Consider the following 117,219-nt stretch of genomic DNA (forward strand, 5'->3'; position numbering starts at 1 on the left):
AAAGAGCCTCTTAGTGAAGGTGAAAGAGGAAAGTGAAAAAGCTGGCTTGAAACGGAACATTCAGAAAACTAAGATCTTGGCATCCAGTCCCATCACTTCATTTAAAACAGATAGGGAAACAATGGAAACAGCGACTGACTTTATTTTCTTGGGCTCCAAAATCACTGCAGACAATGACTGCAGCCATGAAATTAAAAGACACTTGCTCCTTGGAAGGAAAGCTATGACAAACCTAGATAGCATGTTAAAAAGCAGAGACATCACTTTGCCGACAAAGGTCTGTAGAGTCAAAGATATTATTTTTCCAGTAGTCATGTCTGGATGTGAGAGTTGGACCATAAAGAAGGCTGAGCACGAAAGAATGATGCTTTTGAATTGTGGTGCTGGAGAAGACTCTTGAGAGTCCCTTGGATTGCAAGGAAATCAAACCAATCAATCCTAAAGGAACTCAACCCTGAAAATTCACTGGAAGGACTGAAGCTGAAGTTCCAAAACTTTGGCCACCTGATATGAAGACCTGACTCATTGGAAAAGACCTTGATGCTGAGGAAAATTGAAGGCAAAAAGAGAAAAGGGCAGTAGAGAATGAGATGGTTAGATAGTGTCACTGACTCTGTGGATATGAATTTGAGCAAACTGTGGGAGATGGTGAAGGACAGGGAAGCCTGGCACGCTGCGGTCCATGGGGTTGCAAAGAGCTGGACACGACTGAACTACTGAACAACAACACGATTTTACCAAGGAGGTGAAAAATCTCTATTCTGAAAACTGTGAGCCATCGATCAAGGAAATTGAAGATGCAAAAAATTGAATAGATAGCCCATGTTCATGGATTGGAAAAATTGATATTTTTTGTCCATGCTAATCAAAGCCACTTCATTAAAGAGCCTCTTGATAAGGGTGAAAGAAGAGAGTGAAAAAGCTGGTTTGAAACTCAACACCCAAAAAACTAAGATCATGGCATTGACCCCATCACTTCATAGCAAATAGATGGGAGAAAAGTGGAAGCAGTGACAGATTTTATTTTCTTGGACACCAAAATCACTCCACATTTCATGACTGCAGCCATGGAATTCAAAGACACTTGCTCCTTGGAAGGAAAGCTATGACAAACCTAGACAGCATATTAAAAAGCAGAGACATCACTTTGCCGACAAATGTTTGTGTCCAACTCTTTGAAACACCATGGACTGCAGCCTGCAAGGCTTCCCTTCCTTCACTATCTCCCACAAAGGTTTATATAGTCAAAGCTGTGGTTTTTTCCAGTAGTCACGTATGGATGTGAGAGTTGGACCATAAGGAAGGCTGAGCGTTGAAGAATGATGCTTTTGAATTGTGGTGCTGGAGAAGACTCTTGAGAGTCCCTTGGACTGCAAGGAAATCAAATCAATCAATCCTAAAGGAAATCAATCCTGAGTATTCATTGGAAGGACTGTTGCTGAAGCTGAAGCTCCAATACTTTGGCCACTTGATGCGAAGAGCCCACTCACTGGAAAAGACCCTGATGCTAGAGAAGATTGAAGTCAAAAGGAGAAGAGGGCAGCAGAGGATGAGATGATTAGTTAGCATCACTGTCTCAGTGGACATGAATTGGAGCAAACTCCAGAAGATACTGGAGGACAGAGGAGCCTGACATGCTGCAGTCCATAGGTTGCAAAGAGTAGGACATTACTTAACAACTGAACAACAACTGAAAGCCATCTATAGCTTCAGTCAATCCCTATCAAGATTAGTATGTCCTTTTTTTTTTTTTAATAGAAATAGAACAAAAAACCCTAACATTCACATAGAACCACAAAAGACCTTCAATAGCCAAAGCAATTCTAAGAAAGAACAACAAAGCTGGAAGCAGCACACTTCCTGACTTCAAGCGTTATTACAAAGCTATCAGAACAGTATATTACTGGTACAAGAACAGACACATAGACCAATGGAATAGAATCAAGAGCCCAAAGAATGAAACTAGACCCCTACCTTATACCACTCACAAAATCAATTCAAAGTGAATTAAAGACTTAAATGTGAAGACCTGAAACCACAAAAATAGGGGAAAATTTACTGACATGGGTCTTGTCAATAATTTTTTTAATATGACAACCTAAAGCACATGCAACAAAATTAAAAATAAGTGGGACTCCATCAGACTAAAAACCTTCTGCACAGCAAAATAAATGATGAGCAGAGTGAAAGGGCAACCAACTGAACAGGAGAAATTATTTCCAAACCACACATCTGATAAAGGGGTTAATATTCCATAATATATAAGGAACTTAATGGTAAAAATTCAATCCAGTTTTAAAAATGGGCTTTTCCGATAAGCGGCCTGAGATGACCTCTAAAAATGGTGCGCTATTCACTCCACCCAGAAAACTCCACAAAATCATGCAAATCAAGAGGTTCAAATCTTCGTGTTCACTTTAAGAACATTCATGAAACTGCCCAGGCCATAAAGGGTATGCCTTTCCAAAAAGTCACCAAGTATCTGAAGGATGTCACTCCATCGTTACAACGGTGGAGTTGGTCGGTGTGCACAGGCCAAACAGGGCTGGATGCAGGGTTGGTGGCCCAAAAAGAGAGCTGAATTTTTACTGCACATGCTCAAAAATGAAGAGCGTAATGCTGAACTTAAGGGCTTAGATGTAGATTCTGTGGTCAGTGAGCACATCCAGGTGAACAAAGCCGCCAAGATGCAGCGCAGGACTTACAGAGCTCACGGCTGGACCAACCCCTACATGAGCTCTCCCTGCCACATGGAGATGAGAAGAAAAAGAACAGACTGTTCCTAAACCAGAAGAGGAGGTTGCACAGAAGAAAAAGATATCCCAGAAGAAACTGAAGAAACAAACACTTATGGCCCGGGAATAAATGTCGCAAAAAATAAAGGCAAATGAAAGTTAAAAAAAAGGGCAAAGGGCCTGAATACTTTTCCAAAGAAGGCATTCAGATAGCCAATAAATACATGATAAGGTACTAAACATCACTAATTATTAGAGAAACGCAAATCAAAACCACAGTGAGATACCAACAGTTCACACCTATTGGAATGGTTGTCATCAAAGAGGCAAGAGATAAGTTTTGGCAAAGTTGTGGAGAAAAGGGAAGCCCTGTGCGCTGTTGGTGGGGAATGTAAATTTGTACAGTCACTAGGTGAAACAGTATGGAGGTGCCTCAAAAGTTAAAAATAGAACTGTCATAATATATACACATACACACACATATAACTGAGAGCATTTATATAATTATCCTGAAGAGAGAGCAGCATGCTAATGTTACTGCAGCACTATTTACAATAACCAGGACATGGACAGAACCTGTGTCCATCAACAAGGAATGAATGGATAACAATGGATGAATGGACAGATACACGTTGAATATATATATATATATGTATGTGTGTATATATATATTAAAAAATGGAATACTATATAGTCATAGAAGGAAATCCTGGCACTGTGACAACACGGATGGACTTTTAGGACATTACGTTGAGTGACATGTCAGTGAAAGACAAATGCTACACTATCTCACTTACATGTAGAATCTAAAAAAATCTCATAGAAAGTGATCAGATTTGTTGTTACCAAAAGTGGGGAAGTGTGAAAGTGGTCAGAGGAACAATCTTCCAGTTATAAGATAAATAAGTTCTAGGGTTATAATATACAACATGATGAGTACAGTTAACAATACTGTATTATATATTTCAAAGTTTCTAAAAGAGCAGATGGTGGAACTTCCAGGTGGTCCAGTGGCTAAGACTCTGCGCTCCCAACGCACGGGGCCCTGGTTCAATCCCCAGTCAGGGAACGAGATCCCTCATCCCGCAACTAAGAGTTTGCATGCCACAACTAGAGATCCTGCATGCCGCAGTGAGAATTGAAGATCCTGAGTGCTGCAACTAAGACCTGGTACTGCCAAATAAATATATATATATATATATATATTTTTTTTTTAAAGAGTATATGATAACAGATAAAGAGAACAGACTTGTGGTTGCCAAGGGGTGAGGGAGGGAAAGATTGGGAGCTTGGGATTAGCAGATGCAAACTATTACATATAGAATAAACAACAAGGTTATACTGTATAGCACAGGGAACTACTATATTCAATATACTATGATTAAACCATAATGGAAAAGAATATGAAAAAATACCTATTTCTGACTGAATCACTTTGCTGTACAGCAGAAATTAACGCATTATAAATCAGATCTACTTCAAAATTTTTTTAGAAGTCAGAAAGCTAAAAATGTTTAAAATTCAAAGGTTGAGAAACAAAATACTAATAAAATTAGAATACAAACAATTGAAATAAAATTTTTTTAACTTACAAAAAAAAAAAAAAAGAGTAGGGATGTCCGTGGTGGTCCAGTGTCCATACTCCCAGTGCAGGAGGCGTATGTTCAATCCCTGCTTGGGGTACTAGATCCCCCATGCTGTTACTGATGACCCTGCACACTGCAAAGAAGATCGAAGATCCTGAGTGTTGCAGCTAAGACCTGGTGCAGCCAAATAAACATCTCTTTTCAAAGAAAAGAGTAGATAGTAAGTTTTTGTCTCTAGGGGAAAAACTTTTTTTTAACTATGTTATATAACTGATGGATATTAACTAAACATACATGGTAATCATTTTACAATATATACATATGTCAAACCATTATGTTGCACACTTCAAGCTTAATATAATGTTATTAGTCAATTACATCTCAATCAAAACTGAAAAAAATTAAACCTAATTATAAGTTGCTTAAAAACAGTCCTGCATGAGGGCTAAAAATAAAAAGAGAAACAAAGCAAGAGCTCAGAGAGTACTAATCAGAGGAAATGAAATTCATCATAGGAAGCAATAAAAGTTAATTTTAGTTTCTGTGTACAGTTAGAAATGGAAATATGAGAATCTTTCAGTGAGTAACACCATGCTGAGCTATGGAAACAAGCTATTAGAAACAAGGGTAATCTGACAGGTGTATAATATTAGTGGGAACCATGAAGAAGACCTTCTCTGATGGACCGAGCAAAGTCCATCAAAGATAAGTGAGGTGTCTGGGGAAAAACCCTGGACAGCTACCAGGCTTCTGCTTTTGGGTTGAATGGCATAACGTCAACGTTCACTTCCTCTCGATTAATGCAGAATAAAAGAATTTTAAAAGTTCCAAATCAGGTGAAGCCTGATTTTAAGGCCAATGAAGCCAGCTTTTAAGGCCAAACTTGTTTTTCATCCCTTTTAAAACAAGAATATTTTAAAACTGGGAAAGTACACACTGCCTATGGGAACTGATGACTCAAAGGTAAGATCATTTGAACTACATTTGGTGGAGGAGGGATCTGGCATTGAGGGGAGTAAAGAATGTCCCCTTCATGCCCACTTTTTAGAGTTATGTCAGTACTGGGAAACTTAGATCAGCTTCTCCCGATAACCTCTCAAGCCACCATGAGCACACCGACAGAAGAGACTGGTCTAGCATGACTACAAGTCCTGCTAACTCAGACTCTGCCTCCTGCCATGCCTAATGCTTTGTCTTCTCTCCTTTTCTCCCTTCTCTTGGGGAGAGAGAAGGGAGAAGTAAAAAAACCTAAGAACAGTTCACTCTCCACGATGCTATGCTATGCTAAGTCACTTCAGTCGTGTCCGACTCTGTGTGACCCCATAGACAGCAGCCCACCAGGCTCCCCCGTCCCTGGGATTCTCCAGGCAAGAACACTGGAGTGGGTTGCCATTTCCTTCTCCACTACATGAAAGTGAAAAGTGAAACTGAAGTTGCTCAGTCGTGTCCGACTCTCAGCGACCCCATGGACTGCAGCCTACCAGGCTCCTCCGTCCATGGGATTTTCCAGGCAAGAATACTGGAGTGGGTGCCATTGCCTTCTCCCACTCTCCACGAAGCCCTTTGCAGAACCAGAGTATCATCCCCATTATGGGGAGCCCCATCATCACCCCACGGTGCCTGCGAGAGCCCATCAGTTCATGACAACTTTTGGTTGCTTGCTGGGCCATAAGCTAGCCATGTTTGTGACTGACCAATATTAAACCTTCCTGCATTCCTAATTTTTATTTTTTTGGTCTTAGATTTTACTGGTAGCATTTTATTGGGATTTCAGCACCTTCATTAGTCTAGAGTTGTGTTATCTTGGTCAGGTTTTGATACCAGAATTTAACCACTTTATAAAAATGCACCGACCTAAAATCTTTTTGTGTTCATCTTCTTATCTTTCCATCACTTTAAAAGTGCTTCCCATTAGCTGCGGGAAGGGGAGACAGGTACAGATCCTGACGCCCTTCAGCCTCCAGAGGTCTGTGTGGCTGAAGCCCCACACACTGAGTTCCCACTGCAGCAGTCTTGACGACTCAGCGCAGACTGGTAAATATTTTTGTTTCTGTGAGCCATGCTGTGAAAAGTTTGCAAAACACCCTATAGTAGCAGGGTATCTAATCAATGATACCCACCGGGGTTCTTGGCCTTCCCCAGTCGATAGAAATTGACGAGAGAGGGCCCATAAATTCAGTCAGGGCTTTAATGGGCCCCTGTACCCTGAGTATGTGTGAGGCGGTGATCTCATTTCTTCTTTGGGGTGTGGTCAGGGGTCAAACTAGAGGGTGGCTTAGGTGGTTTGCCCACCTCTTTGTGATGCTGAGTGCAGGTGGCATGCGCAGTACTCTGCTTTTGCTCCAGACACCCAGGTTTTTGCTCCTAGCTCTTCAGAAATGGCAGTTGGGTTTTTTGGTCTCTGTATCATTTGGGTCCAGAATTTGCCCCAACTGCATGCAGTTATTTTTAGTCCCATATAATTTCTATTTTTTAGCTGGTGGGGAAGTGTGTTCAGATGCAAGCTTTGCAGCACTGCAGCGAAGAGTCCCAGGCCTGTCTCAAAAAGTAAAATAACATCAACTGGCTGTACTCTGTATCTACTCTGGGGATTGAGAACTGCCTCTGGGACCTCCTATTTAAAACACCCTCTTACACTGTTGGTGGGAATGCAAACTAGTACAGCCATTATGGAGAACAGTGTGGCCATTCCTTAAAAAAACTGGAAATAGAACTGCCATATGACCCAGCAATCCCACTGCTGGGCATAAACACCAAGGAAACCAGAATTGAAAGAGATATGTGTACCCCAGTGTTCATCGCAGCACTGTTTACAATAGCTAGGACATGGAAGCAACCTAGATGTCCATCAGCAGACGAATGGATAAAGCTGTGGTACATATACAAAATGGAATATTACTCAGCCATTAAAAAGAATACATTTAAATCAGTTCTAATGAGGTGGATGAAACTGGAGCCTATTATACAGAGTGAAGTAAGCCAGAAAGAAAAACGCCAATACAGTATACTAACGCATATATATGGAATTTATAAAGATGGTGATGATAACCCTGTATGCGAGACAGCAAAAGAGACACAGATATGTATAGAACAGTCTTTTGGATTCTGTGGGCGAGGGCAGGATGATATGAGAGAATGGCGTTGAAACATGTAAATTATCACATGTAAAACAAATTGCCAGTCCAGGTTAGATACATGATACAGGGTGCTTGGGGTGGTGAGGTATGGGATGGGGAGGAAGGTGGGAGGGGGCTTCAGGATGGGGAACACATGTACAACCATGACTGATTCATGTCAATGTATGGCAAAACCAACACAATATGGTAAAGTAAAATAAATAAAAATTTTAAAAAAGGATAAAAAAAGTTAATGTAGAAAAATAAAACAGACCTGGCCATTTCCCATCTTTCTTTGACAAAGTCTGGAGCTTTCAGGTGCTCTGGTCCTGACAGGCACCTGACTGGGGGGTGGGGCCTGGTTAGCCCAGTTCAGCAACAGGTGAACTTCATGTACTTTTGTGTTTTCCTCCTGATTGGCGGCCACAGGCACAGGGCTCCTCTCTCCTGCTTGAGGCTTTAAGTGCATGTTTGCTTGACTTGTAAACTCAAGCTTGTATTTAAAACTGGAAGCTTGGGACTTCCCTGGAGGACTTTGCCTTTCGAGGCAAGGGGTGTAGTTTCTAATCCCTCATCAAGGAACTAAGATCCCACATGAATCCAGCCCAAGTAAACCAAAACCTAAAACAGAAGCAATATTGTAAAAAGTTAAAAAAAAAAAAAAGACTTTTAAAATGGTCCACGGTAAAATAAATACACTTGAAAGCTTAATGAGTATTGTTTCCCAAATATATAACCCTGTTCTAAACTGGTGCATCTTTTGCCATCTTATTGACACGAGCTTAAGAAATTGTTTTTTTTCCGAACTGAAATATTAAAGAATTCATCTGCAAAATCATCTAGCACCCAGCACCCCCTCCCTTTTAAAAAGCTGTGGTTCCTTCGATATTTAAATAATATTCTTTTACTTTCCTGTTTGTTGGCTTACTAAAGCCTTGGAGACAGATCCCTGCGATGGTAATAAAAGTTAACCTTCCTTGAGTGCTTCTTGGGTGTCCTTTGTTTCACACAGGGTGAAAATGAAGTGAAAGTTGCTCAGGCGTGTCCGACTCTTTGACCCCATGGACTATACAGTCCATGGAATTCTCCAGGCCAGAATACTGGAGTGGGGTAGCCAGTTCCCTTCTCCAGAGGATCTCCCCAACCCAGGGATTGGACCCAGGTCTCCCGCATTGCAGGCAGATTCTTTACCAGCTGAGCTATCAGGGAAGCCCCTCACACAGGGTGACCTCATCTAATTCTGAGAACCACTGAATCCCAAGTTTCAGGTGAGAAACCAGAAGTTTCCAAGCGTTGAAAACTTAACCCTACGGAGCTTCAACGACAAAAAATTACACATTCGGGCCAAAAGTTGGTCCATGACACCGCAGTCTGCGATCTGCGGTCATCACAAGAGTGTCCAAGACACATGGGGAGGACTTCCAGGTGAGGGTCAGGTGGGAGGAAAGTGGGGACTAGGAGCCATACCAGAAGGTGGAGGTCGGAGAGGATGTGGTCAGGAGACCAGGGAGGCGGCAGGCGGGGTGGGGAGGGAATGGGAGTGGGGTGGGGGTGTGTGGTCAGGGACTCTTCCTAATCCTCAAGGCCATGAAATGGACTCCGGGCAAAGTGGGAGTCGGAGGACATGAGCTTTCTAGGCGGCCACTCCGCGCCACGCGGACTCGCGCGGACCCGGGAATGAGCCACGTGACCCCCCCCGCAGCTCCGCCCCCCGACCCCCCAGCCCCCACTGCCCCCGCCTCCAGGGCGCCGTGCGCAGGGCGGCGGCGGTTGTCCGGCCGTTGGCGTCCGTGTGGTTTTGGAAGTCTCAGGGGTTCTGCGGTCTGGGGTTGGGCGGCTGGGGGCGGTGCGGGCGCCCAAGCGCGCCCCCGACGGCGTCCGGGTGGGAGCGCGGCGGGTCGCCCGCTGTTCGCAGCGGTGCGTGGCCGGAGCTTGGCTCGCGGGCTCCGCGGCGCTGACCCGGGAGGAGGCGCGGCCCCCCTCGGACGCCGGCCCTGCAGGTTTTCGCCTCCAAAGCTGGTGGCGAGGGAGTGGCGACGTTGAGAGCAGGACTGGGGCGAGGCCGCGGCGGTGCGCGTCTCTCCAGGAGAAGTCCGCCGGACGGCCGGCGAGGCGCGGGGAAGATGCTCCAGGTCCTCGTGCTTAAGGTGAGCGAGCGCGAAGCCCCGGGCCCGGCCATTCACCCGCTCCCGTGCAGGGGCCGCCCCGTGGGGACCCGCGCGAAGGGGTTCCGGATGGGCTCCTCCTGGACGCTTCACATTAACAACGGGAAATCTTCGTTCAGGGGTGCTCCGTGCAGTATTGGGGACGTACTTAATAAAGTTATTCGTTGTTTCTCCGAAATTCAGATTGAACTAGGTGTCTTGTATTCAGAACCTCGGGGGAGGGACGGAGTCTGACACCTTCTCCCACGCACCTGGTCCGGGATCCGCGCAGGGTGAGCCACCGTCCCCTCCGCCCCGCGTCCGCAGTGTGTAGACTTGTTCCTCTCCCCGGATGCGGGTCCTCTCCGGCGGGCCCCCATCCCCGTTGGACAGGGGACTCTGAAGCTGCAGGCTGTGGCCTAAGGTGATAGAAACAACTCTTCTGCTGGCTGAGTGTATGACTTAGGAACTGTCAGTGAAATCCACAAACAATGTCAAGAGTAGTTTATCTGCTGCAGGGGCGTGCTTTGCCTACTGGAGGCTGGATTGAGATTGAAGCAGTAGCTGTCCAGGGACTTCTCACGACCAAAAGTGGACCAAGTGCCATGTAGTCTGGCATTTTTATGACGTTTTAAAATTAACATCTTAATTTTTATAACTGATGTTGAAAAGTGAACTTGACTAAAACATCTGAACTTATTATGCAAATACTGTATATACTAAGGGGAATTGAACATGAATTGATGATTAATGATGAGTCTTGGTACTGATGTTCTAAATGACACTTAACCCACTCCTGTTACTGAATGTGGGAAAAGACACACTCATTACATAGTTTCAGATAAATGAAGATAAAGGAAAACTACAGGTAGGAAAGATAAGTTACTATTCCTGAGAAATAATAACATACTTTAATTCAATTAAATCATATTAATTTAATGGTGTGAGGTATTTCTCATGCCGGATAGCTAATTCTACTTTTACTTGAGTAAAAGCAAAGTATTCGAGTTTAAATGGTAGAGGTGAGGAGAAGAAAGTGGACCAAAATTTTACAGATAATATTTTTCGAAGGGCTTCCCTGGTGCCTCAGACGGTAAAGAATCTGCCTGCAGTGTGGGAGATGTGGGTTCAGTACCTGGGTCTGGATTTATCTAATGGAAATTCTGTAGACATGCAGGGGGAAAAAAAACGTGATGACTGTGGGCAGCTTTGCGTATGGCGCTGGCGGGAAGCAGGAGGCCTTGACCTTGGTGTAAGAGGTGGATGGGATGACCCTGAGGGATGGGGTGACCCTGAGGGATGGGATGGGGAGGGAGATGGGAGGGGGGGTTCAGGATGGGGAACACATGTAAACCCATGGCTGATTCATGTCAATGTATGGCAAAAACCACTACAATATTGTAACATAATTAGCCTCCAATTAAAATAAATTAATTGATAAAAAAAAAAAAGAAAGAGGTGGAGGTGGCGGGAATTGTGAGCCCAGCCCAGAAAGTAAGCACAGGGACAAAGTTGCAGTTTGATGCAATTGTTCTGGCTGGTAAAACTGACCCTTTGTACATTTTTTAGGTTCTAGTAGCAGATTTTTTTTAGTTTATAGTATTTTATTAGTTTCAGGAGTGATTCTATATTTTTATAGATCATGTTCCATTAAAAGTTATTACAAAATAATGGCTGTAATTTCTTGTGCTGTACAAAATATCCTTGTTGCTTATGTATTTTACACATAGTAATTTGTGTCTCATCCTTTACTCCTATTTTGGCCCCACTTCCCTTTCCCGACTAGTAACAACTAGCTTGTTTCCTGTATCAGTGAGTCTGTTTTTCTTTAGTAGCAGATTAAAAAAAAAAAATTTAAACATTCTAGAAACTCCAAAGTATCTATGGTGCCTTAAAAATTTTTTTAATGTCTAAAATTTTTTAAAAACATCTTTCTCCAACGTGGTATTTTGAAGATTTTCAAATTCCTTGAAAACAGGTTACAAAAGCAATATTTGAGAATAACCATATACTCTATACCTAGCATCAACAATTGTTAACATTTTTGCAGATTTTTGGTTAACATTTTTACACATACTTGCACATTTCTTTATGCATGCTAAGTCGCTTTAGTCATGTCTGACTCTTTGTGACCCTAGGGACTGCAGCCCACCAGGCTCCTCTGTCCATGGGATTCTCCAGGCAAGAATACTGGAGTGGGCTGCCATGTCCTGCTCCAGAGGATCTTTCCCACCCAGGGATCAAGCTCACGTCTCCTGCGACTCCTGTATTGCAGGCTTTACCACCGAGCCAATGGGGACGCCCATATTTCTTTATTTTATAGAATTGTTGACTTCTTTTATTGAACCATTTGAGAATTAGTTGTGAACTCTAAATACTTATGCATGTGTTTCTTAAGAAGAAGACTTTCTCTTACATAACCATAGTATAATTATCACACTTGAGAAATGTAATGTTGATACAGTACTGCCTAATACATAGTCCATACTCAAATTTCTCCAGTTGTTCAGGTAATATATTTTATAACTTGTTTTCTCTGATCCAGGATCCAATAAAATTATACATTACATTTAGTTGCCATGACCTTTTAATCTCCTTTATTTAGGGTTAGTTCTCTGGCTTTTTTGTACCTTTGATGTCATTGAAACTTACAGAGTTACTGCTGCTAGGCTTTGCAAAATATCCTTCAAGTTGAATTTGTCTGTCAGTTTCCTCATGATGGTGTTCAGGTTGGACATTTTTAGTAAAAAATACTGCATAGGTGATGCCACATCGGAGGATAAGAAGTTATTTTTTATCATTAAAAAATCATTACTTTTGAGTAAAAATAATTTAAAAATGTAACTTTTTTATCAGGAAATACTTTAGACATATAAAAAAGCATAGAAACTATTATAAACACCTGGACATCTGCCACCTAGCTTTGCCAAATTTTAACATTTTGCCATATTTACCTTGTATCTTTTTTACTCATAAAATGTTTTGTTTTTTTAATGTAGAGTTCTGTGGTATTTTGAAAAATGCATAGTCATGTAGTCACCACCATGATCAACATAGAGAACAGGTTCTTCACACTCTGAAATTGTCTTGTGCTCCTTTGTATCGTTCCTTTTCCCCACCTCTCGTCCTTGGCAACCACTGATCTGTCTTCTGTCCTTGTTAATTTTGCCTTTTTCAGAATGTCATAAACATGGGATTGTACACGTGGAATCACAGTGGCATGTAGCCTTTGAGTTTGGCTGCTTTGACTTACCGTAAGGCATTAGAGGCTTATCTACATTGTGGCACTTTTTAGGGTTGAGTAGTATTCTGTTGTATGGATCAGTGACTGTTTATACCATCACCAGTTGAAGGCTTCTTGAGTTGTTTCTAAATCATGTTTCCATGTGCTTGTTTTTCCCATGCATCCGTCTTTTTTTGTCAAGTATCTGCTCAGATCTGCCCATTCTTCTGACATGGCGGTTTGTTTGCTTATTGACTTTGAAAAGTTCTTTACATATTCTGGATAAAATTCTTTGGATATGTGACTTGTAAATATTGCCCCAGTTTGTGGCTTATCTCTTCATTCCTCTAACAATACCTGTCAAAGAGCTTTAAATTTAAAAGAAGGTTTAAATTCGGATTAAGTCCAGTTTATCAATTTTTGCTTATACAAATTGTACTTTTGGTGTTTTATCTAAGAAGTCTTTGCTTAACCCACAGTCACAAAGATTTCACCCCATGTATTCCTCAAAAAATTTTTATAGTCTTATATTTTACTTTTAGATAAATGATCCCTCGGAGTTAATTTTTATATACATTATGAGGAATGGATCAGGGTTCATTTTTTTTGTATATATATCTAATTTTTTCAGCATCATTTGTTGAAAAAAACTACCCTTCTTCCATTGAATTGCCTTTGTGCCATTATTGAAAATCAGTTGAGCACATATATGTGATTCTGTTTCTGTTCTGTTGATTTATATATTTGTGAATTCTCCAGTACCACACAGTTCTGATTGCTGCAGCTTTATATTAAGCCTCAAAATCAGATAGTGTGAGTGTTCCAACTGTGTTGTTCTTTTTCAGAATTACAGGCGCTGTTCTAGTTCCACTGGCCTTTCAATAAGAATTTCAGAAATAGTTCATTGATTTCTTAACTCATTTTGAGGGGAAATCAGAATCTTAACATTCCATGGATACAGTGTATCTGCATTACAGGCCTTCTTTGATTTATTTCATCAGTGTTTTTTACCTTTTAGCATACAAATTTTGTTAGATTTCCTCCTAGGTAATTCCTGCTTTTTGGTGCTGTTGCAAATGGCACTGTTTTTTATATTTAAATTTCCAATTTTTAATGTAGACATACAGTTGTATTTATTATATGACCTTGTACCCCAAAACCTTGTTAAAGTCACTTATCAGTTCTAGTGTATTTTCTGTAGGCTCCTTATAATTTTCTCCATATATATTCTTATTGTGAATAGAGACACTTTTCTTTCTTCTTTTCTGATTTTCCTAACAATGTTTATTTTGTAATTATTTTTAGCTGTCCTGGGTCTTCATTGCTCATGGGCTTTTCTCTACTTGTGGCGAGCAGAGGCTCCTCTAGTTGTGATGCGGTGGCTTCTTTTGTTGAGGAGCAGGGACTGTAGAGCACATGGGCTCAGTAGCTGTGGTATGTGAGCTTAGTTGCTCCGCGGGGTGCGGGATCCTCCCGGATCAGGGATCAAACCCATGTCGTCCGCACTGGTGGGTGAATTCTTCCCCACTGAGCCCCAGGGAAGCCCACATCTTTTTCTTGTCTTACTGTGGGACCTCCAGCACAATGTTACTGAGTAGGCATGGTAAACACATCACTAATAAATTTTTGTTTTGTTTTAATTTTCAGTTCTAGAATTGCTGTTTTCCAAAGGTTTATGTTTTTTTTTTTTAAGTTTTCTTTTTTTGTGTGAGATTCTTCTTTAAATAAAAAACAAAACCCTCTCTACAGCGGTCTTATCTTCTAAGTTTTTGAACATAGTATTATAATAGCTGCTTTTAAGTCCTTGCCTGTACGACTTCAGGGGCTTCCTAGGTGGCACTAATGGTAAAGAACCAACCTACCAATGCAGGAGATGTGAGAGACGTGGGTTCAATCCCTGGGCTGGAAAGATCCTCTAGAGGAGGGCATGGCAATCAACTCCAGTATTCTTGCCTGGAGAATCCCATGGACAGAGGAGCCTAGAGGGCTACGGTCCATAGGGTGCAGAGAGTCAGACACAACTGAAGCGACTTAGCATACATGCATGCTGTTCACTTCACCATCTGGGCAGCCTTGGGTTCAATTTCTGTTCACTTCACCATCTGGGCAGTCTTGGGTTCAATTTCTGCTGTTTGCTTGGCCTTGCAGCACATGCTCCTTTTTTTGCTTGTCTAATATTGTTCATGCTACACTAGGGGTTGTGATAGAGAGCTGCTGTATCTCTTTGTCTTTGCTTTGGGAGGCTTGGATTACAGTACTTTGGAGACCTCTTAAGATGAGCTTAAGATGGCAGAGTAGAAGGACATGCTCTCATCTCCTCCTGTGAGAACTCCAAAATTGGAACTGCTGAACAACCATCAACAGGAGAATGTTGGATCCCACCAAAAAAAAGATACCCACATCCAGGGGCAAAGGAGGAGGCCCAACAAGACAGTCAGTTCAGTTCAGTCGCTCAGTCGTGTCTGACTCTTTGCGACCCCATGAATCGCAGCACGCCAGGCCTCCCTGTCCATCACCAACTCCTGGAGTTCACCCAGACTCATGTGCATCAAGTTGGTGATGCCATCCAGCCATCTCATCCTCTGTCGTCCCCTTCTCCTCCTGCCCCCAACCCCTCCCAGCATCAGAGTCTTTTCCAATGAGTCAACTCTTCGCATGAGATAGCCAAAGTATTGGAGTTTCAGCCTCAGCATCGGTCCTTCCAATGAACACCCAGGACTGATCTCCTTCAGAATGGACTGGTTGGATCTCCTTGCAGTCCAAGGGACTCTCAAGAGTCTTCTCCAACACCACAGTTCAAAAGCATCAATTCTTCGGCGCTCAGCCTTCTTCACAGTCCAACTCTCACATCCATACATGACCACTGGAAAAACCATAGCCTTAACTAGACGGACCTTTGCTGGCAAAGTAATATCTCTGCTTTTTAATATGCTATCTAGGTTAGTCATAACTTTCCTTCCAAGGAGTAAGAGTCTTTTAATTTCATGGCTGCAATCACCATCTGCAGTGATTTTGGAGCCCAGAAAAATAAAGTCTGACACTGTTTCCACTGTTTCCCCATCTATTTGCCATGAAGTGATGGGACCAGATGCCATGATCTTAGTTTTCTGAATGTTGAGCTTTAAGCCAACTTTTTCACTCTCCTCTTTCACTTTCATCAAGAGGCTTTTTAGTTCTTCTTCACTTTCTGCCATAAGGGTGGTATCATCTGCATATCTGAGGTTATTGATATTTCTCCTGGCAATCTTGATTCCAGCTTGTGCTTCTTCCAGCCCAGCATTTCTCATGATGTACTCTGCATATAAGTTAAATAAGCAGGGTGACAGTATACAACCTTGACCTACTCCTTTTTCTATTTGGAACCAGTCTGTTGTTCCATGTCCAGTTCTAACTGTTGCTTCCTGACCTGCATACAAATTTCTCAAGAGGCAGGTCAGGTGGTCTGGTATGCCCATCTCTTTCAGAATTTTCCACAGTTGATTGTGATCCACACAGTCAAAGGCTTTGGCATAGTCAAGACATTAGGAGGGGTGAAATCATGTTTAGAATCAAACCCCATACCCACCAGAGATGCTTGGAGGGCTCAAACAAAACCTTGTGTGCACTAGGACCCAGAGACCCCACAGAGACTGAGCCATACCTGCCTTTGAGTGTTTGAGTGTCTCCTGTGGAGGCACAGGTCAGCAGTGACTGCCACGGGGAGAGGGGCTCTGGCTGCAGCAGACATGGGAGGCACAGCGTGTGGCATAAATCCTCTTGGAGGAGGTTGCCATTAGTTCCACCGTAGAGTCCCTCAGCAAATGACCCACAAACTGAAAAACAATTATACCAAAGAAGTTCTTGCACTGTTAGGAAAGTTCTAGGACCCACAACAGATTTCCCAACCTGTGGATCCTTCAAAGGGACTCAGAACCTCCAGGGAATTTGACTTTGAAGGCCAGTTGAATTTGATTACAGAACTACGACAGGACTGGGGAAACAGGCTCTTGGAGGGCACACACAAAACCTCGTGTGCACCAGGACCCAGGAAAAAGGAGCAGTGACCCCACAGGAAACTGAGCCAGACTTGCCTGTGAGTGTCCAGGAGGCTCTGGTGGAGACGTGTGTCTACAGTGGGCTGCTGCAGGGTCGTGGCACTGAATGCAACAGTCCTGGGAGCCTCGGCATGCTGGCATAAGTCCTTTTGAAGGAGGTCACCATTACAGCCATTACTCCTACCATAGTTTGGCCTCAGGCCAAACTAACAGGGAGGGAACACAGCCCCAGCCATCAACAGAAAATTGGATTAAAGATTTACTGAGCAGTTCATTCATGTCTGACTCTTTCTGACCCCATGGACTGCAGCACGCCAGGCTTCCCTGTCCATCACCAACTCCCAGAGTTTACTCAGACTCATGTCCATTGAGTTGGTGATGCCATCCAACCATCTCATCTTCCGTCATCCCCTTCTCCTCCTGCCTTCAATCTTTCCCAGTATCGGGGTCTTTTCAAATGAGTCAATTCTTCGCCTCAGGTGGCCAAAGTATTGGAGTTTCAGCTTCAGCATCAGTCCTTCCAATGAATATTCAGGAGTGTTTCCTTTAGGATGGACTGGTTTGATTTCCTTGCTGTTCAAGGGACTTCTCAAGAGTCTTTTCCAACACCGTTAGTTCAAAAGCATCAATTATTCAGCACTCAGCTTTCTTTATAGTCCAACTCTCACATCCATACATGACTACTGGAAAAACCATAGCTTTGACTAGATGGACCTTTGTTGGCAAAGTAATGTCTCTGCTTTTTAATATACTGTCTAGGTTGGTCATAATTTTTCTTCCAAGGAACAAGTGTCTTTTAATTTCATGGCTGCAGTCACCATGTACAGTGATTTTGGAGCCCAAGCAAATAAAGTCTTGCACTGTTTCCATTGTTTTTCCGTCTATTTGCCGTGAGGTGATGGGACCAGATGCCATGATCTTACTTTTCTGAATGTTGGATTTTAAGCCAACTTTTTCACTCTCCTCTTTCACTTTCATTGAAAGGCTCTTTAGTTCTTTTTTGCTTTCTGCCATAAGTGTGGTGCCATCTGCATATCTGAGGTTATTGATATTTCTCCCAGCAATCTTGATTCCAGCTTGTGCTTCATCCACCCCAGCATTTCTTATGATGTACTCTGCATATAAGTTAAATAAGCAGGGTAACAATATACAGCCTTGACGGACCCCATTCCCGATTTGGAACCAGTCTGTTGTTCCATGTCCAGTTCTAACTGTTGCTTCCTGACCTGCATACAGATTTCTCAGTAGGCAGGTCAGGTGGTCTGGTATTCCCATCTCTTGAAGACTTTTCCACAGTTTGTGGGATCCACACAGTCAAAGGCTTTGGCATAGTCAATAAAGCAGAAATAGATGTTTTTCTAGAACTCTGTTGCTTTTTTGATGATCCAACAGGTTTTGGCAATTTGATCTCTAGTTCTTCTGCCTTTTCCTTTTTTTTTTCATCTGCCTTTTCTAAATCCAGCTTGAACTCTGAAAGTTCACAGTTCACATACTGTTCAACTGGCTTGGACAATTTTGAGCATTACTTTGCTAGCGTGTGAGATGAGTGCAATTGTGCAGTAGTTTGAACATTATTTAGCATTACTGAGCATGGCCCTACCCATCAGAGCAAGACCCAGATTCCCCCACAGCCAGTCCCTCCTGTCAGAAAGCTTCCACAAGCCTCTTATCCTCTTTCATCAGAGGGCAGACAGAATGAAAACCACAATCACAGAAAACTAACCAAACTGATCACATGGACCACAGCCTTGTCTAACTCAATGAAACTATGAGCCATGCCGTGTAGGGCCACCCAGGACAGATGGGTCATGGTGGAGAGTTCTGACAAAACATGGTCCCTGGAGAAGGGAATAGTAAACCACTTTAGTATTCTTGCCTTGAGAACCCCATGAACAGTATGAAAAGGCAGAAAGACATGACACTGAAAGATGAACTCCCGAGGTCACTAGGTGCCCAGTGTGCCGCTGGAGAAGCAGCTCCAGAAGGAATGAAGAGGCGGAGCCAAAGCAGAAACAGCGCCTGGTTGTGGATGTGACTGGTGATGGAAGTAAAGTCCGATGCTGTAAAAAACAATATTGCATAGGAACCTGGAATGTTAGGACCATGAACCAAGGTAAGTTGAAAATGGTCAAACAGGAGATGGCAAAAGTGAGCATAGACATTTTAGGATCAATAAACTAAAATGGACTAGAATTTAATTCATATAACCATTATATCTACTGCTGTGGGCAAGAATCCCTTATTAGAAGTGGAGGATCCCTCATAGTCAACAGAAGAGTCCAAAATGCAGTACTTGGATGCAATCTCAAAAATGACAGAATGATCTCTATTTGTTTCCAAGGCAAACCATTCAATATCACAGTAATCCAAGTCTATGCCCCAACCACTAATGCCAAGGAAGCTGAAGTTGAACAGTTCTATGATGACCTACAAGACCTTCTAGAACTAACACCAAAAAAAGATGTCCTCTTCATCATAGGGTACTAGAATGCAAAAGTAGGATATCAAGAGATACCTAGAATAACAGGCAAGTTTGGCCTTGAAGTACAAAATGAAGCAGGGCAAAGCCTAACAGTTTTGCTAAGAGTATGTCCTGGTCATAGCAAACACCCTCTTCCAACAGCACAAGAGACAACTTTACACATGGACCTCACCAGATGGTCAATACTGAAATCAGATTGATTGTGTTCTTTGCAGCTAAAGATGGAGAAGCTCTATACAGTCAGCAAAAACAAGGCTGGGAACTGACTGTGGCCAAGATCATGAACTCCTTACTACCAAATTCAGAGTTAACCTGAAGAAGGTAGGGAAAACCACTAGGCCATTCAGGTAGGACCTTAATCAAATCATTTATGATTATACAGTGGATGCGACAAATAGATTCAAGGAATTAGATCTAACAGAGTGCCTGAAGAACTATGGATGGAGGTTTGCAACGTTGTACAGGGGGTGGTGATCAAACCATCCCCAAGAAAAAGAAATGCAAAAAGGCAAAATAGTTGTCTGAGGAGGCCTGACAAATAGCTGAGAAAAGAAGAGAAGTGAAAAGCAAAGGAGAAAAGGAAAGATATAAGCATCTGAATGCAGAGTTCCAAAGAATAGCAAGGAGAGATAAGAAAGCCTTCCTAAATAATCACTGCAAAGGAATAGAGGAAAACAGTAGAATGGGAAAGACTAGAAATCTCTTCAAGAAAATTAAAGATATCAAGGGAACATTCCCTGCAAAGATGGGCATAATAAAGGACAGAAACAGTGTGGACCTAATAGAAGCAGAAGATATTAAGAAGAGGTGGCAAGAGTACACAGAACTATACAAAAAATATCTTAATGACCCAGGTAACCACGATGGTGTGATCACTCAGCTAGAGCCAGACATCCTGGAGTCTGAAGTCAAGTGGGCCTTAGGAAGCATCACTGCAAACAGAGCTAGTGGAGGTGATGGAATTCCAGTTGAGCTATTGCAAATCCTAAAAGATGATGCTGTTAAAGTGCTACACTCAATACGTCAGCTAATTTGGAAAACACAGCAGTGGCCACAGGACTGGAAAAGTTCAGTTTTTTCATTCCAGTCCTGAAGAAAGGCAATGCCAAAGAATGTTCAAACTACCATGCAGTTGCACTCATCTCACACGCTAGCAAAATAATGCTCAAAATTCTCCAAGCCAGACTTCAACAGTACATGAACCAAGAACTTCCATGTGTTCAAGCTGGATTCAGAAAAGGCAGAGGAACCAAGAGATCAAATTGCCAATATCTGTTGGATCATAGAAAAAGCAAGAGAATTACAGAAAAACATCTACTTCTCCATTGAGTACACTAAAAGCCTCTGACTGTGGGTCACAACAAACTTTGGAAAATTCTTTAAGAGATGGGAATATCAGACCGCCTTACCTGCCTCCTGAGAAACCTGTATTGCAGGTCAAGAAGTAACAGTTAGAACTGCACATGGAGCAATCAACTGGTTCAAAATTGGGAAAGGAATATGTCAAGGCTGTATATTGTCATCCTGCTTATTTAATTTATATGCAGAGTACATCATGCAAAATGCTGGGCTGCCTAAAGCTCAAGCTGGAGAAATATCAATAACCTCAGATATGCAGATGACACCACCCTTACGGCAGAAAGCGAAGAGGACTAAAGAGTCTCTTGATGAAAGTCAAAGAGGAGAGTGAAAAAGCTGGCTTAAAACTTAAACAAAGATCATGGCATCCGGTCCCATCACTTCATGGCAAATAGATGGGGAAACAAAACAGTGACAGACATTATTTTCTTGGGGTCCAAAATCATTGCAGATGGTGACTGTAGCCATGAAATTAAAAGACACTTGCTCTTTGGAAGAAAAGCTATGACAATCTAGACAGCATATTAAGAAGCAGAGACATTACTTTGCCAACAAAGGTCCATCTAGTCAAAGCTATGGTTTTCTAGTAGTCATGTATGGATGTAAGAGTTGGACTCTAAAGAAAGCTGGGCACTGAAGAATTGATGCTTTTGAACTGTGGTGTTGGAGAAGACTCTTGAGAGTCCCTTGGGCTGCAGGGAGATCAAACCAGTCAATCCTAAAAGAAATCAGTCCTGAATATTCATTGGAAGGACAGATGCTAAAGCTGAAACTCCAATACTTTGGCTGCCTGAGGCGAAGAACTGACTCATTTGAAAAGACCCTGATGCTGGGAAAGATTGAAGGTGGGAGGAAGAGGGGACAACAGAGGATGAGATGGTTGGATGATATCACTGACTCAATGGACATGAGTTTGAGCAAGCTCTGGGAGTTGGTGATGGACAGGGAAGCCTGGCATTCTGCAGTCCATGGGATGACAAAGTCGGACACTACTGAGCATCTGAACTGACTGACTGCTTTTCCCCTTGATGACAGAGCATGTTGTCTTTGTCCTGAAACATGGTCTTTATTTCTCAGGCCTAACACTGCAGGGGTTCTGTGAGGGAGCCTGAGGTGTTTACTGAGCCTCCTTAACTTGGTAGGACTCCTGCTCCAAACTCCATTTTCCTGTGATGGATGTCAAAGAGAATCAAAGCTTGTGGTTCTTCACTGACTCAGTTGTGTCTGAGTCTTTGCGACCCCATGGACTGCAGCATGCCAGGCTTCCCTGTCCTTCACTCTCTTTTTCTTTTATTTCATTTTAGTTTCTCTTATTTTTCTTTTTCTCACAATTTCTTTTATTTTTCATCTAATGATGAAAATCTTATTTTTTAATGACACTAATAGATGATATCTATTCTTATTCTCTGAACAGAGAAGTCTGACTTTCATTCGTATCCCTTCTACCCCATTCTTGGCTTCCTCTGTAGGTAATAATTTGTATTTTTTTTTTATTTGCCACCATTTGTTTCTTTGAAAATGAGCAGAATGTACACGCATTCATATTTTCTTCTCTTTCATACAAAAGAGATGGAATACTGAAAACATTGTCTTGAACCTTGCTTTTGTATTTTATTATGAATATTTTCAAAATACTGATCAAAGATTTTGGTCTTTGCTTTTTGAATCACAATAGACAATTTAAAATTACAAAAAACCAATAGAGTTACTTACATATTATTGGTTACGTGTTCTACATTTTTGTGTGTACATCTTTCATCTTTTTACCCAGTTTTATTGAAGTATAGTTGACATATCATGTTTTATAAGTTCAAGACATACAAGGTGATAATTTGATATACATATATATTGAAGGTCTTTTATCTTCTGTCTAACCCTTTAAGACAGAGGTACTCATCAAGAATTTGTTAAAGCACTTAACTTTGAAACAGTTGCTGTGATTCTGAGGTTTTATAGTTCCACTTTTAAATGATGGATTGTTTTGTTTGTCTTTTGAAATTTTTACAGATTGAAGATCCAGGTTGCTTCTGGGTTGTTATAAAAGGGTGTAGTCCCTTTTTAGATCATGAAGTTGACTATCAAAAACTAAATAGTGCCATGAATGACTTCTATAACAGCCTGTGTCAAGATATAGAAATAAAACCACTAAAGTTGGAAGAAGGGCAGGTATGTATCTGAATGTGCTTTGAACACTGTGTCTTGAAATACTACTCGAAATATAGACTGTTTTGGCAGCTAAGTTGGTATTTCAGTTGCTTATAATTACTTTTTTGTATTAGGTTCTTTTGATTGCATAAGTCGGGCTAGTCACGAAAAGTAGCAGTTATATTAGGTTCACATGGGGTAACAGGAGATGGAGTGTCATGTAAACGCAGTCATTGGGGCATGGTCCTGGGGCTGGAAACCAGAGGATTATTCTAGATCTATCACAGGGACCTTAGCAGAGAGAGCTTAGAATTTCCAGTCTGGTGCTGCAATGAACATTTGGGTACATGTATCTTTTCAAATTATGGTTTTCTCTGGATATAAGCCCAGCAGTGGGATTGCTGGATCATATGGTAGCTCTATTTTTAGTTTTTAGGGAGCCTCCATACTGTTCTCACAGTGGCTGTTACCATGTACATTCCCACCAACAGTGGGAGAGTTCCCTTTTCTCCACACCCTTTCCAGCATTTATTATCTTTAGATTTTTCAGAGATGGCTATTCTGACCAGTGTGAGGTGATATCTTTACTGTAGTTTTGACTTATATCTCTCTAATTGTTAGTGGTGGTGAGCATCTTTTCATGTGCTTTTTAAATCATCTATCTATATTCTTTGGAGAAATGTCTATTTAGATCTTCTCACTTTTTGATTGGATTGTTTGTTTTTTTGATATTGAGCTGCATGAGGTGTTTGTATATTTTGGAGATTAATCCCTCATCAGTTGCTTTGTTTGCAAATATTTTCTCCCATTCTGAGGGTCATCTTCTCATTTTGTTTATAGCTTCCCATAGCTCAGTTGGTAAAGAATCTGCCTGCAATGCAGGAGACCCTGGTTCACTTCCTGGGTCGGGAAGATCCACTGGAGAAGGGATAGGCTTTCCTCTCTAGTATTCTTGGGCTTCCTTTGTGGCTCAGCTGGTAAAGAATCTGCCTGCAATATGGGAGACCTGGGTTTGATCCCTGGGTTGGGAAGATCTGGGGAAGAGAAGGGCTACCCACTCCAGTATTCTGGCCTGGAGAATTCCACGGACTGTATAGTTAATGGGGTTGCAAAGAGTCAGACACAGTGAGCAACTTTCATTTTCACTTTTCTTTGCAAAAGCTTTTACGTTTAACTAGGTCTATTTGTTTGTTTTTATTTTTATTACTCTAGGAAGTGTATTAAAAAGATCTTGCTGTGTTTTATGTCAGAGACTGTTATGCCTATGTTCTCCTCCAAGAGTTTTATAGTGTCTGGTCTTACATTTAGGTCTTTAATCCATTCTGAGTTTGTTTTTGTGTATGGTGTTAGGGAGTGTTTTAATTTCATTCTTTTACGTGTAGCTGTCCAGTTTGGCCAGCATCACTTATTGAAGAGACTGTCTTTCCTCCACTGTAGAGTCTTATTTCTTTTGTCGTGGATTAGGTGACTGTAGGTGCATGGATTTGTGTCTGAACTCTCCATCCTGTTCCATTGATCTATATTCCTGTTTCTTTCTTTCTTTGGTGCCAGTACCATACTGTTTTGATGACTGGCTTTGTATAATTTGAAGTCAGGGAGCCTAATTCCTCCAGCTTTATTTTTCTTTCTTGACTTGGCTATTCATGGTCTTTTGTGTTTCCATGCAAATTGTAAAATTTTGTGTTCTAATTATGTGAAAAATGCCATTGGTAATTTGATAGGGATTGCACTGAATATGTAGTTTGCTTTGGGTAGTGTGGTCATTTTCACAATATTCTTCCAATCCAAGAATGCGGTATATCTCTCCATCTGTTTGTGTCATCTTTGATTTCTTTTATCAGTATCTTATAGTTTTCTGAGTATGACTAGAGAATTTAATGCTCAAGTTTTCTTCTTATTTTGTAGGTTTGTGTGGTTTATTGTCAGGAACTAAAGTGCTGGTGCAGGGCAGTTATTAAGTCAATCGTGTCTTCAGCAGACCATTACCTCGCAGAGTGTTTCCTTGTGGATTTTGCCAGATACATTCCAGTGAAATCCAGAAAGTAAGTACATATTTATTTTGCTTTATGCTCTTTGGGGGGACAAATGTCAGTTTTGACGGAGAGTATTAATTTTCAAATAAAGGGATGAGAGGTCATAAACTGGAATTTTTTAGCTTCAAGAAGAGCAGATTGCAGGTTCCAGTTTTATGAGCAGTGAGTGTAAGAGCAGGTGGTTGGGATGAGGGATCAGCAGGCAGCTCCAGCCCTCCTTCCACCATCCTTCCTGGAAAGGGCAGGTGCTCTTGGCCAGCCGTTTGCCTGGCCTGGTGTGACCTGTCCCTGCTCAAGTGATGGAGTGGGTCCTTTAGGAAGCCCTTGCTTTACTACACAGAGGATGGTTTGCTGGCACGGCTCCAGATTACAGAGAGAAGGACATGTGTCCCTCCTTATCCCACTTAGCAGAGTGAGGGTGTGACTGTCACAGAGTGACCCTCGCAGATTCCAGGACCACGCACACATTGCAGTTCCCTAGAAAACACTCTCAGCAAGTCAGTCTTGGTGTTTTGGTAATTTTTTCATGATTCCTGCGCCAGTGTCAGCGGATGTCAGTTTAATAAATAATAAGTAAATGTGAGGACTCTTCTTCCGAAAGAGAAAGAACAGTCCCAGCTACAGGCGAGGCGACACCCTGACCGGGAGTCTGTACTAGGAGGCTGCTCCCACACGGGAGGCTGGCAAGTGTTCACGGGAGAGGTGATGCCTATCCGGCTTGTGCTTCTGCACCTTTATAACCATCAGTTCAGTTCAGTTCAGTCGTTCAGCTGAGCCCAGCTCTTTGCAATCCCATGGACTGCAACACGCCAGGCTTCCCTGTCCATCACCAGCTCCCGGAGCTTACTCAAACTCATGTCCATCGAGTCGGTGATGCCATCCAACCATCTCATCCAGCCATCTCACTTTATAAGCCATACTGGTTATTAAAAATAACATGATAATTAACGGCGTGAGAGATTTCCTACTAGCATTTGGGTTTTTAAATTTAGTTTGTTTTTGGCAAGAGAATTATTTGATTAGAGCAAGGAAGCCTGGAGGGGCGGTTAGTGCCATCACTTTCTCTTAACTGTTTGAGACGAGGTGGCCAGGCTGCCCACACATGGCCCTGAGAACATGTTGATGTCGAAACTGTATGTGCAAATGCGCTATCATTTTCATGAAGGAGAATGGAAATAAAAATGTGCAACAACTTGCTTATCAAACTGCAGTCCATCAGCTCTTTTGTGCAGAGTTGACAAACAGTGATTCTGAAAACATCAGCTTATTTACAGAAAGTTAAAGGTAATTCTGGTTGTGGATTGAAACTGAAATTTTAAAATCTTAAATAAAATTTGCCTCCAGGTTTGTTCGTAATTACCCAGTGTTTCTCAGTCTAAGGAGACAGTATTTTTCTAATCCCTCCCTGCCGCCATGCCATGAAATTTTAATGCCAAAGATTACTGAGTATCTTTTAGGTGCTGTACGTATTTATATACTACATGTATTTTTGTGCTTTATACATAGAGAAGTAAGGTTTTTTCCCTCTGCCCCCAAGAACCAGTTTTCACCTTGTTGGGCAACTGTCTCCAAGCATTTGCTGTTGGTGGTGGCTGTATTAGAATCAGATTTTGTGTGTTTTACATTAAGTATGTTAATTATATAGGTGGACTTTAAAGAAATATGTTATATATAATTTTTTTTTAATCATGAAACTGTTTTTGTTTCACTGTTAAGCATCCGAGTTGCCATAGAAACTTTTATGCAGCTTCCCTACAGAGCAAAAAAATTCAGACTGTACTGCACAAAACCTGTCACATTGCACATTAACTTCTGTGAAGACAGTGCTGAAATTGTGTAAGTACAGCTTCTAATGTATGCTGAATCATTAGTAAAAGTCTTAAATTGAGTGTAGGAAGTTTATGTGAAATCAAGTCTTTATGAGAAGTGCCAGAACGATTTCAAAGGTCTCGTTGTCCTTCAGGAAGGATCTTCTGAATCAGCCTGTCAAACCTGGCCATGCAGCCATCTCCAGAGGCTGCAGTGTAGGGGGCTTTAGAGTAAGACCCAAGCTCTGTTTTTTGTTTTGTTTTGTTGTTTTACAAAAAAGGGCAAGTTAACTGTAAAGAGAAACATGGTTACATCAGATCATGAAACATTAGCGAAAAGTCCAGGCATCCTTCTCCAGCCCTGTTTCTTCCCTCCTGCCCTCCCTCCTGGGAAGCCTCTGTGACCTTTTCAGGCTCTGAATTGGCAGACCTTTGTTGGTGCTTTTATGCATATTCACATTCACGGAGCTTTTTCTGAAAATTAGAATGCACTGTCTTATTGGCGAATTTACCAGCTGGCTTAGTATCTTATTGGTGTGGGTCCCAAGGCAGCTGCAAGAGTGATGCTCTCATCGGACCAAGGGGAACTACAGGTGATGAGGGCCGGGGCTGTGGAGGTGGGAGGGTCTCCACAGGCCTCACAAAGCATCGGCCATGGAGGCGGCTTCCAAGCTGAGAGAGAACTCAGAACGCGGTATCACCAGGCCATGCACTCTGAATCAGAACTGTGCTGCTTCCTGCAGCTTTATCCCCCACAAAGCCGCAGCGATGGAGGAGAGGGGAAGGCGGAGTGCAAGGGCAGGGGTGGGGGCGCTGCCCCCAGGACCTCAGGGGGTGCTCATTCAAGGCAGCAAAGATCACAGTCATAACCCTGACACAGCACTGCCCAGTGCCGGGACCCATCCCATACAAACACTGGCAGCGTGGTCAGATGACGAGATGGGGGTGTGAGTGTGAGAGGTGCACGTGTACTCATGTGCATGCCTGCGTGTATACATCTACACTGGCAGCGTGGTCAGATGACGAGATGGGGGGGTGTGAGTGTGAGAGGTACATGTGTACACATGTGCATGCGTGCGTGTATATATCTACACTGGCAGCGTGGTCAGATCACGAGATGGGGGGGTGGGAGTGTGAGAGGTACAGGTGTACTCATGTGCATGCGTGCGTCTATATATCTCTACATCAATGTACAGTGCAGAATTGTTTGGAAACAACCTAGCTGTCTATCAAGAGAGGGACAGTTAGGGGCAGCTAGTATGCCAATTATATGCCCCCAGGAGAAAGACTGAGAGTAGAAGGGAGTACATGTATTGGCAAAGAGCTTCAACAAACATTCTTAAGGTAAATTCGCCAATAAGACAGTGCACTCTAATTTTCACCAGTTTAGTTTAAATGAAATAACTCGGGAGCAGCCAGATGGAAGAGATGCATGGGGCAGGGTCTAGGGAAAGGGGCTGCCTTCCCTCCAGGGACACCTGTTCCCCCACATTTCTAAGTGTTCACCAGCCCAGAGGCTCCCAACCTAGTCCATTTTCAGTGTTTATGGAGGCTTCATTACCTAGTCATGATTGATTAAATCATTGGCCTTTGACAGTTGATTCAACCTCCAGTACCTCTCCCCTCCCCAAAGGCCCAGGGAGTGGGATTGAAAGTTGCAACCCTCTAATCACAAGGTTGGTTCCCCTGGCAACCAGCCCTCATCTCTAAGTTACCTAGGCACTTTCTACAGGTCACCTCATTAACATAACAAAAGACACCTTTTATTACTCTCATCACTGAGCTCTGTGCCAGAAACAGTGACAATGACCAAGTTTATATGTCTTACTATAAATCACAGTATCGCACAGAGGAAAGGACAAGATGATGGGGAGAGATGGGACACAGTGAAAGGGAGTCGTCAGAGTGAGGAATACCATGAGACAGCAGGGCCTGGGCTCCCCATGGCCACTCTTAGAACTTTGGTTTAACCAACACGTAGGGAGCCCTCCCTCTGCCAGTGTGTGCTGAGCATTCCTCACTCAGGGTCCCTGTTCCAGGGAGCTAGCACCCTGGCTGGGGAGACAGATGTTGCAGGTAAATGGGACAATGGTGTTGGGATGGATGATGCCATGGAGGTGGGCACGGTAGCGCAGGAAGCCCCACAAAGGGCCCATTCGCAGTGAGTCTCTACACTGGCGCAGGAGGTGGTGGGAGAGAAGCCTACTGCGGGGTGCAGCTGGGGTCATCACCCCAGGCCAGAGCTAGACTCCCCATTTCCTGCATCATATGTTCCGTGTGTAATGTCCGAAACATCCAGTGTGTAATTTCAAAGTGATGTTAGCATGACTAGCCTTGGCTTTTATTTCATGAGATTGCCTTTGTTCTCTTCCAGACGGGCCAAGAAGTGGGACAGTGCAGCTATTCAGTACTTCCAGAACATCCTGAAAGGTAAGGCAAGTGCATGACCGCAGCTGCCTGCTTTGAACTGACACCCAAGGGGGTTTCACCTTCAGTTGGGGAAAGGGTTTGACATGTGTGTGCTTTGCTGTTTGACCTCCCCCCTCAGGGGGATTCATAAGTCACGTGGAGCTTTTTCCACTCCAAGTATCACAGTGACTTTGTACCCTTGGAATCTGAGGGATGGATGTGGACATCAGTAATTGACAAGAGAAATCAGCAAGGAATTGTGTAGGTAAGGCACCCTTACATGGTGATAATGCCTTTTTCTTAGTCTGTGTAAAACCGCAGCACTGCAAAATAATTTACATGCATTTCATTGAACCGGCAATGATGAAAAGCCTATTTTTTAGCAGGCAAAGGGTAGTCAGTGGGTACCTACTGTGCGGTCCCCGTCCTTGCTAATGAAGATGTATAGAATGTCTCAGCACCTGTTTGGTGTGCTCTCTGTTTAAATCGTTGGCCGTAAATTAGACTCTTCTGTGGCATCTGTCCTAAGCCCTGGCAGTCTGAGCCAAGTAACTGGGCAGCGTCTAGGGTCATGCTGAGGAGTAGTGGGTGTGCAGTGGCTGGGCTGCATCCTGATGCCCGCTGGGGCCCTGGCCCCTCTTCTTCACTGCCCTGCTGTCTGGGTGAAGGAGCAGCCAGAGGCATTGTTGCTGGAGAAATGGGAGGTGGGGGCACCTCTGGTTTTGTAGTTCGGGCCCTTGTGAGCCCACAGGGGCCCTAGAGACTCAGACTTGGAGGAGGCAGAGTGTTTGGGTTGGGTACCGTTCTGCTGCCTCTGAGCAGCCTTCTGAGAGCCTGGTCTCCTCGCCTGTAAAGCGGTAACAGCACTGCCGCAGAGGCTTGTGGTGAGAGGGAGTGGAACACAGCAGTGGGCTGAGCAGCGTGCCTGGCGGTACCCACACGTGGGGCTGCTCTTCAGGCGTTCAGAGGGTGGAATGACTCGGGAAAGACTCTGGCTGGGCCTGTGGGTTTGGGGATCACTGGAAAAGAAGGGGGGCCCAGAGCTGTGCTCGAGGTGCTGTCACAGGGCGGCCGGAGGAGGATGGGGGCTGAGGAGACAGAGGACACTTGGCAGACTTTGCCTGGAGAGCCTTCACCTTGGCTCACCTGCCGCCAGACCCCTCCTGAGGGAGGAGGCTCTCGGACATTGTGGCACTGGGTAGTCGTGGGTAGTTAACAAATAGTCATAGTCGTTTTACCCATTCTTATTTTTTTGGCCATGAGGCATGGCATGCGGGATCTTAGTTCCCTGACCACGATTCAGACCTGCAGTGGAGGTGCAGAGTCTTAACCACTGGACCCCCAGGAAAGTCCCTCAAGCATACTTTTAACATCATCTTCTTCATGTTTTCATTTATGCTATTTAGCGACTACCCAGGTAGAAGCCAAATTGTGTGCTGTGGAAGAAGATACTTTTGAGGTTTACCTTTATGTAACTCTGAAAAATGAAAAGGTGAGTGAAAGAGTTGTATTTTTAAAGTATTTTATTATTATTAAGATACTGTTTTAATAAAGCAACGCACACAAGAAAAACAGTGTCATTCACACTTGCCCTTACCTCAGGCTGTTACAGAGCAGAGGCGGGCTCAGCAGAGAGGACTGACGGTGGCTGCATGAGGTCATAATTGCTAGAAAAATAAATGGGGCCAGCAGTTCTTTTCTAGCTGCTAAAGGAAGCACAGGGATGTGTCCGGGTGTTCTCTTCCTCTCTCTGTTTTAAACTTGTTTTCTTTCACACCCAATTTTTAGGAGACGTGCACGCTGATCCTTTTTTGTCAGTACCCTTCCACTGTCTGGATATACTACAGTGTTCATCCATTCACTTGCTGATGGACATTTGAGCTGTGGCCTCTGTGGGGCAAGTGCAAATGAAACTCCTGTGACGATTCACGCGCAAGTCTTCCTTGGACCTGTGCTTTCATTTTTCTTGGGTAAATACCCAGGAGTCACCCTTCTGGGTGGTTTTATAAGTGTTAAGAGACTACCAAACTGCTTTCCAGAGTGACCATTGTACAGTCCCATCAGCAGTGAGTTACACTTCCTCCACATCCTCTCCATTCCTTTCATGGTCATTCTCATTGGTGTGTAGTGGTCTCTCATTGCAGTTTATTTGCGCTTCCCTAATGCACTTTCCTTCTTGGAGAAGGAAATGGCAGCCCACTCCAGTACCCTTGCCTGGAAAATCCCATGGACAGAGGAGCCTGGTATGCTGCAGTCCGCGGGGTCGCAGAGTCGGACACGACTGAGCGACTTCACTCACTCACTCAATGATGAGTGGTCTTGAGTGTCTTTTCATATGCTGTTTGCAATCCATATATCTTTAATGAAGTATCCAGATCTTTTACCCATTTATTTTCATTTTCTCCTTTTTAAAATTTTTTTATCCTTTTTAAAATAGAGGTGTAATTGATGTACAACATGATATTAGTTGCCTGTGTACAGCACAACGCCTTAATACTTGTCCATACACATTGCACAGGGTCTAGTTAACACCCATTACCAACAGTGACGGCATTTTTTTTCTTGTTCTCATCACAAGATTGAGCAACTTTCAAACATGCGATACAGTATTGTTAACTATAGCCACCTTGCTGTACATCATATGCCCGTGACTTATTTATTTTATAATTGAAAGTTTTTACCTTTTGACTCCCTTCTCCCATTTCACGACCTTCTCCCTCTGTGCCCCCGACCCCAGCTCTGGCAGTCACCGGTCTGTTCTCTGTCTGTGAGCTTGTTCTGTTTCGTATTTAAATTCCACATAGAAGTGGAGATTATGTAGCTTTTGTCTTTCTCTTATGTCATATAGTGTAATGTCCTTAAGGTGAGTATATGTTGTCACGGATGGAAAGATTTCATTCTTTTTGTGGCCAAATAATATCCCATTGTGTATATATGTATATACATCACATTTTTTTTTATCCATTCATCCACCGATGAATACTTAGATTGTTTCCGTAATTTTGGCTATTGTAAATAACATTGCAGTGAACACCGAGATGCGTGTGTCTTTTCAAGTTAATGATTTTGTTTTCTTCAGATAAAGACCCAGAAGTGGAATTGCTGGATTGTATGGTAATTCTGTTTTTAATTTCTAAAGGAACCTTGGTACTGTTTTCCGGAGTGACTATGCCAATTTGCATTCCTACCAGTAGTGCCTAAGGGTTCCTTTTTCTCCACATCCTTGAAACACCTGCCCTGGGTGTTTCTTGTCTTTTTAACGATAGCCATTCTGACAGATGTGAAGTGGTACCTCACCCTGGTTCTGATTTGCATTTCCCTGGTGATTCGTGATATCCAACATCTTTCTTGTCCCTGTTGACCATCTGCATGTCTTGTTTGGGAAAATGTCGATTCAGATCCTCTGCCCATTTTTAAATTGGATTATTTGGGGTTTGTTGGTTACTATTGTTTATGAGTTTTTATGTATTTTGGGTATTAACCCCTTATCAGATAATAAGTGACTTAACAGATGTTTCCTCTTATTAAAAATGCTTTTGTTTTATTGGTGCTTTTTTTTGCTCTGAAGAAGCTTTCTGGTTTGATGTATGTAGTTCTTCTGGTTTATCTTCACTTTTGTTGCCTTTGCTTTTGGTGTCAAACTCCAAAAATTATCACCAAGACCAGTGTCAAGGAGCTTATTATCACCTATGTTTTCTTCTTTGAGTTTTATGGTGTCAGATCTTATATTCAAGTCTTTAATCCATTTTGAGTTTGTTTGTGTATGGTGTGAGTTAATGGCACAGTTTCATTCTTATGCATTTAGCTGTCTAGTTTTCCCAACACAATTTATTGAAGAGACTATTGTTTCCCCATTATATAGTCTTAGCTCCTTTTTAGTAATTGTATTGACCATATATATCTGGGTTTATTTCTGGGCTATCTTTCTGTTCCCATTGAACTATGTGTCTGTTTTTATGCTAGTGCTGTACTCTTTTAATTGCTATGTTTTGCCTGTTTAAAAATTGGTTTTGTTTTCTTTTAATTGAGTTTTTTGAGAGTTCTTTATGTATTCTGGGTATGTCCATCCAAAGGTATTATCTAAAAAGATTTTCTCCTGTTTTTCTTCTCAAGAAGGTTGGCCAGAAGTGTGTAGTTCACCATTACTAAAGCAGAAGTCACGAGATCAATTTCTGTCCAATTCTGTTCTATAAAATAATTTTTCTGAAGATTAAAATTTTCAGTTAAGTTCGGCATGTTTTTTGAAGAGTCACATGACTGTGTTTGTCTTATTCATGAAATGTTTACACAGGTTTGTGTTAACGATGATCTGGTTGCAAAGAACTTCGCTTGTTATGTGTCACCCATGGAGAATAAGAACTTTGATTCTTTGGAGAAGCCAAGATTGAATATAAAGTCAGCATCCTTTTCCAGTAAGCTCAATCCAGCACTTACTCTTTGGCCAATGTTTTTGCAAGGAAAAGATTCTCAAAGGATGGAAAGTGAGTGGATTTCACCAATGTATGTTTCCCTTAAGTTGTCTTATTTATAGAAATGTTAGTGTATTAATGTAAATTGTTGTATCGACTTTTCCCCATATGGAGACAGAGACTTTGATTCTGAATTTAACATTTTAATTTTTTTGAAATATTTTAATTTTAATCCTAGTGAGTTTGTTAGGTTTGAGTTTTGAGGTTCTAAGAGAGCTGTTGTGGTTTGTTTTTATGAGAGCAGGAAAAAAGATTGTTATTAATTTCTTATTAACATGGAGTTATATTTTCACTCTGTGACTACGTGGGTAAAGAATCCACCTGTCGTGCAAGAGACACAGGAGATGCGGGTTCAATCCCTGGGTCAGGAATATCCCCTGGAGAAGGAAATGGCAAACCACTCCAGTATTCTTTCCTGGAAACTCTCATTGACAGAGGAGCCTGGTGGGCTGCAGTCCATGGGGTCGCAGAGTCTGACTTGACTTAATGACTGAGCACAAGCACACGTATTTTCAGAAGTCTGTCTGTTAGTAGTTTAACGATATTATCAAAACAAGGGTGTTTTTTAGAATTTTGAAAAAGAGCCATTTATTAGCATGAAAATATGAGAAGAGTCAGTCATGGGCAATGGAAACAAGGGTAGATATTTCCTCTACACCCATGTTTCTTATTCCCCTCACGTTGCTCCCCTGCCCTGTGGTAGGTATTCTGTAAATCATACAGCAGAGGTGATTTACAACAAATTCACGTTTGTATTTTGGGTTTTATTTCATGCTTTAATCTTGAAATGTATTCTTTCTATCAGAGTCATGTGGTTTAACTTTTCTAGCAAAGTCTCTCGAGCATCCGTGGCCCCAGGGTGCAGGTGACCTCAGGCCAACCAGTAGGCTCCTGGGTGAGTTTTCCTCTCTTGTTCCATTTCAATATAAAAGAATATTCTTAAATATCTCAGGACTGTAAGAGTTGTTTATAAGGCTGTGGTAATTCTGTCTCTCTTTTTCCCTTAATTTAATGGAACCGATTTATGCTGTGAAAGAAAGTGAAAAGAAAGTGAAGTCGCTCAGTCATGTTTTGCCTACCAGGTTTCTCTGTCCATGGGATTTTCCAGGCAAGGATACTAGAGTGGGTTGCCATGCCCTCCTCCAGGGGATCTTCCCAACCCAGGGGTCAAACCCGGATCTCCCACATTGTAGGCAGATGGTTTACCATCTGAGCCACCAGAGAAGTTTATGCTGTTGCTGCTGCTGCTGCTAAGTCGCTTCAGTCGTATCCGACTCTGTGCGAGCCCATAGACGGCAGCCCACCAGGCTCCCCCGTCCCTGGGATTCTCCAGGCAAGAACACTGGAGTGGGTTGCCATTTCCTTCTCCAATGCATGAAAGTGAAAAGTGAAAGCGAAGTTGCTCAGTCGTGTCCAACTCCTAGCGACCCCATGGAGTGCAGCCTACCAGGCCCCTCCGTCCATGGGATTTTCCAGGCAAGAGTACTGGAGTGGGGTGCCACTGCCTTCTCCGATGCTGTAGATGCTGACAAAGATAATTTGCCTTGTAGTCTGTAGGATTTTGCCGAAACATAAAGAACGTAACAGGCACTTGTTTGTGTGTAGGACTGATTTATTCTAGCCCAGACATAGACCAGTGGTTATTATTTGTTGTCAGAATATACCTAAGGATTTTATCGGGTTTTATTTTAAGCAATAGGATGCATAAAAATAAGAAAGAGGCATTTATGAAGTCAGAAATATCCCGTCTTTAACTCTGTATCTACAAGTTCCTGAATGAGTTGGAATTACTGGATGAGGGTAAAACTTGCTCGGCTCACCCTCTGTGGTGACTGCTCTGTGCTCACCCCCACATTGGGTGTATGTGTACCTATCAGTGCTTCAGAGAGAGCCGTAGTAAACCTCTAGTAAACTAAAACTTGAAGTGTGTGCTCAATCGTGTCCAACTCTTTTGCGACCCTGTGGATTGTAGCCTGCCAGGCTCCTCTGTCCACGGGATTCTCCAGACAAGAGTACTGGAGTGGGTTGCCGCTTCCTACTCCAGGGGATCTTCTGGACGCAGGAATCAAACCCACGTCTCCTGCGTTGGCAGGCAGGTTCTTTACCACCAGTGCCTCCTGGGAAGCACCACCTTTGATACCTACTTATTAAAATTTTAGTCTTTTTTCTCCCAGTTTTTCAGGTGTGAGGCTGTGTCTTATTTCTTAAAAAATGAGATTCTACTGTACAAACCTGTATGTGGTGTTTTTCACCTCTCTCTGGGTTAGCTGCGTCCAGTGTGATGTGGTTTGAGGCTGTGGACTCTGCCATGAGACCGTCCATCTGCCCCCTCCTCTGTGGCGCAGGGAACAGCATTCCCTGCTGCTGGGTTGGTGAGATGAGCTCTCTGTGTGCAGAGTTTGTGTGGCAGACTTGGGCACCTGTGGCCCCACCTACATTCTGGTTTGCCTTATAGGAGGCATAGTGTGTCATAGGAATTCCTGCTGAATGGAGCCCGTTACTGACAGGAATGTTATTTCCATTTTTGTTTCTTCCATTTCCATGGAAGCAAGAAAAATACCAGGTATTTACATTGTGTTTAACCACTGCACAGCTTTCCATTGTTTAAGGGCCCCCCTGGCGGCTCAGATGGTAAAGAATGTGCCTGCAGTGCAGGAGGCCTGGGTTCAATCTCTGGGTCAGGAAGATCCCCTGGAGAGGGGAATGGCAACCCATTCCCTTGGAAATGGGTATTCTTGCCTGGGAAATCCTATGGACAGAGGAGCCTGGTGGGCTGCAGTCCATGGAGTTGCAAAGAGTTGGATACGACTGAGCCACTAACTCTTTGTTTTTAAAAAATAATTATTTACTTATTTGCCTCTGTTGGATCTTTGTTGGGGCATGCAGGATGTTGCTTTGTGGTGCTCGGGACTCTCTAGTTGTGGCGCACAGGCTGTGGAGCACGTGCGCTCAGTAATTGTGGTATGTGGGCTTAGTTGCTTCGCGGTATGTGGGATCGTGCTTCCCTGACCAGGAATCATCCCCAGGTCCTCCGCATTGCAGGGAGGAGGACACTGGACTTCCAGGCAAGTCCCACCTAGTTTTCTTTATTACAGTCAGTGTTGGAATTAACTCTGCATATCTTTGAAAAGGAAAAGGTTGATGGTAAACAAAAGAAAGCTCATATGAGATGTGACCAGGCTATCATGTAAGGAACAAAATTATTAGATGTTGCCTACTCAGGCAAAGATTTCTTTTTCCTTTTTAAGTTTTGTGAGAAGCTATTTCAATTTCAATTGTATTTTTATTAAATTCTGATACTTTGAAGTTCCTTACATTTTCAAAAATCAAAGTTCAGTACTTTCTAACACTTGGCTAAACAATCAAATAGTGCAGAAAGGCTATGAAGAAAAATAATTTTTTCTTGTCTAGCTTCTTCTCACCCAGGCTCCTTGCTTGAGATAAACCTTTTTTTTTAAAAGCTATTTATTTTGGCAGTTATCTCTTAAGTTTTAAAATACCTGTGGTTATTTTACTTTGTCCCTGCTTACGCATTCTGGACCCTGTCCTGATTTCTGTGGCGGTTAGCTGTCACACCCCTAAGCCACACGTCTTCAGACACTGTTCTAGGGATTCACCAGAAAAGGAATCAAAGTCTGTTTTCATGGAGTTTTCTTTTATTTTCTCAGTAAACTTCTGTTTTAGAATGATCACAAACTTCCAGATAAGTTGGAGAGCATTACGGAGAACTTGATTGTATTCTAAACCACGTGAGAGTAAGTTGCCGACTGGAATGCCCACCTCTCCCCAGTACTTGAGTGTGTTTTTCCTAGGAATAAGAGTACTTTCAAAAATATTCACAGTATAGCCATCTACATCAGAGGTTACCGTTGCTGCATTGTGATCGTCTGACTGTCAGATAACCCCTGTCATTTTGCCAGGCATCGCACTGAGTCCTCTGGGGAAGGAAGACACGGCTCAGCATCAGGTGGAGCATCTCCTCGCCTCCCTGGGTCTGCAGCAGTCCTCAGTCTTCCTGGACTTTTCTGACTGTGACACTTTGGCAGATTATGGACCTGTTATTTCATAGCATGTCCCAATTGTGGCAGATGATCTCCTGTTTCCATTTTCATTGATTTTTGCTCTGAATTTAATTCTTTTTGTCTGCTTACTTTATATTTAATTTGCTCTTCTTTTCTAGTTTTCTAAGGTGGAAGCTTATATTATTAATTTAAATTTTTTCTTCTTTTCTAATACAAACATTTAATGCTGTCAACTGCCCATCACTGAATCCCATAAATTTTGATAAGTTGTATTTTTATTTTCATTTGGTTAAAAACATTTCAGAATTTCTCTTGATATTTCTTCTTGATCCATGTATTATATGGAAGTGGGTTGCTTACTCTCCAAGTATTTGGGGATTTTCCAGCTATCTTGTTGTTACTAAGTTAGTTTAATTCCGTTGTGGTCTGATAGTGTACTTTGTACAATTTCCACTTTAAGTTTATTTAGATGTATTTTATATGGTCTGTCTTAGTGTCAGTTCCACTTGAGCTTGAGAAGAAAGTATCTGCTGTAGGATGAAATCATCTGTAGATGCCAGTTCTGACCAGTTGAGGTGATGCTGTTGAATTGCTATACCCTTACACTGATTTTCTGCCTGCTGGGTCTGTTCATTTTTGGTAGAGAGCTGTTGCTGTCTCTAACTGTAATGGTGTTCTCATCTGTTTCTCCTTGCAGTTTTATCAGTTTTGCCTCACGTATTTTGATGCTTTCTTGTTACGCACATACACAATTTTAAGTCTCATATGTCTTTTTGAAGACTTTTGAAGAATTGGGTTCTTTATTACTATGTCATGCTTCTGACCTTCATATTTTCCCTTGTTCTGAAGTCTACTCTATCTGAAATTAATACAGCTACTTTAGCTTTTTTTTTAAGCTATAAAAATTTTACTGAGGTACAATTGATGTATATTATTTGTTTCAAGGATACAACATAGTGACTCACAATTTTTAAAGCTAATACTGCATTTATAGATATTTTAAAATATTGCTTATATTCCCTGTACTGTACAGTATATCCTTGTAGGTTATTTATTTTATGCATAGTAATTTGTACCTCTTAATCCACTGCTGTTTTTTGGAGCCTCCCCTTTCCCTCCCCGCTACTGGTAACCACTAGTTTGTTCTCTGCATCTGTGAGTCTGTTTCTTTTTTGTTAAATTCACTAGTTTTAATTTTTTTTAGATTCCACATATAAGAGATATCATACAGTATTTGTCTTTCCCTGTCTGACTTAATTTCACTAAGCATAAATCCATCCATGTTGTGGCAAATGGCAAATTTTCGTTCTTTTTATGGCTGAGTAATATTCCAGTTTGTGTGTGTGTGTGTGTGTATACACACCACATCTTCTTTATTTGGGTATGGATAGATTGCTTCCATATCTTGGATACTGTGAATAATGCTGCTCTGAACATTGGGGTGCATGTTTCTTTTCAACTTAATGGGACCACATATTCTTTATCCATTCATCTGTCAATGGATGAATCTGTCGTTGCTTCCATGCCTCGGCTGTTGGAAACAGTGCTGTCCTGCTGGGGTGCATGTGTCTTTTCGAATTATGGTTTTCTCCAGACACACACCCATGGATGGGATTACAGGATCATATGGCAACTCTGTTTAGTTTTTTAAGGCACTTCCATGCTTTTCTCCGTTGTGATTGCACCAGTTTACATTCTGACCAGCGGTATAGGTAGGTTCCCTTTTCTCCATAGCCTCGCCAGCATTTACTGTTTATGGACTTTTAACGAAGGCCATTCTGACAGGTGTGAGGTGATACCTCATTGTGCCTTTTAAAATTCATTTTTAATTGGAGGATAATTGCTTTACATGTTGTGTTGATTTCTGCTGTACATCAAGATAAGTCAGCCATAGGTGTACATATGTCCCCTTCCTCTTGACTCATTGTGCCTTTGATATGCATTTCTTTGATGATTCGCGATGTTGAGCATCTTTTCACGTACTTGTTGGCCATCTGTATGTCTTCTTTAGAGAAAAGTCTGTTTAGGCCTTCTGCCCATTTTTAATTGGTTGGGTTTTTTTGATGTTGAAATTGTATGAGCTGCTTGTATATATTTGGAAATTAAGCCTTATCAATCATGATGTTTGCAAGTATTTTCTCCCAGTTGTCTTTTTGTTTCTGGTTTCCTTTGCAGTGTAAAAGCTTGTAAGTTTAACTAGGTCCCATTTGTTTATTTTTGCTTCTGTTTTCCTTTGCCTTGGGAGACTGACTTATACAAATTTCTAGAATTTGTATAAATATTTGTCCTTTATTTGGTGAATTTAGACCAATACCCTTTAAAGTGATGATTGATTTAGTTAGATTGATACCTGCCAAACTCGTTACTGTTTTCTATTCATTGCCTTTGTTTTTTATTCTTGTCTTCCATTTTTTGTCATTTATAGCTTTAGTTGAGCATTTTACAGAATTCTGATTTCTTTCCTTTCTTAGCACATCAGTTTGCTTCTTTTTTCACTTTTTTTAAATGATTGCCTTAGATATTGCAATATTTACAACCAGTCCAATCTACTCTCAGATAACACTGAACCACCTTACAGGTAGTGCTAGTACCTTATAATAACAAAGTATTCATAATTCCTCCTTCCTGGCCATAGTGCCATTGTTGTTATTCTTTTCATGAATATGGGTATGTTTGTAATAAATGTATATTTACATATTTTATATGTATATGCATAAATAATGAAATACTTTGTTGCTATTATTTTGAACAAACTGTTATCTGTTATATCTGTTTTCAAAAAAGAAAACCTTAAATTTGCCTTGACTTATTCCTTCTCTAATATGCATATCCTCAAGTTCAGTGATTCTTGCCACAGATGAATACAGTCTACTAAGTTCATCAAAGGCATTCTTCATTTCTGTTAGTGTTTTTGATCTCTGGCATTTCTTCTTGATTCTTTCTTATAATTTTCATGTCCCTGCTTATATTATCCATCTATTCTTGCATATTGTTTGCTTGTTCTATTAGAACCCTTAGCATAGTAATCCTTTGTTGTTACTGTTGTTCAGTTGCTAAGTTGTATCCACCTCTTTGCAATCCCATGGACTGGCTCCTCAGTCCTCCACTATCTTCTGGAGTCTGCTCAAGTTCATGTCCATTGAGTCTGTGATGCTATCTAACCTTCTTATCCTCTGCCGCCCTCTTCCTTTGCCTTCAGTCTTTCCCAGCATCAGGGTCTTTTCCAGTGAGTCATATCTTTACATCAGGTAGCCAGAGTATTGGAGCTTCAGTTTCAGTATCAGTCCTTCTAATGAATATTCAGGATTGATTTCCTGTAGGATTGCTTGGTTTGATCTCCTTGCAGTCCAAGGAACTCTCAAGAGTCTTCTCCATCACCATAATTTGAAAGCACTAGTTCTTCGGTGCTCAGCCTTCTTCATGATCCATCTGTCATATCTGTACATGACTTTCCATCCGTACATGGAAAAACCATAGCTTTGACTATATGGACCTTTGTCAGCAAAGCGATGTCTCTGCTTTTTAATATGTTGTCTAGGTTTGTCATAGCTTTCCTTCCAAGGAACAAGTGTCTTAATTTCATGACTGTAGTCGCTGTCTGCAGTGATTTTGAAGTCCAAGAAAATACGTCACTGACTGCTTCTGCTTTTCCCCCTTCTATTTGCCATAAAGTGATGGGACCAGATGCCATGATATTAGTTTTTTTTTAATGTTGAGTTTCAAGCCAGCTTTTTCACTCTCCTTTTAAACTTTCATTAAGAGGCTCTGTAGTTCCTCTTCACTTTCTGCCATTAGAGTGGTACCATCTGCATATCTGAGGTTGTTGATATTTCTCCCAGCAATCTTGATTCCAACTTTTTGGTTCATCCAGCCCAGCATTTTGCATGATGTACTCTGCATATAAGTTAAATAAGCAGGGTGACAATATATAGCCCTGTCATACTCCTTTCCCAATTTTGAACCAATTTGTTGTTCTGTATCCAGCTCTAACTGTTGCTTCTTGACCTGCATACAGGTTTCTCAGGAGACAAGTCAGGTGGTCTGGTATTCCCATCTCTAAGAATTTTGCACTGTTTGTTGTGATCCACACAGTCAAAGGCTTTAGCATAGTCAGTGAAGCAGTAGATGTTTTTCTGGAAGTCCCTCATTTTCTCCATGATCCGGTGAATGTGGCAATTTGATCTCTGGCACCTCTGTCTCTTAGAAATCCAGCTTGTACACATGAAAGTTCTCAGTTCAACTACTGCTGAAGCCTAGCTTGAAGGATTTCGAGCATTACCTTGCTAGCATGTGAAATGAATGCAATTGTATGGAAGTCTGATCATTCCTTGTCATTGTCCTTCTTTGAGGTTGGAATAAAAACTGACCTTTTTCAGTCCTGCGGCCACTGATGAGTTTTCCAAATTTACTGACATGTTGAGTGCAGCATTTCAACAGCATCATCTATTAGGATTTGAAATAGCTCAGCAGGTATTCCATCACCTCCACTTTGTTTGTAGTAATGCTTCCTAAGACCCCTTGACTTCACACTCCAGGATGTCTGATTCTAAGTGATTATCCACACTAATGTGATTATCTGGGCCATTAAGACCTTTATTGTATAGTTCTTTTGTGTATTCTTGCCACCTTTTCATACCTTCTTCTGCTAGGTTCTTAGCATTTCTCTCCTTTTTCTTACCTATCCTCGTATGAAATGTTCCTTTGATATCTCCAGTTTTCTTGAAGAGATCTCTAGTTCTCCCCATTCTGTTGTTTTCCTCTGTTTCTTTGCACTGTTTCTTTAAGAAGGCCTTCTTACCTCTCCTTGCAGTTCTCTGAACTCTGCATTTAGTTGGGTATATCTTTCCCTTTCTCCCTTGCTGTGTGCTTCTCTTTTTTCCTCAGCTATTTGTTAAGCCTCTCCAGACAACCACTTGGGCTTCTTGCGTTTCTTTTTCTTTGGGATGGTTTTGGTCACTGGCTCTTGGACAGTGTTACTAATCTCGGTCCATAGTTCTTCAGACACTCTGTCTGCCAGATCTAATCCCTTGAATCTGTTTGTCAGCTCCACTGTATAATCATAAGGGATTTGATTTAGGTCATAACTTGAATGGCCTAGTGGATTTCCCTACTGTCTTCAATTTAAGCCTGAAATTTTCAATAAGGATCTCCTGATCTGAGTTGTACTAAATTTCTGGTCTGACAGTTTCAACATCTCTGCTCTAACTCTGGTTCTAATTCTTTCCCTGTTTCTTCAAACTGTCTTTTTTTTTTTTTTTGCTTTTTGGTATGCCTTGCAATTTTTTTTTTTTTTTTGATTTAAAGCCAGACATGATATTCTGGGTAAGAGGTGGGCTTTTAGAGGTACAGTTGTAAGGTATAGAGGGAGGAGAAGCATCCTTTAAAGCTGTGATTAGATCTCCATGTTTTTGAGCCTTTTCATCTGGGTTGCGACCTTCACATGTGCTTTTCAGACCTCCACTTCTCCTCTTTAGGAGGGCTAGGATGGCCTGAGGAGTGGGGAAATAGATGGGCTATTTCCCTTCCCCCAAGGCAGTTCAGTTCAGTTCAGTTTAGTTGCTCAGTCATGTCCGACTCTTTGTGACCCCACGAATCGCAGCACGCCAGGCCTCCCTGTCCATCACCAACTCCCGGAGTTCACTCAAACTCATGTCCATTGAGTCGGTGATGCCATCCAGCCATCTTATCCTCTGTCGTCCCCTTCTCCTCCTTCCCCAACCCCTCCCAGCATCAGAATCTTTTCCAATGAGTTAACTCTTCGCATGAGGTGGCCCAAGTATTGGAGTTTCAGCATCAGTCCTTCCAATGAAAACCCAGGACTGATCTCCTTTAGAATGGACTGGTTGGATCTCCTTGCAGTCCAAGGGACTCTGAAGAGTCTTCTCCAACACCACAGTTCAAAAGACTCTTGAGAGTCCCTTGGACTACAAAGAGATCCAACCAGTCCGGCTATTTCCCTTCCCCCAAGGCAATTAGTCTCTGATAAAGCCTGGGTAGTTCAGTTCAGTTCAGTTGCTCAGTCGTGTTCAGCTCTTTGCGACACCATGGACTGCAGCATGCCAGGCCTCCCTGTCTTTCACCAACTCCAGGAGCTTACTCAAACTCATGTCCATTGAGTTGGTGATGCCATCCAACCATCTCATCCTCTGTTGTCCTCTTCTCCTCCCACCTTCAATCTTTCCCAGCTTCAGGGTCTTTTCAAATGAGTCAGTTCTTCGCCTCAGGTGGCCAAAGTATTGGAGTTTCAGCTTCAGCATCAGTCCTTCCAAAGAATATCGAGGACAGATTTCCTTAGGGTTCACTGGTTGGATCTCCTTGCAGTCCAAGGGACTCTCCAACACCACAGTTCAAAAGCGTCAGTTCTTTGGCACTCAGCTTTCTTTATAGTCCAGCTCTCACATGCATACATGCTGCTGCTGCTGCTAAGTTGTGTCAGTCGTGTCCAACTCTGTGCGACCCCATAGATGACAGCCCACCAGGCTCCCCCGTCCCTGGGATTCTCCAGGCAAGAACACTGGAGTGGGTTGCCATCGCCTTCTCCAATGCATGAAAGTGAAAAGTGAAAGTGAAGTCACTCAGTCGTGTCTGACTCTTAGCCATCCCATGGACTGCAGCCCACCAGGCTCCTCCATCCATGGGATTTTCCAGGCGAGAGTACTGGAGTGGGTTGCCATTGCCTTCTCCCCTTCCATACATGACTACTGGAAAAACCATAGCTTTGACTAGACAGACCTTTGTTGGCAAAGTAATGCTGTCTAGGTTTGTCATAGCTTTTCTTCCAAGGAGCAAGCGTTTTTTAATTTCATGGCTGCAGTCACCATCTGCAGTGATTTTGGAGCCCCAAAAAGTAAGGTCTCTCATTGTTTCCCCATCTATTTGCCATGAAGTGATGGGACCGGATGCCATAATCTTACTTTTCTGAATATTGAGTTTTAAGCCAACTTTTCACTCTCCTCTTTCACTTTCATCAAGAGGCTTTTTGGTTCTTCTTCGCTTTCTGCCATAAGGATGGCGTCATCTGCATATCTGAGGTTATTGATATTTCTCCTGGCAATCTTGATTCCAGCTTGTGCTTCATTCAGCCTGGCATTTGCACGATGTACTCTGCATATAAGTTAAATAAGCAGGGTGGCAATATACAGCCTTAATGTACTCCATTCCCGATATGGAACGAGTCTGTTCAGTCCGGGTAGTTCAGGCTCTGGTTAGTTTCTCCTGAGGGCAGACCTTGCTGAGAACAGAATGCAGTGGCATATTTCAAAAAGGTTAATTTTCCTCTCCCCCTACTAAGCCCCAAGGGGATTTTTATATGATCTTCACTGTGAGAAGCTATGGAGTTCCAGTTAGTGAGAGTCACAAAGTGTTGGGGGTCCTCTTGGAATTGTTAATTTACTTTCCCACACTAGCTTCCAGTAGCTGGTAAACATACAGTTCAGATTTTCCTTCTCTGATGCTAGGTTCTATGGAGATTTCTGCTCAAATGAGTTGTGATTATCTGTCTCTCCAGTTTTAGGTGAGAAGGTTTGCCCTGTGGCCTCATCTTTTACGTCAGATATAAGAAGAGTTGTTATTTTTCACTTGGGTTAGCTGTTTACTTACTGTTATGAGGGAGTGGTGAATTCCAGCCTCCTTACATGCTGGGATAGAAACTGGAAGCTAAATTGAGCTTTGAAATGTAAGATTGGTAAATATAAGATGACAGCATTATTTCTTCTTGGAGATTCTAATTGCTTTTCTTTTTCCTATTTATACTATCTATCTCTGTTGACCCCTTAAGTTGTTCAGGATTCTCAGTTGAGTATTCTGTATCCTTTAAAATTTATTGAGACTTGTATTATGACTCAGAATATGGTCTCACTTGGAAAAGGCTGTGTGTGTACTTGAGAAGAAAGCATGTTGTGCTGCTGTTGGGGCGAGTGTTAGGTAAATATTAGTTATGTCAGGTTGGTCAATGGTCTTGTTCAGGTCTTCTCTGTGTTTATGATTTTTTTTTTTGTCTACAGGTCTATCAGCTACTGGAGAGGCATTGATATCTCCAGCTATACAATTGCTTTACTTATGACTCGTTTCCGTTCTGTTAGTTTTTGCTTCATATATTTTGAAACTGTCACTTAGGTACACGGAAGTTTAGAAGTTTTATGTCCTCTTGATGAATTGATATGTGTCATTATTAAATGACTCCTTCTTTGATCTGAAGTCTACCTTGTCTCTTCTGGGCTATCATCTGAAATATATGTAGTGGCCTTTCCATGCAGTTGCTTGGGCTTCCTCGTAACACGACGGCTGGGTTACAGAAGTGAGCATTTAAGAGAGCAGATCATAAGCGTATGACTTTTGTGTTCCAGCTTTGGAAGTCACGTAACATCACATCTGTGTTTCTAAGCCCACCCAGGCTTATGGGAAAGGAGTATGAGCCCACCTCTCCGTGGGAGAAGTGTGGAAGGCACACTGTGAGAACAGCATGTGTGTTGGGAATCATGTTCTGGCCTCCTTTGCAAAATAGAGTCTGCCAGTTTGGGAAAATAAATAATGGTTAAATTGTTAGTAACCCAGTAAGGAATTTTTTTCAACATTTTTTTTCTTTTTTTTCCCCCAATAAGGATACAAGATTTTTTAATTTAATCCCCTCAAGTAAAGTTTGATACAAAATCTTATACCATAACAATTTTATGTATTAAGGTTTTATTATGATAACACTTTTTTAGTAAGATCCTTTTGGTCCTGTTTTCTATTTATTTATAACACTTGCTAAGATAATTTTTGTTATTATTTTTATTGCAGAGAAGACTGTAAAATGTAATATGGATTCATTGAAAGGTTCACCTAAAAAAGAATCTGAAAAGAAACAACAGTACATCTCCTTGAAAGATGTAAATAAGGTGCTGTTTTAAAATGTTCATTAAATATAAAGTTTATGTAGTGTTCGTTAATATTCTCCTTTAAAATCTACCAGGAACCAAAACTGTGGCTATGATAGTTTTATTCATGAAAAAAAAACATACGTTTACTCTGTTTCAGATGAACAGGATAACCCTTATTCCTCCCTTTTCAAGTCCTTGTTCTTGGCCTGCTGACCACTTGACGAAATTGGGTGTATATTCTCACTTAAACAAGGGTATAAGTATCTGGAATTATGGGACACTCTTAATAGTTAAGGTCAAGTCTTAGCTGTCCCTCCAGTTCCCTTGACAAGCAAGACAAGTGAAAGTAATTCCAGGACGTTTTAAACACTGACTGTCCGAAGGGCTGGCTGCCTGCTATTTGGACCCTTAAGTCGAGTGTTTATAGTGGTGGCCTCTCCAGTTCTTGGTCTCTTCATTTCTGTGTTGCCTGGACCTTATCTGAGATGGTTGTCTATGAGGACAACTCCCAGGGAATTTTGATGCCTCAAGAACACGTGTGTTGCTAGTGTAAATATTCATCCTGAAAAAAATTTTTTTTTTTTTTACAGTGTGTTGAATCTTCAGTGTGCTGGCCAACAAAGAGAGGCATAACCATATATGCCAATCCAGACACACCAGCTGCAAGGTATGATCTGAAAATCTAGTGTAATTGACTAGAGACTTAAGTATAATATTGTTTTATACAGTGTTCTGTAAGATTGATGATGGGAGAATATTCGTTTTCAAAAAGAGTGACCCTGGAAATTTTGATGAAGCATATATTTAAAATAAATATGTTTGACAGCTGGCTAGCAGCACAGTTTTCCAAAAAGTGGTAGTGATTCTGGAGTCTCCTTGTTACCTTGTCAGATAGAACTATGTCTGTAAGGCAGATGTCTTGATGTGAAGGGAGGGTATATGTGGGCCCGATGGCAGTTCAGGTTGGTGGAAGGTGAAGAATGGTTTCTTGTATCCTTGAAGATGAGCTTCCAAGTCTTTGTAACCCTGTCCTCAGCAAGATCCATGCCAGTGATATTAATGGGAAAATGTGATATTATGCACTTCGTATGGAGTAAAAGATCTTAAAATAGGAAGCTTCCATTTCTCCCTCCTGGACTGTATGCTAGTGTTGTCATACATTGTATTTGTACATTTGTTAAACATGCTGGAATCTATTATTGTTCCTATTGAAACAGTTTTTCTTTGAGGGATTTAAATAAATAATAAGAGAAATTATCGTATATTTACCTATGTGGCTATCATCCATGCTTTTTACTTTTTGTGTAGATCCAGATTTCCGTCTGGTACCATTTTCCTTTTACTTGAGGGACTTCCTTACTGTTCCTTGTATTATATTTCTTCCTTTACTATTTCTTGGGTCTGCTGGTGATGAATTCTTTCAGCTTTTATATGTCTGAAAAAACTTTGCTAGGTTAGAATTCCAGCTTTAAATTTCTTTTTCCCTGTATTTTAGCGATGTTGCTTCACCATCTACCTGCTCATATTGTTTGCAATGCAAAATCTACCATCATATTTTTCCTTTGTTCCTCTGTTTTCAGCATATCTTTTTCCTCTGTTTTTAGGGTTTTCTCTTTATTGCTGGCTTGAACAATTTAATTATTGTATGTCTTGATGAAGTTTCTCTCATTTTTCTTATGCTTGAGATTCGTTAGGGCTCTTCATTTGTAGGTTTCTGTCTTCGCTGGGGCTTCCCTGATAGCTCAATGGTATCCATTGAGCTTGCAGTGTAGGAGACCCGGGTTTGATCCCTGGGATGGGAAAATCCCCTGGAGGAGGGTGTGGCAACCCACTTTGGTACTTTTGCCTAGAGAATCCCATGGATAGAGGAGCCTGGCAGGCTGCAGTCCTTAGGGTCGCACAGTCAGGTAAAACTGTGCAGCAGCTAAGCAGCAGCGGCAGTCTTTTCCTCAGATTTGATAAGCATTCAGCTGTGTTATTCTACAAATATTTTTTTCTGTCATTTTCTTCTTTTTTGAGACTCTTATAAGACAAATGTCTCTGAGGCTCTGTTCCTTTTTTCAATTTTTTTTTGCTGTTCTTCTATATTAATAATTCTACTGGTCTGTGTTTAATTGACTCTTCTGTTATCTCCATTTTGCCCATCCATTGAATTTTTTATCTGATGTATTTATTTTTTGTTCTAAAATTTTCATTTGATTTTTTTATAGTTTATATTTTTGCTGAGAAGAAAATAAAATTCTGATCGTGTCATTTAAGAGTGCTCACCTTTCCTTCTCTTATGGAGCATGGTTATAATAGCTCCTCTAGGGTGTTTTATAATTCACACTTCTGAGCTGTATTGGGGTTGGCACCTGTTGGTTATTTTTTCCCTCTACAGCTGACCTGATTTTCCTTATTCTTTGTATGTTGAGTAATTTTGGATCGTGCTCTAGATACTTTGAATATTATGGCATGAGACTTTGGTTTAGAATCTTCTGGAGAATGTTGATTTCGTTGTTTTAGCAGGAGGTCATCACTCCCTTAAGGTTCAGACCCCAAACTCTGCCTCACTTGCGGTGGGTGGTGATGGTGACACTGTTTCCAACTCTGTGGTCCGCTGCTTTGGGTCTGTTCTGGACACGCTCAGTTTGGGATCGGAGTGGGACTTGGGGTGGGTATGGGATTCCCCCCACCCCCAGCTCTCTATCTCTTTTTTCCCCCAGGACTTTTCCTCACATTCACCATTTTCTAGATGTTCTCGCTCCCTGTTCCTCTGACCAGATAGTTGTTTTTTGTGCGTGTGGAGAAGCTACCATGCAGCTCGTGTGACTGGGGTTGCTTGTGGAATAAAATAGCAATGGAAATAAAAGAAGAAAAAAAGATGGAAAATTTCCCTCATCCAGTCTCTAGACCACTGGGTCCCCATTTCCTGGTTCATTAGAGGGAGAGAGAAGTTTTCTCTTGGAGTTTTAAGTGACCATGTGTGTGGTTAGTATCACTACATGCAGCTCCATGATCAGAGCTGGCCTTGGGGTTAGAACAAGAGGACAGAGGGCCAGGAGAGGACAAGAGGGGAGAGGGCCAGGATTCCTCACACCCACTGGTCTCAGGCCTCTCTTCTCTGTTCTCTGGCTTGAAATATTTCAGCCGTCCTCATTTGAAGCTCCTGTACCTGCACTGATGCAGATTCCTTGATTGCGGAGGGTCCGCTGTACGACACTATCTTATATAAGGGACTTGAGCATCCTTGGATTTCAGTATCCCTGGGGTTCCTGGAATCAGTACCCTGCAGATACCGAGATACTGATGGATGACTTTCTCAGGTTTTCTGACGTCTGCATCCTCTGCACCATTCTGCAACGCGGGCCACCCTTGTGTCAACACCAAGAAATAGAGAAATGTGAAAGCCAAGACACCCTCCATGATTCTGGTGGTTTTTCACTTTGGGACTTCCTCCCCTGTGGTTTCATACTTCATCCCGAGTTTTTCGTTGTAATCTGTAAGGGAGAGAAGCTGTAGGGGGCTTGCTCCCTCTTGGCAGCCTGAGGACTGTCAAAATGGTCTTCATACTCAAAGGACTCAGTTTCAGTTCTCAAAGAATTTACTTAAGTTGATCCACTTATTCTGTAGTGGTACTCTCAAATTTTCTCCCAGAAAATAAAGGTATTTTCAGATTTGGAGTAAATGGATTCAGAAATTTTAGCAAATGTTTTTGATTTTTAGTGCTTCATGTCAGAAGTCAAGTGAGAAGCCACTTAGATCAGCTGAGAAGAAAGAATACAATGAGAAGAATGGCTGTGTGAAGTATGGATTTTTTTTTCTTGGCCTAAATTTTTTATTGAAATAACTGTAGAAAAATTATAAGCAGGAAGAATTGATATATGATTTTATTATTAATTTCAAACCTGCATTCCCAGTGACTCAGTGGGTAAAGAATCCACCTGCAGTGCAGGAGACACAAGAAACACAGGTCCAATCCCTGGTTTGGGAACATCCCCTGGAGGAGGGCATGGCAACCCACTCCAGTATTCTTGCCTGGAAAATCCCATGGACAGAGGAGCCTGGCGGGGTACGGTCCTTAGGGTCACAAAGAGTCGGACACGGCTGAAGCGACTGAGCACAGCACAGCACATACACAGTGTCTTCTACAGGCTTTGAGGTTAGTTTTTTCTTTTCCATTTGCTAGGGCAGATTTTTCTGTTTAAAAGTTTTGTTCTACTATAAGTAGTCATTCTCTGCCTCCCCTTCCTGAATCTCTTGTCAAGTGAACAATTTTATGAAACAAATTAAATATAGTTGATCTTTTGAGGGCTGTTGATTTTATATGGGTTGGCACTTACTTTCTTCCTAGTTTTCTGATGTTAAGTGGATCTACCACCTGCTGGAGAAAGTAGGTATTTATAGTGTGAAACTTGGGAAGTTTTGTTTTTTTTTTTTGTCCTGCCAGATTCACAAAGTACTCACTTGCAGGTTGTTAACAGTAATCTCGTTATTTTATACTTGTTTAATCCACAATGTATTTTTGTACCAATTTTTATGATTTCTTACCCTACCAGCCTAAAAACACTCTCACATTCCAAGTAACTGTGGCTGCTCTGAAGCCATCAGAGTGACAAAGCGTCTAAGACAGTTCAGAAGTGGGTAGATTGTACAGTAGCCGCTAACTGGGATGACTGGGGAGAGGGTCGTTGACCTATGGCCATCTTGGTGTCCTGACTCCCTGGAGGCTGCTCTGTGGCCCTGTGACATCCCAGCAGGAGGGCCTCACGGTATCCATGGCCAAGGGCTCTGAACGCTGCCCTGTGGAGCCCACGGGTCTTGGGATGGTTGTTCATGCACCAGAGTTGACATCCTCCTACCCAGGCATCCCTCCACCTGATACCTGGAAGTAGTGATGCTCCAACAGGTTATTTTCCTTGACCCAAAGACTTTGCATTATCCATGTGGCTCATTCCTTTTAGCCTCATGCCCTTTACTTAGAATCCTCTGATGAAATGACATCAGTTATCCTATCAGTCTGTTGTGGGTTCCAGAGAACCTTGAAGTGATTGAAGATTAAACCGCAGAAAAGGAAGGAGGCAGTGGGTTTCTTAGAAGGAACACGAGTTAGTGATCATGCAGTCTTTCTCCTTGTTCAGAGCCAGTGGTCCTGGGATCGGCACTGCTATGCAGAGCAGGGCCCAGTGGGGGAGGGGGAGGGGCAACACGAGCCTGGCAGACCCGCCACAGCCCTCATGTAGCAATGGACAGCGTGGAACAGAGCAAGTGGTAATGTCGTGGCCAGGCCTGTAGTTCATTTTACCTCTGTCAAGGAAAATTTAGAATAGTAGCTGAACTGAAGAGCACTTCTTTTTCCTTCAAATGATCCTTTTGATTATTTTATAGATTACTGCAGTTTTTAAATCCTGATCCTTTGAGAGCTGATGGAATCTCTGATTTACAGCAGGTATTGAACCCCCCCCCCGACCCCCCCCCCCCACCAAAAGAAAGAAAACTGTTTACTCTTTAAATCCCACCCCTCCTTTCCTCTAAATTTGAGATATAAAGAGAAATTCCTGGCATGGAGAACTTCACCTGAAGACGTCCTTTTAGAAATTATCTAATAAATTACTGCTTTAGAGACATGGCTCCTTTTCTGTTTGGGTAATAGATAATCTTCCTTTCATTTTGGTTATTTGGATGGGTTTTGATTTACACTAGGGTTTTACACTGAAACCGAACTCTCATGTCCTCTTCATCTCCGTAAGGTCCTTGGTATTGTGTGCTAACACCATTGGGCGGAGCCGTCTAGTACCTGTGTTCTTAGTTGCAGAAGCTGAAGTCGGGGTCCCGGCAGCCCATGGCAGTTTTGCGAAACAAGATTGAGCCCTGCTTGTCCGTCGAGACAGCACCACTCTCAACAGACCTGAAAAAGGTGATGGGATTCATAAAGGAACGCTGACCTGTTGTAATGTAAAGAGATTTTTAATAAACAATTCTGAGGTTGCATTTCCATAATTTCTTTGCTTTTGAAACTCTCTTTTAAGATTTTGTTACTAATTTCTCATTTATTCTTAAAGTCCAGGTTAACATCTTATAAGTGAATAATTCTTTTTGTGGAGAAACCTAAATGCTTTTGTGCAGTGAGTTCTCAAATGAGCCTCTGAAAGGAAGCTCAGAAGGAGCACAAGCAGTCGGGGCAGTTAGAATGTTCTCCGCATTCTCTTCAGAATTGCGTTCTAGAACTGTGGTTTCACTTAGAGCATCAATTTCAAGCATCAGTTTAGATCATGTTTATCTGCTTCCCTCTTGATATTAAAAAAAAAAAGAAAACCCCACAAGGATGAATAGAATGAGCGTGAAGTCTTTATTGGGCAGGAAATTTCTTACAGGCTTTTGGGAGATGGAAAAACAGCAGCAGAGGGCGGCTGGCCACTGACTGGCCACTGAGAAAGGAGCGACGTGGGGAGGGCTCTGAACCGCCCCCCTTGTTTCCTGAGCACCCACAGCCAGCTTCTCAGGAAGGAGATGGAGGCTCTGCTTGGAGACACTGAATGACCCTCGAGAATAACCTTCAGGCAACGCTGTTGTTCAGTCCTCCCAGTAAAAATGCCTGCTTGCTGCCTGTCTCCCTTCAGTGATGGGACTCTGACGTGGTGCTGAGCTCCAGCCTGCCTACAGGTGTAGCCCAGCATTTAGTGTCCTTGATGGGAGCAGTCTCCAGGGATCCTTGGACATTTTGAAGAAAGCCTTCACCTGGGGAAAAAGGAAAACCAAACTCTGAAAGAAACAAACGATGTCAGGAGTGAAAGAAAACATGAGAAAGTAGATATCCTCAGAGATAAGAGGAGATACTGCTCGACTTTAATAAGGTGCTATAAAAAAGAGAAACAGATAAAAAGGGGTCTTAGGAATGAAAAATACTATAGAAAGAAAAAAACAGATATGAGAGGTAAAATAGAAGTTAACATCAGAAAGTAGAACAGAAAGATGGAAATGGGGGAAAAGAGAATTTGTGAATCAATTTGAGGTCTCGTATCTGAATAGGATTTCTATAAAGAATGACGAAAGAGGGCAGAAAATCCTGGGCATAGCACATGGACACTCCCTAGACGTAATGGATATGACTTTCTAAATTTAGAGAGTTTGGTGACCACAGACCCAGCACAACTGAGGAGCAAGAGCATAGACACGTTGCCACGAAGCATCTGAACTGAAGGGATTCAGAGATGCTGCAAGCTTCCAGGGAGAAGAGACCCAGCCCTGGAGGGGAGGGATCCAGAGATGCTGCAAGCTTCCAGGGAGAAGAGACCCAGCCCTGGAGGGGAAGGATCCAGAGATGCTGCAAGCTTCCAGGGAGAAGAGACCCAGCCCTGGAGGGTCAGAAACCAGAATGGCTTCAGACTTGTCCATGGGCCACCAGAGGAGCACTGACTCCAAAACATTGGTGAAAAGTGACTTCCAACATGGAAGTCTCTAGCTGAACCACTAGTGAAGAGTGAGGATGAAATGAAGGCATTTTCACATGTGCAGAGTCTGAAATTTCCTTCTTCTGTACCCTTTGTCGAGAAGCTGCCAAAATTTGATCTCCACCAAACCAAGAAATTCACCTGAAAAAGTTACAGAGAAGAGGTGACATTGCAGGAAGATCCCCGTCCTGGGTACAGCTGGGGCTCAGGGCTGGGGGATGAGGTCTTCAGAGAACTGACGGGCTGGCTGGCGAGTTCAGCCTTGTGGAGGAGCGCATCCGTGCAGCTGGAGAGCTCTGGGGAACATTTGGGGGGTTTCGGTGAGAGTTATATACAAAAATAAGCAAACAAAAGGCATGTTTGTTTTGGGGAATTACAAAACAAAAACTTTGCAAGTGGAGCTGATGCACCAGCAGTTTTTCAGAAGGAGGAAGAGAAACCACATCCTTGCTCTGGTAAGCATTAAACTCCTAGTCCTTCAACACGCTGCCTATTGGATCGTTTCAGTCTGAAGCCCAGAAAAGCAAAGAGTCTCTTTGAGCAGGAGTTCACTGCTGGAAAATGTCTGGGGGGACTTACTAGGTTAGGTGTTGGAAAATACCAGACTGATCAATGAGTACTTGTTGGGGTAAGGTAAGCAGTGAGAAGGGTCTGTTAGCTTCTGTACTTTATTGTTGTCTTGGTTGTCATTGATGTTTTGTAGGCTCTTCAGAGAAATAAGTTTCCAGGCCCCAGCCACACTGAGTCTTACTCCTGGCCTCCCATAGCGCGGGGCTGCGACGTGGTGGTCATTTCTCACTGCGGAAATGACCCTTCATTGTACCTCCCACCAGTGCTCACGATTCTGCAAACCGGGGGCTGCTACAAGTCGTTGCCAAGTAGGAACGGAGTAAGTTGAAGACAGTTTTGTTTTCCAACAAAATGGATTAAAAGTTTATTTTAAACTTGATGCCTGACTTTTGGTTAAGTTTAGGTTACATTAAAACTGAGGACAGAGACTATCCTGTGAGAAACTCTTCTCAACGCAGACCCTGATTCTTACCGAGAATCCCTGGTTGTTGGCAGTTGTCTGAGTCAGAGTCCTGGCTTTTCGTGATGAATGTACAGTTTATAGAATTATTTCACTGACTGGATCTAATTGTCACAGCAACCCCTTGAGATGGTCAGGCTGTGTGTTGTCTTCTCTGTTTTATAGATGAGAAAATTAAGCTCATGAAAAGTCCTTACCTGCTGACAAGTGTGACAAGACGTGGGATTTGAATTTAGATTATCTTTTAAAAATTTGTATTTGTTTGGCTGCATGAGGTCTTAGTTGTGGCACGTGGGATCTTTCGTTGTGGCGCACAGACTCTCGTTGCAGCGTGTGGACTCTCTAATTGTGGTGTGGGCTTCAGAGCACCAGGGCTCAGTATTTCAGTGTGCGGGTAGGTCAGTGTGCGGGCGTAGTTACTCCACAGCTTATGGGATCTTAATTCCCTGGCCAGGGATCAAACCCACATCCCCTGCATTGAAAGGCCGATCCTTAACCACTGGACCTCTAGGGAAGTCCCATGAATTTAGATTTTCTGTCATCTTGCCCTGTTCACTGTTTTGTAATCCTACTTTATTTTTCCCAAGCATAAGAATCGGAAAATAGCTGAGAAGCCAGATGGAAAGGGGAGGAGGTGGATGTGAGGGTCCGGTGGTGGTGGGGGAGTACCATCCGCTTTGTTGGGGTCTGGCTGTCAGGGAACTGATGAGTGTGATCTGTCTCAGTTCTTCTCCCCAGAGATACACTGCGGGTGGTTCCATCACTCATTATAAGGTGAAAAATAGCAGTACAGATTTCATCTAGGAAAGGTAATAGTGTATCTAATTATGCCTTGTGGTTTTATGAGTTTTCCTTGGAAATCTGCATTGTCTGTGTTATGATGTATTGACTTAATAATATTAAGTGGATGCATTTATATCACTCAGGTAGCAGCTGACCCCATTGATGAGAGGCAGCTTGTGTTGAGATTGGCCCCTGGCTGGGCCAGGAGGGAATGTCCAGGTCTGCCGCTTGTGGCCGTCCTGTTTCGTCCGTGTCTCCAGGGTCAGCCTGCATTTAGGCGTGAGCCCTGGAAGCTGGTGCTTGCCTGGATCTGCGTAAAAGAAAGAGGAGACTTGTTCTTGTCTTCAGTTAATTGAGGCCGTGTGTTCAGAAAGGTGTCGGCAGACAGTCCCCCTTCCAGAGAGATCCCTGAGGGATAGCGGAGGGCAGGATTCAGGTGGTGCGGCAGGAATCTTGCTCTCCTAAGGAAGAGATGTTAACCTTTTTCGCCTTTCCAGGAGGCTGTTAGTGCGTCCTTGTGCGGTCTGGAGCCAGACTGCCTGGCTTGACATCCTGTTGCTGCTGTGTGTTCAGCTGCGCAGCCCTGGGGAACTGCTTCCACCTCTCTGCCCTAGGCTGCTCCTCCGTGCAATGAGATAGGACCTCGCCCGCTCTAAGGGAACTTTACAGATGAAACGATTTTTACTTGTGCATAACTGATTTTTAGTTTAGACCCTATCAGAAGCTGAGTCACTGTGTCTGAATCCTTTCTAATGAGATTATGTTTTGGCTTTTCTGACCTACATGACAGTGATGATGGCAAAAACTTGGTAGTGCTTACTGAATACAGGGAGGTGTCCTGCATGCTTTTACATACACTTTCTGTGATTTTTTTAACCTTTGTCCAAAATTATATTGAATTTGTTTGTCTTTGCAGCCTCTGGCAGTCATCGTGTGCCCTGGGTGGAAAAAGGCCCAATTTATTTTTGAATTATTGGGAGACTATAGCGCGTCCTGCAGACCTCTTCATCCTGTGTTGTTAACAATCGGACTGCACAAAGATGAAGCCAAAAATATGAAGCTTCCAAGGGGATGTAAGCAGCCTTTCCAGGCTATTTGGTTTTCCCTAGAGAACACGGTGCAGCCCGGCTCAGGCGGACCTGGGAGCCACCCGGACACGGGGCTTGTGTATTGGCCGGCCTCACTTATCAATTATGTATCTGTGTAGGTAGTCAGGGTGTACTCTTGGCTTACATTTGTTTTACTGAAAAAAGTCTGTCTTTTCATTCATTTATCAACTATGTAGTAAATACCTACTGTTCATTTGAAGGTGAAGGTGAAGTCGCTCAGTCGTGTCCGACTCTTTGCGACCCCGTGGACTACAGCCTACCAGGCTTCTCCGTCCATGGGATTCTCCAGGCAAGAATACTGGAGTGGGTTACCATTTCCTTCTCCAGGGGATCTTCCCAACCCAGGGATCAAACCTGCGTCTCCCGCATTGGAGGCAGACGCTTTATTTAGTGTTGACTAAAACCCCACCCTGCCTTTCAGGAGCTCAAAACCTGGTGGAAACCCAGGTTACTGAATCAGAAAATACAGGGGCTGGCCCAGGCAGGCCTCTTGTGTACCCACCTGAGTATGAAAAACAGGTTTTTATTTTATTAAAAGGCATTTCTAGAAAGTGTGTGAAATCTTAACAAAGGAAATCTTAGAATCACGTGTGGAAAATCTGAAGTGTCAACTCTATTTTCTTTTAAAATGTAGGCAATGTGGTTGTCACAACACCACATAGTCTCCTGAGACTTCTCCAGTATCAAAGCTTATTGTTTCTTAGACTCTGTCACCTACTTTTGGATGAGGTGGAAGTGTTACTGTCTGAGGCTAATGAGCAAGTAAGTGTGTCATGTTCATTCAGATGTCGTTACTACTTAGAAATATTTACACATATGTATATATACAGAGAGAGAGAGAAAATTGAAACTCTTTTAGAAATCAGGAAATTTAGTTGGGAAGAAGCTGGTTAGTCTAAAAAAATTTTTCCTTTAACTGCTGTAATTAAGATGAGAGAATGTTTATCTGAATTTTCTACCCAATGTTAAAGTGCTTTGAAGAGCAAAAATTCTTTCCTAGGGAGATTTTTCTAAAATACTTAATATTTTTCTGCTTATAAAATCAATCATTTTGTTTTAGAAAATTTGGGAAATAGAGAACATTTGAAAAAACCCCCACATGTGTAATCTTAACACTCAGAGGTAATCAGTTGTTCCTAATTTAGAGTATTTCTTTCCTTTTTGTAATTCTGGTGTCTGTTGATACATATAATTAATGTTCAGTTTAATTGCTCAGTCGTGTCCGACTCTTTTCGAGCCCATGAATCGCAGCACGCCAGGCCTCCCTGTCCATCACCAACTCACGGAGTTTACCCAGGCTCATGTGCATCAAGTTGGTGATCCCATCCAGCCACCTCATCCTCTGTCATCCCCTTCTCCTGCCCCCAGTCCCTCCCAGCATCAGGGTCTTTTCCAGTGAGTCAACTCTTCGCATGAGGTGGCCAAAGTATTAGAGTTTTAGCTTCAGCATCAGTCCTTCCAATGAACACCCAGGACTGGTCTCCTTTAGAATGGACTGGTTGGATCTCCTTGCAGTCGTAGGGACTCTCAAGACTCTCCAACACCACAGTTCAAAAACATCAATTCTTCGGCGCTCAGCTTTCTTCACAGTCCAACTCTCACATCCATACATGACCACTGGAAAAACCATAGCCTTAACTAGACGGACCTTTGTTGGCAAAGTAATATCTCTGCTTTTTAATATGCTATCTAGGTTAGTCATAACTTTCCTTCCAAGGAGTAAGCGTCTTTTAATTTCATGGCTGCAGTCACCATCTGCAGTGATTTTGGAGCCCCCCAAAATAAAGTCTGACACTGTTTCCACTGTTTCCCCATCTATTTCCCATAAAGTGATGGGACCAGATGCCATGATCTTAGTTTTCTGAATGTTGAGCTTTAAGCCAACTTTTTCACTCTCCTCTTTCACTTTCATCAAGAAGCTTTTTAGTTCCTCTTCACTTTCTGCCATAAGGGTGGTATCATCTGCATATCTGAGGTTATTGATATTTCTCCCGGCAATCTTGATTCCAGCTTGTGCTTCTTCCAGCCCAGCATTTCTCATGATGTACTCTGCATAGAAGTTAAATAAGCAGGGTGACAATATACAGCCTTGACATACTCCTTTTTCTATTTGGAACCAGTCTGTTGTTCCATGTCCAGTTCTAACTATTGCTTCTTGACCTGCATATAGGTTTCTCAAGAGGTAGGTCAGTTGGTTTGGTATTCCCATCTCTTTCAGAATTTTCCACGGTTTATTGTGATCCACACAGTCGAAGGCTTTGGCATAGTCAATAAAGCATAAATAGATGTTTTTCTGGAACTCTCTTGCTTTTTTGATGATCCTGTGGATGTTGGCAATTTGGTCTCTGGTTCCTCTGCCTTTTCTAAAACCAGCTTAAGCATCTGGAAGTTCATGGTTCACGTATTGCTGAAGCCTGGCTTGGAGAATTTTTAACGTTACTCTTTAATGTTATCAGGACTTCATTTTGTGTATTAGTTTGTAACTTGTGAACAGCATTGTGAGTACTGCTACTCACTATTATTCCCTAGCATGATTGTTATTGTCTACTTAATATTGAATCCTATGAGCACAATATAATTTGTTTTATAATTGCCCTATATTTGGATATTTAGGATCATTTGTGTGTGTGGCTGAAGAAACACATCTTTTTTGCACACGTTTTTCTTAGGATAAATTCCTAGGAAGGGGATTAATGGATTAGAGGCTGTGAATTCTTAGAAGGCATTTGTTGGAAGCAGTGACAGCCTGGAACATTCCTGTGGGGCAGTGATGGCCCCAGCGTCAAGTCCAGGCTCTGTTACTTACTGACTGTGTGGGTCTGGGCAGGGTTCCTGAACTCCCCTAAAGTCTCAGTTCTTATTTGCAAAGTTAATATGTGGAGCACTGCCTTGTACACTGGCCCTTCTGAAAGTGTAGATGAATTTGCACTCCATCAGGCAGGGTGCCAGGGGCCACACACGCTGGATCCCCTAGCAGTAGGAGGCCCTCGTCCAGCTTCCTTTTCCAGGCTGATTGTTACGCATGGAGTCTGATTTACTTAATCTCTGTGTCCTTGACAGTTTGCTAAATTGAGCATTGATTCGTACTGGCCATTTGTACCCAATCTTCTATGAGCTGCTGTTTCATTTCCTTTGATTGTTTTCTTTCAGTGGGATTATTTTTTTCCAACCTAGTTTGTACAGTAGAAGTTTTTATATAAGGCAATTAATCCTTTATTAACTTTGTTACCCCTGATTCTGGGAAAGATTGAGGGCAAGAGGAGAAGGGGGCGACAGAGGATGAGATGGTTGGTTGGTATCACCTACTCAATGGACATGAGTTTGAGTAGACTCAGGGACATAGTGAAGGACAAAGAATCCTGGCCTGCTGCAGTCTGTGCGACCGCAAAGAGTTGGACACGACTTGGTGACAACAACAAATTAATCCGTTGTTACCTGTGTTATCCATATATACCTAGATGATGTTTGTTTTAATTTTGTCTATATTTAACATTTTTCCTTTTTAGTTTTTTTTTTCTTTTGCTTTAATGTTTAAAGACTTTCCCTATTCTGAGAACAGAAAATATACACTCTTTACCTTTTATGTTCTGTCAAACTAATTCTTAGTGTCTTTTGAAATAAAAATGAAATTAATTATACTAATTTTTTAGATGTTTGCTATATTAGATAACTTTAAAAAACACATGGAAGTTGAAGAAAGGGAATCTGCCCCACATCAGATTGTTGCAGTTGGAGTTCACTGGAACAGACATATAGAGCATTTAATCAAAGAGTTCATGAACGACCCCTACATTGTGATCACGGCCATGGAAGAGGCTGCCCTCTATGGCTGCGTCCAACAGGTAGTGAGTTGTTTGTGTGCGTGGTGGGGGCTGGTGAGCACAGGCCAGTAACCTTTATTCATAGCTTACTATTTAAAGATTACCGCATTGATTTCATATACAAATCTGGACTTATGTATTTGAATTTCTATTGCTTTTTATACTTTTTTCTCTATTAAAATTATGACTTTCCCATAAAAAGGAAAACTGGGGCACCTTGAACATGTTAAAAAGCCCCACTGTTTTTGCGTTTCTTCACCAGGTCGTACATCTTTGCTTGGAATGTGAAAAAACTTCTACTTTACTCCAGACTCTTGACTTCACCCCAAGCCAGGCACAGAAGACCTTGATCTTCACCTGTTCCGCAGCTGAGACAGAAACAGTGTGTAAGGTGAGCCCTGCCACACGTGAAATGTGCTTCTTGCCTGTTCACACTGTGGCTGAATCTGGAGTCATCAGAGGATTATTGGAATAGTTACATATTTGACAAGAAAATAAAATTTTATAAATTCAACATCAGAACCGGCTCTGCCATAAAGCAAAACTGGTGACAGTAAGAAAGGACAGCAGGAGGCCTGACATTGAGAGCGTCAGAGCCAAGGGGGGCCTGGCTGAGCATGGAAAGGAGCCCGTTCATGCCCACGTGGCAGCTGCTCTGTCCCCTCTGGTTAAGAAAGTAGAGATGATGACACTAAGATATACCATCATTTTATCCAGAGAAGCCAAATAAATTGGCCAAAGATTTAATCTAATTGTGTATAAATACTAAAATGTAGAAACAAGGCCACGTACAAAAGAAGCAGTAGAACATCCACATTTCAACAAAAATGAGCTAGGTGTAGTGGCAAACCCCTCCTGACGATAGTGCCATACATTTCATGTGTTCATGTACATACCTCTACAGAGGTGAGTATACATACACATAAGTACACACACACACACACACACACACACACGCACACACGTATGCACACATTATTTTAAAAGGAAGAAAAATAGTTTTAGCAAAGTAATGTTTGTTTCACTGGAGCAAGTTTTTAGATATAAATGATAGAATTTTGAAAGTATATTTATTTAAATTTACAACCATCTCATTCTTAGAATTAGTGGATTGGCGAGGTAACCCCTTCACAGATAATTTTAAATGGTTTATATTGATGTAATTGATAATTATTGATGAAAAATTATCTCTTAAGTTTATATTCCTGAGTGTGAACTGGCCCCTTTGGTTTCATCTTCAGGTGGTAGAAAGCAATTCCATATTTTGCTTGAAAATGCATGAAGAAATGATTTTTAATTTAAAAAGTGTTTCAGAACAATGGAATAAGAAGTTAAGTTCTGGTTCTCACATTGTATTAGGTAAGTATTTTAATTTCTACTTCTATTTAGAGAAGGCTGAACTAATAGAGAATTATTCTTTGGTTTATTTACCTCTTCTCCAAATTTCTTATTCTCAGAGTTATTGAGAATGTATTAGTAATGTTAATTTCAAAGTGAAAATTAACTTCAGTTAATTGATATTGAGGTGAAATTCAGGTATCTCCAGGGCAGTGGTCAGCAACCCTTGGTCTAGATGTGCTCCCTGGAGTCGAGTTTAAGGATCACTGTCATATATATGTATGCCTGTGATGAAACTTGTCATAAATGATCGCTAAATTTGGTATTGGAAATACAAAAGTCAATTTGTATTAAATAAGTGAAAGCATTACATGGGCAGCTTAGATTTGTAATAGAGGCATTTTTCAAGTTAAAAAGGAGACTATTTTTTCTGAAATTTAATTACTGAGCTTTGAAATTTTGGGAAAAGAAATGGGAAAGAAGTTTCCTTGTATCTCAACAGTAAAATGAAATAAATGTTTTGAAGTATGGTTCCTGGAATTTTCTCCGTGAAGTGGGTGTGGTACAATCCCAGCCTCTCTTGAGACCGTCACCTCTCTCTCTCCAGCCCTCACAGATGACTGCATCCCACTCCTGGCCATCACCGACGCCACGTGTGTCATTCACTTCAGTTTTCCTTCCTCTCCAAAAGTCTTCGGTGGACGCCTATATTGCATGTCCGATCATTTTCAGAGTTTAACTGAACAGGTTTGACTCATATGCATTATTTACTATTTCACTGGCATTTTCCACGTAATGACAAACTTAGAGTCTGTAAAGTTTTATCATTTAGACCAGTGTGGATGATTCACTTCCTTTATTCGCCCCCAATTTTAAGGGTTCTGCAGAACAGGGAGATAAAAAGACCAAATCTGTCTTGCTGCTGTCGGAGAGAAATGCCTGCCACGCAGTTGGTGTCCTGCGCTACTTGGAGCGAGCAGATGCCAAGATCCCGTCAGAGCTGTACGAGTTTACGGCGGGGGTTCTGGAAGCCAAAGAAGATAGAAAAGCCAGAAGGCCTCTTTGTCCGTATCTTAAGGCTTTTGGTTTTTGCAAGTAAGCCAGTCATCTCTTTTTTTTTGAAATACAATATGCAGTAAACTGCACAGATGGTACATTTATAGCTTGAGGGTGGTTATATAGGTAATGCAACCCATGTGAACCACACCCAGCTCTGAGGGGCCCTCTTGGAGGTCCTCTCCATCTCCTTCCCAGTTTGCTCCTCCTCCAGCAGTAACCACCCTCATTTTGTCTACCAACACTGACTAATTTTGCTAGGTTTTGAATTTTACATAAATGGAATTGTGGTATGTTCAGCCAACTGTCTGTGGCATTCATCCATGTATTGGTATTTTATTTACTTATTTTGTGGCTCAGAATTCCATTGTGTGATTATATCTGTATTCATTCTCCTCTGGATAGGCCTGCGAGTTGTTTTATATATAAAGCTGCTGCACACACTCTTGTACATGTCTTTTTGTGGAAATGTGCCCGCATTTCTCTTGGGTGTCTACTTCAGAATGGGATCGCTGGGTCATGAGGCAGAGGTGTTTAACTTTGCCAAAGTGGTTTGTCACTTTATGATCCCATCAATAGTTACGAGAGAGTTTGAATTGCTCTGTATCTTCACCAACTCTTAGTATTCATGGGGGCATGGAGTAGATCCCTGTGATTTTCATATGCATTGCTCTAAGAATTCATGATGTTGAATGTCTTTCCACATGATTGTGGGACATGTGACCGTCCTTTTTTGTGAAGCGCCTGTTCAGGTCTTTCTCCCATTTTTAAAATGGGAAAGAGGTGTTTATGGATTTATAGGAGTAGTTTGTTTATTCTAGATATAATTGCTTTGTCAGAGATACGCAGATATGCATTGAGAATCTTCTCCCAGTCTGTGGCTTGCCTTTTCACCCTCTTTTAATTAATTAATACGTTGTGGCTGCACTGGGTCTTCGTTGCTGCGCTCAGGCTTTCTGTAGTTGCAGTGAGCAGGGGGCTATTCTCCGGTTGTGGTGCGCAGGCTTCTCACTGTGGTGGCTTCTCTCGTTGCAGGGCACAGCTTCTAAGGCGCTCGGCTTCAGTAGTTGTGGCACCTGGGCTGGGTAGCTGCGGCTGCGGGCTCTAGAGGGCAGGCGCAGTGCTGTGACGTGTGGCCTCAGTGGCCCCGTGGCGCATGGCGTCTTCCCAGACCAGGCACTGAACCTGGGCACTCTGCGTTGTCATGTGGATTCTTAACCACTGAGCCACCAGGGAAGTCCTCACTCTTTCAAGAGTCTCAGTGAACAGATATTTTTAATTTCTATGAAGCACTTTACAGTTACTATTTTTTGTGTGTTCTTAGATAAGAAATATACGCCTATCTCTAGATTATGACATTCTCCTCTTTTCTTCCAGAAGCTTTATAGATTTAGCTTTCACATTTAGGTTTGTAATCTATATTGAATAAATTTTTGTGTATAGTGTTTGACATGGACAAGGTTTACTTTTTTCTGTATGGATAATCCCTTGCTCCAGCTTTCTTTATTTAAAACATCATTGTGTTCTCACTGAGTTGGTGCCTTTGACATAAACAGGCAAGAGTATATGTGATCTGTTTGTGGATGCTCTCTGTTGCATTGGTCTACTTGTCTGTTCTTAAACCAGTACTGCACTTTCTTAAGGTAGCTTGTACTATAGTGGGTCTTGGGAAATGGTATGTAAGTCCTCCGACTTTGCTCTTCTTAAAGGTTATTTTGGCATTTTAATTCTAATGCATCTCCATATTCATTTTAGTATAGGCTTGTCAGTTTCTTCAAAAACAGTGCTGGAGTTTTGACAAATGCATTGATTCTGTGGATCAGTTTGGAGAGCACAGGTATATCTTAACACTCAGGAGGTCTCTTAGGGATCCAGACACGATGCCAGTAGCTGATCAGTGGATCTCTGGGACTATGTAGTAGATGTCTGATAGATATCCACTGGATGGAATTTACAGATAACTGTTGAAATTAACTTCTTTTTTCGATTGTGGTACATTATACATGTTATTAGCAAAAATTTCCATAATGCTTTTAAATAAAATACTGACTTTTAAAACTGAAGCTTTAACTATTTCTCAGTTTGGGTTAAGTGGCTCCTGGTTTAGAGGTTCATTGGCCTCTGTTGTAGGTTATAGTGATGTGTTTCTGATTCAGAATCTTTACTTTGGAAGCATATTTTGTTTATTTACATGTTACATTTCGGAGAAGGCAATGGCACCCCACTCCAGTACTCTTGCCTGGAGAATCCCATGGATGGAGGAGCCTGGTGGGCTGCAGTCCATGGGGTCACTAAGAGTCAGACACAACTGAGCAACTTCACTTTCACTTTTCACCTTCATGCATTGGAGAAGGAAATAGCAACCCACTCCAGTGTTCTTGCCTGGAGAATCCCAGGGATGGCGGAGCCTGGTGGGCTGCCGTCTATGGGGTCGCACAGAGTCGGACACGACTGAAGCGACTTAGCAGCAGCAGCAGTGTCATCTAAAGGATTTAATATGGTTACTTTACAGCATCTCTGATTTCAATTATAGATTAATTTTCTTGAAGGATACTTTAAAATTCATGTTGAAAAAAAATTTTTTTTTCTGAGCTTAAAATCCTGTTCTTTTTTTTCAGAGACAGAAGGATCTGTCCTGACCGGCACCGTGTTAATCCAGAAGTAGACATACCAAGGAAGTTATCCAGCCAAACTCTACCGGTGCTTGGATACATAAAAGTAAGTTCTGTTAAACATCCTTTGTCCAATGATTAACGGTTAGCTTTAATGAACAAGTTTCATTTTTGAGTGGTAGAATTTAATAGAATGTAATTATGACAGTATTAACATACCTCCATTAATCTGACATTAGGTATGTGTTCTTATATGGTGCCTTATTTCAAGGTACCAGTTTGTTCAGAAAACGAAGATTAAATTGGGAAGATAGATAAACCACTTAAACAATTTAAGGACTTTTTAGTTTTATATATGTATATATACTTTAAATTATATATATATGAAATATATATAAATTTTATTTTAAATATTTTGTTTTATATAAAAATAAATACTTTATATTTAAGCATTTAAATATATGTTTATATATAAATATTTTATATTTAAATTTTTTAATATAAATTTTATTTCTTTATTTACTGACAGCACTGGGTCTTCACTGCTGCACATGGGCTTTCTCTGGTTGCAGCGAGCGTGGTCTACTCTTCACTGCAGTGCAGGGCCTTCTCATTGTGGTGGCTTCTCTTGTTGCGGAGCACGGGCTCAGTAGTTGTAGGGAACAGGCTTAGTTGCGCCACAGCATGTTGGACATTCCCAGACCAGGGATCAAACTTGTGTCTCCTGCATTGGCAGGCAGATCCTTACCACTGGACGACCAGGGAAGTCCTCGGTTATATTTTAAGAAAGAAAGTAGTTTACCTCTGGGGACTATTAAAAATAATGTGCTGATTACACAGCCCTCTTCAGAACATCTATGACTGTTCCTTTGGGGATATTCTGAGGTGTAAGTAGAATTACTGAGTTGAGTTGTCACTTTGCTGTGACTATTTTATTGCTTTGCTTCTTTTTGAGTTTGAGTGTTCTGTTCTCGCCTTCCCTTTCCCCTAAGGTGCATCTGTTGGGTTCGTTCATACTTGTGCTCCCCTCTTGTGTGGCTGTGCTGTATTTGTTTCCCGGGGCTGTTGTACACAAGTTTACTCTCTCTGTCCTGGAAGCCAGAGTCTAAAATCAAGGTGCCAATGGGGGGCTGTGCTCCATCTGAAGACTCGGGAGGCCCATCCTCTCCCTGCCTCTCACAGCTTCTGTTGACTCCACGTGTTCCTTGGCTTGTCTCAGCTCGTACTGCATCCCTCCAGCCTGTGCCTTTCACCACCTCATTGCTTTCACCTCTCTCTCTGCCTCTTGCAGAGCATACTTGTCGGTAGATGAAGGGCCCAGCGAGATAATCCACAGTAATCTCCTCATCTAGAGATGCTTAATTACATCTGCAAAGACCTTTTTCCCCAATGAGGTCACAGTCACAAATCCTGGGAACTAGCACAGAGACAGTTTTCTTTGGAGCAGATTGGGCGGGTGGGGTGAATCTCCATTCAACTCCAATACAGTTTTTATTGCTGAAATGATTTTTTTCTTTAATTTCTAATTATTTAGAAATTTGGAAGTTCTGTCACTTCATTTCTACAGTTTAAAATTGTGATTTATGTTGTTTTATAGCGTATATCACTTTTCTTAATTAATTTCTTCATTAACAAGCTGAAAGGCAGCTTGTTTTGAAAGCAGAGGTTACAGTTTTCATCTGTTTTGTGGATACACGTTCCTAGTGGCTTTCATTGTGTCTAGCAACTTATTCTGCTGCTTATTCTCTTTTTTATTTTATAACTTAATATGGAATTTGACCTTGATACTTTGCTGTTGTTCATTTTTAGATAAAATTCCTTTCCCCTAAATTTAAGAAAGCGATGTGGGTCAGGTTTCTATAATTTCACAGAGTTTTCATTTCTGTTGTTTCCATGTCTTGTTAAAAAAAAAAAAAAAATGGGAACACAGTTTCTGAGATGTTTGAAATGCCCGGGCTCTGTGTCCCTCCCCCAAGGTGTGTCTGGCCTTTCTCCTCCTTCGTCTCTCTTGTCCCTGGGTGGACAGTGGAAGTCTCGTGGGGCCAGCCTTCCCCCACTGTCAGAGCGCGTGGAAATGCTCCAGTGTCAGCTGCCCTCGTCACCCAGGCCCAGTGTGCCCTCAGTGACTACCTGCTGCCCTGTGGGGTCTTCCTGTTCTCAGTCATTCGGGCACGCTCTTGCCTCCCAGTGCTGCTTCCTGCACGGACAGGGTACCTTGCAGCTCTTGTGGTATGAGTGGTTTTTACGCATCTGCTCTTTTGTTGTTGTTATTTTATTTAATATATTTTATTTTTTCAAGCAGTTTTAGTTTTACAGAAAAGCTGAGCAGAAAATACAGAATTCCCCTCTCAGTCCCTCCGACCCCACCAGTTCCCCTGTTGTTAATATTTCCATGATTGTAGTACACGTGTGACACTGATGAGCCAATACTGATAGATTATTGTTAACTGAAACCTGTACTTTAAGGTTCACTCTTTGCCGTGTTCCTTCTGTAGACTTTACAAATGTATGGTGACACATGTAACCGTTACAGTATCACACAGAGGACTTTCACTGCCCTGAAAATCGCCTGAGTGCTCTACCCACCCTTCCCCAGAGTTCCTAGCAGTCACCTATCTTTTTACTGTCTGTGTAGTTTTCCCCTTTTCAAAATGTCATATAGTTGCTGTCATAGAGTGTGTAGGCTTTTTGAACTCACTTTTCATTCAGCAGTTTGCATTTAAGATTCCTCCTTGCCTTTTTATGGCTCACTAGGGCAATGGCACCCCACTCCAGTACTCTCGCCTGGAAAATCCCATGGATGGAGGAGCCTGGTGGGCTGCAGCCCATGGGGTCACGAAGAGTCGGACACGACTGAGCGACTTCACTTTCACTTTTCACTTTCATGCATTGGAGAAGGAAATGGCAACCCACTCCAGTGTTCTTGCCTGGAGAATCCCAGGGACGGGGGAGCCTGGTGGGCTGCTGTCTATAGGGTTGCACAGAGTTGAACACAACTGAAGCAACTTAGCAGCAGCAGCAGCAGCAGGTCATTTTTATTGCTGAGTGTGCTACAGTTTATCCATTCACCTACTGAAGGATATCTTGGCTGCTTCTAGTTTTTGGCAATTATTAATGAAGCTATGATTAATACTCAAGTGCAGATTTTTGTGTAGGCAGAAGTTACTTGGATAAATACAAACGAGTGTGACTGTTACCTGTGATTGTATACAGTAAGACCATTTTGCTTTGTAAGAAACTGCAAAACTTTCTAAAGTGACTATACCTTATTGCATTCCTACCAACATCTAATGAGTTTGTTTTCTGGATATGTTTACTGTTTATGGGCTTCCCTTGTGACTCAGCTGGTAAAGAATCCGCCTGCAATGCAGGAGACCTGGGTCCGATCCCTGGGTTGGGAAGATCCCCTGGAGAAGAAAAAGGCTACCCACTCCAGTATCATGGCCTGGAGAATTCCATGGACTATATATATATAGACCATGGGGTTGCAAAGAGTCGGACATGACTAAGCAAATTTCACTTGCACTTTACTGTTTATATTTCAGATAATACCCTTTTATGTTTTGAATGCAACAAATTACTTTGGTCGTATAGTTGATAAACATGAGGATCTTTGTGCAACTCTTAATGCTGAGATGAAAGAGTATTTTGAAGACTCCAGTAATAAAGCAACTGTTGAAAAGATAGAGAAATTTGGATTATATGGGTTAGCAGAAAAATCAGTTTTTCACAGGTAAAATGTCTCTCTTCCATCTCTACAAGTTGTGAAGTATAAGGTAACGTTAAATGGTATTGAATCCCTATTTTCATCTCTGTCCATCTGACCGGTGTGCATATACTGAGCCCCGCTGCCTCCCAGGAGGGTGGTGTCAGGGTCGTGTGCCCACATGCCCAGCTCAGCTCTACTCCCGAGCCCATTGGCCACGGGACTGCTGAGCACAAAGCATGGATGACAGGGTGGCATTTATATGTGACTGTCATCGATCTTTCACTGTCCTGCACGTACGTGCATCTTTAACTCATGGAATTCTTACAAATTCCCATAAAATGAGCACAGTTCTCATTTTACAGATAAGCTGACTGAGTCCTGGGCTTCCCTGGTAGCTCAGCTGGGAAAGAATCCACCTGCAATGCAGGACACCCTGGTTCAATTCCTGGGTCTGGAAGATCTGCTGGAGAAGGGATAGGCTATCCACTCCAGTATTCTTGGGCTTCTCTGGTGGCTTAGCTGGTAAAGAATCTTCCTGCAATGCGGGAGACCTAGGTTCGATCCCTGGGATGGGAAGATCCCCTGGAGAAGGGAAAGGCTTACCCGCTCCAGTATTCTGGCCTGGAGAACTTCATGGACTGTATGGTCCATGGGGTCACAAAGAGCCGGACACAACTGAACGACTTTCACTGTGTGTGTATACTGAGCCCTGGCAAGGTTAGGTGAGTTGTCTAAGGTCAGCTCAGGAAGCGGCAGTCAGGGTTCCATCCTGCCTCACGTGGTGTGTGCTCCCATGTCCGCTGAATGCCACACCTGTCCTCTCTTGATGATAGCCCAGATTGAGAACCTTGGAACATTTAACTTGTCAGATAAAGGAATTTCCTCTTTTCAGAATGCTACACTATCTTTTATACATAAGTATGAAGTGAAAGTGTCAATTGCTCAGTCATGTCTGACTCTTTGTGACCCCATGGACTATAGTCTACCAGGCTCCTTTGTCCGTGAAATTCTCCAGGCAAGAATCCTGGAGTGGGTAGCCATTTCCTTCAACAGGGGATCTTCCTGAACCAGATATCAAACCCAGATCTCCTGCATTGTAGGCAGATTCTTTACCATCTGAGCTACTAGGGAAGCCCTTATACTTGAATTGAATAAATAAATCAGGGCTAAGTGCTCTTGCTGACTCTAGCTATTTTATTTCTAGTATGGAGTTAAGCCCTGCAGTTTGGGGGAAACTTCTGTGCGGTTTGCTTTTAGCAAGTAAGTTGAGGCGACATTAATTTCCCTTTGGGTCTCTGTGTCAGTCTGAGGCCACTGTTGTTCTGCAGGGTTCAGGTGTTGGAGATGCGCCAGAAGGAGGACACGTGGGCCCTGGATCATGTCCTTGTGAAATTCATAGATGAAGGCAGGACTGGACTCGTCACAAGAGACCAGTTGCTGCACCTCCCAGAGAGTTTCCACACACTGCCCCCGCAAGCTGTGGAGTTTATCGTTTGTAGAGTGAAACCCGCGGACAATGAAATTGAATGGAATCCAAAGGTGGGTTATTTGGGCTTTTTGTATTTGTTGACTTCTAGAATTTATTTAACCCAGAATAAACATGGAGTTGAGGTATATTTGAATTTGGAGTACTGGATTTGGGTGAAATGCTTCGTGTTTCTGGGCAGGGATGCACTTCCCAGCGCTGTGCTCTGAACGTAGCTCTGAATCCTCAGAGGGGTGCCAGACATGATTGGCCATCATTATTGATAGTGCTTCCAGACTTAGAATTGGTATAAAATATGTAGCTACAAGACTGGATACCCCTGTTACCTCTCTGGAGGGACCAGGTAATTCCACTGGAGTTGGGAAGATGAGCAAGGAAAGAGAGTCAGTCCAGAAAAGCTTCCAAAGGAAGGGATGTTTCCTCTGGGTCCTTCAGAACAGGTAACTAGGATGTCACCAAGTAGACCAGATAAGGCACTGAAGGTGAAGAAGCCCACCTGTGCCGAGACGCAGAGCACACGGCTGTCCCAGGTAGGCGGAGAGACTAGGCAGACAGTCTTGCTCATCACCAGAGCAGTGATTCCTGTTCATAACAAGGCTTTTAATTCTTCAGAGGAAGGTTACGTTTCATACAGTCTGATGAATAGGATGTGAAAGAAGCTGTTGTAGGTGCAAAGTGAACAGTTTGGGTTGTAGACAGGGCACTGAGGACAGATGCAAGGGTGCGTCCTGAGTGCAGGGCCGTCCTGTGGACACCCCACACCACATGTTTCCTAATGTGGATGCACAGCTCTCATTCCTCTGTCAGCTGTCAGCCTGTCTTTAAATGATGGATGTTTATTTCTTGAGAAGTTGGATGAGAGTGAGAGAGAGAGTCCCACTGGTAGTGGAGACCAGGGCCCCTTAGCCCCAGCGTCACTGGGAGCAGCAGGAATATTGTGTGCTTGGGACTTGGCACCTGTCCTCATCCTTCTCCACTGGTGGTTACCCTTGTTGGTGTCAGGGCATTATGGCCTCCGTAACCTGCTTCGTGGGGTGGTCGTGAGGCTCAAATGAAAGGCGCGGAAAAGCTTCTTGTGAAACTATTGAGCACGTACAGAATTAAGTATTTCCTTAAAGCTTCAGATAAATTTACTTATGTGTATTTTTTTTCAGGTTACTAGGTACATTCATCATAAAATCATTGGAAAACTGCATGATGCAAAAGTGATACTGGCTTTAGGAAATACAGTTTGGATTGATCCAATGGTAAGAATGCAGTTTTCTTGAAAAGAAACATGTGTTTGAATGTGCTCAGTCCCTAAGTCATGTCCAACTCTGCAACCCCATGGACTGCAGCCTGCCATGGGATCTTCCAGGCCCTTGAAATTATCCAAATTATTCTAACCTGTTGCTTAAATAACTCTTTGCCTCACATAAATGGAGGCTTATTTGATAAGGGCTCTGTGTGAAGGAGAGCTTGTCTCGTGTTATTTGGGTCACGAATGTGTGGTCATGGGTTTTATGGTTTAAGGGAATCTTTTATGTTGTAACCCAGTGCTCACGGCCATGTGCGTATAAATCGCAAGTACTCACATGTACAACCAAGAGAAAATTCATGGAACTGTTGTTAGTACACTCGACAGTCTCTGCCATTTACAGTTCTTTCCCAGGCGTCGATTGTGCACCATTATTCTCCTTTCACAGCCCTCTGCCCACAGCGGTGGGAAACCCTGGGGCAGTCCCTGCCCTGCAGGAGCACAGCCGTGTGCTGGTCTAGTTGTGAACGATCTTAAAAGTGGTCAGCAGTGTGGAGGATTCCGTCCTCGGACTTTCCAAGACAGGTTTTATTATGTTCATGGTTTCTACCTCATCCATTCACCGAATACTTATTGAACACCTCCTGTGTGCCTGGACCTGTATGGGGCACTGGGGTTCCACGCATAAGCAGACAGCTGCCCTGTGGAGCTGCTGTGGGGGGTGGGCAGTGGGACAGAAGGCAAGGCCAGGGCCTCGGGCATTCCCCCTGAGATCCACTCTCAGGCCAGCAGCATCTCCACTGTGCTTGCACCCCAGGGACTCTACTTTTCACTTCAGAGTTTTGCTCTATTAGACTTAAATCGTAATTATTATGATTATTTATAAAGTTTAAAAGAATTCAGTTCATAAAAGCTGCTTTGTTAAAAGTTTTTTTTTTCCCCCTAAGAGTGAAAAAGCCTTAACACTGAAAAAGATGAGTTTGGGTATAAGATTTACAAGTAAGAGGAGAAAATGATTTTTAGAAGGGAAGGTAGATACCACCAGTGTAGGTAAATGAAGAAATTGGGAAGGGGGGGGGCGGTTCTTAGTTGATGTCATAATAATATTGTAGTGGTTCTTTATTATAGAAATAAAATGGAAACTTTATTAATAAGCAAGGATTTTTTTTAGAACTACAGCCAAGAGAATGAAGCAAAAAAAAAAAAGAAAACCCACGTGGCAAATATGCTTCCTCAGCTCCAAAGTGTAACCATGTCAGTGGCACCTTGGAGGGAAAACAGACACACCCCACCGCCTTCTCCTCCTATAGCAGGGTGGTCCCCAGCCTGAGAGGAGAAAGGTTCTTCCCTGTTCCTGGATGGGAGAGTGTTCCCAATTCCTGGTCCCAGGGGAGGTGTGCCTGCCTTGCTAGCCTGGTCTGCTCCCCTAACCCAGGAAAGCCCTGGGGCCACACCTCCCACCAACAGGAAGCAGACAATTGCAGATTTCCATGTTTTACTTAATTTTGTGTAAACTGAAATGGATGAGAATATTTTGGTTGCAGAAAAAAAACAAGTGGAGGAAACTGTCCAAGATACAGGATCTAGAGCCTTGGCATAGGCCCTTTCTGGGCCTCTACAGAACCTGAGCCCTATTGTTAGGAGAGGTGAGAGTATGAGAGGAAAACCAGAAAGATCTAAGAGTTGTGTGTGTGGTTACAGCATCACGGCTGGGTCTTGTCTGGGGTTTTACTCCAGGACTTGATCTTGGCGCCTGCTCCACACCTGGTCGTGTTTCCCCAGTACGAGGCTGGGTTCTGGAAGACTCTGACGAGGAGACCCTTGCACGTGGTGGCATGTGTCCTGGTGCACTGAGCATTGCACAGTGAGATAGGGAGGCCGTGAGAGAATGTTTGTGACTCATCTAAAGTTCTAAGTGTGGTTCTTGTAAACTTTGTATTTTGTCTTTGATTCAAGGTGCACATTACAAAACTTTCAAACTTGAAAACTTCTGTCATTGATTATAATGTTCGAGCTGAAATTTTGTCAATGGGAATGGGCATTGATAACTCAGAACATGTAGAACAACTGAAAAAATTATACAAAGGAGCTAAAATGCCATCTTTTGAAGAAAGCCTGAACCAGACCCTGTAAGTGGATTTTTGTCCCCCTTTGGAAGAGCTGTTTGGTGGAAATAGAACTCACAAGTGGTATGAACATTTTTGCTGAAAGTAGAGTAGTCTAATGAGTCTCTGTGTTCCCATCACTCAATAATTACCAACATTTGGGGAGTCTGATTTTATTCACACTCCAGCCCACACTTGTGTTTTGGCTTGACTTATTATAAAACAAATTCCAAATATATTATTTCACCATACCGCTTACAGAGTGAACTTTTGTTAGCTTCTTATTGACACCACACATCCAGAAAGGCAAACACAGACCAAGTATGGTTTAATGGGTTTTCTGAGCGTGGAAACTGGCCCAGCTCAGAAACCGGGTGCCACTCAGAGCTGCCTCCTGGTTCTCCGCAAGGGCAGCCGCCTTCCAGACACAAAACAACGCAGATGACTCTTCCCGGGCTCGTTCTTTGAGCCATGCCGTGTGTCTCTTGTGTCTCCTGGTGTGTTTAACTGTTGCTTGTGGAATTCATCCATGTTGTGTGTGCAGCTGTAGACCATGGGTTCTTATTGCTGTGTCATATTCCATTGTATGAACACAGTGTGATTTCTTTCCCCATTCTGTGGGTGGGAGGAATTTCCAGGTCTGGGCCACTTCAGGTGGTACTTTAAACATTTCTTCGTCATGTGCTTTGGTGCACTAATGAATGTATTTTTGATGGAATGGAATTGAAACTGTTGAGCAGTTTTCCAGGTGGGTTGTACCAGTTTTCATGTCCACAGCAAGACAGAGAGACTTGTGAAGTCTCTGAGAGAGTATACTGGCAGCCCCTAGACGGGAGGATTGGACTCAGCGTGTGTGTTCACCAGAAGGACTTGCATCAAGAGCTCCTTTCAGTCAGAAACAGCAGACACTTAGGAGAAGGCAGTGGCACCCCACTCCACTACTTTGCCTGGAAAATCCCATGGACGGAGGAGCCTGGTGGGCTGCAGTCCATGGGGTCGCTAGGAGTCGGACACGACTGAGCGACTTCACTTTCACTTTTCACTTTCATGCATTGGAGAAGGAAATGGCAACCCACTCCAGTTCTTGCCTGGAGAATCCCAAGGACGGGGGAGCCTGGTGGGCTGCCATCTATGGGGTCACACAGAGTTGGACACGAGTGAAGTAACTTAGCAGCAGCAGTAGTTCAGTTCAGTTCAGTTCAGTTGCTCAGTCGTGTCCGACTCTTTGCGACCCCATGAATCACAGCACGCCAGGCCTCCCTGTCCATCACCAACTCCCAGAGTTCACCCAGACTCACATCCATCGAGTCAGTGATGCCATCCAGCCATCTCATCCTCTGTCGTCCCCTTCTCTTCCTGCCCCCAATCCCTCCAGCAGCAGTAGAAAACAGGACAAAACATGTGAACAGACACTGCGCAATGTCCAATTCATTGATTAGCTGTCCAGTAATTAATATGTGAAAGGGTCCTCAGGCTCATTACTCATCAGGGAAATGCAAATTAAAATCACAGTGGAGCGGTACCACTTCATAGCCATGGGAAATGAGAGAAAGGAAATACCAAGTGTTGGTGAGGATGTGGGACAACAAAAGGCTTTAAAAAACTTGACTAAAGTGCTGTTATCACAGTTAGCAAAATTATCGGTAATTTCTTAAACTGCATTTTAATTGTGTTAAAATATACAGAACAGAATTTCTCACTTTTTTTTTCGAAGTGTGGTAAAATACGCATAAAATCTATCACTGTAACTATTTTTTAAAAATTTTGTTGGAGTGTTGTTGCTTTACAATCTTCTGTTAGTTTCTGCTCTACGGCAAAGTGAATCAGCTATGTGTATACACATATTGTCTCTTTTTTGAATTTCCTTCCCATTTAGGTTACCACAAAGCTCTGAGTAGAGTTCCCTGTGCTATACAGTAGGTTCTCATTAGTTACCTCTTTTATACATAGCAGTGTATGTATGTCAGTCCCCATCTTCCAGTTCATCCCACCCCGCTTCCACCCTTTGGTGACTGTATGTTTTTTCTCTGTGTCTCTATTTCTGCTTTGCACATGGGCTCGTTTATCTGTCCCATTTTTCCAAGATTCCACATGTGTGTGTTAATATACGATGTTTTCCTCTGACTAATATTAAGTACACAACTCAGTGGCAGCGCGTACATTCACGTCGTTGTGTAACCGTCAGCACAGTCCTTTTGCAGAAGTTTTCAACATCCCAACCAGACACCCTGTACCCAGTTACACCGTAACCCCCTTTCTTCTGTCCCCTCAGCCCCCGGGAACCTCCTCTGTGCTTTGTTCCCAGTAATTTACCTATCCTGGGCACCTCACACCAAGGGAAGCCTACAACATTTGTCCTTCTCTGTCTGGCTTATTTCATTTCGCATAATGTTTTCAAGGTTTATCCATGTTATAGCAGATGTCAAACTTTTGTCCTTTTTAAGGCTGAAAAATCTTGCACTGCATGGCTACACTGGCCTTCCCTGGGAGCACTGCATTTTGGTATCCACTCACCTGTAGTGGATATTTGGCTGCTGTAAATGGTGCTGCTGTGAGCACTGGTGTGCAGACACCTAAGTTCCTACTTCCAGGTCTTCTGGAGTTTCTGGATCCTGTGGCAGTTCTGTGTTTCATTTTTTAAACTGACAACCTGTTTCCACAGCAGCTAAGTGTTGTGTTCCCACCAGCAATGCACAAGTGTCCTGTTTTATCCACCTTCTGCCCTAGAAATCAGCCTGAGGTGAAAGCTTAGGGTCGTCTTAGGACTTTTCTGAGTGAGTGTCTTGTCTTGGCTCCAGACAGCTTAGAAAGGACTACACAAATAATTCACAAGGTCGGCTCTGCCCTCTCTGGCTTCAGGAGTGGAGCTGGGGGAACAGGAAGTTCTTTCAGTGTTATCTAGAGGGAAGTAGGAACTTGGAGTGTCCTAGTCTACAGATTTGTTTTGGATGCTGGAATATTTCTTCAGTCTAACTTTGTTTCAGTTGACCTGATTAACAGATAAATACTTTCAATTGAAGTTGCCAGTAGGTAAAGTTGAAATTTTAAAAATTCATTCATTTATTCAGCAAACATTTATTGAGTGTCTACTAGGCATGCAGTAGTGAAATAAATAGATGAAGGACTCACATTTTAATGGGGAGAGAAAGACAATAAAGATGTTACAGAGATACATATGGGATCAGATGGTGGTATGTGAGATGGAGCAGATTAATGCAGAAGGGAAGGGAAGGTGGTTTGGGGCCTGAGATGGTGAGCCAAGACAGTAGAGCTGAGTCCTGACCCAGGCAGATGTCAAGAGGCGAAGACCCGAGTGGGCAGGAAAAGGCTTGGTTGTTCCTTGGTTCCAGGACCAGAGAGGGAGGTACAGTGATCAGAGGAGTAAACAAGGGGAGAGTCTAGGTGGAAGGGGTGCAGTGGTACGGGGGTCGGATTTTGTTGAATCCCGTGGCCAGTGCAAGGAGTAAGCTCGGAGGAGGAGGAAGTGGAGCCGTGAGAGAGTTTTGAGCAGAGGAAAGACTTATTAATCAGAGCACCCTGGGCTGCTGTGTTGAGAAGAGACGGGAGGGGACGAAGTCTGTGCCCGGGTCGGGACAGGATGACTGTGGCTCAGGCTGGGATGGTAGTGTGGAGGTGGGCGAAGCAGGTGGGCGAAGCAGCCGATTTCTGAATGTACCTGTATGAGAGTGTGGTCTCAAGGGTGTGGTCAGCAGACGCTGGGTGTCGAGAGCCAGCTGAAGGGCCTCTAATGCTGAGAGGTGGCCGGCAGTGGGCATCTGAGAAGGTGCAGCCTGGAGCCAGCTGGGGTCAGGGGGAGCATCCAGGATGGCAGTAAAGGAGGAGTTTCACGGACCAGGGAGCCGTGAGCTGTGCGGTGCTCCTGAGGCCACGTGAAATAAGGACCAAAAACTGTTGGGCGGACTTAGTGCTGTGATCGTGGGAGACCTTGAAGTGTTTCTAAATTACTGCTCAGAGTAGGGGAATTTCAGAGAACATGGCAAAGATGAAAACTGTCTGAAGTTTACAGGGTTTTCTATCTTAATAAAATCGGGTACCTGTGGGATTAGAATATGTTTTGGTTTCTGTACACGTTCAGGAAACAAAACTGTTCCATGCTTGCTTTTTTTTTTTTTTTGCTGTGCTGGGTGTTCTTTGCCGCTCGGGCTTTCTCTAGCTGTTACAGAGCGCGGGCTTCTCGCTGCGGTGGCTTCTCTCGCTGTAGAACACAGGCTCTGGGTACGTGGGCTTCAGTGGTTGCGGCACTCGGGCTCTCGAGCACAGGCTCAGTAGTTGTAGCGCACGGCTTAGTTGCCCTGCAGCTTGTGGAATCTTCCGGACCAGGGATGAAACCCATGTCCCCTGCACCGGCAGGTGGACTCCTATCTGCTGCGCCGCCAGGGAAGTCCTCCGTACTTACTTTTGAGATATTCTTTTAAAACTGAAGATGCCACTGCAGTTGAGTAGGTTTATTCAAGACAAAGGTGGATCACTTACAGGGAGCCCCACAGCTACTGCTGAGCCCGGCTCTGAACCAAGCACCCTGCTCAGTGCCTGTGCACAGATGATTCTGCGGTCGCACAGGAGGGTTGGACGCCTGTGGTCACACATGGAGGGAAGTGCAGAGACCACGGGAGCCACAGAGGACGCTTGCCTCCCAGGAAGGGGCTCCGTTTTGGGAGATGAATAGGCAGCTGTGCATTTCCTGGACCAGAATCGAGGAGCATGGCACCATTCTCACAGCAGACTGGAAAGGGGGACAGAGTCTGGGGACCTGAAAGGTTGACAGACACAGGGGAACGTATATAATTGTGTCATTCTGAGTCTTCAGGACTAAGAAGATAGTGGCAGGGTTGGCTGTTCGAGGATGTTTCCCAGAGAGCAGCCAGCTCAGAGGGGAGGAGACACCACGTGGGTCTGGGACTTGAGTTTCAGGTTATTGAGGTATAAACCTAGAGTGCAGGAAAGTGGATGGGGAGGCTCTAGTTTGCTGGTGTTTGAGGACAGTCATGGCGGAGGAGGAAGGAACTGATCCCCAGTAAATGAGGGCCAGGAGGAGGAGGTCAGAGCCGTGGCGGAAGAAGAGGGTGGGCGACAGAGGGTCTAAGGCTGCATGGTGGTTAGGGGAACAAAGCCTGAGAAAGGGGTCCATGCCTGAGTGGTTGGACCATGGGGCATTGCCTTCCATGCCACAGGCTTCATATGTGTCAGTCAGACGTGCCTTTGGAGACACACACACGCACACTCCCTACCCATAAGGGTGTGTATACGTGTATTCGTATAGGTTTGCTCCTTTAGGTTTCATTAACTCAAAAATGATGCACAAGAAATGATTTCTGTTTTCTCCCTTGGGAAAGGAAATTGGTGACTGGGGAACAGGGGAGGGGAGAGATTTTTCACTGTGTAGACCTTTCTATCTATTTCTAAAATACTGAACCACATGTATGTGGTTACCTGTTAAAACAACCAAAAGAAAAACACAGTTTTTTATAAGAATGAGATTGCCCTCTATATATTGATATGGTGTAATCTCCAGTTATTAAGTACAATAAAGTAAGGGATAGAAAAGTGAATGTAATGTAGTAGGTTCCCATGTGTTTAAACATGTGTGTGTGTTCTAGATAGAAAGATACAGAGGGCAGTATTTGCTTTTTCTTGCAAAGAATGTTTCTAGAAATAGATCCAGAGTGGTAAGAGGGTGTCTAGGAAGCTGGGACAGGAGAGGAAAGGAGATGGCTTGTACTTTCTGCTCTTTTATACTCTTTGAAGTGGGCAGCGGTGCATACAATTCTCACAGTTAAGTGATTTGAAAAGAATTTTATTTTGGCAAATGAGTTCCTGCAGCTGTTGTATGATGTATGTCGACCAGCCACTCGGCCCCTGACGCCAGCAGTGCCCAGGCTGGCTGACCTGCCTGGCGTCTGCCAGTGAGCCGTGAGTTGTACGCAGGTCTGACTGCTGTAGGAGGCACTTCTCAGCCGTGTGTGGCTGGCCTGCCTCCCTCTTGCTGGAAATCCTGGAGGGAGCCAGATTGTTTCTCTCTTCGTCTCATGGTTCACCTCTGCCTCTTCTGCCCAGGGTACCTTCTTCCAGAGAAGACAGTGCTTGTCTGCCGAGCACACAGCAAGAGGACAAGGGCTCAGAGAGAGGAACTGACGCCAAGACAAACTCAGAAAACCAAAAGCATGGTTGGTTATTTAAAAGATGGGTAATTTAAAGTCACTAATGCTTGGACATTTTCTGATGTTTAAGCTTTCTACTTTTAGATGAATTAGAAGGTGATATAAACTGATGTTACCTAACTTTCTATTTTTGACAATTCCGCTTCCAATTTTTTTTTCCTGTAACTTTTTTCCTTTTTGTTATTTGAGGTATAATGCTCATCCAGTAAAAGTGCACGGATCTTAAACATACAGAATCTTCCTGTGTGTACATGTCCATTACCCCACCCAGGTCAGGCTGTTGACCATTTCCAGAATCCCAGTGGTCTCCCTTACGTACCCTTCCTGTCTGTAACCCTGCCTAGGAGCCCTGTTCTTACTTGCGATACCATCAGTGTTGCTGAATTGGAAGCACATGGTATACACTCTCGTGTCTTCTTTCATTCAGCATTATGTCTGTGAAATTCATCTACATTATTGTAGGTAGCAGTGGCACTTTATTGCTGAGTTATATTCTATGATATGGGCTTCCATTCTGGCTCAACTGGTAAAGAATTTTCCTGCAATGCGGGAGACCTGGGTTCGATCCCTGGGTTGGGAGGATCCCCTGGAGAAGGGAAAGGCCACCCACTACAGTATTCTGGCCTGGAGAATTCCATGGACCGTATAGTCCATGGGGTCGCAAAGAGTCAGACATGACTGAGTGACTTTCACTTTCGCTTTCATTCTGTGATGAATATATTGCAATTTATTTCCCCATTTCCCTGTTGAAAGACATTGTTTTCAGTTTTTGACTGTTGTTAACAAAGCCCCTTATAAACATTTTTGCTCAAGTCTTTGAACGCCTCAGACGTTTTAGATTGAGAATTTCAGTTGCACTGATTTACAAAATGTTATGTGCTGCAGTGGTCCTTGCATGTACTGACTGCTGTTCTGGAAACTGTTAGGGGTCCTAGCAGGTTGAGATAGCAGGGACATTGGAGCAGTGGTGTCCTATGGCCAACAATTACATGTGGTCCTTTTTCACAGAGTTTACATTCCCGATTGTTTAATCATAATACTGGTCAAGGTAAATAGTTCTTTTCTTAATCTAGTATTTGTTTTATTAGTTACACTAGATGATGTACATTTTACTTTTTTTAAATTGTTCTTTGCAACTGGATACTTTGGTTACTATGAAGTTTATGCTCATATTCTTAGTAGTTCAACTAAAAGTTGCATAAAATGCCAAAAGTACATATATATATAATGGAGTCATATATACATGTTATTTGTAATATATATGTTATATATAATATGTATGTTATATATTATGGAGTCACATATAAATAACCTATAGGAAAATTTGACTTTTTGGACAGAAACTTTACCTAAAAACACTGGAGGTGCTTCCATTAACAAAACTGCAGAGCCGCCGAAAAGGTATGCTCGTTGCTGGGGTCTGCTTTCCTTACTTGCCTAGCAAATACACAGAGAGGAGTATATAATCCTCTTCCCTTTCTTCCAGCTTCCACCCACAAATAAAATGGTTCCAAAAAGAGGATGTGGTCATACTGAAGATAAAAATAAGGAATGTAAAAGACTATAAATGTAAATACTTTAGAGATAGAGTTGTTTTCAGGTGGGTTTATGTATAGCTTATAAAACAAAATAGAAGTAATTTCTAATGTTTTAAAAGGCTGACTTTATTTCTTTTTGTAAATCTAGTGCCTGGGTAGGAGAGAAATTTTACTTGGCTGATTTGGAGCTGCAAGCCAACATAATAAAAGATGATTGCAAATGCATAATTAAATATGACGAACCTGTAATCACTCTTGCAAAAGAGCAAAGGGAGTCTTGGTGTGGCTTACTCAAACAGAGGGTGAGTAGAAGTCAACCATGCTTGGTCTTAACATGCTGAGTATGTTTTATTCTCTCAAGTAATGTAAAGTGTTATGTTGAACAGAATCCCAATGTGGCTTTTGATTTTGATCACTGGGAAGACTGTGACGAGGATAAGGAGGATAGCCACTTTGCCAAAGGTAAGAGCAGGTGCACCCACTCCCCAGGAGAGTCGTAGGACCTGAGCATCATGGGGGTGGACACATCACTCAGCAGATTCCAGGAATGCAATGTAAAAATGGGCCATTACTGTAAAGCCCTTAGGTGTTAGTTTTCTCCTTGTGGTTGATCTCGGTGCTAAATGTTCTGCTTTGAGGAGTATCAACTCTTGGTTATAAACGTACCTCCTTATAACACTTGTACAAATATTTATCCTAGGAAAATAACTTACCCATATGCAGGCAAATTTTACTTGCACGTTTCTTGCTTAAAATAATGAAAACTTGAGTCACAAAATATAGAGCTAGAACCCAAGGGACTTTTTCTGCAATGACGAAAATAATGGGCGTGGGGGAAGATTTGCTAATGAATCTGTAATTATTAATGCATTTTTGATAATATCTACCTCTTTTAGTTGTAAACTCTAAAAACCTGTCCTGCAACGTGGCAGGCTTGGTTGAGACCAGTGACAAAAGTTCGGATGAAGATGAAAGTGAGAGTGAATGAGAATGTGAATTAAACCCTGCAGAGTGGCCAGAGGCTTCTGAACAGAAATGGATATTGCTGTGTGACCAGAGCTAAGAAGACAGGCAGTCACATTCAGACCGTTTTTCCCTCAAGGATCAAGCATTACTAAGTGTCACCTTGCGGCACTGGGATTAGTAATGGTGAGAAATTCTTAATTGATAGAAACATGAGTTGATGATGAGACTCTGGAAGGAAGGTGGAAGCAGAGACACTGTGAGTGCTGGGCTGTCCTGCTGGCCACCTGCTGTGAAGCCTGCCTTGACACTCAGGTTGAGTGATGCAAGCCAGGCGTTCAGGTAATGAACTGTACCACCTGAGTTCACTGTTGTTGTCTTTTCATCTAGACCTGTGTTTGGTACATTCTTAAAACCTGATCTTGCACATATAAATTGAGATTTCTTAAAATTCATACTCTGCACTGCTTAAGAAACCTTTTCAGCGGCTTCCCTGGTAGCTCAGATAGTTAAGAATCTGCCTGCAGTGCAGGAGACCTGGGTTTGATCTCTGGGTCAGGAAGATCCCCTGGAGAAGGAATTGGCAACCCACTCCAGTATTCTTGCCTTAGTTCCATGGGCAGAGGACCCTGGCAGGCTACAGTCCATGGGGTCGCAAAGAGTCAGACATGACTGAGCAACTAACGCTTGACTTCACTTTCAGCCATGAGTTAGTTGGCATTCAGCATAACTGTGTGTGTGCTAATGCTCCTCGTAGTCTTTGCATAGCGATAGCTGATTAGCCAGGCTAAGCTGACATCTTGCAAAGAGACAGTCCAGGGGTGAGAATGGGCTTGCCTCAGCAATAGCAGCCTGAGCCAGGGCCTTCTGGAGGTAAAGCTTCTGAAGTACCCTCGGAACCTGCAGCGTCCGGGACAGACAGGACACAGGTTTCTCTCCAGTGGAAACTGAAGAGGACTTGTGCGTGGAGGTAACGCTCAGAATACCTGCTCATGGTGAGCCCTGCACACATTCATGGCCTCAGCCTGCGGCGAAGCTGCAGCACCTGCAGTCATGAGGTCATCAGGAAATGTGCATTTGTCATGAGCACTTCAATGTGGGACTGCCCAGAGCCTGGCTCTCCATGTTACCCGAAAAGTTAGACGGCGAGCTGCTGGCCAGTTCACACCCTGTGCACTGCCTCAGTGTGGGGCTGGCAGCTTTGCCTAGAACTGGAAAATAACACGGTAGAACATGACTGTTAGGACAGCCCCCCGAGTCTTTATTCTGTTTTACACATCAGAAAGCACAGGGGCTCACGTTTGTATGTGTCCCAGGTATGGAGCACCACCTGAACAGGAGTAAACTTTGTCGTCAAGCTGTCGTGCCCCGTGAGCAGGCGCGAACCGTCCTCTTGCTCTCAGTTTCCTCATCTGTAAAATAAGACGGTCTGTTTCTTGGTGGGCATTGCCCAGTGGTGGGGCCTGGCATGCTGCTGGGTGGAGTCATGCTGCTGCCCTCTGGGGGGCGGACGTGGTGTCCAGCCTGGACAGCTGCCAGGATCGCATCCTTGCTGCCACTGTGAGCCCGTGGTTGACCGGCAGGTGTCCGATTGGCACGTGAGGTGTACCAGCGGTCCTTTTTTCCTGGCTAAACTGGGCAGGCTCTTTGGGAAGTTGTGCTGTCTTTGCTGGCAGAGGTTCTGATTCTGTGCAGCTCTTGTAACATTCTTATCCCATTGTGGTAAATACAGCTTTCGCGCCCACCGGGGAGGCCTTTGGGTCGGTGGCCAGGCCTCCTGAGCTGCACTGGCTTTTCCCCTGAGGTTGTTGGCCACCTGCAGTGTATGCGCCAGTGTATAGTCTCTTTCATAAAACACAACACATGATACTAGCAAGCAGCAGAGCTGCACAGGTGTGTGCCCAGGTCAAGTGAAGGGGTTTCCTGTTCTCAGAGAAGATGTAACATTGGTTCTCTCGTGTGGTTCACTAACAGCTGAGTGAAAGTATTGGGCAGAGGATGGCTACATGTTTAAATTTCAATTTCTTTTTTCAGACATTTAAATTTATGACTATTTGAAGTTCTGAATTACGTTCTGTAAGATACAGGAGTATTGGCTTGTGAGATGTAAACAATTACTCACTGTTTTTTGTTGTTGTTCTCTATTATTATATGTACTGATTTCATGTTTTGGGAAATTTTTTGAAATGCATGTTAAAAGTACCTTTGCATGCTTCTAAAATTGCTCATGTTCTTAGTTTTGGTGTGAAAGTCTTTTGCAATATATCAATAAAATTTCAGTGTTTTCACGGAAATGTTACTTTTCCCATTCTTTTAGACCATATTTTGTCAGGAATATTCCTGAGTGCCAAATGCAATAGAATTTTATACAGCATTCATCCTGGCTTGACTAAAATACCAGTGAAGGTTGTCAGGGGACCTGTGACGCTGAGCTTCTGTGGACACAGGCTGCAGGTGGTCCTGGGCAGTCAGCTGTGCCCTGAAGGCCTTGACAGCCAGCCTGGGACGGACCTGCCCCCTGCGCCCCCTGTGAAAGACAGGAAGGGGTGGGGCGGGTAGGAAAGCACTCATACTTGAGTATTTTAAAAATCTACTTCAATCAAAGTTCCATCAATTTTATATTTAAATGTATATATGTGTGTGTGTGTGTATATACATACACGTGTGTGTGTGTGTGTCTACATGTATGTACCCTTCTGATGATGGAGCTGAAAGAACACCCTTTACTGAAGTAGGTGTGACGTGCCCCTTGCTAGAGTCGCTGTGTGGTGCCCGTGGCTCTGGTTTAGTCCTTCCCGCCACTACCGTCCTTCTGGGTTATGTCCTTGCCTGCTGGTTTCAGCCAGCACCCACCCAGAGAACTAAGGATAGCTAAAAATAATAGTATCATACACGTGTGAATATGTTTGTTTCTTTTTCCTTAAGAAAAACATCAGGAAGAAATAACCACAAATATTGCTTACAAAAATAAGTTCATCACAGCTTGGATCTGGCACAAGAGGCAGAGCTTGTTACTCTGGAGCTTCCTCTGGGGGGACGACTTCCATCAGCATCTGAAGGTGCATGGTGAGAGGCTCTGGGGGGGAAGTGCAGTTAGAAAAGCGTCATTAAAAATCCGCTTCACCCCACTTAATTGGTGAGCAGTGATAGTGTTACTCCTTGGTGATGTGTCTCCTGTTAGAGCCTGTGTGCGAGGGACACGGTAGGTAGAGATGGACAGACCCATCCTGGGAGCTATGGTGGTTCTTTGGAGATAAGTTATTCCCATTAAAGCATTAGGAACCTGCTAAATATTTTACTGCCACCAAACCATTTGTAGGAAAAATATGAATGACTCAGTTATATGTGTATATTTAACTACCACTGACCAAGGCTGAATATGTAGTCTGAAGTCACTTAGTTGGCATCTCCTTTAAAATACAGATGGTTCATTCTCTTTACTTCCTTAATTCTAACTTAACAGTTTTTGTTGGGAACAGCTTGGCTAAACACTCAAAGCTGAGAAATAGGTGTATTTGGGTGGGGCCTTTAGGTTGTAAGTTATCCTGGCTAGATTCTCTGTCAATAGAATCAAATGCAAGTCCATTTTCAGAGGCATAGGCAAGTGTGGCTGGTTTTCTGATAGTTACTAACCTTTTCTTTCATTTTTGTCGTAGAGCACCAGCAACCCCTCAGCTTTAGGCTTAGATCAGTGTAAAGAGGTTGGAGGCAGGAGGAGCTCTTTCAAGAAAGGAGCAAAGTCCTTGGGAAATAATAGAGGCCACAGGTGGACCCCAGGGGTGTCACACTGAGGGGAACAGGTCACGTGTCCTCCCAAAGAGGAGATGAAATTTTGTTAGCTGTGTGAGACCCTGTGACAAGAAAGTCCTGGTAGCATCGGGACAGATGAGGCTGCGGGGTGTTGGGCTTGCCTTGCTTCACTAGTAGCCCAGCGGTTCCCCGGTTGATACTTACTTGAGATTTTCTGAGCCCATGCAAACTTATAGTAGACAAAAAGGAAATAAAATACAAGGCCGCTGAGCATAAACAACACACAGTAGAGATACTCCCACGCAGGTGCGCTGATGATTGGGGCCAAAACCAAAAACACGGATAAGAGAGTCACCAAGATGGGGATGAAAATGGGCACCTGCAGGCAGAACAACATGAAGTCGTGACTCGGCCTGAGCACTTGTTTCCCTTTTGACATTTTTCATACCCTTGACAGAGAAAGAAGAATATAGTTTCCATCACTTGTAAGTAAATTTGCCGACCTTATTTCACCTGTTCTTTTCCTTTTCCCTAGAATATAAAGAAAACACCTTCACGTCATTTTTACCTGTAAAATCCACATCATGCATTTCTAACTGACAAGGACTTCGATTTTAACCTGTTGGTTCCCTCCTTGCTCTGTCTCGTCATTAATTTGTTGCCGGAATTGGATGGTGTGTCCTACACTGTCTTCATCTTGCTCTGCTGATAACTTGCTCCTCTGTGCCTCTCGTTTCTTAAAACCGGTGGCTAGACCTGGGGGCAAGAGCCTTTTGTGGTGGAGCGGTGCACTTCCTTTCATCACTTCAGGAAGCACTTAAGGTCTGACTGCCACACTTTCGAATCCCTGAAGTCAATCAGTGAGTTCAGGGGCTCGAGAGACATCCAGTCCTAGCAGGTCTGCATTCACCCATTTCTCCAGGGAGCTGTTTCTTTTCGGTAGGAAATGGACACTTAAAAACCATCATGTGGGTGCTTGGAGTATTCAGTGTTCTTTCACCAGGACAGAGAAAAATCATTTTTTTTCACGAAGGGGAAAACATTGCACAAATGATTCTAATAGTTTTGATTCAAATGTAAGATTGCACTTTTTCCCTTACTTTACTCTAGACTTGCATTCTTTCCTAATGCATCTTTTCGAAAATCTTCATAATGGCTTTCACATGATTACTTATTTTCTTTATCTTACAATGTGTCTATAATAAAATAACTATACCAGTTCAATTCAGGTCAGTTGCTCAGTCGTCTGACTCTTTGCAACCCTGTGGACTGCAGCATGCCAGGATTCCCTCTACCAGTACTACCATTGTAAGTAGCATGAAGTAGCATGAAGTTTAAGACTTTTTTTTGCAGTTCTTTTTAACAGAAGAGTATAAGCCACAAGGGAAATGCAGTTAAAAGCCATGCACTTTAGTATCAGTTCTGGTGGTTATGCTGTGTGGTTATGTCATCTACTTTTTATAGAGTAATATTTTTTTTATCTCCATTTGTTTGGAGTTTTCAGGGATTTGCTCTTTCCCTTTGCAGTGTTTGATTTTTTGATATTATAAATTTTTTCTTGAGTTTGCTTTATTCTGCCATTATTTCTTTTTGAGAATAAGCACAAGTATATGCACAAACACGCATACACCTGTTCATCTTCCACTGCCCTTACATAAAAGGTAGCAAATGCATAAAACACAGTGTTACACCTTGTTTTTTTCCATTAAGATACTTCAGAGATAGCAGTGCTGTATAAAATTACTTATGCATTTTACTACTGCATACCACTCTATTTGGTGGATGTTCCAAACTTATCCAGCTAGTCTTCCACTAATTGACGTTTGGGTTGTGTTGAGGCTTTTGCTTTTACAGTTAATGCTACAATAAATGACCTTGGGTGTGTTTCATATTTTTTGTCAACTTCACTTTGGGATCAGTTCAGTTCAGTCGTTCAGTTGTGTCCGACTCTTTGAGACTCCATGAATCGCAGCATGCCAGGCCTCCCTGTCCATCACCAACTCCCAGGGTTCACTCAAACTCATGTCCATCAAGTCGGTGATGCCATCCAGCCATCTCATCCTCTGTCGTCCCCTTCTCCTCCTGCCCCCAACCCCTCCCAGCATCAGAGTCAACTCTTCATATGAGGTGGCCAAAGTATTGGAGTTTCAGCTTCAGCATCATTCCTTCCAGTGAACACCCAGGACTGATCTCCTTTAGAATGGACTGGTTGGATCTTCTTGCAGTCCTAGGGACTCTCAAGAGTCTTCTCCAACACCGCAGTTCAAAAGCATCAATTCTTCAGCATTCAGCTTTCTTCACAGTCCAACTCTCACATCCATACATGACCACTGGAAAAACCATAGCCTTGACTAGACTTTGGGATAGATTACCTCAAAACAGGATGACTGGGTCACAAGGTAAATCCATGTGTAATTTTGCTGGATATGGCCAGGTTTCCATCCATAGTGGCCACATCATTTGAATTCCAGGACACAACTGAAGCAACTTAGCAGCAGCAGCAGCAATGTTGGAGAAGGCTGTTTCCCCATGGCCACCTCCATGGGGTGTGGCCAAACTCTGGGATTTCTGCCCCATCTTACAAGCAAGAAATGGTAGCCTGTTAGAATTCTGGCATCTGTCTCTTGTTAGGAACAAAACTGAGTGTGCTGGGGTCCATTTGTTTCATGTTTAAGTCTCACTGCATTCTTCTCATTGAACTTTTTTGACTTGTGTCCATTTATATCTTTTGTCCATTTCAGTTGTTAGTAACTCCCATCTCAATTTTAGGAACTCTTTAAATGAGGGCTGTTACCTTTTTTGTGTGTGTGATATTATTGCAGATATTTCCCCCAATGTTATATATATGTGCTTTCAATTTTCTTCTCCTTATTAATGCATGCATTTTTATTTTGGCCAGGAGATATGGTTGCCCCTTTTTAAAAAATTACTTCTTGATTTTTGAGTCACTGGGAAGGTTTTCTCCATTCTTGGATTACAAAACAGTATATGTTTTCTTCATGCATCAGTACTATGATATTTAAATTTTAGAATCTATATTTTAACATTTAATGGCTAGGTTTTCCCTGGCCATTCTTGCTGTTAGTAGTTTGTTCTTCAATATGAACTGTAAAATCAGCTTGTCTAACTCCAGAGAAAAAAATTAGATGGTGTTTTTTATTATAGTGACATGAAATGTCTAAATGAAGGATGCTGAGTCTCCCTATCCAAGAAGATGATGAATTTCCATTTGTTCAAGTTACTTTTTTTGTCTTGCAGGAGAATTTTACTTTTCCACGGAGAAGTCTAACCTCTTGTTAAAGTTTATGGCTAGGTTTTTGTTTCGGATGGAGTAGGGGGAAGATGAGGTGTTGTCTTTCATTTTCTTTTAATTGGACATCATTTTTATAAAGAAAGGCTATTGATTTCAGTGTCTTAATTTTATGTCTTATTACTTTACTATATTTTCTTGTAGTTTTTTCTTTGATCCTTTTGGGTTTTCCAGGTGTACACTTTTATTTTCTTTGAGTAGAGAAAGACTTTCAAAAATCTTCTCTAATCCTTAGGCTCCTAATTGCTTTCTCTTACGTAATTGCCTTGCTGCTATCTTCAGAGCAGTGTTAGCTGATAGTAGAAATCAATAGAAGGAAGGCATTCCTGTCTTAGACCTAGCAGGGATCTCTCTAGTATTAAGGTTAGCAGTTAAGCTTATCAATTAAGATTGCTTTTTGCCATAAGGTGTGTTTGTGTGTGTGATCATACCAAGGAAAAGATTATGCGTTTCTAATTGTGTTTCTCTCAGTGATGTATGTTGAATTTTATCTGGTGGTTTTTGGCATCTGTGGGAGGTGATCATAGGGGTATTCACCATAGGTATATTAATATGATGAATTATATCCCCCATGAATTAAATCCTGTTCACTCTAATCTTCAGCCACGCTTGCACAGACTTGACTTAGTTGTGGTATGTTTTTAATATAATTGGATTCTATTTGTTAAATTAGTTTATGATTTTTCTATCAATATTCAAAAGTGAGATTGGTCTGTGATTTTTCTGTGCTGTCTTTGCAAGGTTTGGTATTAGTGTTACAATCCATAAAAATAATTAGAAAAATCAGTAAAACAACCTGTAGCTTACCTTAAAAAGAAAAACAGAAAGCATAAATACACAGATAAACAAAAATGGAGAAATAATCTCCGGAACATAGTAAGTTTTTTTAAAAAGAAATCATAAACTATTTTGTATAGCTGTATACAAATAAATTCAAACACCTACATGAAATGGACAGTTTTCTAGAAAAATACAGCTTACTACCCCAGCAGAATCTGAGTTCATGGTGAAATTCTAAAAAATAATCCAATTAAGAATCTTAAGTTCTTTCTTTAGGTTTACTGATTCCTTCTACATTCTTTTGGTTTTCTTTGTTGATTTTTCTCTTGCTTTTTGAGTTGTCTATTTAATTTGTTTTCATTTTTATTGATGTAAGTAATATAGCGGAACTTCCTTAAAGTACTGATCGTAGATGTCTTGTTATTAATTTGTTATTTTTAGGAATTTATGTACTTTCATTTCCTGTCTCCATTTGGATCAAAAAGATGTTAATTTTTAAAATCGATTTCCTGTTTTATTGCATTATAGACAGAGAATGTACTTTGTAACATTCCTGACTTTTTAATCGGAGTTTTTCTTGGTGGCATTACAAATTCAGACATGTCCCCTCTTCACTTGAAAAGGTGTGATTGCTATTTGGGGAACTCAGAATTTGATAGGAATCTCTAAAATGTACCTGTTATATTGTTTTAGCTCTTCAGTTGCCTTTACTAGTGATGTGCCTGGACCGACCCTGCTCTGAGGGAGATGTTTTAAAGCCTTCTATTTGTGTGTGCCTGTTTCTCCTCCTGTTTCCTGTAGTTTGTTCCCTAAAAGTAATTATGTGGTGTGGTAAACAGGTTTTCACAACACTTCTCTCTTTAGCCATTATTACTTAATGGTCTTTGTCTTGTGTTCTGGGTCTGAGTGCTTGTCTGATAAGACCACAGCCCGTTTTCTACGAATTTTCATTTGCTTCATTTTTTTTTGCCTATCCTTTTAATCTTTCACCACTTTGTAAACCTGCCTAAAAATTACTTTTTTCTTTTAATGGCCAATTTAAACTATTTAGGCTGAATAAGCCAGTTTATTCATACAGCTGGTAGGTTTTGTTTTCGTATTGTTTCACATGTCTGTATAAAGTACCTTCTACTTAACTGTCATTTTCTTGCCCTTTAAAGAGTAGCTTTCTGTGGGAAGACTCTCACCAGAGGCTCTACTTTCTTTATTGTCAAAGTGGAGAAAATTACCGTGTATCAGGTGAAATCCTAAACTTCTAAGTAGAGTTTTCAGATATAACTATAAGATAGTAAATGCATATATATATCCAACATGTGCTATGGGCTTCCCTAGTGGCTCAGTGGTAAAGAATCCACCTGCAATGCAGGAGACAAGGGTGCAGCCCCTGGGTCTGCAGGATCCCCCGGAGAGAAGGAAATGGCAACTCATTCCAGTATTCTTGCCTGGAAAATGCCTGGATGGAGAAGCCTGGCGGGCTGCAGTCCCTGAGGCCGCAGAGAGTCAGGCACGAGTTAGTGAGTACACAACAACAAATGCGTTATGCCTAGAAGTTAGCTGCTTTAAAAAATCATTTCCTGGCACCAGTTAGTGTGATTGTTAGTAAATGGCCACCTTTAATGCGATAACATGTTTCCCAAAGTCTGAGATGCGCGCGCTTTCCCACACTTTTCAGCACGCCTACACATGATGGTGACTTGTGTCGGATTTGGAATGTCATTTGAAACTTTTCACACATATGTATTAAAAATACTGTAGCGGGCTTTGGAAATTTAAATACTCATTTTTTCCCATATAACTATCAGTTAGACATAAGACTATTAAGAGATTCATAGATTCTGTAAAGTTTGGGAATGTAAAAAAACTAATAAGCAAAAAAAAAAACAAAAAAAACCCACAGTAACAACAAAAAACCCTAGTAAGCATTCTACTGAGAAAATGTCAACCAGGAAGATATTCTGATTTGTTTCCCTGAGTCTTCATGTATAGGTTCTTTCATGATGTGGCTTCATGGGTGTGTGTGGGTGTGTGTGTTTTGGATATATTTATCTATAAACACGAATTTTCTTAGTTCTCAACCCAGGGATCAAACCCAGGTCTCCCACATTGCAGGCGCATTCTTTATCAACTGAGCCACCAAGGAAGCCCTTTCTTCTGAGCATTACCATTATAAATAGGTATAATATAATACCTTTGTCTCCCCCTTTTTAAGATATTGTTCATAACAAGCAGTAATGAAGTAAGCTAAAGATTTCTTCTCCCCGCTGCAGCATCCAATTTCAGCTGGTACCCTAAAGCAGTTTCTCTGACACACTTCCCTTAACTTGAATACTTTCCTATGCTTTCCCTTCCACTTTTCTTATATTATGTCATCAGTGCTTAATAATTTACATACTGTTTTGCCATCCTTATCTCCTGTCGTTAAGTCTTAGTTCTTAAATATAATCACCTTATGCCCATGACTTTTTGGTTTCTAAAGCTCATTCTCTAGTGATTCCAAAGGAAGGAAGGTCTCATATAACAATGTATGCTTTGAGTTCTCTCATTGGTAACTTTACTCTTCAAGGTCAGTTTGAGTAGATATAAAATATTTGACTTACATTTCCCGTCCTTGAATATCTTAAATAAGTTGCCCACTGTCTTATGGCATAAAGTGTAGCTGGTGAGAAGTCTGATGCCTGTATATTTCCTTTTCTTTATAAGTGAATTGAGGTGGAGGAGGACAAGAAAGAGGATGTGATATACCCAAAGCATTAAAAAAACAAAAAAACTCCATAGTTTTATCAAAATGTATTTGAACTCTAGTTAGGATGTCTCAGTTATACTGTATGACTTTCAGTGTGTTGATTCAAGTCCCTGCCTCCTCTTAAGGTCCCCTCTTCTCCTTTCCTTCCAAATTCAGGAAATGTTTCTTAAATCACAGCTTTTAAGAATTCTATTACTTTCATTTTCTTCCTCAGCGACTCCAGTTACACATATGTTGATCTCTCTCATTTTCTTGCCTGCCTCCTTATTTTTTCTCAAATCCTTTTTATTTCTGTTTGAGCAGTTTTGTGCAGATTACCAATCTGTGCTACCATCGTGATTTTGCATGCTTGATTTCCTGATTGAGGGGAGCTGCCTGATCCCAGCAGGCTACTCTACGCCTCTGCTGACTTTAGCGACTGGGTAACAGTCAAGCTACCATGCCAGAAAGACTTTTAACCATATTTATGAAACAGAATTCCAAAGCTAAAGACACTATTTTTTTTCTTGCTATATAGTTTCTGAAGCCCTCTTCTTGCCTACCTTTTTCTTAAATCTGTGCTTGTTATCATAAGAATATATGTGCTAAGTCACTTCAGTCGTGTCCAACTCTTTGCGACCCTGTGGACTGTAGCCCACCAGGCTCCTCTGTCCATGGGATTCTCCAGGCAAGAATACTGGAGTGGGTTGCCATTTCCTTCGCCAAAGAATATATACCATAGGTTTAAAAAAAAAAAAAAAAGAGCCCATAACATAAGCAAAACACAGTACATTCTCCTTCCCCATCGGTATATGGACCCACACCAGCCATGGAGGCAGGTGGGAAGGAGCCTAAGACAGATTGCAGAGGTGCACTGTAGGTGGCTGCGTGCACAGGACAGGCTGGGTCTGAGTCAGAAGTCCCCATCAGTAGACAAAAAGTGAATGCTCGAGAGATCCTGGAACTGCCAGAACTGGAAATCTCCCTTTGCTTAGACAGGTCACAGGTATTGCTGATAACTTTAATAAATTAATAATGAGATGGCTGACTGGATCATAATTTATGATATGAGTTGAAGAGGAAACTCCACTCTTTTAAGTATGACATTCAGGACAAAAGGTTGAAAATAGAAAGCAGGCTCCTAGAACTTAAAACAGTTCCATCTAAATAAATAAATTAGTTACCACTGTCTAGCTCACTTCAGGAAAACAAAGCCACTTGTGACATTTGGGGAACTAAACCTACCTTGATAGGTCTTTTCAGCTCTTTCCTTGTAAACCTCATCACAATGAGTCCGGTGATCGTCAAACCATAAAACAGCCATGCAGCGAAACTGAAGTAATTGACTAATGAGTTTATGTCACCAGGGATGATGTAAATGATCGCTATCATGCCCTAGAGGAAAGAAGAATGAATTCTTAGGTCATCACTACATGAAAACATTACCCTTACGACTTCACAAAAGACAAAAGAAGCAGTGGATAAACACTTTAATGTGAAAGAAAACTTCTGTTTATCCCATTACATTTGGAGTCAAGCCAGACTGGTGGAAGCTCTTTTCTTTGAGGTGTGATGGAAAGGACTTGGAAAATAGGTGGCTCTTTTAAACAGGAGGAAAACAAAATGTATATTGCACCAGCTTCCTAATTATTAATTTTCCTGCAAAGAGTTTTCACTGGGGGAAAGAACCCTGCACTAGAAAACCCAGGCTGTCTAGGTCTCGTATTGGCTGCATTTACTCCACTGTCCTGGACTTGTAATTCCTGTAATTCTGGGTCTGTTTTCTCATCTCCAGAGGGAGTAGGCTGACAGAACAGGGGCTCTCCTCAGGGTGGGAGAAAGAGTCTGGCCCTTGAGCTAGGGTGTGGATGGTCCAAAGTTGCCCATAACAGTTGCATACAACCAAGGACTACCCCTCACTGAGAAATTCCAATCAGAAAATGTCAAAGGGCCTTTAATTCACAAGCATCCCATGACTTACGAATTATTGGACCACAATGAGAAGCTGTTGTCATTAGCTACCTCGTAAAATGCCTTCTCCTTCCCCATAAGCTAGTCGGGTTTTGTGCAGTTTGTTACCAGGGACCCAGAGCACACAAATGTGCATGTAAGACGTGTAAAGGGTACGAGCTTAGAAGATTCAATCAGTGTCTTTCATAGATGAATTCAGAACAAGGAGCAGAAGTTGGGTAAATTATTTTAATTGTTTTGAACTTTTTTATATACCTGAGGACTGGGAACCCTGGGTCATTTGAAAATCACTGAACTTAGTGACCAAGTTTATATTTTATCATCCAGACTGAGGGACCCTCTGCCTTAAGAGGGTGTTTTCACGGCACAATTCATACTTACATGAAACATGATGGCAGGAGCTGGAGTGAGGCGCCTGACGCTGACGTAAGACAGCACTTTCAGCATGTGGCCTTCCCGGCCCGCAACGAAAACAAGTCTGAAAGGGCAATAATAAGGAAGTCAGTCGATGAAGGCGTGTGGGCTACAGTGTGAACACAAAGCAAGTGTGTCCTAATCTCACTACTGAGGCCACACAGAAAAGGACTGAGTTATGACCCTGGTATTTTCAGATGGAGTCCAGTCTCTTGAATAAGTGAGTTTTGCACAAGTAAGCTGATTAAATGCATTTTAGATGAATGCCTTTTCACACTGTTCATGGGGTTCTCAAGGCCAGAATACTGAAGTGGTTTGCCATTCCCATCTCCAGAGATTTCTTCAAGAAAATTAGAGATACTAAGGGAACATTTCATGCAAAGATGGGCACAATAAAGGACAGAAATGGTATGGACCTAACAGAAGCAGGGACTCCCTTGGACTGCAAGGAGATCCAACCAGTCCATTCTGAAGGAGATCAGCCCTGGGATTTCTTTGGAAGGAATGATGCTGAAGCTGAAACTCCAGTACTTTGGCCACCTCATGCGAAGAGTTGACTCATTGGAAAAGACTCTGATGCTGGGAGGGATTGGGGGAGAACGGGATGACAGAGGATGAGATGGCTGGATGGCATCACTGACTCAATGGACATGAGTCTGAGTGAACTCCAGGAGTTAGTGATGGACAGGGAGGCCTGGCGTGCTGCAATTCATGGGGTCGCAAAGGGTCGGACACAACTGAGCAACTGAACTGAACAGAACAGAAGCAGAGGATATTAAGAAGAGGTGGCAAGAATACATGGAAGAACTATACAAAAAAGATGATAATCACCCAGATAACCATGATGGTGTGATCACTCACCTAGAGCCAGACATCCTGGAATGCAAAGTCAAGTGGGCCTTAGGAAGCATCACTATGAACAAAGCTGGTAGAGGTGATGGAATTCCAGCTGAGCTATTTCAAATCCTAAAACGTGATGCTGTTAGAGTGCTGCACTCAATATGCCAGCAAATTTGGAAAACTCAGCAGTGGCCACAGGACTGGAAAAGGTCAATTTTCATTCCAGTCCCAAAGAGGCAATTCGAAGAATGTTCAAACTACCACACAATTGCACTGATCTCACACACTAGCAAAGTAATGCTCAAAATTCCCCAAGCAAGGCTTCAACAGTACATGAACCTAGAACTTCCAGATGTTCAAGCTGGATTTAGAAAAGGCAGAGGAATCAGAGATCAAATTGCCAACATCCACTGGATCATAGGAAAAGCAAGAGAGATCCAGAAAATATCTACTTCTGCTTTATTGACTACGCCAAAGCCTTTGACTGTGTGGATCACAACAAACTGTGGAAAATTCTTAATGAGATGGGAATATCAGACCATCTTACCTGCCTCCTGAGAAATCTGTGTGAAGGTCAAGAAGCAACAGTTAGAACTAGACATGGAACAACGGACTGGTTCCAAATTGGGAAAGGAGTACATCAAGGCTCAATAACCTCAGATATATGACTTCCCTGGTGGCTCAGATAGTAAAGCGTCTGCCTACAATGCAGGAGACCCAGGTTTGATCCCTGGGTCGGGAAGATCCCGTGGAGAAGGAAATGGCAACCGACTCTAGTACTCTTGCCTGGAAAATCCCATGGATGGAGGAGCCTTGTAGGCTACAGTCCATGGGGTTGCAAAGAGTCAGACAGGACTGAGCAACTTCACTTTCACTTTTTTCAAATATGCTGATGACACCACCCTTAATGGCAGAAAGTGAAGAGGAACTAAAGAGCCTCTTGATGAAAGTGAAAGAGGAGAGTGAAAAAGCTGGCTTAAAATTCAACATTCAAAAAGTGAAGATCATGGCATTTGATCCCATCACTTCATGGCAAATAGATTGGGAAACAATGGAAACAGTGACAGACTTTCTTTTCTTGGACTCCAAAATCACTGCAGATGGTAACTGCAGCCATGAAATTAAAAGATGCTTGCTCCTTGGAAGAAAAGCTAGACAGCATATTAAAAAGCAGAGACATTACTTTGCCAACAAAAGTTCATCTAGTCAAAGCTATGGTTTTCCCAGTAGTCATGTATGGATTTGAGAGTTGGACCATAAAGAAAGCTGAGCGCCAAAGAATTGATGCTTTTGAACTGTGGTGTTGGAGAAGACTCTTGAGAGTCCCTTGGATTGCAAGGAGATCAAATCAGTCAATCCTAAAGGAAATCAGTCCTGAATATTCACTGAAAGGACTGATGCTGAAGCTGAAGCTCCAATACTTTGGCCACCTGATGCAAAGAACTGACTCATTGGAAAAGACCCTGATGCTGGGAGAGGTTGAAGGCAAGAGGAGAAGGGATGACAGAAGATGAGATGGTTGGATGGCATTACTGACTCAATGGACATGAGTTTGAGTTAGCTCTGGGAGTTGGTGATGGACAGGGAGGCCTGGCGTGCTGCAGTCCATGGGGTCGCAAAGAGTTAGACATGACTAAGTGACTGAACTGAACTGAGACTGAATATGAAGCATAGAGAAATAGAAAATATAGCCAGGAAATTAAGAAAGAAACACAGGGATAAGCTTGAATATATTGAATGGGATAAGAAAATTCACAGAAGAGCAGAAAGGGACTTCCCTGGTGGTCTGGTCCAATGGCTAAGACTCCGAGCTCCCAATGCAGAGGACCTGGGTTTGATTCCTGGTCTGGGAACTAGATCCCACATGCTGCAACTAAGAGTTTGCATGCTGCAACTAAAGATCCTGCATGCTGCAACTAAGACCCAATGCAGCCACATAAATAAATCTTAAAAAACAGCAAAGAAGAACAGAGAGCCTTTACACAATCAAAACATTCTGAGCATTCAGACTGAACCCAGTTCAGGAAATAAAACATCAGATCAGTCGCTCAGTCGTGTCCGACTCTTTGCAACCCCATGAATCGCAGCACGCCAGGCCTCCCTGTCCATCACCAACTCCCAGAGTTCACTCAGACTCACGTCCATCAAGTCAGTGATGCCATCCAGCCATCTCATCCTCTGTCGTCCCCTTCTCCTCCTGCCCCCAATCCCTCCCAGCATCAGAGTCTTTTCCAGTGAGTCAACTCTTCGCATGAGGTGGCCAAAGTACTGGAGTTTCAGCTTTAGCATCATTCCTTCCAAAGAAATCCCAGGGCTGATCTCCTTCAGAATGGACTGGTTGGATCTCCTTGCAGTCCAAGGGACTCTCAAGAGTCTTCTCCAACACCACAGTTCAAAAGCATCAATTCTTTGGCACTCAGCTTTCTTCACAGTCCAACTCTCACATCCATACATGACCACAGGAAAAACCATAGCCTTGACTAGACAGACCTTTGTTGGCAAAGTAATGTCTCTGCTTTTGAATATGCTATCTAGGTTGGTCATAACTTTCCTTCCAAGGAGTAAGCGTCTTTTAATTTCATGGCTGCAGTCACCATCTGTAGTGATTTTGGAGCCCAGAAAAATAAAGTCTGACACTGTTTCCACTGTTTCCCCATCTATTTCCCATGAAGTGATGGGACCGGATGCCATGATCTTAGTTTTCTGAATGTTGAGCTTTAAGCCAACTTTTTCACTCTCCACTTTCACCTTCATCAAGAGGCTTTTTAGTTCCTCTTCACTTTCTGCCATAAGGGTGGTGTCATAAACATAGTGGAAGGGAAAAAAATTTAAGCTACCGAATTTAAAAGATTAACTAGAAAATTAGGACAGTCAGAACAACAGCCATCTCATGAGAAATAACACTTTGAAAGTGATGAGGGAAATTGATTTGATTTTCAGATTAGAATTCTGCATAGCTAAATCATCCTTCAAGACTACTGGCAAAATAAATGTTTAGATAAACAATAGCTATGATACATTTACTTTTCTTCAGTCCTTGTTGGAAATTTAAAAAGTCTACTCCAACAAAAGAGGACACTGAACTAAGTTTATTGAAGAAGTAATGTTAAGGAGACAGCAGTAAAGCACATTTTCTATGTATGTAAGTATTGGATTTTTTATTTCTGTCATGAGAGACTTTTTTGGAGGATTGGTTCGCTTTACAAACATGGTGTAGCTGATATACTAGATGATATGAAAGGGAAAGCCCTTGCAAGAGAGGAAAGAAAACTGAGATACTGATAGACTCTACTAGGTATTCATGTTAAATTTTAAAGGTAATTACTAAAAGAATAGAAATATAACTTCCATCTATATCAATACAAGAAAAAAAAAGGAATAAAAACATTTGATGGTTAATAAATCAGGGTAAGATTTTTTTAAGCCAAGAAAACACAAAGCAATATGATAGGAATTAACCTATCTGCAGCAGTAATCATATCCAATATAATCAAATTCCACGTGCTCAGCTGGAGACTCTCAGGTTGGGTTTGTTGAAAGAGACACAAGCCAGAACCCATATCACTGAAAGGTAGACATTTAAAAGGGGTTAGACATGTTAGGCAGAGGAACCAGAGATCAAATTGCCAACATCCACTGGATCATCGAAAAAGCAAGAGAGTTCCAGAAATACATCTATTTCTGCTTTATTCACTATGCCAAAGCCTTTGACTGTATGGATCACAATAAACTGTGGAAAATTCTTCATGAGATGGGCATACCAGACCAGCTGACCTGCCTCTTAAGAAACCTATATTCAGGTCAGGAAGCAACAGTTAGAACTGGACATGGAACAACAGACTGGTTCCAAATAGGAAAAGGAGTACGTCAAGGCTGTATGTTGTCACCCTGCTTATTTAACTTATATGCAGAGTACATCATGAGAAATGCTGGGCTGGAAGAAGCATGAGCTAAAATCAAGATTGCTGGGAGAAATATCAATAACCTCAGATATGCAGATGACACCACCCTTATGGCAGAAAGTGAAGAGGAACTAAAAAGCCTCTTGATGAAAGTGAAAGTGGAGAGTGAAAAAGTTGGCTTAAAGCTCAACATTCAGAAAACTACGATCATGGCATCTGGTCCCATCACTTCATGGGAAATGGATCGGGAAACAGTGTCAGACTTTATTTTTCTGGGCTCCAGAATCACTGCAGATGGTGATAGCAGCCATGAAATTAAAAGACACTCCTTGGAAGGAAAGTTATGACCAACCTAGATGGCATATTCAAAAGCAAAGACATTACTTTGCCAACAAAGGTCCGTCTAGTCAAGGCTATGGTTTTTCCTGTGGTCATGTATGGATGTGAGAGTTGGACTGTGAAGAAAGCTGAATGCCGAAGAATTGATGCTTTTGAACTGTGGTGCTGGAGAAGACTCTTGAGAGTCCCTTGGACTGCAAGGAGATCCAACCAGTCCATTCTGAAGGAGATCAGTCCTGCGTGTTCTTTGGAAGGAATGATGCTAAAGCTGAAACTCCAGTACTTTGGCCACCTCATGCGAAGAGTTGACTCATTGGAAAAGACTCTGATGCTGGGAGGGATTGGGGGCAGGAGGAGAAGGGGATGACAGAGGTTGAGATGGCTGGATGGTATCACTGACTCAATGGACATGAGTTTGAGTGAACTCTGGGAGTTGGTGATGGACAGGGAGGCCTGGCGTGCTGCAGTTCATGGGGTCGCAAAGAGTCAGACACGACTAAGTGACTGAACTGAACTGAGACATGTTACTAAAGGTAGAAGTCTGAAAGACAGCTGATTCAGCAATGTCAATATCAGAATAGAGTTTAAGGCAAAAGGAGCATTCCTACTGAAAAAGGAAATAATCTACCAAAAAGATAAAAAACAGGAGCCCTTGCAAAGAAACAGTAAAGGTAGAAAATCAACCACATACAAAGCTAGTAGGAAGGTTAAATGAAGGTAAAAAATCATCTATATATCACAACAAGCAGTTAAAGAGTACACAAAACAATTAGATGCAGTAAAACATGTTGTCAAAAACAGTACTCATAAGTGGGGGACAATACAAATGCAGGGTTGTTAAATGCATTTAAAATTAGATCAGCAACTTAATAATTGTGTGTGTGCGTGTGTGCGTGTGTGTGTGTGTGTGTATAGTTTGTTATATATAAACTTCACATAACTCAAACCAAAACTATAATAGATACAAAAATAAAAAGGAATTCAAACATAACATGAAAGATAGCCATCTAATCACAAGAGAACAAAAGAAGGAACAAAAAATTAAAACAACCTCAAATAACAAAATGGTGATAAGAACATACATTTAAGTAATTACTTTAAGTGTAAGTGGACTAAATGCTCAAAAGACATAGAGTGGATATAAAATGGATGGATATATGAGTGGATATAAAAATAAGATCTGTATATATGCTGCCTACAGGAGATTCACTTCAGATCTAAATATGCACATAGATTGAAAGTGAGTAGATGGAAAAAGTTATTCCATGGAAATGGAAATCAAAACCTGGGTAGCAATACTTATATCAGACAAAATAGAGTTTAAAGACTTACAAGAGATGGGCATTACATAACGATCAAGGGGTCAATCCAAGAAGATATAATGATGGTAAATATAATACGTGCTCTCAACATGCTGCTGCTGCTGCTGCTAAGTTGCTTCAGTCATGTCCGACTCTGTGCGACCCCAGAGATGGCAGCCCACCAGGCTCCCCCGTCCCTGGGATTCTCCAGGCAAGAACACTGGAGTGGGTTGCCATTTCCTTCTCCAATGTATGAACGTGAAGTCGCTCAGTCGTGTCCGACTCTTAGTGACCCCATGGACTGCAGCCTACCAGGTTCCTCCGTCCATGGGATTTTCCAAGCAAGAGTACTGGAGTGGGGTGCCATGCTCTCAACATAGGAGCACCTAAATATATAAAGCAAATACTAACATGTAAAGGAGAAAATAAAAGTAACACAATGATAGGAAGGACTTTAACACTCCCACTTATATAAATCGACAGATCAGACAATCAATAAGCAAATGCTGGTCTTAAATGACCTATTACACCAGATGGACTTAACATATATAAAACATTCCATCCCCAAACAGCACAATACACATTCTTTTCAAATAACACATAAAACATTCTTTAGGAGAGACCACATGCTAGGCCACAAAACAAGCCTTGGTAAATTTAAGAAAGCTGAAATCAGAGCATCTTTTCTGGCCACAATGCTGAGAGGAATCAACTACAAAAAGAAAAACTGCAAAAAGCACAAACACGTGGAAGCTAAACAATATGCTACTAAATAACCATTCGATCACTGAAGAAATCAAAGAGGAAGTAAAAAAGTACCTGGAGACAAATGAAAATGAAAACACAATGATCCAAAATCTACTGGACACAGCAAAAGCAGTTCTAAGAGGGGACTTTACAGCAATAAAAGCCTACCTCAGGAAAAAAGATTCTTTAGTCATCAATAAGATGACTTAATCTTTCACCTAAAAGGACAAGAAAAAGAACAAACAAAACCCAAAGTTAGTAGAAGGAAATAAATCATAAATATAAGGGCATAAATAAATAGACACACAAAAATAGAAAAGATCAATGAAACTAAAAGCTGATTCTGAAAAATAAAATCAAAAGACATCAAGGAAAAAAGAGGGCCCAAATCAATATCAGAACTGAAAAGGGGAAAGTTATATGTAACACCATACATACACAAAGGCTCATAAGAGATTACTGTGAACAATGATATGCTGATAAAATGAAGAACCAAGTAGAAATCAACAAATTCCTAGAAATGTACAATTTCTCAAAACTGAATCAGGAAGAAACAGAAAATAGACCAATTCCCAGTAGTGAAATTGAATCTGCAATTTGAAAACTCCAAAAAAAGAAAAGTCTTGGTCCAGATGGTTTCACAAGTGAATTCTACCAAATATGTAGAGAAGAGATAACACCTATTGCTGCTGCTGCTAAGTCGCTTCAGTCGTGTCCGACTCCGTGTGACCCCATAGAGGGCAGCCCACCAGGCTCCGCCGTCCCTGGGATTCTCCAGGCAAGAACACTGGAGTGGGTTGCCATTTCCTTCTCCAATGCATCAAAGTGAAAAGTGAAAGTGAAGTCACTCAGTCGTGTCTGACTCTCAGCGACCCCATGGACTGCAGCCTACCAGGCTCCTCCGTCCACGGGATTTTCCAGGTGAGAGTACTGGAGTGGGGTGCCATTGCCTTCTCCGAGATAACACCTATTGGTCTCAAAAATTCCAAAAAATGCAGAGGAAATGCTTCTGAACTCATTCTGTGAGACCAGCATTACCTTTATACCAAAACCGGACAAAGATACTACACAAAAAAGAAAATTACAGGCCAGTATCACTGTTGAACATAGATGCAAAAATCCTGAAAATATAAGCAAACTGAAGTCAGCAAATGTTTAAAAAGATCAAAGACCATGATCAAGTGAGATTTTTCCCAGGTATGCAAGGATGGTTCAGTATCTGTAAGTCAATAATTGGAATACATCACATTAACAAATTGAAGAATAAAAACCATATGATTATCCCAAGAGATATAGAAAAGCTTTTGACAAAATTCAATATCCACTTATGACAAAAGCTCTCCAGTGGGTAGAGATATAAATAAAGGCCATATATGATAAGCTCCCAGCTAACATCATACTCAATGATGAAAAGCCGAAAACTTCCTCTAAGATCAGAAACAAGACAAGGATGCCCAATCTTGCCACTTATATTCAACATAGTATTGAAAGTCTGAGCAACACACTCAAACCAAAAAAAGAAAGAAAGAAAAAATACAAGAAATCCAAACTGGAAAGGAAGAAGTAAAATTGTCAGTCTTTGCAGACAACACAATACTATACAGAGAAAATCCTAAATACACTACAAAAAAAAAAAAAATACTAGAGCTCATTAATGAATTTGGTAAAGTTACGGGGTACACAATTAATATACAAAAGTCTGTTGCATTTCTAAACACTAACAACTGCCAGAAAGAGGATTTAAGGAAATGGCAACCCACTCCCATATTCTTACTTGGAGAATCCATGGACAGGGGAGCCTAGTGGGCTGTGGTCCATAGGGTCACACAGAGTCAGACATGACTAAAGTGATTTAGCATGTATGCACAAAATTAATACACAGAAATCTGTTGCATTTCTATACAGTAACAACTGTCAGAGAAGTTAAGGAAATAGCAGCATTTACAATTATATAAAGAATAACATACCTAAACATACAGGTAAACTTACCTAAGGGAGTATTAATAGAAGATCTACACTCAGAAAACTATAGCACACAGATGAAAGAAATTGAATGTAACATTAACAGATGGAAAGATATACCATGTTCATGGATTGGAAGAATTAATATTGTTAAAATGACCATACTACCCAAGGCAATGTACAGATTCAATGCAATCCCTATCAAAATACCAAAGGCATTTTTCACAGAACTAGAACAAATAAATTTTGTATGGAAACACAAAAGGCACCAAATAACCAAAGCAATCTTTAGAAAGAAGAATAGAGCTGGAAATATAACACTCCCTGACTTTAGACTACAAAGCTACAGTTATCAAAACAGTAAGGTACTGGCACAAAGACAGACACAAACACACAGATCAGTGGAACAGAACAGAGCCCAGAAACAAATCCACATACCGATGGTCAACGAATCTACAACAGAGGAGGCAAAAATAATACAATGGTGAAAAGACAGTCTCTTCAATTAGTGGTGCTGGGAAAACTGGACAGCTACATGCAAAAGAATGAAATTAGAACATTCTGTCATACCATATTCAAAAATAGACTCAAAATGGATTAAAGACCTAAATATAAGACCCAAACCCACAAAACTAGAAGAAAACATAGGCAGGATACTCTTTGACATGAATTGTAGCAATATCTTTTTGGATCTGTCCCCTAAAGAAAAGGAAATAAAAGCAAAAGCAAATGAATGGGAACTAACTAACTTTAAAAAGCTTTTGCACAGCAAAGGAAACCACTGACAAAACAAAAAGACAGCCCACTGAATGGGAGAACATATTTGCAAATGATATGGCCAAAAAGGGGTTAATATCCCAAATATATATAACTTATACAACTCAATATCATAAAAACAATCCAATTAAAAATGGGCAGAACTGAATGTTTTTTATGAAAAAGACACAAAGATGGCCAACAGACACATAAAACAATGCTCAACATCACTAGTCATCAGAGAATTGCAAATCAAATCAAAACCACAATGAGATATCACCTCATATCTGTCAGAATGACTATCATCAAAAGACCATAAATAACAAATGTTGGCAAGGATGTAGAGAAAAGGGAACCCTTGCAAACTGTTGGTGGGAATGCAAACTGGTGCAACCACTGTGGAAAACAATATGAAGTTTCCTCAAAAAAACTAAAAATAGAAATATCATATGTGCATGTGTTAGTTGCTCAATCGTGTCCGACTCCTTGTGACCCCATAGACTATAGCCCACTAGGCTCCTCCATCTGTGGAGTTCTCCAGGCAAGAATACTAGAGTGGGTAGCCATTCCTTTCTCCAAGGGATCTTTCTGATCCAGGGATTGAACTCAAGTCTCCTGCACTGCAGGCAGATTCTTTACCACTGAGCCACTAGGGAAACCATGAAATTAAAAGATGTTTGCTCCTTGGAAGGAAAGCTATGACAAACCTAGACAGCATATTAAAAAGCAGACATCACTTTGCTGACAAAGGTCATATAGTCAGAGCTACGGTTTTTCCAGTAGTCATGTACAGATGTTGGTCCATAAAGAAGGCTGAGCACTGAAGAGTTGATGTTTTTGAACTGTGTTGGAGAAGACTCTTGAGAGTTCACTGGACTGCAAAGAGATCAAACCAGTCAATCCTAAAGGAAATCAACCCTGAATATCCATTGGAAGGACTGAAGCTGAAGGTCCAATACTTTGGCCACCTGATGTGAAGAGGCGACTCATTCAAAAGGACCCTGATGCCTGGAAAGATTGAAGGCAAAAGGAGAAGGGGGTGGCAGAGGATGAGATGGTTGGATGGCATCATCGACTCAGTATGCATGAATTTGAGTAAATTCCAGGAGATAGTGAAGGACAGGGGAGTCTAACGTGCTGCAATCCATGGGAAAGACACAACTTAGTGACTGAACAACAAAAAGAGTTGTACCTACAACAGACTAATCAGAAACTGAAATTTTTTGCATTTTTGAAAATACCATTTATAATAGCATGAAGAAATATGAAATATTTCAGGGTAAATCTGACAAAATGTGTGTAAGAATTATATACTGAAAACTGCCACTCCAAAAAAAAAAAAAAAAATGAAAGAAGACCTAAATAAATGGGGGGATAAATCCATGCCCATAAATTAGAAAAATCAGAACTTTGAAGCTTGCAGTCCTCTCCAAACTGAACTATAGATTCAGTAAAGTTCTAATCAAAGTCCCTAAGGCTTTTTTATATAAATTGATAGGGTAATTCTAAAATTCAGATAGAACAACCAAGACACTTTTGAAGACGTCTTAAAGGACTAGCACTAAGGCATGATTTTGTGGTATATATTTCATTTTTTAAAGTGTATATGCATATAACCTTTGGCAATTTCAATCTCAGGACTATACCGCCAAGAATGCTGGAGAGATGAACAAAGACAGGCTCAGAATGTTCCCTGACAATGTCTGTGAAAAGCTCCCCAGCCCAGCCCATGAGTGGAGGTGATGTGAAATATGCTACATTGGTCAAGAGGATTCCAACATAACTGTCTCTAGACCAGATAGGGGCCAGAGGCCCGGCAGGAACTGGCGAAGTGCCTGGTTATGTAAATGAAGTTTTCCTGGACCATAGCTACAGCTGTTGGCTTTCCTACTGCAAAGACAGAGCAGGACAGGTTTACATGGCCTGCAAGCTTAAAATCCTCACTATCTGCCCTTTAGTTTACCAATTCCTCATCTAGCTGCTGCTGCTGCTGCTGCTAAGTCGCTTCAGTCGTGTCTGACTCTGCGACCCCATAGACGGCAGCCCACCAGGCTCCCCCGGCCCTGGGATTCTCAAGGCAAGAACACTGGAGTGGGTTGCAGCCTACCAGGCTCCTGATCTAGACTGTGTATCTATTAACAAGAAAAGATGGTCCAGAAAGCTCATTCTGTGGAGTCCCACAAGTAAACCTCGCTCACCCGGGTCGCCAAGCCCTGCCTTGTGCTGGCGCTGGCGGCACTATCCCCACTCGCTCTGGGCCACTGGGACCAGCGCCACGAGCCCGCCGGCTCTACGTCCTCGCTCCCGCCCAGTGTGTGATTTCCGCTCTGTCACTGGGGACTCATGCCCGGCCCTGGCGCCGCCCCGCGTGCGTGCGCGCGCTCCGCCCCAGGGTAGGTGCTGGGTCCTACCTGCCAGCAGTAAAGCACGACCCGTTAGCGGCGCCGATGGTTGAAAACGCCACGAAGAGCGGAACGATCCACGAGGCGGGGTAGAGGACACGGTCACCAAACGTCTGAGAGAGAAGTGGGTGCGTCTTGAGACCGTGCGCCCCCAAGAGCCACCGGCCCCACAGGCTGCTGAGCCCTCCCAGCGGCCCCACTGAGCTGGGCTCCAGGACGCCTCCCTGAGGAACGGTGGGGCACCAGTCTGGAGAAAAAGACCAACATCCCCGCCCCGCCCCACCTCTGCGGATGGTGACAGACAGCTCTTCTCCCCTGCTGCCTTGGCGTAATTCTCAGTGTTTCCACATCCTCTGACGCCCTCACTCTCCCTTCCTCGGAATGACCAGATCTCCCTCCCACTTGAGCCACCTCGTCTCAGGGTCAGTGGGCCGGTCACCAAGCCTGCCTCTCTCTGCTCCCTGTCCATGTCCCCTCATTGCCTGTTTTCAGTTTCATTTCTTGTCCTGCCCCAACTCTGCAGGTCTTCTCCAGCACATGGACCCCGCCCACCTTTCCCCTGTCCCTCATCCCCATCCCCCTGTCCTTGCTTCCCTCCTCACCCAGATGAATTCCACAACCCACTATTATCACTCCGTCCTACAATGACTCCCCTGATCTTGCTCTCCCCTACACTTGTCTGTCAAAGTCCCAACCCGGGTGAAGTGGAGCCCTGCGCTCTATGTTGAGGAGGCAGGTAGGGTGCGCTGGGAAGGCAGGACCTCCCAGCTGCTGGCCACCTGGAAGGTAGGCCAGGTCTCTGGTGCTGCCCTATCCTGCTCAGATTCTCCCCGTGTCTGGTCTCCTAGACGATTATTCCGCCCCCCAACCCCCCCTACACACACAGGGTCCTTCAACTTGAGCATTTATCCCTTGCCTGTCCCCTCCCACAGAGACCCCGGGGCACTCACCACGGCCACAGCCTGGGACTGCAGGAGCTCGGTGGCTGTCATCACAGTGAAGTAGGACACGTTCATGAGGATGTAGCAGCCTGTTACTAGTGGGATCCCAATGATGATGGCCAGGGGCAGGTTTCTGGGAGGGGCGGGGACCCAGAGACTCAGACCAGAGCATCCATGACAGACTCACAAGATTGTGGTCTTCGTCTAGTCCTTTCTTCCAGCTGCCCGGCCGGCCCTCCACCTGCTCCCGGGGGGAACTGCCCTTCCTGAGGCTTCCTGATGCTCACCAAGAAGCAGGGAGCTAGAGGGACAGCAGAGCCCCAGTGGGGACACTGACACTTTCTAATGAGAAAGAACTCTCCCTCTCCTTAGACTCCAGGGCAGTAAATCCGAATTTGGTTATAATGCAAAATAAGCTAGAGTTCTTCCTTCCTCTTAGCAACCATTCTACTACCTCAAACAAAACCAAGCTCTAACGAATGTCAATGAGCTGATAGGAAACCATCCACTGTCTGGAAGTGGGTGGTGGATGATTGGGGGGAAGCAGTTCCACCTTATGTTTGGGGGAGAGAAGTATGCTAACCTGTCCACTGTCTCCCCTCTGACTCAGCTTTCTTACCTGAAAGGGTTTCTGAGTTCTTCTGTGATGTAGTTGAGTTGATTCCTACCAGGAAAAAAAGTAACATTGAATAACATAACTTTGACTTTCTTTGCTAAGATTATGAAACACAAAATAATAAGTGTATGCCTCATTTAAACTGTCGAAATGCTGCACTCAATATGTCAGCAAATTGGGAAAACTCATCAGTGGCCACCAGAATGGAAAAGGTCCGTTTTCATTCCAATCCCAAAGAAGGGCAATGTCAAAGAAGGTTCAAACTATGATGCTAGCAACTGTATTAGTTTGAGCTAGTAAGGTTGTGCTTAAAATCATTCAAGCTAGACTTTAGCAGTGAACCGAGAACTTCCAGACCTACAAGCTGCGTTTAGAAAAAGCAGAGAAAGCAGGGATCAAATTGCCAACATTCGCTGTAACATAGAAAAAGCAAGGGAATTCCAGAAAAACATCTACTTCTGCTTCATTGACTATGCTAAAGCTTTTGACTGTGTGGATCACAAAAAAAACTGTGGAAAATTCTTAAAGAAACAGGAGTACCAGACCACCTTACCTGTCTCCTGAGAAACCTATATGTAGGTCAAGAAGCAACAATTAGCACCAGACATGGAATAATGGACTGGTTCAAAATTGGGAAGGGAGCACATCAAGACTGCATAGTTGTTGTTATTCAGTCACTAAGTTATGTCTGACTCTTTGCAACCCCAGGCTTCCCTGCCCCTCACTACCTCCTGGAGTTTACTCAAACTCAGGTCCATTGAGTCAGTGATGCCATCCAACCATCTCATCTTCTGTCGCCCCTTTCTCCTCTTGCCCGCAATCTTTCCTTCAATCTTTCCTTCAAGACCCTCAAGCATCAGGGTCTTTCCCAGTGAGTCCGCTCTTCATATCAGATAGCCAGAGTATTGAAGCTTCAGCATCAGTATCCGTCCTTTCAATGAATATTCAGGGTTGATTTCCTTTGGGCTTGACTGGTTTAATCTCCTTTGGTATATTGTCACCCTGCTTATTTAACTTATATGCAGAGTACATCATGCAAAATGCCAGGCTGGGTGAATCATAAACTGGAATCAAGATTGCCAGGAGAAATATCAATAACCTCAGATATGCAAATGATACGACTCTAATGGTAGAAAGTGAAGAGGAACTAAAGAGCCTTTTGATAAGGGTGAAAGAGGAAAGTGAAAAAACTGACTTGAAACTCAATATTCAAAAAACTAAGATCTTGGTATCCGGTCCATCACTTCATGGCAAATAGAAAGGGAAAAAGTGGAAACAGTGATAGATTTTATTTTCTTGGGCTCCAAAATCACTGCGAATGGTGACTGCAGCCATGAAATTCAAAGATGCTTGCTCCTTGGAAGGAAAGCTATGACAAACCTAGACAGCATATTAAAAAGCAGAGATATCGCTTTGCAAACAAAGGTCCATATAGTCAAAGCAGACTATTGGTTTTTCCAGTAGTCATGTATGGATATGAGAGTTGAACCATAAAGAAGACTGAGTGCTAAAGAATTGATACTTTCAAACTATGGTGCTGGAGAAAACTTTTGAGTGTCCCTTGGACAGCAAGAAAATCAACCCTGAATATTCATTGGAAGGACTGATGCTTAAGCTGAAGCTCCAATACTTTGGCTGCCTGATGGGAAGAGCCAACTTTTTGGAAAAGACCCGTATGCTGGGAAAGATTGAAGGCAAAAGGAGAAGAGGGTGGCAGAGGATAAGATGACTAGGTAGCATCACTAACTCAATGAACATGAATTTGAGCAAACTCTGGGAGTAAAGGACAGAGGAGCCTGGGGTGCTGCAGTCCATGAGGTCACGAAGAGTCAGACGTGACTTAGCGATTGTACGACAACATCATAGAGAAAATTCCCCTGTAGGAATTCTTTTCCCCCTGTAGGGCTTTCTCTTTTAAAGAAAGCCCTGGTGGTGGGGGGGCTACTAAGATCTGCACATTCTTCAGTTGGTAAGTCTTTGTACTCCATGGGAATTCTGTAACTTTTCAACAATTATTGGGAGTAATGAGTCCCCAGCGTGCTTTGAAAAAAATGCAAGATTCGTTGTCTGAAAAGAGAACGAAGCCTGCAGATTCTCTGCACGAGGGAAAGGCCAGTGATCTGGATGGCCACGTGTATTTGCAAAGTGGAAAGGAAAGTGCTCCCGAGCAGTCTTGCCTTGCGCCATGCCCGGCAGCCCTCATTGCTTCCAGTCCAGCTGAGCCTGTGCTCGTCTGGTGAAGTTTCTGCAGGAGCCCCAGCACTGGGGCTCATGGGCCACTGTGTCGGGGTCTGGTGCCAGGTGAGTGGCTGGGGGAGGGGCAGGTGCCTCTAGGGTTCAAGGAGAACAGAAGGGTGAAGGGTAGGGTACTTAACAAAAGGGAGATGGGAAGGTACATGTTAGAGTCCCACCAAATCCCCAAAAGGAGAAGTTATTGCTTTCCATGTGGTTTCAGGAAGATAGCCTAAAGAAACCCACAGGCAGACGTGTGCTGTCTTAGACCGAGTGCCTTACCATCCATCATACGCCCAGAGTCCATTATATAATGCCAGACTGATGGAGCCCACAGACAATGATGCGCCTTCAAAAGAGTTTTCAAAATTCCTCGTATTTCCTGTAATCAAGGCAGATAGTTATCAGCTGACTAGACTGGAACTGTGTGAAGGAAGCGGATGACCAATGACCTCAGGTAATTAAACCAACTCTGAACAACTGGGAAACTATTTCCACTGCATGAAATGTATGCTTAGCAGCAAGACCTCCAGGTGGTCTGTGGCGTGTGGCCCCACCCTCCCCTCCAGCCGAAGGTCACCTTGGGCCAGGAGGACAAGTCCGCTGACGATGATAATGACCACGATCACCATCTTGGCCGCCGTGAACACGTTCTGGACATAGCTCCCCAGCCGCACGCTCAGCGCGTTCACCGTGGAGATGAGCACTGGGAAGTCAGAGGTGGGCACTGTTCTGTGTCTATGGGCTCAACATCTCCCTCCTGTCTTAAGGCCCTGGAAAGAGCCTCCTTTCCATTCCCAGGCCCCGTTCCCCGCCAGCCTCCCCTCTCCACTGCCATATCCATGCACCTTTGAAATCCAGCCAGGGCTGTCCAACCCCCTCCCCGACCCCCACCTCTAAGAGCAATGGAGACGCAGCCAGACTCCAGCCAAGCACTGCCCTGTGGGGCAGCCTGCAGCCAGCCCTCCCCGATGGCTCTGATGGCCCCGCAGAGTGGAGACCAGATGGCAAAGACCATCAGGCTTGGGACCAAGGCCAGCCCTGGCCCTGCTCCCTGCCGGCGCCTCCAGGCCCACCTGGCCTCTTTCTGGGTGTGCAGGAGCCCAGTTTCTCCACCCCCAGCTGTGCCAGGTCTTTTCTGCCCCCTGCCTGGTGTTCCTCACAGGTACTCACAGATGGCAGCGGCAGCCAGGGATTTAACGACAACTTGGGGAGGGCTGCAGCCTGAGTAGAAGGGCGCACAAACGTACTCGGAGAAGCTGAGGCAGATGATGGCAAAGGATGAGGGCTTTATGACGAACAGGCTGCTCCAGGAAAAGAGGTATGCTGGAATGGGGCCAAAGGCCTCCATCAGGTAGGGGTACTCGCCCCCCGACTTGGTGATCATCGTGCCAAGCTCCGCGAAGCACAGGGCGCCTGGAATTCAGAGAGAAAGGGGGCCCCGGGCCCCTTGTGAGGTCTCGCCCTGGTCAAGGGACCCCCTCTCCCCAATGGGGGTTGTGCTCCAAGGGCCCACCACGGTGCCCCTCATCCTGAGCTCTGGCCTTTGGACATTCCGTAAACCCCAGTTTACACACATCTGCACACAAGCATTGAGGGGGATCCGGGCAGCGACACAACCCCACACAGACAGAGCTCCAACATCCTGCCCCACATGCAACAGGGGGTCATTGCCAGGGTGGGCATCTTTGTTACCCAGTGTCGCAAGAACCCCACACATGGTCCATATGATGAGACAGGGTCCCACGGCTTCCATGTTCCTGAGCACAGACTTGGGGGAGATGAAGATCCCAGAGCCAATGATGGTACCGACGATGATGCAGGTGCCACTGAACAGGCCCAGCTGGGTTGTAGAGCGGGGGAGAGAAGAGTTAGTGCCGCTGCAGGGTGCAGCTCAGAAGGCCGCACGCAGCCCTCTTCCTTCCATCCTCCTCCCCTTCCATGCTGGGTACAGCCAGGCAACCCAGAGTCCCAGGCACCTTCACCCTGTGCTGTTACAGGGAGAGCACCAGGGTGCTGCTTCTGGGGATTTGTGTGTGTGCGTGTGTGCGCGCGTGTGTGTATGTGTGTGTGTGTGTGTGTGTGTGCACACACGCTCAGTCATGTCCAAACCTTGCAACCCCACCAGGTTCCTCTTTCCATGGGATTCTCTAGGCAAGAATACTGGAGTGGAGTCATTTCCCCCCTCTAAGGGTTCTTCCTTACCCAGGGATCCAACCCAAGTCTCTTGCATCTTCTGCATTGGCAGGCAGATTGCTTATCACTCTGCCACCTGGAAAGCCCCTTGCTTGTGTGGAGTAAGTCCGTTAATCCTCACAACAACAGTGAGTCAGTTATGCCATTATCATATCCATTTACAGAGGAGAAAATAGAGGAACAGAAAGACCCAGATATGCCCAGGGTTCACAGCCCGTGCAGTTCACAGGCCTGGCTGAGGTTCCAAGTGCCAGCCCTTACCGCTCTTGACAAAGAGGCCCAGGTGGTAAGGCCTGACTTGACAGTCACTCACCAACAAAGGCCCTTAGGACCTACCTCTGAGCTGGGCCAAGTGGCACGGAGTTCCTCCCCCAGACTGTGAGTGAAGTCAGGGTTTTGGGCTCCTGGCCGGGGCCATGGGGGTGAGGGGTGAGTGACAAGGCCTCTGGGGACAGAAACACTCAGGGGCTGTGAACTTTCTCTGATGCCCTCTTTTAGAATATGACCTTCCTACCAATGAGACCAGGCTCGGACACACCCCATATGATTCCATTCCCATGAAATTCCACAACAGGCAGAACCAATCTGCGGAGATAGAACATGGAGGGGTGGGGGGTTGCCACCTGGAAAGGGGCAAGGGGGAAGTTTCTGGGGTGACCACTTTGTCATACTCATCAAACACTGAAGATCTGTGCGTTTCACTCTGTGTAAATCCTACATGAATCAAGAAAAAAATTCTAAGGAAGAAAATGGTCTGTTTCATGTTCCTACTTACAACATCAGCCCCCTGAAGCCACCAGCCTGATTTCTGGAGCTTGAGTTGAATGTACATGTGCCTGTCTCTCTGGGCACAGGCTGCACTCAGAGTTCCAACTCAGAGAACATGGAAGAGCCCAGCTGTGACGAGCCCCCAAGGGACACACTATTGGAGGAGAGGGGGTCCAGAGAAGTATCAGCTTCTGTTTCCCATGGCCATCTCAGATTTCCTCCTCTGATGGCCCAGGTTGACTCACCAATGGCTTGGACCTTCTACTGAGCTCTGCATTCACCCTGAAGCTGCCTACTCAAGTTTAGGACGTGCTGAGGGTTTGCTTGGCTGTGCTTCTCTCACGGCCAAAAGGAGGGTGTTTCTGCTCATCAGCCAATTCCTGGGGCCCTGGGATCCCAGGGTGACATAAGTCAAGCCACATCATTCCCCCTGCCAAGCCTCTGGTCCCTCCATCTCTTCTGCAGCCAGACATGGGAGCTCCGGAGGCTCTGCCCAGAGCCCAGCCCACTTGTCCTGCCCTTGACACCATCCTGACCTCACTCTGGGCGCCCTTGGTCCTCATCCTCTGAGCCCGAAGCTTGTCCATTCACTCCCCCACACCCCCAAACCTCTGCCTCCTCACAGGGCCAGTGACAACCCCATCTGACCCCTCTCTAAGCTGCAGGCAACTCCAAGTTCAGCCCTTGTGTGTGCTAAGTTACCTCAGTTCTGTCCAACTCTTTGTAGCCCCACGGACTGCAGCCCTCCAGGCTCCTCTGTCCATGGGGATTCTCCAGGCAAGAATACTGGAGTGGGTTGCCATTCCCTCCTCCAGAGGATCTTCCCTGCTTCCAACCAGGAAGCAAACCCACGACTCTTAACGTCTCCTGCGTTGGCAGGTGAGTTCTTTACCACTAGCACCACTTGGGAAGCCCTGGTTCAGCCCTTACTACATTCCAACCTAGAGGGATCACCTGTGTGACTCCCATGTCAGACTCACCACCCCAGCTACTGGCTAAGAAGAAATGGGACTTCCCTATCACCGGAGGAATTCAAACTTAAGAGGATACATGTGGTGAAGGTGCTGTAGCAGGGATCCGACATCCGAAGTTGTCTCTGACTATCCGGGAAAAGACTGTTGGCCTGAGCAAACACCAGCCATCTAGGTGCTTACCCAGCACATACAAGCACACATGTATTAGCCTCACAAGAATATGCTGAGTTCACTGGCAAGCAAAGGGGTGTGAGTGTGAGAAACTGTTTAATCAGAAGTGCTGTGTGTGTGTGGTGGAGGGGGAGGATGACTTGGTTGCGTACACCCACCCCTCCTTGATTGGACCTGGGAAGGGCCAGCCCCCAAGGATGGCCTTACCTCCTTTTGGAGACTCGTGGTCTTGGGTTCGCTGCTCTGGATCGACTTCTCATCCCCCCTCCTTTTCCTCAGGCTCGTCTCTTCCATTTTCCCCTCCCGCCAGTTCTAGGAGGCTGCAAGGAGACTCGGCAAATGCTCTAGCAGGCAAGGTGCGAATAGAGTCAGCTGTGGGTTGTGAGCACTGATTTCACAAGCAGATAATTATCTACAGTTTTACAGTTGGAAAAGTGCAGCTGTCGACTCCGTAGGCATAATTTGCTCGGGTCCAACAACATCCTGAGTGCCCTTCAGACCCTGGGGCAACTGGGGTTCCAGGCTCTTTTCCAAACTCCTCCAGCGCCCCCACGCTCCCTCTCCCATCCTCTGGGTCCTATATCTCGGCAGTGACATGCCTGAAAGTCATTCTGCAGCCCAAGCTCATCTTTTCAAAAGCTTTTAAAAAGAAATATTTTAAAACATTCTAGAATCTACTTAATGGAGTCTAGCCTAAGGAAAGAAAGCTTTTCTCACAATTAGTTTCCAAGTTTAAGGCCCCTCGCGCATAATAGATCCATAGTACAGATATTTTTTCGTTGAGTGATGCAAAGAGCATTGATGAGCAAATAAAACGGTACAAGGCTGAACTAGTTGGTGGTCATTTCCTGTTCCCTTTCTCCAGATAAAGGCCCTCTAGGGTCCCCAGGCCAGGGGCTCTGCCAACCTTCCCATCACCAATGGCCTTACCTTCACCTTGACCTCGAGGAGCCCAGGGATCTCCCCTGGCTGTCTGACCACCTTCCTCCACACAGCTGTGTCCTAGGAATGGCCATGTCTCCTGCCCAGGAGAGGAGTAAGCCAGAAGGTACAGAGGTCAACAAAGGTAATTATTAAGCACCTTTTTTTTTTTTTTAATCTATGAAGCTTGGGTAGACCATGCAAAAAAGGGGAGGGTTGGGCAAGCCAGTTTCTCTCCCAAATGTTTTTGTTTTGTTCATTTGTGTCCAGACCGGGTTGTTTTAAAATTAACCAGATTGCTCCAAATCAGCCGCATCTTGTAAGGAGAAATCTCTTTCTGAAAGATGAACCAGAGGAGGTAAATTTTGGAACCCACTCTTCT

General features: G+C 43.0%; 2 protein-coding genes and 1 long non-coding RNA gene across 5 annotated transcripts; 1 reads left to right on the plus strand and 2 right to left on the minus strand.

Moving 5' to 3' along the window:
* Positions 1-4,297: 4,297 nt before the first annotated feature.
* On the minus strand, positions 4,298-9,306 carry LOC147353580 (uncharacterized). The gene is made up of 3 exons (XR_015145735.1): positions 8,905-9,306; positions 7,712-8,058; positions 4,298-4,454 (listed from the first exon to the last, which is right to left on the minus strand). It is a non-coding gene; the product is annotated as an uncharacterized LOC147353580 (long non-coding RNA).
* TDRD12 (tudor domain containing 12) lies at positions 9,248-85,116 on the plus strand. The gene is made up of 32 exons (XM_086351723.1): positions 9,248-9,584; positions 22,687-22,845; positions 24,730-24,866; positions 26,574-26,693; positions 29,040-29,095; positions 30,481-30,566; positions 33,366-33,555; positions 34,373-34,438; positions 46,347-46,444; positions 47,017-47,093; positions 50,132-50,212; positions 51,794-51,854; positions 52,215-52,322; positions 54,560-54,745; positions 56,586-56,742; positions 57,413-57,540; positions 60,429-60,620; positions 60,862-60,990; positions 61,841-61,958; positions 62,545-62,684; positions 62,815-63,032; positions 65,612-65,711; positions 69,151-69,338; positions 70,643-70,853; positions 71,955-72,047; positions 73,994-74,166; positions 80,218-80,327; positions 81,662-81,722; positions 81,808-81,921; positions 82,008-82,161; positions 82,246-82,321; positions 82,756-85,116. Exons 1-32 carry the CDS (start codon positions 9,561-9,563, stop codon positions 82,845-82,847), a joined length of 3,903 nt encoding a protein of 1,300 aa, XP_086207849.1. The 5' UTR covers positions 9,248-9,560; the 3' UTR covers positions 82,848-85,116.
* On the minus strand, positions 79,942-116,941 carry SLC7A9 (solute carrier family 7 member 9). Of its 3 annotated transcripts, none has more exons than XM_086351724.1 (14): positions 116,847-116,941; positions 116,124-116,260; positions 113,503-113,650; positions 112,981-113,223; positions 112,388-112,513; positions 112,090-112,189; positions 109,579-109,623; positions 108,969-109,092; positions 108,028-108,131; positions 95,737-95,833; positions 94,630-94,779; positions 86,777-86,951; positions 85,786-85,898; positions 84,061-84,234 (listed from the first exon to the last, which is right to left on the minus strand). In XM_086351724.1, the coding sequence occupies exons 2-13, from the start codon at positions 116,208-116,210 to the stop codon at positions 85,834-85,836; spliced, it is 1,464 nt and encodes a 487-aa protein (XP_086207850.1). In that variant the 5' UTR covers positions 116,211-116,260; positions 116,847-116,941; the 3' UTR covers positions 84,061-84,234; positions 85,786-85,833. The 3 variants fall into 3 exon arrangements, with proteins under 3 accessions (XP_086207852.1, XP_086207850.1, XP_086207851.1); XM_086351725.1 differs by having other exon boundaries at positions 84,061-84,638; XM_086351726.1 differs by lacking the exons at positions 84,061-84,234; positions 85,786-85,898; positions 86,777-86,951 and adding an exon at positions 79,942-80,248.
* Positions 116,942-117,219: the final 278 nt, after the last annotated feature.

This window comes from Bos grunniens, chromosome 18, assembly GCF_055505025.1.
Source record: "Bos grunniens cultivar Pamir isolate PY7600 chromosome 18, Bosgru_T2T1.0, whole genome shotgun sequence".
NCBI lineage: Eukaryota > Metazoa > Chordata > Mammalia > Artiodactyla > Bovidae > Bos > Bos grunniens.

Coding starts and splice junctions, on each gene's coding strand:
- TDRD12 (XM_086351723.1), top strand. CDS start 9,561: ATGCTCCAGGTCCTCGTGCTTAAG. Junction 34,439..46,346: donor GCCAACCAGTAGGCTCCTGG/GTGAGTTTTCCT, acceptor TTTTTATTGCAG/AGAAGACTGTAAAATGTAAT. Junction 65,712..69,150: donor CGGTGCTTGGATACATAAAA/GTAAGTTCTGTT, acceptor TTTATATTTCAG/ATAATACCCTTTTATGTTTT.
- SLC7A9 (XM_086351724.1), bottom strand. CDS start 116,210: ATGGAAGAGACGAGCCTGAGGAAAAGGAGGGGGGATGAGAAGTCGATC. Junction 113,651..116,123: donor CCACGAGTCTCCAAAAGGAG/GTAAGGCCATCC, acceptor TCTACAACCCAG/CTGGGCCTGTTCAGTGGCAC. Junction 85,899..86,776: donor ATGGGCTCAGAAAATCTCAA/GTAAGTATCAAC, acceptor CTTCCCCCCCAG/AGCCTCTCACCATGCACCTT.